The 143,773-nt window shown below is 40.8% G+C and overlaps 3 protein-coding genes across 4 annotated transcripts in view; 2 read left to right on the top strand and 1 right to left on the bottom strand.

Annotated features, from left to right (window-relative positions):
• Window positions 1-27,754: 27,754 nt before the first annotated feature.
• agap2 (ArfGAP with GTPase domain, ankyrin repeat and PH domain 2) lies at window positions 27,755-99,563 on the bottom strand. Of its 2 annotated transcripts, XM_079580852.1 has the most exons (20): window positions 83,416-84,797; window positions 62,664-62,722; window positions 60,002-60,089; window positions 59,839-59,924; window positions 57,953-58,088; window positions 53,965-54,099; window positions 53,073-53,191; window positions 49,229-49,378; window positions 48,906-48,980; window positions 46,768-46,872; window positions 44,829-45,030; window positions 43,206-43,331; window positions 42,959-43,096; window positions 41,006-41,065; window positions 38,069-38,220; window positions 35,834-35,924; window positions 35,522-35,744; window positions 32,641-32,935; window positions 29,556-29,710; window positions 27,755-27,884 (listed from the first exon to the last, which is right to left on the bottom strand). In XM_079580852.1, the coding sequence occupies exons 1-20, from the start codon at window positions 84,371-84,373 to the stop codon at window positions 27,833-27,835; spliced, it is 3,405 nt and encodes a 1,134-aa protein (XP_079436978.1). In that variant the 5' UTR covers window positions 84,374-84,797; the 3' UTR covers window positions 27,755-27,832. The 2 variants fall into 2 exon arrangements, with proteins under 2 accessions (XP_079436978.1, XP_079436979.1); XM_079580853.1 differs by lacking the exons at window positions 41,006-41,065; window positions 83,416-84,797 and adding an exon at window positions 99,255-99,563.
• A 3,012-nt stretch (window positions 99,564-102,575) lies between these two features.
• On the top strand, window positions 102,576-114,179 carry tspan31 (tetraspanin 31). The gene is made up of 6 exons (XM_079580889.1): window positions 102,576-102,756; window positions 109,437-109,604; window positions 110,440-110,520; window positions 110,602-110,736; window positions 111,564-111,680; window positions 113,802-114,179. The coding sequence occupies exons 1-6, from the start codon at window positions 102,694-102,696 to the stop codon at window positions 113,874-113,876; spliced, it is 639 nt and encodes a 212-aa protein (XP_079437015.1). The 5' UTR covers window positions 102,576-102,693; the 3' UTR covers window positions 113,877-114,179.
• A 24,807-nt stretch (window positions 114,180-138,986) lies between these two features.
• The window catches only part of marchf9 (membrane-associated ring finger (C3HC4) 9), a 19,979-nt gene continuing 15,192 nt past the window's right edge, over window positions 138,987-143,773 (top strand). The window contains exon 1 of the mRNA XM_079580873.1: window positions 138,987-139,660. Coding sequence (XP_079436999.1) covers window positions 139,265-139,660 — 396 coding nt within the window. The 5' untranslated portion in view covers window positions 138,987-139,264. The remainder of the gene's footprint in view (window positions 139,661-143,773) is intronic.

The following is a 143,773-nucleotide window of genomic DNA, read 5'->3' as shown; positions in this document are numbered from 1 at the left end:
CTCTCTTTAGTCGTGTTTTTGTTGCTTCTTATTGTGTTAATGTTGTTTTACCGCCACGTTTTTTTCCATGAAGCTTTTAGATTTGGGAGAAGCCGAACTGGAGAAAACGTGCTTGGTTTAGGTGTTTACGGGTGAAGAACTTAATAGTTTAATAAAACCTCTTAACCCCAACCTGAACCGAGCACATTTCTCCAGTCTGGCTTTACCCAAATCTAAAAGCTTCTGGAAAAAAGCATCAAAATAGTGAAAATGAGACGAAGATGAAAATGAAATGAAGGTTCTTGAGTCGTCGTCTGTACTCTGCAGTTCATCCAAAAGGAAACGTTCGACTCTTCGACTACAGAGTACAGACGACGACTCAAGAACCTTCATGGAAGATGGACGACTCCTGTACGACTGAGAGCCGACACAGACATGAAAACGCAAAGAAAAAGCCACAAAAGAACAAACAAAAAAGTGACAAAAGTGGAATGAATTTACGACAAAACAAAACAAAAAAACAACGTGAGAAAAAAGATCAGCTTAGATCAGTTTTGAGGGTCTTAGCTTTCAAATGATCATCCATCTAAACACAAGGCCCAGTTTCTGTGTAAATGGTCTCAACTTATGTTTTTCCACCTACATTAGTCGGTCACTCATTCACACTCATTCACACACCAGTGTACGCAGACACTGGAGGCTCGGAGGGTGAAGTGTCTTGCCCAAGGACACAACCACAGTGTGTATCTTCAGGAGGCGGGAGTCGAACCCCTGACCTTTCCATCATGGGACGACCCGCTCGACCATCTGCACCACTGTGGCCCCGCTGTGTGGACTTCACATGTTCTCCCCGTGTCTGCGTAGGTTTCCTCCACCACTAAAACATGTACAACAGGACAGAGTGGATGTAGTGAGTGGTGGTGGTGGTCGAGGGGCCGATGGCACAGACTGGTTGCCTCGCTTCCATCAGTCGACCCCAGGGCAGCTGTGGCTACAATAGTATCTTCCCACCATCAAGTATAGAATGAATGAATAATGTAACGTAGCTTATTTGAGTAAATAAAACCAATGCATTATTATTATTATTATTATTATTGTTATTATTATTATTATTATCATTATTATTATTATTATTATTATTATTATTAATACTACGACTAATAATACTACTAATAATAATAATAACATTATTATTATTATTAGTATTATTATTATTATGACGAAGTGAAAACGTTTTTTGTTTGTTTTTCAAATGTATAATTATATTAATATTAACTGTTTTTTTATTGCACTTTTCCAGATGCTCAAAGTCGCTTTACAGTTTTGTGAATTATTCATTCACACCATACTTAGTTTTAGCTACTGTTGTAGCCACAGCTGCCCTGGGGCAGACTGACAGAAGCCATCAGCCTCCCGACCACTCACTCACTCACTCCGTTCCCCCAGACCTCCTGGTCTCAAACGTCTCCATCCAAGAACCGACCAGGCCGTTCCTGCTGAGCGTCCGAGGTCTGACGGGGTCGGGCAGAGCAAAGGCCTGTGGCCTTTATGAAAAATAAACTGTGAAATATCACATGTACAGATGAATTCATGAACCCTTTACTCTGACGCTCAGAACTGAACTCTGGAGCAGCTTTTTTCCACTGATGGTCCTTGAGATGTTTCTACTCCCTGACTGGAGTGGACTGATGTTAAATGATGCAGTGTGAGCCTAAATCAGCAGCTCAGCACCAGGAGGACGGCGGGAATGAAGAATGACGACAGTGCAGCACTTTGAGAAACTAGTAAAGTGCAATACAAGTGTTATTCTGATGATGATCTGGACTTGAGAAGGTCCCACAGCTGACAGTGACATGAGAGCAGAGACTGCTCTGACGTGCTCTGTCAGCTGAGGGACCTGACAGAGCTGTGAGCCTTTCCAAAGCTCGTCTCATCCATTTCCTTTAGCACAGGTGGACTCCAGTCAAGCTGTAGAAACATCTCAAGGACGATCAGTGGAAAAGGATGAGCTGGAGCTCCTGAGTGTCGTAGCAAAGGGTACGTGAAGTACATATGTACATGCGATATTTCAGAGTTCAATTCTTCCAGAACGTGAGCGGCTCGGTGGTGCAGCGGTCAGCGCTCGTAACTCACAGCCAGGAGGCCCTGGTGTCTGTGTAGGTTCCTCCAGGATTATGTCCCATGAATCAACACGGTTAATGCAGCAGGTGAATTCTCCAGCCGTGGTCCTCACCTCAGCCAGATGGTCCGTGAAGTAAAGAGACACGAGCTCAGGAGGGAAGAAGTCAGGAGAGCCACGCTCAGAAGGGAAGAGACAAAGTACCCTTCACTCCCTCCCAGTGAACTCTCTGGACCATCCAGGCTTTGGGGGAATTGCTGGTGTTGCTGGACGTCCGTCCAGGCGGGGGCTGAATTACCGGGGCTGCAGTGACTGGACGTCCATCCAGGCGGGGGGTGAATCGCCGGTGGTTCAGTGATTACAGGAGGTTTGGACGGCGTGTTCTGATATTTGACCATCATAGGAGGAACGATGGCAAGTTTAGCGTCAGATAAGCGGAGACGGAGCAGTGACCACAGAGGGCAGCACAGCTGGACACCTACAGGATGGAAATCTACCGGATGTGTCGGGTTCGACTTAACGGAGACAGAGATGAGAGTCAGACTTATAGTACACGGAGGGAGAGACGAGCGGGACAGAGACGACCAGAGAGACGCCACTGTAGGAAGGTACAGATACATCGAGGGGTTGATCTTCATCGTCCACGCATCGTCCCACGGCACAAAGTAATCCATCAGCGTTATTGACAGGTAGGAGTGTTTGAAATGCACCCAGTCCGGGAGATGAAAGGGATACAGAGACAGCGGCGAAAGAAACAGTGTGACAGGTCCAAAGTTGACAGACAGAGGAAAGAATAATCTGAAAATCCAATCGTCCACCAACGGCCCATCCCCGAGGACGAGACGTGTATAAAGGCCGAACAGAAAAGAGAGGACGAACAAACGCAGGAAAGACTTCCACGAGGACGGGATAATCCAGTCTTGCAGCTCTTCCAGCCTGGAGACGATACTCATTTTGTCTGTTGGAGAAGTAAGAGCAGCAGGTCAGAAGTTTAAATAAACAGCGAAAACCACCACGGACCTCGACTCCAGCAACAGCGTCACAGAGAATCTTTACAAATCCAAGTTTGTCGGCGTGAACTGAGCGAAACGTCTTCAGATACTCAGCGAAACGTCTTCAGATACTCAGCGAAACGTCTTCAGATACTCAGCCAAACGTCTTCAGATACTCAGAGAAACGTCTTCAGATACTCAGCGAAACGTCTTCAGATACTCAGCCAAACGTCTTCAGATACTCAGCCAAACGTCTTCAGATACTCAGCCAAACGTCTTCAGATACTCAGCCAAACGTCTTCAGATACTCAGCCAAACGTCTTCAGATACTCAGCGAAACGTCTTCAGATACTCAGCCAAACGTCTTCAGATACTCAGCCAAACGTCTTCAGATACTCAGTGAAATGTCTTCAGATACTCAGCCAAACGTCTTCAGATACTCAGCCAAACGTCTTCAGATACTCAGCCAAACGTCTTCAGATACTCAGCCAAACGTCTTCAGATACTCAGCCAAACGTCTTCAGATACTCAGCCAAACGTCTTCAGATACTCAGAGAAACGTCTTCAGATACTCAGAGAAACGTCTTCAGATACTCAGCCAAACGTCTTCAGATACTCAGCCAAGCGTCTTCAGATACTCAGCCAAACGTCTTCAGATACTCAGAGAAACGTCTTCAGATACTCAGCCAAACGTCTTCAGATACTCAGCCAAGCGTCTTCAGATACTCAGCCAAACGTCTTCAGATACTCAGTGAAACGTCTTCAGATACTCAGCCAAACGTCTTCAGATACTCAGCCAAGCGTCTTCAGATACTCAGAGAAACGTCTTCAGATACTCAGAGAAACGTCTTCAGATACTCAGCCAAACGTCTTCAGATACTCAGCCAAGCGTCTTCAGATACTCAGCCAAACGTCTTCAGATACTCAGTGAAACGTCTTCAGATACTCAGAGAAACGTCTTCAGATACTCAGAGAAACGTCTTCAGATACTCAGCCAAACGTCTTCAGATACTCAGCCAAGCGTCTTCAGATACTCAGCCAAACGTCTTCAGATACTCAGAGAAACGTCTTCAGATACTCAGCCAAACGTCTTCAGATACTCAGCGAAACGTCTTCAGATACTCAGCGAAACGTCTTCAGATACTCAGCCAAGCGTCTTCAGATACTCAGCCAAACGTCTTCAGATACTCAGCCAAACGTCTTCAGATACTCAGTCAAACGTCTTCAGATACTCAGCCAAACGTCTTCAGATACTCAGCCAAACGTCTTCAGATACTCAGCCAAGCGTCTTCAGATACTCAGCGAAACGTCTTCAGATACTCAGCCAAACGTCTTCAGATACTCAGCGAAATGTGTCTCAGCGTTAAATGCTTATGGCTTAGAGAAGCAGGACATTCCGTTGCCTAGCAACATCCTGAGTTTGGAATGACATCATCGGTCATGTGACTTTTGGTTGCCAAGCAGCGGTTTGGAACTGTGCCATATATGGTCATGTTTGAAAACAGTTAAAGGGGAAAACAATTTGAAGAAAAATCTAAACTTTCTCTAATTATTCAAAAACTACTTTAACAAACGCAGAATTATAAATATAGTTTCTACTAAATAAAGATACAAAGACATGGAGAGGAGCAAAGTGGTTCAACAGCCCGTAAATACATAAATAACAGAGAATGCTAACATGGTGCTACATGTTCGCGTTTTGCTAATGCTAATGCTAGCCTTAGCTACATCTGCTCTTTCTTCACTTCTACTGAACAATCTGTCAATAAACATCCAGATGGACCTGATTTAGACTTGACTTTATTTGTATGTGATAGATAATGGCTTAAAGATTCTGTTTCCCCCTCGGTGGGAAGCCACGCCCCCTTCTGTAAAGCCACGCCCCCTTCTGTGACGTTTCATAGAAACATAGTGAACACAGCTACAGTTACACTGGCCGACAGCCAAAGTGGAGAAGATGCATAAGAGGTTAAAGTCGAAAAATGTGACAAAAAAATGATGAAAAAAGTGACAAAACAGACAAAAAGCGACGAAAAAGAGACAAAAATGTGACGAAAAGTGGCAAGAATGTGGTGTAAAAAATAACTCAGCAACAACGCAAGAAAAAAGATCCATTCCCATCAGTTTTGTAGGTCTTGATTTGGAGTTGGAGAAAATGTGCTTGGTTCAGGCGGGAGTTAAGAGGTTGACTTAGCAAAAGTGTGAAAACAGTGTGAAACAGCGCCCCCAATTTGTCGCTGCTGGCCAAAAAGTGTACTGCATCCATATTAGCCATTGAGAATGAATGGAAGAGAGTTAGTATTAATTATTTTTTACCAGATTAACCCTTTATTTTTCAAAACACATTAAATAAAGCTTCCTTTACTTTTAAATTACAAGAACTCTTTTGTCATTCAAGAACAGCTGAACAGACAAAAGGATTGACGTCAGCGCAAAAAGATGTTGAACAGATTCAGATTAAATTCATACAGACGTTTAAACATTGAGGAAATATTAACGCAAATAACCTGAAAACAGCAGAAGCTAAAGCTCATTGTGCCGATCCCAGTGAAACAAACATCGCTTTGCTCAAAGGAAAAGTCTTTTATATGACAGAACAAAAGGAAACGATGTTAAAAAAGAACGTTGTAGGAAATGTAATAATGCAGGAACTGTCAAGCAAACGTTTCGGATTTAAAGTAAAGTGAACTAAATATCAAAGGATCAAATCAATAAAACAAACATTTATATTTATGCAATGACTTTTTTCTAACTGAGCGTCGAGGAAAAGAAAACGTTCAAAACATCAGAGCAATTTGGAGCCAGAAACGATTCAAAAACAGTGGATCAAACAAGAATCACAGACGAGCCCGGTTTAGTCTCGGTTTAGTCTCAGTTTAGTCCTGGTTTAGTCTCAGTTTAGTCCTGGTTTAGTCTCAGTTTAGTCCTGGTTTAGTCTCAGTTTAGTCTCGGTTTAGTCTCAGTTTAGTCTCGGTTTAGTCCTGGTTTAGTCTCGGTTTAGTCTCAGTTTAGTCTCGGTTTAGTCTCGGTTTAGTCTCGGTTTAGTCTCAGTTTAGTCCTGGTTTAGTCTCGGTTTAGTCTCGGTTTAGTCTCGGTTTAGTCTCGGTTTAGTCTCGGTTTAGTCTCAGTTTAGTCTCGGTTTAGTCTCAGTTTAGTCTCAGTTTAGTCCTGGTTTAGTCTCAGTTTAGTCCTGGTTTAGTCTCAGTTTAGTCTCAGTTTAGTCTCAGTTTAGTCTCGGTTTAGTCTCAGTTTAGTCTCAGTTTAGTCTCGGTTTAGTCTCAGTTTAGTCTCAGTTTAGTCCTGGTTTAGTCTCAGTTTAGTCCTGGTTTAGTCTCAGTTTAGTCTCAGTTTAGTCCTAGTTTAGTCTCGGTTTAGTCTCAGTTTAGTCTCAGTTTAGTCTCAGTTTAGTCCTGGTTTAGTCTCAGTTTAGTCCTGGTTTAGTCTCAGTTTAGTCTCAGTTTAGTCCTAGTTTAGTCTCGGTTTAGTCTCAGTTTAGTCTCAGTTTAGTCTCAGTTTAGTCTCAGTTTAGTCCTGGTTTAGTCTCAGTTTAGTCCTGGTTTAGTCTCAGTTTAGTCTCAGTTTAGTCCTAGTTTAGTCTCGGTTTAGTCTCAGTTTAGTCTCGGTTTAGTCTCAGTTTAGTCTCAGTTTAGTCCTGGTTTAGTCTCAGTTTAGTCCTGGTTTAGTCTCAGTTTAGTCTCAGTTTAGTCCTAGTTTAGTCTCGGTTTAGTCTCGGTTTAGTCTCGGTTTAGTCTCGGTTTAGTCTCGGTTTAGTCTCGGTTTAGTCTCGGTTTAGTCTCGGTTTAGTCTCAGTTTAGTCCTGGTTTAGTCTCAGTTTAGTCCTGGTTTAGTCTCAGTTTAGTCTCAGTTTAGTCTCAGTCTAGTCCTGGTTCAGCCTCAGTTTAGTGCTGGTTTAGTCTCAGTTTTAGTCTTAGTTTAGTCCTGGTTTAGTTCTGGTTTAGTCCTGGTTCAGTCCATGAGTGGCTGCTGGAGGTCTCATGGTGGAGGTCTCTTGGTGGAGGTCTCATGGTGGCGACGTCTTGGTGGAGGTCTCTTGGTGGAGGTCTCTTGGTGGAGGTCTCATGGTGGAGGTCTCTTGGTGGAGGTCTCTTGGTGGAGGTCTCTTGGTGGAGGTCTCTTGGTGGAGGTCTCATGGTGGAGGTCTCTTGGTGGAGGTCTCTTGGTGGAGGTCTCATGGTGGAGGTCTCATGGTGGAGGTCTGCTCGTCTGCTCTAACAGTCTGTCAGTGTCTCCAGCTTCAGGACAGTCTGTGTTGGGACTCGGTGAAGCCGGATTACAAGTAGTTTCAGAGGGATCTGCTCTGAGGAGGGTCTGGCCTCGGTCTGAACGCTCTGGTGTTTCAGGGCGTCGTGCCCAGTGTGAAGGTTCTGATGGGCTTTAAGATTAGCCTTAGAGGTAAAAGACTTGTCACACTGCTCACACTGGAACCTTTTATTCTCGTGACTGACTTCAATGTGCGTTCTGAGAGCATCTTCCCTTTTGAACGCTTTACTACAATAGCCACAGATGTGACATCGATCTGTCGAGTGGGAGACTTCATGTGATTGTAAAGAACTCAGTGAGACACAGGCTTTTCCACATGTTTCACAACAGAACAGCTCATATCTCGAGTGCATCTGTTTATGTTGTTCTAAGCCTGATTTGCTGCAGAAGTGTTTCCCACACTCATCACAAGTGAAGCTCCTTTTACTGTGAGTGACTTTGTGAGTTTTTAATCCACCTCGATTAAGAAAGGCCTTTCCACACTGGCCACAGTGATGCTTCTTTTCTCCGATGTGAATGAGTTTGTGAGTTTTTAAAGATGTTAATCGTCCAAAACTTTTTCCGCACTCGTCGCAGCTGAATCGTCGTTCTCTTGTGTGCACGACTGTGTGAAGCTTCAGGTCAACTTTTCGTTTAAATGTTAACCCACACAAGTCACAGAAGAAGGGCCTCTCGTCAGTGTGGACCAGTGTAGTATGTGTCTTTAGTTCTGCCTTTGACTTGAACCTCTTCTCGCACTGATCACATGTAAAAGGCCTCTCTTTGCTGTGAACTCTCATGTGATCAGTCAGATGCCGTTTTGTAGTAAACTTCTTGTTACACTGGGGGCAGCTGAGGAGATTGACCCCAGTGTGGAGTCTCTGATGCCGAGTCAGGGTTCGTTTAAAGCTGAATGTCTTCCCACACTGCTCACAGCGGTGCCGTTTCCCTCCAGAAGCTTCTTTGGCTTTGGGGGCAGCGTCAGCGTCTTCCTGTAAAACAGACGACAGCTTTATTCAGAGGACGGTTCAGCGTGAGAGGAGGTGAAGTCTGACGCTGCTGAGAAAACGGAGGCTAAAGACGGAAGCCCCACAGTCGCCTCATCACCAGAGGACGTCGTCACTCATGGACGTGGCGTATTTGAGACGCTGATCTTTGAAACAGTTTGTTGTGTTCAGTGTGTTCAGTTCTGTGTCTTATCAGGCTTAGGAAATCTGTCTGTTATTCACCAATATGGCCCTGACTGTCCTGCGTCGCCATGGAGATCAGCTGTGATACGTCACTTTCAATATACCGCTGTCATTGTAGACCTGTACGTTAATAATAATCCTAATCCTTAAGGTTAACCCCTTAACTCCCACCTGAACCGAGCACATTTTCTCCAGTTTGGCTTTACCCCAGTCCAAAAGCTTCTGGAAAAAAGCTGTGAAAATAGCAATAAAACAATGATGGAAATGTGACAAAAAAGTGACGAAAAATTTATGAAAAAGTGGCAAAAATGTCACAAAAATGTCACAAGAAATTGACAAAAAAATGACGAATAAATGACAAAAATGTGACAAAAAATTACAAAAAATCGATAAAAAAAATGTCAAAAATGTGACAAAAAATGATTAAAAATTGACGAAAAATGGACAAAAAAATGACAAAAATATGACAAAATATGGCAAAAAAAATGACACAAATGTGATAAAAAAGTGACAAAAATGTGACAAAAACTTTATTAAAAATTCACGAAAAAATGACAAAAATGTGACAAAATATGGCAAAAAAAATGACACAAATGTGATAAAAAAGTGACAAAAATGTGACAAAAACTTTATTAAAAATTCACGAAAAAATGACAAAAATGTGACAAAAAATTGATTAAAAAATTGACAAAAAATGACAAAAATGTGACAAAAAATTGATTAAAAAATTGACAAAAAATGACAAAAGAGCGACGAAAAATTTATGAAAAAGTGGCAAAAATGTCACAAGAAATTGACAAAAAATGACGAATAAATGACAAAAATGTGACAAAAAATTACAAAAAATCGATTAAAAAAATGTCCAAAATGTGATAAAAAAATGATTTAAAATTGACGAAAAATGTACGAAAAATTGACAGAAAAAATGACAAATATGTGGCAAAATGTGGCAAAAAAAATTACACAAATGTGATAAAAAATCACAAAAAAATTACAAAAATGTGACAAAAAATTGACAAAAATGTGACAAAAAATTTCAAAAAATCGATTAAAAAAAAAGTCAAAAATGTGACAAAAAAATGATTACAAATGTACGAAAAATTGACCAAAAAAATGACAAAAAAATGACAAAAATGTGACAAAAAAATTATTAAAAATGGACGAAAAAATGACAAAAATGTGATAAAAAATTACTAAAAAGTTACAAAAATGAGTTGAACACCCAACAAAAAAAATGTTGGAAAAAAAATCTGCTGACGTGAGGAAAAAGATCCTCTCGGTTCAGGCGGGAGTTAAGAGGTGAACCATTTCCCTGGCCCTAACCTTCATTTGTGTCATGATATCTCACGTTTCCACAGCAGACTGTCCCTCCGGAGCAGACGATCTAGCACTAACCGTATGTTAATCACAGGTGCTAATCATTCATTAGTATTTATACGATGTCACTCTATTTCAACATTTATCCTAATTCCCGTTTTCTCTCTAACAGCAAAGTGTGAAACCTGAGCAGTTTGTAGTTTGTGATTTCAATTCAGGTTCAGTCGGACTTTTTCTTCTTCCTTTACATTAGAAACATTATCCAAAATGGCGGAGGGTGGCGCTCTTCACCTCATAAAAACCAACGGACAGAGACTGTAATATATCTGTTACTAAAGTTCAACATCTCTTAGTTAAACCTCATTACAGTTTTGGACACAAAACCACCACACTACAAAGTTTCAGATTCTAACAAGATATTGTTCAGTAGAGACGACTTTCCATCGTCATTATGTGAGAGCTGTAGATTAGCACAGCTGCTAATCAACCGTATTTTAACTGTTTCGTGTCTGTGTTTTAAACCCTGTGGTTGAACTAATATCCCTGTGGCTCCATCTGATAGAAAGAGTCACAAAGTTACGATAGTTGATCAGCAGCTTTTTCCTTTAGTTTGACATTTGTTTGACATAACGTTAAGTGACTGGAGTTCATTAAAATGGCGCTTTTCCCGCGGCTAAAGCGGCTGTAAAAAGTTTAGCCAAAACGAACAAATCTTACCATTTTTCTACCGAGTATCGTCCTCTTCTTCTCCAAACAAACTGCACCGAGGTCTCTCCCAGAGCCGTGCGGGAAAACGAGGCTTAAACATTGGCCACAAGGGTTAGCTCAGTGCGGGATGTTCCTCTGGAGCTGAAAGACGAGTTTCCCTCTCGGAGTTTCCCGCTGCTGTTGTTCAGTCCGTGACGATGGCGCCGCCATGACACGTTTATGACCAAATCACATCCTTCAGCTGGAGCTTCATGCACTTTTTACACAGATCAATGAACGGACTCTAGGGTTTCAGCAAAACAGCGCAGCAGGAAACACGGATACATTTTTTATTATTTTTTTCACTAACATTTGACTTTGCAGTTGAAGACGGGGGTGTGACGTAACCAACTGAGCCACGAGGGGGCGCCAGAAGCAGCGCCTTCACTTCACACAAGGACTGTAGCGGTTCATAACATACAAATGGAGCTGCCAAATGATAAATAGATCTTTAGAAAACTATTGTTACTTCATCACAATCATTCTCAAGTGGATACAGCTCAATGAAGTGTGGATAGAGTTTAAATAGTTGGTCTACCTACTCTGTTTGGCAGTTTGGCAGTGGTGGAAAGTTACACGAAGAAAGTAGACATTTTTACTACTTTTACTTTACTTAACGCAATGTTATGGATAAGTTATTTAGCTTGACAGTATATTTTAGTGAAATTGAGCAATGACACTTGTTTTAGGCAGGAGAGAGCGTTTTGTATTTATTTTTGTTTTGTTTTTTGCTATAGTGCTAAAATAGGAGAAGACAGCGGTGAACAGAGGTGTAAATACATATACATATAAACAAGCACGACAGAGTGGAGCAACAAACATAGGCTACTTGATATATCTTCGTTGCTGCACTATTGATGAAGTGCAGGCCCTTCAAAGAGAGTAGTAGTATTGATAAATCCTTAACGATACCCATCCCTAGTCCTGACTGACCGGTTATACATTGATGAAATAGCGACGCAATTCAAGTTATTATCCTCGCCGTATTCAAGGCTGAACCTTTAGCATCCAAATGACACTGAACTCCTGATTGAACCATGAATTTTTTTGGTCATGTTGCCTTTCCATCACATTTTTGTCAGTCTTTTGTTGCTTTTTTGTTGCTTTTTCGTCATGTTTATGTTTCATTTTCATCACGTTTTGATACATTTTCCTCACGTTTTTTTTGGTATTTTTGTTGCTTTTCCATCACATTATTGTCAGTCTTTTGTTGCTTTTTGTTGCTTTTTCGTCACGTTTTTGTTGCTTTTTTGTTGTTGTTTTTTCTCTAAGAAGCTTTTATGTTTGGGTAAAGCCAAACTGGAGAAAATGTGCTTGGTTCAGGCGGGGGTTAACAGGTTAAATACATAAAAGTACTCAATTACTTTAGTAACTATTAGAAATTCAGCTTAGATAAGAATATAAATATCCACTATTCGATCCTATAAGGGGAGCAAGAGGAAGTTCAAAGAAAAAGTATTTCACACCGTGTTAATGTTGGCAACATTTTGGATATTCATAGCCTCAGTAGCTAGAGGGTTAAACACAAATTCTATGTAATTTTTGTTTTTCAACTTAATTAATTTAGACATTTTTACATTTTTATCATTGTATTCAGAGTTAATCTTGTGGCAGTGGATTTAAAGGATATGAGGCTCTTTCAAACTGTGTCATTGGAAGTTCTGATGTTTTAAGTCCCTTATTTTCAACTTAAATTTGTTAATTCAATAAAAACACCTGGGTATTTTACACTTAGTTTTCTCATTTTTTACGTCTATTTTGAACAGCTGGTGTTTGCAGCATTAAAATTAGTAAATGTGTTGGGAATAAAAAAGTAAACAAGGTAACTTTTCAACTAGTGCCATAGAAAGTACACGCATGTTCGAAAATGAGAGGAAGTGAAAGTATCCCTCATAAAATGTAGCTCAGTAAATTAATAAACTGCTCACTTAAAAGACCGAACTGAAAACACTTCAACTTTATTTTGCAAACACAAAACACACATTACATAAAACTTCTGTCTCTTAAAAAAAAGAAAGAAATCATTGTAGAAATTGAACTCGAACAGCTGGGTTCCATTTCCCTGTAGAAAACAAGAGCTGATGCACAAAAAACAACACGAAGGAAAGTGATTTATTCTCCGCTCAAAAATATGTGAAACAAATATTGCTTTGCTGAAAGGAAAAGTATTTTATGTTGGTGAAAACTAGAATACAATGTTAAAAGATTGCTGTCGGAAATGGAATAACGCAGGAACTGTAAACAAAACGTTTTTTTGATTTGAAATGAAATAAAGGCACTAAACATTTGTTGAACTTTGTCGCTTTGAATTTACGTTAACTAAATATCATAGGATCAAATAAAATAATAAAAACATTTGAATTTACTTATGTAATGGCATTTTCCTAATCAGTTTAGTCCTGGTTTAGTCTCAGTTTAGTCTCAGTTTAGTCCTGGTTTAGTCTCAGTTTAGTCTCAGTTTAGTCCTGGTTTAGTCTCAGTTTAGTCCTGGTTTAGTCTCAGTTTAGTCCTGGTTTAGTCTCAGTTTAGTCTCGGTTTAGTCCTGGTGGAGGTCTCATGGTGGCGATGCCTTGGTGGAGGTCTCTTGGTGGAGGTCTCATGGTGGAGGTCTCTTGGTGGAGGTCTCTTGGTGGAGGTCTCATGGTGGAGGTCTCTTGGTGGAGGTCTCATGGTGGTGATGCCTTGGTGGAGGTCTCATGGTGGAGGTCTCATGGTGGAGGTCTCATGGTGGAGGTCTCATGGTGGTGATGCCTTGGTGGAGGTCTCTTGGTGGAGGTCTCATGGTGGAGGTCTCATGGTGGAGGTCTCTTGGTGGAGGTCTCTTGGTGGAGGTCTCATGGTGGAGGTCTCTTGGTGGAGGTCTCTTGGTGGAGGTCTCATGGTGGAGGTCTCTTGGAGGAGGTCTCTTGGTGGAGGTCTCATGGTGGAGGTCTCATGGTGGAGGTCTCTTGGTGGAGGTCTCATGGTGGAGGTCTCTTGGAGGAGGTCTCTTGGTGGAGGTCTCATGGTGGAGGTCTCATGGTGGTGATGCCTTGGTGGAGGTCTCTTGGTGGAGGTCTCATGGTGGAGGTCTCATGGTGGAGGTCTCTTGGTGGAGGTCTCTTGGTGGAGGTCTCATGGTGGAGGTCTCTTGGTGGAGGTCTCATGGTGGAGGTCTCATGGTGGAGGTCTCTTGGTGGAGGTCTCATGGTGGAGGTCTCTTGGAGGAGGTCTCTTGGTGGAGGTCTCATGGTGGAGGTCTCATGGTGGAGGTCTGCTCGTCTGCTCTAACAGTCTGTCAGTGTCTCCAGCTTCAGGACAGTCTGTGTTGGGACTCGGTGAAGCCGGATTACAAGTAGTTTCAGAGGGATCTGCTCTGAGGAGGGTCTGGCCTCGGTCTGAACGCTCTGGTGTTTCAGGGCGTCGTGCCCAGTGTGAAGGTTCTGATGGGCTTTAAGATTAGCCTTAGAGGTAAAAGACTTGTCACACTGCTCACACTGGAACCTTTTATTCTCGTGACTGACTTCAATGTGCGTTCTGAGATGATCTTCCCTTTTGAACGCTTTACTACAATAGCCACAGATGTGACGTCGATCTGTCGAGTGGGAGACTTCATGTCTTTCCAAAGAACTCAGTGAGACACAGGCTTTTCCACATGTTTCACAACAGAACAGCTCATATCTCGAGTGCATCTGTTTATGTCGTTCTAAGCCTGATTTGCTGCAGAAGTGTTTCCCACACTCACCACAAGTGAAGCTCCTTTTACTGTGAGTGAGTTTGTGTTGTTTTAATCCACCTCGATGAAGAAAGGCCTTTCCACACTGGCCACAGTGATGCTTCTTTTCTCCGATGTGAATCAGTTGGTGAGTTTTTAAAGATGATAATCGTCCAAAACTTTGTCCGCACTCGTCGCAGCTGAATCGTCGTTCTCTTGTGTGCACGACTGTGTGACGCTTCAGATCAACTTTTTGTTTAAATGAAAACCCACACAAGTCACAGAAGAAGGGCCTCTCGTCAGTGTGGACCAGTGTAGTATGTGCCTTTAGGTTTTGCTTTAACTTGAACCTCTTCTCGCATTGATCACATGTAAAAGGCCTCTCTTTGCTGTGAACTCTCATGTGGTCAGTCAGATTCTTTTTTGTAGTAAACTTCTTGTTACACTGGGGGCAGCTGAGGAGATTGACCCCAGTGTGGAGTCTCTGATGCTGAGTCAGGGTTCGTTTACAGCTGAATGTCTTCCCACACTGCTCACAGCGGTGCCGTTTCCCTCCAGAAGCTTCTTCGGCTTTGGGGGCAGCGTCAGCGTCTTCCTGTAAAACAGACGACAGCTTTATTCAGAGGACGGTTCAGCGTGAGAGGAGGTGAAGTCTGACGCTGCTGAGAAAACGGAGGCTAAAGACGGAAGCCCCACAGTCGCCTCATCACCAGAGGACGTCGTCACTCATGGACGTGGCGTATTTGAGACGCTGATCTTTGAAACACTTTGTTGTGTTCAGTGTGTTCAGTTCTGTGTCTTATCAGGCTTAGGAAATCTGTCTGTTATTCACCAATACGGCCCTGACTGTCCTGCGTCGCCATGGAGATCAGCTGTGATACGTCACTTTCAATAAACCGCTGTCATTGTAGACCTGCACGTTAAGGTTAGTGCTAGATCGTCTGCTCCGGAGGGACGGTGTGAGTTTGTATAGATCTATGAGTTGGTTTGTCAAAAAATACAAATAATCCTAATCCTTAAGGTTAACCCCTTAACTCCCACCTGAACCGAGCACATTTTCTCCAGTTTGGCTTTACCCCCCAGTCCAAAAGCTTCTGGAAAAAAGCTGTGAAAATAGCAACAAAACAATGATGGAAATGTGACAAAAAAGTGACGAAAAATGTATGAAAAAGTGGCAAAAATGTCACAAGAAATTGACCAAAAAATGACGAAAAAATGACAAAAATGTGACAAAAAATCGATCAAAAAAAGGTCAAAAATGTGACAAAAAAATGATTAAAAATTGACGAAAAATTGACAAAAATGTGACAAAATATGGCCAAAAAAAATGACACAAATGTGATAAAAAATGACAAAAAAATTACAAAAATGTGACAAAAATGTGACAAAAAATTGATTAAAAAATTGACAAAAAAATGACAAAAATGTGACAAAAAAATATTAAAAATGGACGAAAAAATGACAAAAATGTGACAAAAAATTACAAAAAATCGATTAAAAAAAAGTCAAAAATGTGATAAAAAAAATGATTTAAAATTGACGAAAAATTGACGAAAAATTGACAAAAAAATGACAAAAATGTGACAAAATGTGGCAAAAAAAATGACAAAAATGTGATAAAAAATTACAAAAAAGTCACAAAAATGAGTTGAACACCCAACAAAAAAATGTTGGAAAAAAAATCTGCTGACGTGAGGAAAAAGATCCTCTCGGTTCAGGCGGGGGTTAAGAGGTTAAACCATTTCCCTGGCCCTAACCTTCATTTGTGTCATGATATCTCACGTTTTCACAGCAGACTGTCCCTCCGGAGCAGACGATCTAGCACTAACCGTATGTTAATCACAGGTGCTAATCATTCATTAGTATTTTGGGCTAAACACTTGTACGATGTCACTCTATTTCAACATTTATCCTAATTCCCGTTTTCTCTCTAACAGCAAAGTGTGAAACCTGAGCAGTTTGTAGTTTGTGATTTCAGTTCAGGTTCAGTCGGACTTTTTCTTCTTCCTTTACATTAGAAACATTATCCAAAATGGCGGAGGGTGGCGCTCTTCACCTCATAAAAACCAACGGACAGAGACTGTAATATATCTGTTACTAAAGTTCATCATCTCTTAGTTAAACCTAATTACAGTTTTGGACACAAAACCACCACACGACAAAGTTTCAGATTCTAACAAGATATTGTTCAGTAGAGACGACTTTCCATCGTCATTATGTGAGAGCTGTAGATTAGCACAGCTGCTAATCAACCGTATTTTAACTGTTTCGTGTCTGTGTTTTAAACCCTGTGGTTGAACTAATATCCCTGTGGCTCCATCTGATAGAAAGAGTCACAAAGTTACGATAGTTGATCAGCAGCTTTTTCCTTTAGTTTGACATTTGTTTGACATAACGTTAAGTGACCGGAGTTCATTAAAATGGCGCTTTTCCCGCGGCTAAAGCGGCTGTAAAAAGTTTAGCCAAAACGAACACATCTTACCATTTTTCTACCGAGTATCGTCCTCTTCTTCTCCAAACAAACTGCACCGAGGTCTCTCCCGGAGCCGTGCGGGAAAACGAGGCTTAAACATCGGCCACAAGGGTTGAAAACGAGGCTTAAACATCGGCCACAAGGGTTCCCTCAGTGCGGGATGTTCCTCCGGAGCTGAAAGACGAGTTTCCCTCTCGGAGTTTCCCGCTGCTGTTGTTCAGTCCGTGACGATGGCGCCGCCATGACACGTTTATGACCAAATCACATCCTTCAGCTGGAGCTTCATGCACTTTTTACACAGATCAATGAACGGACTCTAGGGTTTCAGCAAAACAGCGCAGCAGGAAACACGAATACGTGTTTTATTATTTTTTTCACTAACATTTGACTTTGTAGTTGAAGACGGAGGTGTGACGTTACCAACTGAGCCACGAGGGGGCGCCAGAAGCAGCGCCTTCACTTCACACAAGGACTGTAGCGGTTCATGTCCAGACAAATGAAAAGTAGATCTTTAGAAAACTATTGTTTCTTCAGAGCCGTGGGAAGATATTTTAGTTAGGGGGCGCTGAGGGACAAAATTTACCCCCCAAATACTTTTTCTGTGCATAAATCCTATTTATTAACCTCTTAACTTCCCGCCTGAACCGAGAGCATTTTCTCCAGTTCAGCTTTACCCAAATCCTGTAGGCCAGTGTAACGCCTCATTTGAAAGACCTACAAAACTAAATTGATCTTTTTCCTCACATCAGATTTTTTTTCATCACTTTTTGTTGTTGTTCAGTCGTCTCATTTTTGTCAAATTTTCGTGACTTTTTTGTAACTTTTTCGTCCAATTATTCTCTTTTTTTTGGTTAAATTCGTATCACTTTTTCGTCCATTTTTTCCTCAATTTTTCGTCAAAATTTTCTCTGTTTTTTGTCAAATTTTTGTCAATTTTTGTCATTTTATCTAAATTTTTTGTCACTTTTTTGTCAACGTTTTCTCACTTTTTTCACATTTTCATCCTTGTTTTCGTCTCAGTTTTGTTGCCATTTTCACAGCTTTTTTCCCAGAAGCTTTTGGACTTGGGTAAAGCTGGAGAAAATGTGCTCGGTTCAGGCGGGAGTTAAGGGGTTGATATTGCCTGCAGTTCACAAACTATCCACCAGGGGGTGCTGCAGCCCCTGGGTACCTTGTGTTTCTTCATCATAGTAATTCTCAAGTGGATACAGCTTAATGAAGTGTGGATAGAGTTTAAATAGTTGGTCTACCTACTCTGTTTGGCAGTGGTGGAAAGTTACACGTAGAAAGTAGACATTTTTACTACTTTTACTTTACTTAACGCAATGTTATGGACAAATTATTTAGCTTGACAGTATATTTTAGTGAAATTGAGCAATGACACTTGTTTCAGGTGGCAGTTCTCGCGAGGCTATTTGACTGAGTTCAGGCAGAGCGTTTTGTATTTATTTTTGTTTTGTTTTTTGCGATAGTGCTAAAATACGAGAAGACAGCGGGGAACAGAGGTGTAAATACATATACATATAAACAAGCACGACAGAGTGGAGCAACAAACATAGGCTACTTGATATATCTTCGTTGATGCACGATTGATGAAGTGCAGGCCCTTCAAAAAGAGTAGTAGTATTGATAAATCCTTAACGATACCCATCCCTAGTCCCGACTGACCGGTTATACATTGATTAAATAGCGACGCAATTCAAGTTATTATCCTCGCCGTATTCAAGGCTGAACCTTTAGCATCCAAATGACACTGAACTCCTGATTGAACCATGACTTTTCTGTAGCTACTATTTTGATATTTATTGAACCTGTTGCGCAACTACTATTGACTTGAAATGAATTTTTGATTAATTGGCTCCACTGCTGATTCACTTTGATTTGAGAAATGCTACTTCTAAACAAGGAAGTGCTTTTTCATAATTGTTTATGTACAATGAGGCACTAATTATACTCATAAGATTAGTTTTAAATATTACAATTTAGAACAATTGTAACCTTGTTTGTGATTTTCCTATTGTTAATGCTTGACTGTGGTATGGTGAATGGTTTTCATGTAATTAATTAGTTTTTTTTTCTAACCACGTGCAGGTCAGGTTTTTTCCCCACCCTCATTTCCATGGCAACCACTCCTGTTAGTTTGATGGTGAGCTAAGTAACCCACACGCCAATTTCTGGTTGGAGATCAAACTATTTTCCCCTCCTTTGGACCGTTTTCTGAATGTTTTTTTTCTTTAAACTCTGAATTGTCTCTCTGGCCTCAGTGTTAAAGACTTTATGATTCTCGATACTTACATGGACTCAATGCTTACACACAAGGACATTTATTTTTATTTTGTGGTTGACAACTGTTATTGAACATTGATCTATACCATAACTGAATTCATGCATATATCAGCATAGTGATTGATCATATATATACCAACTATTAAAGGTCCTATATCATGCAAAATCGACTTTTTAGAGCTTTCTTTTTAGAGCTGTTCTTTATTCTTACCTAACGATAATGTCACGGACGGAGAAAAAGAAGCGCGTTTGGCTACGAGGACGGGATTTTATTTAACCTTTTTCAAGAAGAGGCCAATCGAAGTTGTTTTTTTCTCCGGGATTCAGCGACTTTCACCAAAATATAGTTTTTCTGTGACTGCCACTGATGGATGTTTGGGGAACCTTCGCCTGAATCAAAGTGGATTAACTTTTATAACCAACGCGAGTCCCATAATGTAAACAGCGATGGACCAGAGGGTGAGTCAATCCAAACGCGGGTTAGCTTGTGTGTTAGCATATTAGCATGTGTGTTAGCCATTTATGAAGCTGTGTTGCAGATGTCAACTCCGTATAACTGCATCGTGAAGTAACTTAACTTATTGTTGTTTATTTATATTACGGTAAAGTATGTGCGGAGAGAGGGGGCGGAGTTAACTGAATCGAAGCGTTGTGTCTTCCGGGTTTGAAAAATACCTCCAGAAAACACTTATATTTATCACAAAAATGAGTGCTCCATAGTGGTAGAGTTACAATATATCATATACATGCCTATACTTAACTTTGGAATGGCTAAAATAGCATGATACAGCTCCTTTAAACTTAAAACTTCATTTGTGTCTTAATCTGTGTTCATTTACACACTTTATGGCTCCCTTCCGAACCTGCTTACTGTTTTTACATAATAAACCACCTCCTTCAGTCAAAGTCCGTCACAAATGAATCTCTCGTGTCAGTTCAGCCTATCCTTGATCTAAAGAGAAGCCAGACGCCCCAGGTTGATGCTGAGAACAAAAGTTTTATTTATCAGATAGGATCCAGAGCTACAGCAGTGGGTCAGACGCGAGTGCATTGGTACTGGTCCTGCCCCAGAGTCACCTCGGGTTTCGGGGGTGCGTCTTTGGCACAGACGTAGGCCATGGTCGAGTGCTGCGGGGCATCGTTCCAAACCGGCTCTGGATTGGGTGAAAGGAACAAACATTATGGTGCATGTAAATGATATTTTTGTTCTTATTTTGAGCGGATTTTTTGTGAACCGTTACCGAGCCAGTTGACCATAGCGACGTGCTCTTCCCCGCGATTGTTGGACGGCTGACCTCGACGCCAATTTGAATAGTCCCAAACAGACCCATCGGTCCACATCCACTGATTCTCCTGTCGACAATTTCACAAACAACATTTCAACTCTCAACAACTCGATTACCAGGATTTAATAATGTTTGGAGCTAGGGCTGGGTACCGTTAAACCACACCAGTACGGTATCGAAAATGAAGGTTTAGGTACTGCCGGTATCGGAAAAATAAATGTATCGAACGCAGGCACCGAAAATAAATATACAATCTTTATATTCAAGCATAAAGCTGTTGGTTATGCAAATTTAAAAAGGAAAAAAAAAAGTGAAAGACAAGTAAAAAAAAAAAAAAAAAAATGCAAATAGTGGGAAAAATGTTGTTAAAATTGGGGAAAATTTGGGGAATGAAAAATATCAAAAAGGGAAATCACGTGGGGAAAAATTGAAGAAAAAAAATTGGGGGGTAAATTTGGGGTAAATTAGAAAAAAAAGGGGAAAATTGGGAGAAAAAAAAAAAACGGTCCCGACTTAACCGAGCTTTACCCAAATCTAAAAGCTAAAAAGAAAAGCATCAAAATAGCGACGAGAAAAGAGGATGAAAACAAAACAAAAATGTGCCGGAAAAAAGCATTAAAAAAAAGTGACAAAAAATGTGATGAAAAGTCAACGAAAACACGACAACAAAGCAACGAAAAGGCCACAAAAACCTGACAGAACCAGAGCAAGAAAATGATGGAAAAAATGTGACGAAAATTCTACAAAATGTGACGAAAATTCAACAAAATGTGACAAAAATTCAACAAAAAGTGACAAAAATTCAACAATATGTGACAAAAATTCAACAAAAAGTGACAAAAATTCAAAAAAAGTGACAAAAATTCAACAAAAAGTGACAAAAATTCAAAAAAATGTGACAAAAATTCAACAAAAATGTGACAAAAATTCAACAAAAAGTGACAAAAATTCTACAAAATGTGACACAAATTCAACAAAAAGTGACAAAAATTCAACAAAAAGTGACAAAAATTCAAAAAAAGTCAAAAAAAAATAAAAAAAAAATGCAAATAGTGGGAAAAATTTTGTCAAAATTGGAAAATTGGAAAAATTGAAGAAAAAAAATTGGGGGTAAATTTGGGGTAAATTAGAAAAAAAAGGGGGAAAATTGGGCGAAAAAAAAAACACCCAAAAAAATTGGGGAAAAATTTGAAGAAAAATTTAGGGGGGACATTTTTCTTCTAAATTGTTAAAAAAAAAAATGGGGGGGAAAATAAGAAATGTGGAAAAAAAAAAATCCGAAGGAAGTTTAATCTCAAACAACTAATACAAATGTAAAAGAAATGAAATGGAAGGAAAAGAATAAATTAACATTATTCATCTGTTTTGGTTCTAAATGAAAAATAATTAAGTATCGGTACCGAAAACTACGTATCGTTAAAGCACCGGTATCGTAAAAAATGTAACGGTACCCAGCCCTATTTGGGACAAACAGTCTAACCACAACTGCGTCATGTCCGCCGATCCAGGTCCACGGGCTTCCTCCGGTGGCCTTTTTGACCAGATCTATGACGAAAACATGCTCCTCAGCGCTGTGGATGGAGACCAGGTTTGCACCGTGAGACAGGCAGCTGTTCTGGAGCCAAAAAGCCAAATGAGAAGCTTTGGGTTAGTGGTCATTGTAGTCATGTTTGTAGGACGGATGGGTTTGTGGAGGTGAGTGAGGCTGAATGTAAACGTAAACACACCTTTTATATCAAATCAACATTACAGCTAATCTAATATTAATGGGAGGACTAGCAGGTTTAAAAAAGGGCCAGAACCTCCAGGAACTGAGCTCCACCATCTTGGGCAGTGAAACAAATAAAATAAAATAAAAAACTGTCTGAAATACAATCAGCAAACAGCGCATGGACGTTCACTCTTCAGAGACAAACCTGTGATCCTGTGGGTTTAATTTGACTCAATTTAACAGCATTTATCATGAAATCTTGAACTTTACAGACATAAACTAATCCATAAAGTGAGTCTACTCTCCCAAGCTTCAGCCAACTTTTATTTCACAACAATCGGCCTTATATTTTCAGTTCTACAGATTCATTTAGGAAGCATAATGAAGAGAAAAGGTGATAAAACAGTGCAGGGTTAAGGTGCATTTTTCACACAGTCTTTCCTCTGAATCTGATTAATCACATACTTCCTGGGGAGGACTCGCAGTTGCTCTAACTTTCTGAGAGTTTCTCAAAGAACTCACATAAAGAAATGTTATTCTGTCAAATGGTTTAAAACTTATTTTTTTCAAAGTATAAAACACCTTCTGTTACATGTAATCAACACACAGCCGTTCATATGTCGACCTAGTGTCGCGTTGAGAGTTTCCTAGATTAGAGTTCCACCACTTTAACCACAAGTATTAATGAGAATAGTAATTGTTATTATTAGTGCTGTACCTCTGCGTTCATCCAAGTCAACAGAGAATCAAAGAACTTGAAACAGCGATTTCCAAACGGAGTCCAGCCCTCAGGACAGCCTTTATTAAAATAACAATCATCACAATAAATGAATCAAAATAAGTGCACTGTATGTTAAAGTGAATATAGGCAAACTCACCTGGGTCATTTCCCACCGCCTGTGAGTGTGGAACAATGAGATTGTTTAAAGTCATTTTTTATCACATTTTTGTCATTTTGTCATCACATTTTTGTCATTTTGTCATCACATTTTTGTCATTTTGTCAACACATTTTTGTCATTTTTTTGTAACATTTTTGTCAAATTTTTATCACATTTTTATAATTTTTTTGTCACATTTTTGTCATTTTTTCGTCCATTTTTTTAAATCAAATTTTTGTCTTTTTTTGTCACAATTTTGTCATTTTTCATCACATTTTTGTCATTTTTTTGTAACATTTTTGTCAGATTTTTATCACATTTTTGTCAAATTTTTGTCACATTTTTGTCATTTTTTCGTCAATTTTTTTAATCAAATTTTTGTCTTTTTTTGTCACATTTTTGTCATTTTTTGTCACAATTTTGTCATTTTTCATCGCATTTTTGTCATTTTTTTGTCACATTTTTGTCATTTTTTTGTAACATTTTGTCACATTTTTGTAATTTTTTTGTCAAATTTTTATCAAATTTTTGTCACATTTCTGTCATTTTTTCGTCCATTTTTTGTCAATTTCTTGTGACATTTTTGCCAGTTTTTCCTCAACGTCTTCTCACTTTTTTGTCACATTTCCATCATTGTTTTCGTCTCAGCTTTGTTGCCATTTTCTCACCTTTTTTTCCAGAAGCTTTTGGACTGGGGGTAAAGCCTGGTCAAAAAGACACGATGATAAATGAACTTACAGCTCCTGTGGTCAGCAGAGCGGCGGCCAAACAGAGGAAGGCGGTCAGTGGGCAGTGGGCGGCCATCTGAAAACACCAAGTACAGCGAGTAAGAAGATCCTTGTGTAAAAGCCCAGACCTGAGCCGTGAGGAGACTTACCTTCACTTCCGAGTCAGCGGTCTGTGGGACTGGAGAAGATGAGCTGTTTTTATAGAGCAGTGAAGAAGACGAGTTACCATCATGACGAATGGTGCACTGCCGGTCAAGCTGGTCAAGCCAGTCAAGCCGGTCAAGCCAGTTGTGGGACTTTCTAAGCAGTAGAATCATGGCTGAAATTGAACAGACATGAAGGGAGGGAGGGGTCGACAGTTTCAAACAAACTGAGATGACCAGGCTTGGTTTGGTGAGTCATTAGAGGCGTGGTTAGGTGAGCACAGTGTGATAGGTCAAGGCGTGGTCCTGTTCCCGAACCTAGTCAAAAAATATTGACTCCATTTCCCTGGCAAGGACCACGCCACAACGAAGTACAATTACGATTTTATTCACAAGGCTATAGTGTGGAGTGAAACTGGGCGAGACTGCGGGTGTGTGGGCTCCGTCTCGGATGAACTCAGCTCTTCGGGATCCCCAAAAATAAAGGAATTAAGAACAAAGGATGAATGTGCTTGACATAGATCAACAACACTGTATAACTGGGAAATGAGGCCCGATGTCAAAACTCCTGAAATATCCCTTTAACTTCTTAACTCCCGCCTGAACCGAGAGGATCTTTTTCCTCACGTTATCTCATTTTTTTGTGGGTGTTCAACTCATTTTTGTCACATTTTTGTCATTTTTTTATCACATTTTTGTTATTTTTTTGTCACATTTTTGTATTTTTTTTGTAACATTTTTGTCATTTTTTAATCACATTTTTGTCATTTTGTTTGTAATATTTTTGTCAAATTTTTGTCACATTTTTTGTCACATTTTTGTCATTTTTTCGTAATTTTTTTAATCAAATTTTTGTCTTTTTTTTATCACATTTTTTGTAAGTTTTTTGTAACATTTTGTCAAATTTTTGTCAATTTTTTATAAATTTTTTGTCATTTTTTGTCAATTTTTTATAATTTTTTTGTAATTTTTTGTCACATTTTTGTCATTTTTCGTAATTTTTTTAAATAAATTTTTAGTCATTTTTTGTCACATTTTTATCAATTTTTTGTCACATTTTTGTCATTTTTTTTGTCAATTTTTAATCAAATTTTTGTCTTTTTTTGTCACATTTTTGTCATTTTTTTGTCACATTTTTGTCATTTTTTTGTCACATTTTGGTCATTTTTCATCCATTTTTTGTCAATTTCTTGTGACATTTTTGCCACTTTTTCGTTGATATTTTCTCACTTTTTTTGTCACATTTCCATCATTGTTTTCATCTCAGTTTTGTTGCCATTTTCTCACCTTTTTCCCAGAATCTTTTGGACTGGGGGTAAAGCCAAACAGGAGAAAATGTGCTCGGTTCAGCATCTGGCCGCCCACCTCTTTCACTCACTCTCTTTTCTCTGCTTCGAAACAACAAAAACACGGGACACCTTAATTAAAAAAAGGTTTTATTTGACTGTTCAGCACTCGTGGTCCGGTCGTTCGTCCGCACTCATGAGGGGTTCACACAGTGTCCGGGAGTCACTTCCGTAAACGCGTGGGGACAGAGATGAGTGCGGTCTCGGTTTCAGTCTTTGCTGCCGTCCCGAAACGAAAACTTTGTGGACGCGTTGGGCTATTGTCGTTATTATCACGTAAAAAAAACCATGTGCTTACTCAGTTATGACACTTAGGAAAGCATAAGTAAAAAATATCAAAAGACAATGAAAAACAAACTGTATAAGCTACTACTACTATTAATAATAATAATAAATCGATTACAAAAGGCTGACTCAGACGTGGCTCATAGGTTAACATTAAGTACAGCATGTAGTATAGAGATACATTTACCAAATATTTAAACGCCATATTTTTCGACTGCGATAGTACACTGCTATAGTTCATATTCCAAACCATTGTTTTCTCTAATCTAAAGAAATATGCCTTTATATTTTGAGATGGATTACCACTGACTTAAGTTCACAAAGCATAACCGCAAACGTAGCTTTACCGTCGGCACATGAATTCATATTTATTGCGGCAGGAAATGAAAAGGTTCACTGGAAGTCGTGACGTTATGAAGAGCCGGGGGGGGGGGAAGAGTCGTTCAGAATCCCTTCAGGAAATGCAGATGTTTTGATCTGGTTTATTGTTAGTAGCTCTAACTAAAGAGAAGACCTCCAGGAGCGGCGTGTCTCTGCAGAGTTGGAAAGGCCTTGGGATATAAAGCTCTTTAAAGCAGTACTAAGTAACTTGTTTACCTTAATAAATCCTTCCCGTAGTCCCTGTGGGGGTAATACAAGGGTTAACGGGATGATTGGGGGGGTCTTTCATCTCCCCCTGGTGTCTCTGGACAGAAAAAGCACATTTGCAACTTTGCCACCGGGTCGGAGTCACCAATACACACTAATGGAATCACGAGGAAGAAGCTAACAGGCTAACGAGCAAAGCTAACTGCGGGCTAGCGCCACTTAAACAGTATTTACAGCCAAGTTTGAGTGAAAAAAATTAATTGTGTAATTGGATGAACAATATCCCTCTCTCCCTTTGTCTTTTCTGTCAGCGTAGTATTTACTCTCACGGACAATTAAGGGGAGACACTACAGGCAAAACTCATTTTTTTTTTCAGTTTTCAGGTTTTGGGCCAAATTGGTCTCTGAACATACAAGCTTTCACCCGGAAACAGAAAATATGCCTAATCTTCACAATAACATGGTTAAATATTGCGCTGATTCAATGTTCCCCCATAGACTTATATGGGAGAATGCAATTTCAAGGGCCTTTTTCTCAAAACACATTTTTCCGTCATTGTGGCGACGCTATGTCCACGTCAGTCGGACCTAAAGACTTCACATTTTACAGCCTTGGACTGAACAATATTTGGAAGATTTTTTCAGAGGGATTTTTTATTATTTAATCCCTAAGCCCCATTTATTGAGTTTTGAATGTCAAAAAAAAGGCAAAAATTACATTTTTACACATTTTTACACTAAAAAACAGCTTATTTTGAAACTAAACAAGAAATCCTAAATCCCCTCTGAAAAAGTCTTGGTAACTCATTTACCAATAAAATGAAACAATAAATTTGAATGTAGCTCTATCCATTATTCAGATTTCGTCGCCGAAAAGACGGGAAATTTGGGGCATTTTTAGGCATAAAACACCTTGTTCTTTTATGAAAATATAAAATGACAGAAAACTTGCCATGTATTTTTTTCTCACATTTATGCCAGTGATCGACAGCAACAGTTTCAAATTAATATCTGTAAATATACATTTTTTCCCCTATTCACCTGCAGTGTCTCGCTTTAATAAGTAAAAAAAAATGAGTGTGAGTTACTTAGTGCTGCTTTAATGCCCAAATACTACATTTTTATATTGTCTTAAGATTTGCAAACATTCCATCAGACAAAAAAGTAATTGGATATACAGTAACTAAGGGTAACTTTTGAGCTCCGAGACTCAGCCGTCCCTTACGTTTGAATCGGCGGCCATCTTGGAATCAAATTTATTACTTTTTAACACCATTCAAGGCCTTATTATGGCACAGTTAATTTAATGCCTGATGATTACCGTAATGCTTTGTAACACTGCACTGATACTACAGTACTACCTTCTGCGTGACTGAATACTGCGACCACTTTTTCATACTATTGTGGGGAGAAACCGTTGACTTTGTGCCCGTCTTTGTTTCTTGCGGATAGGTCAAGATAATCCTTCTTTAAGCGTTACACTCTGGCTCTTCATAACGCCGGGACTCGTGACTGTGTTTTTTAAGTGTCTGGCTCGACCGTCACGCCGCTCGTTGCCGCCGGTGACGTTTCTCTTCTTCTTCTTCTTCGTCGCTGAATTATTGCACTTCTTTCGTTTTGGGGGGGAAGTGAAGCCGGCGTTTTTCTGGAAAAAGACGGGAAGAGACGGCGTTTCAAAAGAGGTCCCTGCGCCGTCGGGTATTGCTTTAAAAGTTTGTGTCTGCGGGAGCGTGTCCTTCCAGCTGAGTCAAAGCGCTTGTCGTTTTAAGTCTGTGTGATTTTGGGGTTTGTCGGAGATCAGGTCCGGTCTATGAAGGCCGTTTCCTGGAGGGCGTGCGTCCCAGGCTGGCGGTGCTGGACCTGTGGGGAGAGAAAGGTCACTGTTCACACTGCAAAAAGTGCCCTACTAAAAACCAGGGAAAAAATCTTAAAAAAAGATATTTTGTCTTGTTTTAAGGAAAAAATTCTGCCAATGGGGTCAGCTTTTTTTTCTAGCTAAGAATTCTTATTTCTAGAATATTTTTCTCATCATAAAACAAGAAAGAAACACTAAATTTGAGCAAATACATATCTAGAATGAAGCAAAATGTACCAAGAAAATGGAATAATTTAAGGAAAACTTTCTTATTTAGTGAAAAATTGTGGGATATTTTACTTAAATGTTGCTTAATTTAAGTAAAATGTTCTAAATTACACACATTTTTGAGCAAAATGTTCTTAATAAATACTAATATTTAAGGAAAATATTGCCCAGAGACCCGTCTCCATGATGTGGAGCCAGGCTGATGGTCAGAATCACCTGCTGGAGGATTCACCTATTGTACATGTTTTTAGAGGTAGACATGGGGAGAACATGCTCCACACAGAAAGGCCCCGTCCTGGTGGGAATCGAACCCAGGACCTTCGAGCTGTGAAAGCCGCCGACTTTAAAGAATGGAATGTATTATCCGTGAGAATCAGTTCTTACATTAAGAGTTGTTGTGATCTTAGTTTTTCTTTGTCTAAAACTGAAGAAGATTCAAAAAGTTTTTCTTTCTTGTTACAAAAAAAATGTGTATGTTTTTTAGCAAATATATCTGAACAAGAAATGGTTAGATTTTATTTCCTAAAAAAAGATTTTTTTTACTCAAGAAAACTTTGCTACACAAGACATTATTACTTTTTATTGAAAATTTAAGAACTTAGTTCTTAAAGTAAGACATTTTTTGCTTGCTTAGAATCCACTTTTTGCAGCGACTGTAGTCCAAATAAAAGGTAATTCAGACGTCGCAGCGGGAGGTAGTTTTATCTTTGGCCGAGCACTTTTTCGTCAGTGAAGCCGTAATGTCGTAGCGCATAGGGATGCACAAAAAATTAATCAGCATTTTTGACGCCATCCACGATAAGCCGATAAAAAAATGTGGCCAATAATTAGGCCCGATAATTATAAGCTCAAATTTCATTGAATGTGCGGCTCCAGCTCGCAGACTCAGGACAGCACATTTACAGCAGCAGATATACTCTACAAAAAGTCAATATCAAGCATTGGCTTAAATGACTGGAATTGAGGAAATGTATCTTGTTTTGAGCGGTTTTCACTCATTTAGACACTTTTCCTGATCGGACCAAGTTTACTTTGCTTGTTTGAGGACATTTCAGACCAGTTCTAGGATAAATCTCGCTTGAAATAAGAAAGTAAAATTGCCAATGAGATAAGACCAATTTTCTTACCCCATTGGCAAAGAAAATGAGCTGAAATAAGGACGAAATGTATCGAAACGAGTCAGAAACATCTCAGAACAAGTGAAATAATCCAGGACAAATGCCCAAGAACTTCTTAACTAGTCAAAACAACTAAAAATTGGATTATTATGCTCAAATTGAGATGTTTATACTTGTCTAGTCAATTACTTTTTGCAGTGTGGATAACTAGGAAATGAGGCCCTATGTCAAAAATCCTGAAACATCCCTTTAAGCGCTGAAAGAATACTGAAATACTGTCAGTCCTGTGGTAAAGTGAGTATTTAAATCCCCGCTGTGGTGTTTTGTTACCTGCGTGAGAGCACCGGGGTGGCAGTGGTCGGGGAGGTCTCACTCGAGCAGCCGTGTTGCAGCAGGATGTCCGTGCAGCCTTTGCTCCCGTTCTTTCTGGCCAACATTAAAGCGGTCTGACCCTGCTCGTCCTTCGACTTCACATTCACGCCGTACTGAGGGAGAGAGGGGGGGGGGATATTGATTTAAAGAGAAACAATGGAAGGCTTTTCCAGTAATGTGTCTAAATACGGCAGTTTGATGAATGACATGTCAGAGAAATGTGTAAATAAAGAGCCTCGGTGACTTAGGGTTCTGGCATTTGGAGCCCCTCGGTGGAAATGCAAAAGTGGGACAATTTGAAGATGAGCTTCACTAGACTCGGCTCTTTTTACCGTCATATTCAAGTCTTCTCACTGACCACATTTGAATGAAACACATGAAGGTTTGCCAGTTCTTTAACGATTCTTTTACCGATACGAGCAATCCTGTGTGGAAGAAGCAAATTTACAATACTGGGTTCATCTCCAATGTCAAGAAAAGCATTTATTTGAGCTGGAACAACCAAGTCACTTCCTTTAATGCTGCTCCTGGACCAACAGCATTAAAACTTGGATCTAAAGATAGAAGATTTATTTTTAGTACCTGCTTTCGCCGCAATAAACACGCTCTAATATTTGGTTGAACCGCCTTTTGCTTTGATTACAGCATCATTGTTTCAAAAAGCTTCTGCGATGTCAACGTATCCAGTGTTAATTTAATCTTTCACCAAGATCTTGTATCGATGATGGGAGAGTGTGACGGAAAGTAGCTCAAGCTAAATCTGGTGCAAACACAGATATAATATAATAAAGATGAGTGGGTCTCTGTAATTTTTTGTCACATTTTTTGTCACATTTTTGTAATTTCTTGTCATTTTTTGTAATTTTTTTGTCACATTTTTGTCACATTTTTGTATTTTTTTTGTCATTTTTTGGTCACATTTTTTGTCACATTTTTGTCACATTTTTGTCATTTTTTGTCACATTTTTGTCATTTTTTGTCACATTTTTGTCACATTTTTGTCATTTTTTGTCATTTTTTGTCACATTTTTGTCATTTTTTGTCATTTTTTGTAATTTTTTGTAATTTTTTGTAATTTTTTGTCACATTTTTGTCATTTTTTGTCATTTTTTGTCATTTTTTTGTCATTTTTTTGTCATTCATTGAAAAAGGTTCCCGAGTCCTGTGTGAAATTCAATGGCCGCTCTATCTCCTCCTACGCAGCCTGTTCCTTAAAAGGGCAAAAAGGCTTAAAAGGATCCCTGCGCTCACGGGGCGGGCGGAGCCTCCACAGAGCCAGTCAAAGCACTAAAAATGCTTCCAAATTTTCGGGCTGCTAAACAAAAACTAGTGTGGTTAAAAAATATTTCACCTCCCCCTGCGTGGTCACATGGGTCACAGTGATTTTTAGAAAAAGAAAAACTCTTTGGAGCCAGGCTTTTAAGCTGTTCTTGGGACGTTTGAAGTCTCATTAGAGTCTCACTGAAAGAAATATATGAATGGTCGCTTTGTTACTTGCTTTGTAGCGATCTTGCAGGAAATAGTAATAGTGTAAAGTGTTTGGTTCTGTTTTTATGTGAATAGTTCAAACAGTGGTTGTGAGTTTGGTTTGCGTCAAAAAGCTGTTCAGAAAAGGAAACGAGTTCTTCATTTTTTTGTTTTGTTTTCTTTGCTATTGTTCCTTGTTGTTGTTTTGTTTACACTGATTATACTATGAGAAATGAAAAGTTCATCATTTTGAGTAGGGGGAAGGCGCTCATAAGCTTTTGCTTCAGCCTACTCCTTTTGAGCAAAATATATGCTCAAATAAATAAATAAAAAACATTAGAATCAATGATCCCAAGTGTTGGAGTCGCCCCTGGCCACCAGGGGGCGGTATTACAGCAATGTCAGCTCCCCACCATGAGGACCATACAGAAGCACGTTCCTCCCCATTGGGTCCAAAGCATCTTTAATTGATGTTTTTTGCATATTGTCCCTGTTGAATTAAATAAACTAAACTAAACTAAACTAAACCTTCTCCAGCACATCCCAAAGATCCTCAATGAGGTGAAGATCTTGCCTCTGTGGTGAACGATTCATCTCATGCTCTTTGATCCACTTTACCAACGTGAGCCCGATGGATCCTGGCATTGTGGACTATGTGTGTGCCATCAGGGAAGAAGAAATCCCCTGATGGAATAACCTGGTCATTCAGGATGTTCAGCTGATCTCACTCTTAGGGCTCATAGTTTTGCTGAACCAAGACTTGATCAGAACAGTTAGTTACATCCGTTTGGATCCAGTGTTAATTTTGACAACATTATTTTAATTTAGTTTTAGTTTTAGTCTTTTGACGAAAATGTAATTCGATTTTAGCCTAGTTTTAGTCAAAAAAATATCTTCAATTTTAGTCTAGTTTTAATCGACTAAAATTGCAAGTAAATTTAGTCGACTGAATTTAAGACGAATTTAGTCGACTTTGCATTGATAACATTCATTATAATCATATTTAATCTTGTTCCTCTGCATCATGAACAAAGCTCAGAGCTGATCCTTTGGCAGAGAATTTACATGATCTGAGGCTCTTTCAGACGGTCAATAGAAGTTTGGATGATTTTAGTCTCTCCTTTTCATTTTTATTTAGTCTCATTTTAGTCGACTAAAATATCTGGACATTTTAGTCACAGTTTTAGTCTCATGAGAAACTTTTAATTTAGTTTTAGTCCAATTTTAGTCGTCAAATATAACACTTTGACTAAAATTAAGACTAAATATTTTAGTCGACGAAATTAACACTGTTTTGATCAGGGCTGTGCATATCCTGACTAACCGTCCAGATTAAATTTCAGAGGAGCAGGAGAATTCTCAAAATAAAACACTCATTTGTCTAAAGGTTGGTTTAACTTCGGTGCTGTTCTGTTCCAGACAAGGTCACACAGAGGAGGAGCTGCAGGTAAACAGGTTATTAATGACTATGATAGTAATGTCTCTCCCTTCCTTTTATTTACAGACTGTTGTGAGGAACCAGAGAAAGGGAGAAACAGGAGTTGAACCAGTGACCCTTGGTAAGAGCGGCGCGTACCCAGACCAGCAGCTGCGTCATGACCACGTCGCCCAGGGAGCAGGCGGCGTGCAGCGCAGTCCTGCAGACGGCCAGCCCGGACGGGTTGATCTGCTCCTTGCTGCTGTGAGCCAGGAGCAGCAGCAGCCGCGGCAGGTCGCGCTCCGTCACGGCCGACAGCAGCCAGTGGGGCACGCCCTCCCCGGGCAGCGGCTGGGACAGGGCGGGGGGCAGCGGCTGGGACAGGGCGGGGGGCAGCGGTGGCAGGAACGCACGCTGCTCGTACTTGGCCCGGATCCACGACTCCCTCTCCTCGCTGAAAGCAGACGGCAGAGTTTTAGCAGAAACATCTATCGCAGACATCAGGGGTTTTTGTTCATAAAGCTTCATAATCATTATCGAGGAAGTCCCTGAAAATACTGAGATATTGTTTTTGTTTGTCAAATTCTTATCACTTTTTCGTCCATTTTTTCCTCAATTTTTCGTCGAATTCTTCCCACTTTTTGTCAAATTTTTGTCCATTTTTGTCATTTTTTGTAAATTTTTTGTCACTTTTTTCGTCAAATTATTCGTATTTTTTTAAATTCTTATCAAGTTTCAAGTTTAATGGTTTTGTGTAGCCCAATATCACAACAGAAGTCGCCTCACAGCTGCAACAAACATCAAGGCAATAAAACAGAGCAATAAATATGACAATCAAAAGTTCAGGTAAACATAATGGCAAATATAATGGCCATTTTTTCTCAATTTTTCGTCAAATTTTTCTCACATTTTGTCAATTTTTTGTCCATTTTTTGTCATTTTTTTGTCATTTTTTGTCACATTTTTGTCATTTTTTTGTCATTTTTTGTCACATTTACGTCATTTTTATGTCATTTTTTGTCACATTTTTGTCATTTTTTGGTCATTTTTTGTCACATTTACGTCATTTTTTTTGTCACATTTACGTCATTTTTTTGTCACATTTTTGTCACATTTTTGTCATTTTTTGGTCATTTTTTGTAAATTTTTTATCACATTTTCGTCACATTTTTGTCAATGTTTCTCACTTTTTGGTCACATTTCCATCATTGTTTTCGTCTCAGTTTTGTTGCTATTTTAACCTTTTGTATTAGCCTTTGTTTGTTATTTATGTCCCTCAGTTGTCCATTTTACCTTTTACACTCCCTTTATTAAATTACAACTTTACTTTACCATTTTACATCTTGGTTTTTGTTACGTCCTACACCTAGCAGAGCCGGGTCGTAACAACAGCTTTTTGGACTGGGGTAAAGCCAAACTGGAGAAAATGTGCTCGGTTCAGGTGGGAGTTAAGGGTTTAAAGCCGGGGTAACTTCCTTTTTGTTGTTGTAAAGTTGCCACCACAGAGTATGTTGTAAATGCATCGTCATTAGAATCTTAATTGGTGCAATGTATTTTGGGGGGTGGTCCCCGCTTCCTCACTTTGTCACCATTTACAGCTGCACAAGAGCACGAAACAAGCACATAATTAATATGCTTGAACAGGATATGCAGGTTGGATTGTGAGAGCTAGAAACGTCACAGTTTGAAGAGGAAAAATCAGGTACTCCAGGTTTATGGCCTTAATTTTGGCAGTTAATGAAAGGATTTTAACGCACAGCATGGTGGCACAGGGGTTAATGTTGGCTTTATGGCAGGAAGCTCTCGGGTGTGTAATTTTGTACCTAAATCTCTACATAAAGGGAGGGAAACAGAGGTAACATCAGCTTAGTTTCTATTAAAAAAAATTTGGTCTTTTTTTTGTCTTTTTTTTGTTGTTTTTTTGTCATTTTTCGTCATATTTTGTCATTTTTCGTAATTTTTTTCCCTTTTTTGGTCATTTTTGGTCATATTTTTCATTTTTTTTTGTTTTCTTTTTTTTTTCATTTTTTCATTTTTTTTTCATTTTTTTTCCTTTTTTCGTCATTTTTCGTCATTTTTTGTAATTTTTTTAGTCATTTTTTTGTAATTTTTTTGTAATTTTTTTGGTCATTTTTTTGGTCATTTTTTTGGTCATTTTTTTGGTCATTTTTTTGGTCATTTTTTTGTAATTTTTTTGTAATTTTTTTGGTCATTTTTTTGGTCATTTTTTTGGTCATTTTTTTGGTCATTTTTTTGGTAAATTTTTGGTCATTTTTCGTCTTTTTTTTCCATTTTTTTTTCTTTTTTCGTCATTTTTTGTCATTTTTTGTCTTTTTTTGTCATTTTTTGTCATTTTTTTGTAATTTTTTTGTCATTTTTTTGTAATTTTTTTTGTCATTTTTTGTCACTTTTTCGTAATTTTTTGTCATTTTTCGCCATTTTTCGCCATTTTTCGCCATTTTTCGTCATTTTTCGTCATTTTTTTTAATTTTTTTTCATTTTTTTTCATTTTTTTTCATTTTTTTTAATCTTTTTTTGCATTTTTTATCTTTTTTTTGGTCATTTTTGGTCATTTTTTTGGTCATTTTTGGTCATTTTTTTCATTTTTTTCCATTTTTTTGTCCTTTTTTGTCATTTTTTTGGTCATTTTTTTGGTCATTTTTTTTGTCATTTTTTGGTCATTTTTCGTCTTTTTTTTTCATTTTTTTGGGTCATTTTTTGTCACTTTTTGTCATTTTTTGTACAATTTTTATCACATTTTCGTCACTTTTTGGTCACATTTCCATCATTGTTTTCGTCTCAGTTTTGTTGCTATTTTCACAGCTTTTTGGACTGGGGGTAAAGCCAAACTGGAGAAAATGTGCTCGGTTCAGGTGGGAGTTAAGGGGTTAAATCTGGGGTAACTTCCTTTTTGCTGTTGTAAAGTTGCCACCTCAGAGTATGTTGTAAATGCATCGTCTTCACCGACAATTATTGAGCGATGGAAGACAGACAGCTTAGTTTCTATAAAAAAGAGACCAGACTCCGCAGACGGACTGACCGTGTGGCGTTGGGCGCGGGTTTGGCCCTGCCCTGGGTGCAGCTCTCCCAGATGCTGTTGGCCGTGTGGTTCCCGATGGCGGCCAGGACCTGCGTGAGCTCCCCGGGCCAGTCGTCCAGGTCCAGGGAGCGGACGCGGGACAGGTGCGTGCCCAGGTTCCTGTGGATCCCCGAGCACTCGATGCAGATCAGAGCGCCGAGGTTCAGGCTCGCCCACGTCGGGTCTGGAGGGAAGACACAGGGAGGAGTTCAGGGACGGGGGCTGAGGGGATTTTTTCCACCCCGTTCCCTCAAATGTGCAGTTGTTACTCACTGGGAGCCTCGCAGTCCACGCACAGCCCGTTGCCTTTGGCGTTTCGAATGGCCTGCAGCGCCACGGCCTCGCTCTGACTGCTGCGGCGAGCCTGGAGCACAGGGTCAGAGCCTGGATTAACACTTTTTATAGTAAGTGACACATGCAGTAGTTTGTATTCTTCATCATCATCCTGTCACTCGCACACACTATGACACAAAACATACATCATCAGTTTAGGAGCCGCTCTTTTCCAGTGTTAAAATGACTTGATTTCCTCGTCTTGATCACATGTTGCTGCAGTGAAAATGTTGAAGTTCGATGTAAAAAGTTAAAAAGCTGTTCCTTCACGGAGAGCGCCTGCACAGCCTGGTTTCGCTGGAATACTCCCCGTAGTTTTCAGCTAAAACAGAGCAGAAGTTGCTCGGGGAGATCGGATATCGGCAGATTCAATGTAATTTGAGCACATAATTATTGGCCGAAAAACTAATTATCAGCCTCATATGATGACGTCAAAAAGGCTGATATTTGCCAATAATTATTGTGCATCCCTAGTCCTGAGCTTGATTCGTGTGGACAGGGCGTGGTCAGTCCAACATGGCGACTATGATAACTTTAAATGAAGAAATATCGCACTGAATATCGGCAACTTCTGCCAAATCAACTTAGGGCTGTGCAATAAATCGAAATTCGGTTAAAAATGTTATTACACTAAATGAATACAAAATTAGCATAATCGTTTTTTCAATTTTTTATTTTTTTTAATTTATTTATTACTATTTATGTTTTAGCAAAGCAGACTCATTTTTTTTGTCATTTTTTGTCACATTTTTAATCCAATTTTTGTCATTTTTTGTCATTTTTTGGTCATTTTTTTCATTTAATTATTATTATTTATGTTTTAGCAAAGCAGACTTGCATTATTTCGTGGCGCTGGGATTATTTTCCCTTCGCTTTTCACGTGCCACGGCTCATGCTTTTGTCTGACATAAAAACAAACTGCGCTGTGTGATGATGTCATCAGGCCGCGCTGCTCAGTTTGCTTGCGCAGGTGTGAGGGCTGGCCAGCAGGGGGCAGGCGTGAAACAGAGACCTTTCCTTAATCGAGGCAAACTTGAGATCATTTGCCCTTTTATGACTGCTCAGAAAACAGAAAATATTCAGCATTTTTTTATTTATTAATAAATATATAAATAAAATAAAGACTTTTTTTTAAAAGATTATTATTTTTTCAATAATGGAGCAGCCCTAGGTGAACAACTAAACTATTCCATTTACAGCTGAGAGAAGTCATATTGAAATGTGATTTAAGAGTGTCGTGTTCCAAATTTGCATCTGTGATTGGAGCAATAACAAACTGAAAGGGTTAGCTATGTCCCAGATCAGAATCAGAATCATTTATGAATGGCCACAACAGAGTCGGTGGAGTTTCGGGTACAGCACCAGTGTTAATTTTGTCTAATTTTAGTTTTAGTCTTTTGACTAAAATGTAATGTAATTTTAGTCGAGATTTAGTCGACTAAATTTAAGACTAATTTAGTCGACTTTGCATTGATAATATTGATTATAATCATATTTAATCTTGTTCCTCTGCTTCATGGAGCTGCTCCACATGAACAAAGCTCAGAGCTGATCCTCTGACAGTGAATTTACATGATATGAGGCTCTTTCAGACGGTCAATAGAAGTTTGGATGATTTTAGTCTCTCCCTTTCATTTTTATTTAGTCTTATTTTAGTCGACTAAAATATCTGGACATTTTAGTCATAGTTTTAGTCTCATGAGAAACTTTTAACTTAGTTTTTAGTCCAATTTTAGTCGTCAAAAATATCACTTTGACTAAAATTAGGACTAAATATTTTAGTCGACGAAATTAACACTGTACAGCACATCATGCTCACATCTCCTGTGTCAGTCACACACAGAGAGTCAACAAATGCAACATTACAGACAACAGATGTGGGTACAATTACAAGAGGCATTTGTTTAGTTATGGCAGTCTGGGAAAAACTGCTTTCAACAGCTTTCACAGACCTGTAGCGCCCCCCAGAGGGCATGAGTGTGAACAGGTGGTGAGCAGAGTGTGTGTGGTCAGACAGGATTTCCAGCGCTCTTTGACACAGAGACTCTTTGATACCAGTGATTTTGGCTGATCTGTTGATTATACAGATCCTGCTTTTACATGACACGCACTGTCCCGACTAAATAAACCAGTGACTCAAAGCCGGAGCGTCTGGGCGGCCGGGGCGGACCTCACCTTGTTCCTGCCGCTCTCGCAGGACTGCAGGCTGGCGAGGATCTGGCTCTCGATGGCACTGACCCAGGAGTCTCTCTCCTCCAGACTCTGCGCCTCGAAGTGCCAGGTCTGCCCGGTGAACGAGACGATGATGAAGTCAGAGTTCTCCTCGTCTGGAACAAACAGGAGAGCAGTTCAGAGCCACACAAAAGGCGGTGCTCATGTTGGAAATAGAGGTGATGGACAGCTGAGGATCCTATCGTGTTTACTCTAGTAGGTAATGGTTAAAAGTTAAATGTTTTGACTTGGTTTACAGCGACTCTGTCATTACTGGTCCTATAGGATCAAAACACTCACTGGATCCGACAGCTTCTATTTACAAGCTGTCGAATCCATCACGCTGGCGAGACACTGCAGGTAAATAGGGAAAAAATGTATATTTACAGATATCAATTTGAAACTTTTGCTGTCGATCACTGGCAAAAATGTGAGAAAAAAATACATTGCAAGTTTCTGTTATTTTATCTTTTCATATAAGAACAAGGTGTTTTATGCCTAAAAATGCCCCAAATTTCCCATCTTTTTGGCGACGAAATCTGAATAATGGATAGAGCTACATTCAAATTATTGTTTCATTTTATTGGTAAATGAGTTGCCAAGACTTTCTCAGAGGGGATTTTGGATTTCTTGTTTAGTTTTAAAATAAGCTGTTTTTTAGTGGAAAAATTTGTAAAAATGTAATTTTCGCCTCATTTTTTGACATTCAAAACTCAATAAATGGGGCTTAGGTATTAAATAATAAAAAATCCCCGTGAAAAAATCTTCCAAATATTGTTCAGTCCAAGGCTGGAAAATGTGAAGTCTTTAGGTCCGACTGACGTGGACATAGTGTCGCCACAATGACAGAAAAATGTGTTTTGAGAAAAAGGCCCTTGAAATTGTGTTCTCCCATATAAGTCTATGGGGGAACATGGAATCAGCGCAATATTTAAACATGTTGTTGTGAAGATTAGGCATATTTTCTGTTTCCGGGTGAAAGCTTGTATGTTCAGAGACCAATTTGGCCCAAAACCTGAAAACTGAAAAAATTGAGTTTTGCCTCTAGTGTCTCCCCTTAAACACAAAAACATGAATGTCTCTAATAGGACTGGGGCGATACTGACCAGAATGAATATCTCAGCATTTTGGGGGATTTTTTCTATAAAACTAATGAATGCGATATCAGAAATATGCACAAACATGCTTTAAACATTTGAATTTACTTAGGTTAGCTCCCCATTTTATCCACTTCCTCATCTCCGCCCCATTTTGCTGCTCAAGTCTTTCCCCAATTGAAACATTTTCCCCTTTTTTTCCCCCAATTTTCCTCAATTTTTTCACCATTTTATCCACTTTTTCCCCTTGTTTTTGTTTTAAAGTTTTCTACCCACATTTCTTCCAACCACCAATTCAAATATTGTCTTGTAGATGTGGGGCAGGTTTGCTTGGCGGAGGGCCAGACCTGCCAATTTTAGCCCAAAGAAAAACACCATTTTCTACCAATGCCAGCGTTGTCTGTACATGATTATGGTCATAATGTTAAACGATGCCGCTCAAATCGGGAAAAAAAGTTTCGGTTCTACTGAAAAAAAAAAACAGGCTTCAATCCCGTTAGTCCAGGGACAACATTAAAGGAGGTGACTTTGATGAAGTTTTTAAGTTATACTTTATTAATCTCTGTAGAGAAATGTGTTCTCTGCATTTGACCCGTCCTCAATGTCGGAGGAGCAGTGAGCTGCCAGCATGGCAATTGTTTTCACAATTGTTTCTCCTTCTTACTCATTTTCCTAAATTGATTCCCTATTTTTGCCTGATTTTTCATTATTTTTAGCCACATTTCCCCCACATTATTCCCCATGTTTCACCATGTCATTGGAGATGAACCCGATATTGTAAATGTGCAGATCTTCCCCACATCATTGTTCTGTTTTCTGGTTCTGGGCAACACATATTTTAGTATAGACACAGACGGCATCTCGTCATAGAAAGGGGAGTGGCTTCGCCGAGGGGGAAAATAGAAACTTTAGAGAAACACAATTTTCCACTCTTTTAACCATTTTCTGGTGGAATATCAATTTATTTATCACATAAATAAAGTCAAGTGTAAATCGGGCCCATGTGGATATTTTCTCACAGCAGATTGTTCAGTAGAAGTGAAAAAACAGCAGTCATAGCAAGCGCTAGCTAACCGTTAGCATTAGCCCGATGCTAACATGTAGCATCAGGTTAGCATTCTCTGTTATTTATGTATTTATGGGCTGTTGAACCACTTTGCTTCTCTCCATGTCTTTGTATCATTATTTAGTAGAAAACTTTATTCATAATTCAGCGTTTGTTGAAGTAGTTTTTTAATAATTAGAGAAAGTTTAGATTTTTCTCTGAATTGTTTTCCCCCTTAACTGTTTTCCAACATGACCATATATGGGCCATTCCAGAGATGCCGTCTGTATCTATAGATATCAGATAAAGCATTGTTAAGATATTGAACGACACCCAGCCCTATACATGACCTCACGGGGTGTTTTGTTTAGACATTTTTAAAGATTTGACTGTATTTTGCCCATTTTTAGATCAGTCAAACAGGCATTTGAACTCTTATTTGTGTAATAACATGGTGCCTTTTGCTCTGATCCACTTTCTATCTTATTCTATCTGCATGAAACAAAAACTTCTACAAATGACCTCGGCCCTTTTCTTTTCTCATAAACGTGATAAACCGGTGGTAACACTGTTCAAAAGCATGTGTAACTCGGGGACTGCATGCATGAAAGACACAAAACACAGCTCGACACATGTCTCTGATGAGGGAGTTTAAAACGACGACAAGGGAAAAGCACAAACCAAAAGTTAGCTCTGCGTAATGTGGGTAAAGTGATGTTCGGAGCATGCACGAAAAACACCGCCGTCCTCGCTCGTTACCTGTTTTGTTAATGTTTCTCAAGCTACCAAAGCTCTTTAGTTTCCACATTTTACGTTTGGCTGCGGAGCGACAGATCAGCGCAGGAAAGACAGCGGGGAGAGAAGAAAGAGAGACGAGAAAAACAAGAGTTAAAGAAACAGCAGAGGACTTTGACTTTAGAGGCAGAGGAACAGTGTACGGTTACATTTACAATAGGCCCTTGTGCCAGGCTGGAAGCTCGGGCCTGAAAACAGCAATACTGGGGTCTCCGGAGGATAACGAGAAGGTTAAAACCATGTGATACTGGGATATTGCACACAGTGAGACAATAACCAATGTAATGTCTCAATATCTCAGAGTTTTATTCTTTTTAAAATTGCAAAAATACATGTAATCCGTTTTGGAATGAGGCTGTAACTGTAAAGGGTGTGAATACTGTCTGGATGCACTGTTAGAGCTGTGTACTTCTAGTCACGTGTACTTCTTGGATTACGCAGCAGGAAGTCAACTGTATTCACCGCCCCGCCCACTTTTGCCTCTTCAGATTCAGATTCAGTTAATTTGACATTTTGCAGTAAAAAACCACATTGGAAAAAAAGGCTCAAAATAGCTCAAAGTGCACTTTCATTCATAAAACATAAAAAGACAGACTTAAAAAACAAACCAGCCACATGGTTAAAGGTACTATACAGAGTTTAACACTTTACATTACGGGCCGGTAAGTCCGTGGTACTTACAGTGGTAATTACTAGCATTTACACTGATAATTCTAGGTTCTTATTGTGGTACTAAAAGTGCTAATTACTAGTAATTAGGGGTTAGGGTCAGGGAGACACAGAGTTACCACAGTATCTCTCATTACTAAGAGATACAGGGGTAACGCTCTTAGTAATGAAGGTTGTTCTTCTATTTACTTTGGTACTTTAATTGATAGTTTCTAGTAGTTACAGTGATACATCTATAGTACAGGATTGTGTGACTATAAAACAACATAAATCAGCATGAGGGAAAACAAGAAGTTCAACCTTCATTACTAAGACTTACCACTGTTTCTAGAAGTACATGTCTTGTAATTCGCACTATAGTATCCTTTAAGTACCACCATAAGTACCTAGAAGTACCACTATTATTACTAGAATTTACCTCTGCAAGCACCACCATAAGTACCATTGTAAGTACCACCATAAGTACCTAGAATTACCACTGTATCACTGTAAGTACCACCGTAAGTACCACGGACTTACCTCTGCCCGTACGTAATGTAAAGTGTTACCAAATTAAGTCTTTTCCTCCCCTACATGTTCCAGCCATGTCCTCATGTGTAGAATGAGCCCAAACCTCTAAAATCCTGCACTGTCACTCAGAAACGTGTTACTTCGGGTCTGAAGCGCCGTCATGCACGAGCTTAATATAGAAGCTGCAGTTACACGTAAGACCTGAGGTGGCAGTAGTGAGTATAAAATGGCGAACTTGCATCTAGCCCCTTTAAATAAGTTAAAAGAGGTTACAGTACAGTTTAAAAATTACATTTGTAAAACGCCATTTAAAAGGTAAAAAGTAATGGTGATGAAGCCTGGTCAAAGTGCACCATTCAAAGACATCACGCCGCTAAAATCTGATGCTCAGCAGATTGATTTGTGTAACATGTCCGATGTTCATTTACACCAACAAGTCAACACTGCAGCGTTTCTCTGAAAATCCCCAAAAATCAGCTTTGTTTTGGTGTAGCAGCTGATTTTATCTGTTCTTCTCCAGTCTCATGTTAACTGATAGGAAAAAAAAAAACACCTGACATTTTTCCTACAGTTTATGGGAGTTTTGATTGTGATTTTTACCTCCAGAACCGGAGCATGATTCAATTTATCTGTAATTTTTACTCTCATCTGTTAATGCCATCACACATTCATATTAACTGCATTTATAATATTTTAAATCATGTAAAGATTGCATTTTTGTCTCTGCAGCTGCGTTACCTTCCGCCTGCCCCACCGCCATGTCTCCTTTCTGGTTCATGCTCTTCTTGCGGCGGTGGTTCTTCTTGCGGTCGCTCATCGGGGACGACTGACTCGAGTCTTTGACCGTGAACGGGACCGCGGTGCCTTCGAGAGCGTCTGGAAATCACAAACAAGTTAACTTTTTGAGGGATTTAACAATATGACGCGTTTTTAATCTTTGTCGCATAATTTAAGAAGTGTATTATGTATTTGAGGCCATACGCACCCACGCTTTGTGCTTTAGTGGACAGAGACGGGGGGCAGAGCTGCAGCGCTCTGTCGCCCCCTACAGGAGACAGCCCGCCGGTGCGGTCCTCGGCCACAGACAGAGTGTTCGGGCACAGCTGAGGAACTGAGAAGACGAGCAGAAGAGGAACATGAAGTCTAGGTGTCAGACTGGTTTAGTTAATCTACTGCTGTTATAGACTTTTTAGATTTAAAGATGGCAGAAAGTCAAAATTAAAGCTTTTTATAATGTTATTTAAATGTCCAAGTGTTTCTTTTAATGCCACAGACTTAAACATCTCTCACTGTGTTTATCAGGCTGAGATACAACAGTAAACCACGCTGTAAATCGAAACTGGAAATCTGGCTTTTATGAAGTTATTCCTGCCAGGAGAGGGAGCCCCAGTAAAAGTCTTTTCAGCTCTACGTGGCAGGACTGATCGAAATCCTTAATAATCGGAACTTAATAACCAAAGGTGGGAGTAAATCACTAAATGTAAGTCTCGAGTCAAGTCCAAGTCAATCGGTCATGGGGTCAAGTCAAGTCAAGTCGACAAGTCACCTCAAGTCACAAACGCCAGCGTGTCTACTTTTCAAAATGTGTCTAATCTTGAAAATAACAAGTGCTTTCTCAAGATATAGTGATTTTGACAGCATTTTAAAGAAGGGGGCCCATTGGGACTTAAAAAAAAAAATTAAACGGAGTCTTTTAAACATGAACTGCTTTTCCTTGAAGTCTGAAATATAAATATTTTTTATTTTTTTTAGTGTCTGGCAGTTTTTCTGTCAGTGGGTCCCCAGTAACGCCCCAGCCCCTGTATACTCGGAGTCGCCCCTGCTCAAAATAGACTCCGCGTAGCCTTCAGTCCCGCTGTCGCTGGGCTCTGTGCGGATGCGGGAAATAGCCACTAAATGCTGTAAACTTTGTGTGAACGCCTTAAAAAATCCAAAAATCCCACAAGATTTCTGTTGATTAATCCAAAAAATAAATCCAAATAATCCACAAATAGCAAGTCCTAAGTCAAGTCTTTTTGGAGCTTTGGTGAAGTAAGTCTCATCTTTTCTGAGATTTCTTTGGCAGAAACATCTTGGAGTTTGGACGAGACGATGGAAGATTTATGTTTGTTGAATTAGACGAAAGCTTTTGTTATTGTTAGAGCTGGTGTTTGTATAAAAGAGAGTCTAAATTCAACTGGAATTGAATCAAAAATTGACTCGATCGATGTGCCATATGGCCCAGCGCGAAGCTCTAGCACCTGTATTCCATTGTTACTATTTAATTCTTACAGACATAAGTTCAAATGATAAAAGGTAAAATATCAATGCTCAGGCATGAAAATAAATAAGGTTTTTAAGCCCCATATACAGTTGGTATTGTTGTGCCAGCTTTGGTGCAGACTGGTTTAAACAAATCCATTCTTTTAAAGGCTTCTGCACTTTTGAAATAGGTAGTTGTGATCTTTATTTAATTTATAACTCAACACGTGCTTTCTTATTTAATTAATTCAATAGTAACATTCACTACATGAGTAATAATAGGCACACAGTCGTAATGTGCACTTTGGAAAACTGTCCACATTTGGTCGGGATCCGGATTAGGGCCTGACACCGCCCTCTGACTCACCTGTGCTGGCGGAGTCGTTGGCGGCCTCTTTGCTGATGCCGTTCACAGAGGAGGGAGGGGCGTGGGAGGGAACAGCAGCGGTGGGAGGCGGCACCGGGGAGGGAGCGGCCGGGGCCACAGCGCGAGGCGGCCGTTTCCCCGGGACTTTAACGGTGACTCTGAGCAGGTCGATGTCTTTACCGTGAGTGTTCTGACCGTAATCCTGCAGGATGAGGAGAGGATTAGACTAAATCTGAAGAGCAGAAAGTGGATCATTCAGTATCTGGCATTTCCCTTAAAGTCACACTGTGGAACATTCTTAGTTATGCATTACTTTGTCGGCCGCGCACACAAGTACTTCCTGTACTCAAAAAAAAATGTCCTTGCAGATAGAACATGTTCTTTTCGATGGGGATATTCCGATACACGTTAATATTTGGGTTGGAAAAGGAAAAACCCAGGCGTCAATTTTGGGTTGTGCCACGTGGTCTTGCGCAACCGGGTTATTGTTAAAGGGATGTTTCAGGATTTTTGACATAGGGCCTCATTTCCTAGTTATCCAGAGTGTTGCTGATTTCTGGAGATATTTTTTTCTTGTAATTCATGCAGTTCTTTTGTTTGAAGAGTTTCGTGGCGCTAGGCTAGTGCAAGGCTAGTGCATTTCTATGGTATCAGCTAGCCTGCATTAAAAACAGTGTGACCCGCTCCACAGAGCACCTGAGGCAAATCACTTATAACACCAGACTAACCATATAAATGTCTGTGTGTGTAGAATATTTTTTGAAATATAACTGACCTTGCATCACATGAATGATCGCATTTTGAGGGACTATTTTCTAGCAGATCACTCCACCGCCGAGTAGCTTATACAACCACGAAGCTGATGCTGCTCAAATATAAGTTATTTTAAATGCAAAATGGTTAAAATGACTCTATCGACATTTATATGGTTAGTCTGGTGTTATAAGTGATTTGCCTCAGGTGCTCTGTGGAGCGGGTCAGACTGTTTTTAATGCAGGCTAGCTGATATCGTAGAAATGTGCTAGCCTTGCACTAGCCTAGCGCAACTGGACTTTTCAAATACAAGAACTGCTTGAATTACAAAAAAAATATCTCCAGAAATCAGCAACACTCTGGATAACTAGGAAATGAGGCCATATGTCAAAAATCCTGAAAAATCCCTTTAATATTCAGGTTACGACAGGGTTTGAGCCTGCGTGTACGTCAGTGAAGAGGCACCGAGAGCCCCAACACCTGCAGCACAGTGGAGGTGATACAGGAAACAGAGAAGGGGCCACACAAATCTTCTATCCCACCTATTGTTCTGCCTAATGTTCATTCACCGGAGAATAAGACTATCTGCTACGCTCTTCCCAGAAGACAATGAAAGACTGTTTTTATATTCACTGAGTCCTGGCTCAACTGCGAGGCAGAGTTTCACAGGTGACTAGGCAAGAGGAGAAGGAAGAGGGTTCAACAGACCATAAATATATAGAGAAAATATAACAGAGAATGCAAAAACCATAAAGATTAGCTTCATGCTTCAAGCTAACAGCTAGCTTTGGACAGTCTGCTCATTAAAAACATTAGCAATGACTCGATTTTGACTTGACTTTATGAGTGTGCTAAATATGCTTATAGTCCATCAGAAAACTTCTAAATAGAGCGCTAAAGAACAAAGATTTCCACATCTGACTTCCTTCCCTCTTGCTAGGCCACGCTCTGTATCTGCATGTCCTGCTCCCAGTTACAAATCCAGTCAGGGGAACGGCGAGACGCTCACACTAAAGTTTATCATGTCAATTTCACAAATAAAACCAAATGAAGCTTGAATTTCACTCCATTCTCCCGCTGAAATGTTGCACAGTGTGGCTTTAAAGCAATGACTCAGTGATCCCTCATAACGATGTAGTTTCTGCTGACTGAGTGCAGCCGTTTATGGATCGCGGTGTCGTCTTACGTTGGCGCTGGAGTGGTACGACAGAGTGCCGTTGTTGGACAGAGTCACGTACTTCTTCTTCCACTCTTTGTTCAGCGAGCTGCCGCTTCTCTTGTACAGAATGCTCTGAAGAAAACATTAAAAAAAAAGCAGAACGAGTCAGGCACCAAACAGCAGCCGCTAAATATAGAATCAGCTCAGCAAAGGTGAGGTGCTCAAAGAGGTAACATAGACATTAGCTCAGAGCACAGAGGTATTAATAGCACACCCTTGAGAGAGGTTGACGTGATGACACTTTATGTAAGATTAAATATAGCCTGTTTGTTCCCGCCGTGCAGCAGAAGTGAGAACGAAAGCATGATCACACTGCGATCACAAAGGAAGAACTTATTAGGACAGAGTGTTACTCAGTGAGCGAGCATTCAGATGAGGGTGTTTTTGTCTGCACTGTTCTGGGGTGGTTTGCAGCAGATTAGGAAACGACTGGGATGAAAATCAGCACCTCCAAATCGAAGGTCATGATTCCGCCTCCAGGTCGACGGAGAGCGTTTGCCTCAAGTGGAGGAGTTCAAGTGTCCCGGGGCAGAGCCGGCTCTTCCTGCCTTGAGCCCCCGCAGCCACAAGGGCCCCGTTTCTCAGTCAAATTACTGTTTTGCTTGGCTAGTTAATCGACGTGTTGTTACGGCGACTGGTTCTGACAGCGCTGACTCAGACTCCGCTTACTTTGCCACAGATAAAACCAAAATGGAAGAGCCTGTGCTGAGGTGGATGCTTCCCCCCCCCCAGGAGAACACTCATATAAGGACAGTAGTTTGGTGAACAGAAGTGTCAGGCTAATTCTCAGAGGTCTAAGATAAAACTAACCATCAGGTGCAGGTTTCGGTTAGTTTTCTATCAGCGGGTCTCAAACTGTGGGTCACTGACAAGAGGTGGGAGAATGTGACTATTTACCATTTTAAAAAGTGGGGGAAATATAGCCTAGTGCCGTCCTAAACCCCAGTCTGTTTGGGCAAATGGTTAGTGGTTCTAACACAGTCACAGGCACTGCAGGGCCCCATTAGCTGCTTTTCCATACGCGCTTTGTTGAGCTTTTCCAGAACAAAGTCTAGGGCCAAACCGCTTTGACCAGGTATAGGTTTTGGGACCGACCTCTGGCTGTGGCCAAAGTGCTAACCTGTGTCTGATGTGACGTGAACAAACTCTGGCCTCTGATGGCAACGAGAGAGTGGACAGCCCTCACTATTAACACGCAGGTCATACGGATTTAATATTTTACCACATCATACGGCTGTTCTAAAAGAGTATTTTGCCGATATCAGCATCTAGCCGCTGTTTGCGCAACATTTGCATGTAGCTTACCTCCATAGTCGCATTTAGCGGTTTCTTTTCTGTTTTAATACAGCTTGGCACCTCTGAATGATTCCATAACTCCCACCAGAGGGCAGTATGTCCACATTTGTTCTCATCGCGGCTCTAAAAACTTTTAATGATGATCTGTACAGCGTGCTCCTCTGTGGGGTCGCTTCCCACAACAACTGCGACGGCTTTAGTGGACTTTTGCTTACGGCCGCAGAAGGTGAGCACTGGCTCTGTCTCGTGGTCCTAAGCTCATGTAAACGAGATTGGCACTAACGTTATTCTCTGTCCCTTTAAGAGCTGAGCGGTGGCGAGGGGCGGGCCTGGAGAGAGCTGGAGGCGGCCTTATGTGGACCAGACCATTGCAGAGGGGGACTGGGGTTAAGGGGGCTTTGTGTGCCCCTTACTTTTGTTTGTTTCTCCCCGTGTTTCTGCTTATTTATGTTTTGGTATGGTCCAAGCTGTATATATATGTTGCCTTATGTCTCATTTGAGGAGGTCAGTTTGTTTGTGCTAGTTTCCTTTCTATTTTTGTTACATTAAGTTGACCTCTTTTATCGGCCCATGTTTGTGTGTGGAGATTTAAAGATCTTTTTTTGCTCATTTTTGGACCATACCTTCACATTTTTGGAACTGCCACATAGTTTAACCCTCACTAACGACTTTTAATTTAGTCGTTTATGAAAGAGCCGCACTTTTTCATCCCGGGTCACCTCGCGCTCGTCCATCTAAAGAACGACCTTGTTTGTTGGTCCCACTCTGCTCAGTTTATTTTCGCTTTTGCCGCCGGGTTGAGGACGGACCTGTTTTAAAGGGACTCCGCGGTTCGCGCTGAGATCTCCCTTGGCGTCGCTGGATTTCTTCTCCAAGTCACGATTCTGAAAAAAGAGCCAGAGCAGGTTTTAACATCTGCAGCGGAGGGAGAAGAGAAGAGAGGGAGGGGGGAGGGCGATGATTGTGAAATGGATGTATGAGTATGCAGGGATGCCAGGATGAACGAAAAAAGGTGATAATGTTTGAAAATAATTCAGAATTTGACCATAGTTTCCTCTTCGTGATGTTAATAATAAAAAGGGTTGGGTAGTTTCCCGGACATCCCTGCAGGAGTGAGGGGGAGACGACTGACCTTGAACAGCGAGGGTCGGCGGGGGATGCTTTTGAGTGAACGGGACACAGATCCGGCCCCGTCCGCCGGCGCCACCCGCAGCTCCCGGTGGCTCACTACGGGGGTGGAGGGCAGGGAGTAGGTGTAACCGGGGGAAGGGCCGTTACTGACCTGAGCGAGGGGAGCGGTGGAGGGGTGAGGGAATGGGGGGGAGAGAGGGGGTGGAAATGGAGGCGGAGGGGGGAGAGATGGAAGGTGAGAATGAGATGATGACTCAAACAGGTGGGCGGCGACAGACAGGATGTTTCAAAGAGACACCTGCACGATCCTTAATATGGAAAATGGTCGACAGTGGAGCTGGTAAACCATGTCCCTGGACGCTATTTGACTTTTATAACTTTGTAGAAAGGCTGAAACTCCTGGAGAACTTTATGAGAGATCCACTAAAGAACATGTGTTGATCCTTGGTGATGTGTTTGTCAAATACTACAGCCAGCCAAAAAACTGTGTCAAAAATCACATAAAACAATAAAACTTATGGTCTCTAGGGGCAAGTTACTTAGTACTGCTTTAACTATCAAATAATGAAAGTGCTTATATATATCGCACATGTAAGCGCAGCTGCTTTGAACAAGAATATCTGCACAAATGCAAATTATGTTACAACCAACCCCAGACAGACGATGATAAGACAATACCCTTCAGCAAAATTTGGCCAAGGGGGTAAAAAATTGACTTGAATGAGCAAAACCAATATGATTTTTGGATTCAGCTCATTAAACCGGTCCTAAATCAGCTCAGCTTAGACACTACATTTGTTGTCAACCAGCGTAATCCGTCTTAAATGAAAAATTAGACATTTTTCGACAAGCATTGGCATAATTTCAGTTCACTTTTCAAGCAAAATATGATCTGAACTAATCAAACAATGTGCGTGAGCGATCTCTGAAAAGTTGGAATAATTTTAAAAAAGCCACAACGTCTGGGAAAACACATGAAAAGAAAAACGCTCATTTAAATTCAGGTTCAAGCCGCAGCCGCCGCTTTGTTTGTGCCTCTCGCATCTGGGTTATTTTTAACATCCGCCTGGACTCGAAAGGAAGCTGTTTACTCGACGCTGTGAAACCTTATTACAGTGTTGTCAGAGATGCATGAACCTCAGGGCTGTGTGTGGTTAAGACTTTGCCAGGATAGAGGGATAATGTGAGTGTACGGCAAACAGGAAGTGCACAGTGAATGTCTGAACGCAGTAAACTGACCACTCGGACTAACTGCTGCCTGTTGTTATTCACCTGGCTGTCCTGATTTATAGAGATGCGTCGATCCGATACTGGCAGCCTATCGGATTTCGGGGCCAATACCAGAGAAATACGATATCGGCTACAAATATCCGATACTGAACCGATACCAGTTTTGGCTCTCAACGCTTTAAAAACACAACTTTCACCAACTAAATCTAAGTGAATATAGGCATGCTGTATGTCGGGGTGGCCAACTATATAACGGTCACATTGTATTTAATCACAATAAACTATAACTGGCCTTTTCCTTTCTTTTCTTTTCAATAATTGTAATAGTTTGAAATAAATGTATATTAAATACTGACATTTTGTGCTGTTCTCAAGATTCTTCAAGGGGGGGTATTATGCAAAATCGACTTTTTCAAGCTTTACATCATGTTATTATGTCATTCCCTCATTAAAAACATGCCTGAAGTGTTGCCTTGGCACATTCACGTATTTTTGAGTAATCTGTAAAAACTCTGATGGCGGCCATTTTAGGGATAGGTTTGCCTGAGTCCTCCTAGGAACGCCCCCACCTCCTGGAGACGCCTCCGAGCTTTCGTCACCAGCCGAGTAACCAACCACTGCTCCTCAGCAGAACCCCCTCCCCACTGATGCCACAGACAGCGTGTGGAGGGGGCGTGTCGGAAAGGCTCAGAGGTTCTTAAAGAGACAGAGGCCTATTTCAAGACATTCACTACAGCCATTTTGAGAGAGACATTTTATACAAGGCAGTTATTCTAATTTACTGCATTTACAGACCAACAGAAGGTTGGTCATCATTGTAGTGTGATATAGACTGGTGCTATGGGACTGAAAAAAGCAGAATACCCCCTCTTTAAAGACTGTTACAGTCTATGGGAAATATGAACCAATTCTTTTGCAAAGAGCCGCACTCTGATTGGCTGAGAGCCGCGTGTTCGCCACCCCTGCTGTGTGTCGTTTTGAAGTGCAGAACCTGGAGAATTCAATCGCTGAGACAATTTTATCCTCTGCAAATGCATTTTTGATCGCCGCTCAAAATGCCGCGGCTAGCAACAGTATGCTAAAGCTAGGGGCAACATGCTAATGCTGACGTCAACTTATCAAAGCTGGGACAGAAACTATGATTTGATCACCTACAGTAGCCTAATAAAATAAAATCAGGGGAGGCGATGGAGCCACTCTGGATTTAACAGCGTGTTTGATTCCAGCGTCGCCACCGACGCGTCTCCACTCGTGGGAGTCTTCATCAGGGTAAAGACCTGATTACCCCGATGAAGACTCCCACGAGTCCAAACGCGTTGGTGGCGACGCTTGAATAAAACACGCTGCTAAATCCAGAGTTTCTCGGCTCCATCTCTACCTCTTAAAAGTTACCCATGAGTCTGAAGAGCACCTGGTTCAGACAGTCTCTCATGAGCATTTACTTTGCTACTGTGGCTTCAGTGAACGCTCCGCCTCTTCTCCTTCAGAAATATAATCAGTGTTTGTATTTTTGTTAAATGCTGTTAAAGAATTACTGATATAACTATTTGTAATGCACACGACAAGCTGTAATGATCATATCAATTTATGTGAGTTGTTCATATTAATGTGACCTAAATAGCCACCAGTCATATCTTTAATGTTATTCTTGGTTAATGTTAACAGTTTATTATCCTCTTATCTTAACCGAGTACATTTTGTCCAGTTTGGCTTTATTCCAAATCTAAAAGTTTACAGCCCATAACGCCTCATTTGAAAGCTAAGACCTATAAAACTGATGTAAATGTGTTTTTTTTCCTTGTTGTCATTGGATTTTGTCACTTTTTGTTATGTTTTTGTCCCTTTTTATTGCATTTTTGTCACTTTATCATCACTATTTTGTTGTTTTTTTAATGCGTTTTCATCCTCATTTTCCGTTAGTTTTTGTTTTGACGCTTTTTTCAAGAAACTTTTATATTTGGATAAAGACAACCCGCAAAGGAAATGACCATATTTGGATTACAGCGTTAGGAATAGAAGGAAGGAAGGAAGGAAGGAAATAAAGAAGGAAGGAAGGAAGGAAAGAAGGAAATAAAGAAGGAAGGAAGGAAAGAAGGAAGGAAGGAAGGAAGGAAAGAAGGAAGGAAGGAAGGAAAGAAGGAAAGAAAGAAGGAAGGAAGGAAATAAGGAAGGAAATAAAGAAGGAAGGAAGGAAATAAAGAAGACTTCAATGGAGAAAGAGGACCTATTTTTTCATTCACAGTAACTACTTTTGAAGCAGTGCTCAGTAACTCATGAGGCCATAAGCGCCGCTGCAGGTGTCGTAGCAAGTTGCATTTTTTTTTTACTCATTAATTGTCCGTGAGAGTAAATACTACGCTGACAGAAAAGACAAAGGGACAGAGGGATATTGTTCATCCAATTACACAATGGAGATATTTTTTTCACTCAAATTTGGCTGTAAATACTGTTTAAGTGGCGCTAGCCTGCAGTTAGCTTTGCCCGTTAGCCTCTCTTGGTATCAGTTAATATCGCAGACACTCAAAACCCCAGTATCGGAAGCAAAAAAGTTGGATCGGTGCATCTCTAGTTATTTACCTGTCTGTCATTATTTGGCTGCTGTTGTTGTTGTTTACCTGGCTGGGGAAGGAGGCGGAGCCGGGGGTGGAGCCTCCCGAGTGGCTGGGGGAGTTGGGCAGAGACTTACAAGCCTGAAGAGCTGCCAGTTTCCTCTGAGCGACGATCTTCTGAGCCGCTGAGGACAGACACACAACAAAAGCTGAGATAAAGACATGCTTCTGTTGTGCTGATGGAGGGGCATTAACACGAACACAGAACCTCCAAAGTTCACTGAGCTTTAGCACTGACTCTGACTGAGATTTGACTTAGGGCGCTGGGATTGTGGAAAAAGAAAAGGGAGTCGCCGCTCTACGTTCATGTCCAAACTAGAACTGGGTACAGTTAAGGCTGTTATTGTACTGTTGGTCATCAGAAATTGAGGGGAAAAATGGGGACAAAATAAAAAAATTAAAAAAAGTGAAACACAAGTTGAAAATAATAGAAAAAAAAAAAAAAAAAAGAAGAAAATTCAGAAAAAAAAGGGAAAAAATTGGGAGCAATTCTGCTCCACATGAACAAAGCTCAGAGCTGATCCTTTGGCAGAGAATTCACATGATCTGAGGCTCTTTCAGACGCTCAATAGAAGTTTGGATGATTTTAGTCTCTCCTTTTCATTTTTATTTAGTCTTATTTTAGTCGACTAAAATATCTGGACATTTTAGTCAAAGTTTTAGTCTCATGAAAAACTTTTAATTTAGTTTTAGTCCAATTTTAGTCGTAAAAAATATCACTTTGATTAAAATTAAGACTAAATAGTTTAGTCAACGAAATTAACACTGGTATAAAGAAAGTATCGTTCAGGTATCGGTATCGAAAACCAAGTATCGTTAAAGCACCGGTGTCGGAAATCAAAAGTACCGGTGCCCGGCCCTCGTCGGTGTCACAACAGAGACCTTTCTGAGAACTGACCTTCTGAAAAGACTCGGTCCACGTTGAACCCGTAGGTGGCGCAGGTCTCGTAGAACAGCGAGTGGCGCACGTCGATGCAGAGCTGCCGCGCTCGCTGGTCCTCGATCACGCGCGGGTTACTGCTGCTGATCTTATCTGCAACCACACCATCAAAGACTGAGCTTCCATTCATGACTCTGACCCTCGTTCTTCCTCTGTGTGTGACCCAGAGGAACACAATTTAAACTTTGTCATTGTACTCAGCTACAGATCACTGAATATTTAAGGCGAGACACTGCAGGTGAATGGGGAAAAAATGTACATTTACAGATATTAATTTGAAACTTTTGCTGTAGATCACTGGCATAAATGTGAGAAAAAAATACATGGCAAGTTTTCTGTCATTTTATCTTTTCATATAAGAACAAGGTGTTTTATGCCTAAAAATGCCACAAATTTCCCATCTTTTCGGCGACAAAATCTGAATAATGGACTGAGCTACATTCAAATTATTGTTTCATTTTATTGATGAATGAGTTACCAAGACTTTTTCAGTGGGGATTTTGGATTTCTTGTTTAGTTTTAAAATAAGCCGTTTTTTTAGTGGAAAAATTTGTAAAAATGTAATTTTCACCTTATTTTTTGACATTCAAAACTCAATAAATGGGGCTTAAGGGATTAAATAATAAAAAATCCCTCTGAAAAAATCTTCCAAATATTGTTCAGTCCAAGGCTGGAAAATTTGAAGTCTTTAGGTCCGACTGACGTGGACATAGTGTCGCCACAATGACAGAAAAATGTGTTTTGAGAAAAAGGCCCTTGAAATTGTGTTCTCCCATATAAGTCTATGGGGGAACATTGAATCAGTGCAATATTTAAACATGTTATTGTGAAGATTAGGGATATTTTCAGTTTCCGGGTGAAAGCTTGTATGTTCAGAGATCAATTTGGCCCAAAACCTGAAAAAATTGAGTTTTGCCTGTAGTGTCTCCCCTTAATAGCCTTAAAATGTATTTTGTAATGTATTCCATTACTTTGTCTAATCACTGTGTTCTGAATACTTTCTTGTTGATTTATTTTATTCATTCATAAATGCAGCATAATAACATGTTGGCTAAACTTGTTACAACACCTGATAGGAACTTATTTACAATTCATTGGGAAAGAAAAAAAGCTCTGTGCAAGAAGGACAGAGCTAAACTTTCCCTCGGCTGTTTTGACCTTTTCTTTTTTATTAATGTGGAGCAATATGCAGCTGATGTATAATGATTGAGTATAATATGTAGAATAGTATATGTGCTCCTTTGATTTTAGGAAAGTAACTGGATTCTAAACACCCTCAAATGAAAGAGTGACAGAGCCGTGGGAAGATGTTTTAGTTAGGGGGCGCTGAGGGACAAAATTTACCCCCAAAATACTTTTTCTGTGCATAAATCCTATTTATTAACCTCTTAACTCCCGCCTGAACCGAGAGCATTTTCTCCAGTTCAGCTTTACCCAAATCCTGTAGGCCAGTGTAACGCCTCATTTGAAAGACCTACAAAACTATCTTTTTCCTCACATCAGATTTTTTTTCATCACTTTTTTTGTTGGGCAGTCGTCTCATTTTTGTCAAATATTCGTCAATTTTTTCTCAATTTTACGTCAATTTTTTGTCACTTTTTTGTCACTTTTTCGTCCATTTTTTCTCACTTTTTTATCAATTTTTTGTCACTTTTTTGTCAAATTTTTGTCAATTTTTTAAATTTATTTTTTTAATTTTTTTGTAATTTTTTCGTCAAATTTTTGTCACTTTTTTGTCACTTTTTCATTTTTTCTCATTTTTTTGTCAAATTTTTGTCCATTTTTTTAATTTATTTTTTAAAAAAAATTCTCAATTTTACGTCAAATTTTTGTCACTTTTTTGTCAAATTTTTGTACATTTTTTATATTTTTTGTAAATTTTTCATCAAATTTTTGTCACTTTTTTGTCACTTTTTCGTCCATTTTTTTCTCATTTTTTTGTCACTTTTATGTCAAATTTTTGTCCATTTTTTAAATTTGTTTAATTTTATTTTTTTGTAAATTTTTCGTCAAATTTTTCTCACTTTTTTGTCAATGTTTTCTCACTTTTTTCACATTTTCATCTCGTCTCGTCTCAGTTTTGTTGCTATTTTCACACCTTTTTTCCAGAAGCCTTTGGACTGGGGGTAAAGCTGGAGAAAATGTGCTCGGTTCAGGTGGGAGTTAAGGGGTTGATATTGCCTGCACTTCACAAACTATCCACCGGGGGGGGGGTGCTGCAGCGCCCTCAGCACCCTGGGTTCCCACCGTCTTGAAGAGTGACTGTGCCAATACAGTTCCTCAAAACGAGTATTCGTTGGTTGGTGTCAGGTATCAGTAGACAGATATTTGTATTGCATCTCTAATGAATATAATGCTGGCTTTAAAGTGGCGCAGAGCCGGGTTCATATTTCTAATTAACTGATGACAGAGGAGATTTCTTATTCGGTGATGTCATTTACAGCCGTTTTACACAGACTCGGGCGCCGCCATGTTTCTGCCGTCTCCATCTGAAACACTGGGGCCATAAACATGCCCCGCTTCACTGTATTGTATTGTGTTATTGGCTGAGCTCCAGTGAAAGCTGCCAAAATCTGCCTAGCAACAGCAAACAGTGGCCACAGTGACGCCCAGTCCCCCTGCGAGCGGAGCAGCTGGTTACAAACAGCAGAGACACATGATTTATGCGAGATATACATCTAAGATCTCATCTAAATCTAATGAATATGAATCATTGTTGTTGTCAATTGGTCTATACTCATCGTGATAAAGAGACACAGTGTGATAGAGCCTGGGCCCACACTGGAGGAATGTATTTGTTACAATCATGTTTGTGTTAATCGAGGCTTATTGTTTAACTCTTTACCTACAATCTGGGTCAGAGAAAAGCATGTTTGCAAAGTGCCGGGCCGGATGGAAATCTTCCAAATGTGGCCCAAAATAAAACAACATTTGTACCTCATAACAGGGAGTTTGGGGGTCACGGGTCTTCCACACCACCACCAGTGTCCAGGCTCCGGGGGAAGACATCCCTAACTACAAGCTGTTCATCCATACTGACTTTCACACACCGATGTTACCGCCGGGGTCTGATCGCCAAAACTAATATACATGTCAATAAAGCTTCCTAATCGCTGCTTTTGTCGTTTTAACCATTTTGCATTTAAAAGCGGCGGAGTGATCTGTGAGAAAATAGTCCCTCAAAATGCGATCGTTCATGTGATGCAAGGTCAGTTATATTCTAGGGCTGAAACAACTAATCGATTAATCGACAACTAATCGATTATTGAAATAGTTGTCAACTGTTTCAATAATCGATTAATCGTTTTCTAGTAAACACAGACTTAAAAAGAGCAAAAATGACATGAACATTTTTTTATTTTTGATGGAAACCTACTTTGTTTTTCAAGTTAATATTAGCACAACTGGCACAACTGGCACTACAAAAACACTTTTACAACACAGTGTAAGTTTGCTCCATCAACATGTCCTCAAGAGATGCCACTTTTGCTTTATGTGATTAAAAATAAATGAAAAAATACAATTTTCATACACCACGGTAGACTAATCGATTACCAAAATAATCGTTAGTTGCAGCCCTATTATATTCCAAACATGATTCTATGGACACAGACATGTATATGGTTAGTCTGGTGTTATAAGTGATTTGCCTCAGGTGCTCTGTGGAGCGGGTCAGACTGTTTTTAATGCAGGCTAGCTGATACCATAGAAATGCACTAGCCTTGCACTAGCCTAGCGCCACAAAGCTCTTCAAATATAAGAAGTGCATGAATTACAAACAAAAAAAACCTCCAGAAATCAGCAACACTCTGGATAACTAGGAAATGAGGCCCTATGTCAAAAATCCTGAAGCATCCCTTTAATTCCTTGACCCTTGAGAGCCTGGAAGTCCGTCTCGTGCAAACGTCTTTAAGTATTGTTTTCCTGGACTGTGAGCAGCACTTACCCTGTGTGCCGACCACGATGACGGGGAGGTCTGCGCGGAAAGAGCTGAGCTGACTGTAGAGAGAGTACAGCTCCTGGAAACTGGCCTCGTTCTCCAAACTGAAGACCAGGATCACGGCGTCCACCCAACTGCAGAACTGAGGGGACACAGACGGAGATGAGGGTCGGGCTAATGTGCGTCACAGAGCTCGCAATTATCAGAAAGATGAAGTTGAAAAGAGATTGCGGCGTCGCTGATGTGGAAATGACACAAATATTCTCCATCGGAACATCTTTTTGTTGAGTGACTAAGAGTTTGTTGGAGATCGATATCGAAGAGTTCTTATCAGTCACTCCAGCTCCTCGCAGCTCCTTACAGTAAAGTATTGATGCACTCGGGCAGAGACACTGAGGAGCTGCTCTTCTGCTGCGGTCAGTGCTGATTTCTTTTAGTTTTAGCCTTTTGGGGCGAAAATGCTTTTAGTTTTGGCCCCATATTAGTCATTTCAAAGTGTGATCGTTTTAGTCGACGGAAACTCAAAAGGTTTTAATCTAGTTTTGGTCTAGTTTTAGTTAGTAAAAAAGTCATTAGCCTAAGTCAGGGCCCGCGGGATGATTTAATCCGGCCCCCGGCCTGTAGAAAAAGGTAAGTCTTTAGCCCATTCCTGTGCGGAGTCATGGATTTGTAAAGAATAACCAGAATGCTCATTCTCGCCACTAGGGGGGATTAAATGTATATAAAGGAAAGAGTTCCACACGTGTCCAGCAGAGGGCACTGACATAAGAGCTCAGGATATGAACAACACATTATATAGCCACGCGGTAAATGGACAGTCTGCCCCAGGACGGCTGTGGCTTCAATAACAGCTTTGTGGAGTGAATGAATAATGACTATGTAGTACTTTGAGGAACTTGTGACACAGGCTTGTAAAGTACAATACAAGTGTAAGCCGTTGTTATTAATGAAGCTACTATGAAGGTTAATTTTATGTATCAGAATTTTTTGCATACGTATTTCACCACCATATTGAAAAAAATTCACTGTATTTTTTTTTCAGCAGCGAAAAAAAATACGCTGAATTTTTTTCAATATGGTGGTGAAATACGGTGGTGAAATACGGATACGAAATGCATACATATATTTACAGTCTTATGTATATACATATGTATATTTACAGTATTAACAGATGTTTTTGTATTCTATATTCAGTTTTTTCAATATATAAAATACAGAACCTTCGTATTTTTGAATGTTTACAAATGGTCAAAAAGAAACAAACCGTCGTATTAAAGCAGTACTGAGTAACTCTTCCCCCTAGAGGCCATAAGCGCAACTGCAGGTGTAGTAGCAAGTTACGATTTTTTTACTTATTAATTGTCTTGGAGAGTAAATACTACGCTGACAGGAAAGGTGAAGGGAGAGAGGGTTACTGTGCATCCAATTCTACAATGGAAATATATTTTTTTCACTCAAACTTTGCTGTAAATACTGTTTAAAGTGACGTTAGCCCGCAGCTAGCTTTGCCCGTTAGCCTGTTAGCTTCTTCTTCGTGATTCTATTAGTGTGTATTGGTGACTCCGGTCCGATGGCAGTCAAGTTGCAAACATGGTTTTCTGTCCAGAGACACCAGGGGGAGATGAAAGACCCTCCAATCATCCCATAAACACTTGTATTACCCCCACAGGGACTACGGAAAGGATTTATTAAGGTAAACACGTTACTTAGTACTGCTTTAAGATTGTTTAGTCCTTTTTCAAATGTTGCAGCAAGTTGTAAACAACAAGATTAAAGTGGTGAGTGCTCCAAGGCGTCCTCTGTTTTGTAGCGATACTGTTCATGTACAAGGGCTTATTGTGTTGCTAATGGCGACTGCACTTCAATAATCGCACGCAGGAGGTGAGCGTTACCTGAGCGTCTGGCGGCCCAGGCTCCTCCCGGATCAGCAGGAGGTGACTCTGTCCGTCCACCAGCATCTCCTTCTTAAACCGGCCGCCTGCGAAATGGAAGAACATGTGGAGAACATCACCGACAGACAGACATGATGGCTGATCGATGATGCAAGTCACGCACCGTCAGGCCTCTCCACCGCCGCGTAACTTCCTGTGATGTACTTGTTCACCAGCGCCGACTTCCCGCTTTTCAGACTGCCCAGAACGCCCTTGAACACACCACACAAAGGCGCTATTTATAACAGATCGGTGCTTTTTAACACTGTGTTTGTTTGTACTGTAATCAGAATAATTCATCACTGAAAACATTGAACTATTTTAGCACTTTCTCAGTCTTGGTCCTTCATGTTTCCGACTGTAGATTTTTAGCTTTAGTGGAAACTGTCTCTTTTCTTCCTGGGGTCACAAGTAAAAATCAAATCAATAAACCTGATAAACTGTTTTCCTGTTAAGACATAACCAGGAGATTGAAGAACAAGGGCCTTTTCTGTAAAGGGTTCGGAATCGAAACAAAACTCTCAGCATTTGCCCGACACTACAGGGACCTGCAGCTCTTATGAAACTCAACAAAACTAATATTGTGTTTAAAGAATACAAGCTTCTGTTTGCACTTGAGCTTTGTGTCAAATAAATGTCGAATTCATGAAGATTAGGAGCATGTTTATCATCGTTTATGACCAACGATGGGAACAAAACACTTTCATGAGAGTAAAGATGGATTTGTGCAGCCGAGAGTCTAGTGGTTAAGGCTGCTGCACATGTGACAAAGCTGAGAGAGCACTGAGAGTCTGAGTTCCCACCATGGACGGTAGAATCAAGAATGGACTGAGGGAGCGAGGCCTCCCCCATATACGCTATAGGGCTGAACGATATGGATCAAATTTCATATTTCGATATTTATGCCAAATATCTCGATATCGATACAATATAACTATGGATTCAGTGAAAACTAAGCATTTTTCAGAAAAATAAAAACATCATGTTGCAAAAGAAGATGAAAATCTATATCGTTTATATCTTGCTTTTTCAATATTAATATCTTTAATGTTCATATCTTGATATCGATAAGATAATGATAATGATATGTTCAAACTGTTCAAACTAGCTTTTCCTAAACCCCCTTTTTTGTTTTGTTTTATCCCCCATGTAAAGCGTCTTTGAGTGTCCAAAAAAGCGCTATAGAAGAAGAAGAAGAAGATCTGTATTTATAGAGCTTATATACCTTTCACAGACATGGTCACAAAGCGCTTTAGTTGAGACAATTGTACATTCACTCCATACTGGTGGTGGTAACTACGTTTGTAGCTTCAGTTTCCCCTGGGGGAGACTGTCAGAAGCGCTTTCGCGACTACACACGTCTGCGCCAACGGACCCTCTGACACCACCATACATTCACTCACACACATCATTCATCCTGGCCTATTGTACATGTTTTTAGTGGTAGGGGAAACCGGAGTACCAGGTGGAAACCTACGCAGACACGGGGAGAACATGCAAACTCCACACAGAAAGGCCCCGTCCAGGTGGGAATCAAACCCGGACCTTCTAGCTGCAAAGCGAAAGCGCTGACCGCTGTACAACCGTGCCGCCCTATACAAGTTTGATGCATTATTATTATCATTATTATTATTATGATGATTATTAATATTTTTCTTATTATATATCTTTGAGCCCTAATACAGTGTATGGCGTTCAAGCCTAGACAAACATGTGGAGGTAGGAATGACCTGCTTGATTAAATAAAATCACGTTTATCTGAGTCATAATTGAAAGCATGAAGATTCAAACCATTATTTGTTACCTTAAAAACAAAATCTTGTGTATTTAGTTATTGATAAAAAAAAATCTTTGGACAAATAAAAAAGTACAAATTATATTAAATATGCTCACGTTTCTAAACATGTACAATAGGCCAGGATGGATGACAGTGTGTTTGAGTGTGAAAGTGCGGGACAATGGTTGCAAATTAGCCCAGGGCTATAATCCAGCATGGTGTGTTTATTAACCTCTTAACCCCCACCTGAACCGAGCACATTTTCTCCAGTTTGGCTTTACCCAAATCTGAAAACTTCTAGAAAAAAAGTGTTAAAATAGCAACAAAAGATATGACAAAAATGTGATGAAAAAAGTGACGATAACGCAGCAACAATGCAAGAAAAAAGGTTAGTTTAGATGAGTTTTGTAGTTTTTAGCTTTCAAATGAGGCATTACAATAGGCATTTAGATTTGGGTAAAACTGAACTGGAGAAAATGCACTCAGTTAAAAGCTTAACAAGTGTCCCTACCAAATAAACCATTAAATAAACTAAATAAAGAAAAACACATTTTCCAATGAATTTAGATTTAATGCCACTTGGAATCCAGTTTAATTCTTTATAATGACATGTGTGCCCTATTAATTTAATGACTTTCAATGCTTTTTGATGCCGCACAGAAACCCTGGCACTGTCTGAGGTTCAGATGGGAGCTCTGCTGGGCCTCATTTGGCCCCCGGGCCGCCTGTGGGTGGTCACCGTGCTGTAGACTCATTACAAACGGTTTAATCACCACAGAGACACAGCTGTGCCTCACACAGTGCTCACACAGTGCTCAAAAATGTCAATGCAGCCATTTTGCTCAGAATGAAATGCCGTATTATTACAAACTGTTTAATGAGAGAAGGCAAAGTAAATCTGCAAATAACACACAGAAAACCGTAGGTAGAGTTTGATGCATGTTTTGGGAAGGAACAAAAAGAGAGAAGCACTTCCTGTGATTAAATAAATGAAGTGTAAAAGTCTCACCAGTCGCAGCTCGGGGACGGCGCGGCTCAGCGTCCACTCCTGACTGTTGGCGATGTTCACTGAGGACAGACACAGACACAGAGTCATCCTTCTGAGCGTGGACAGAGATCTAATCACAGCTTTCATCTGGATCCTGTGATTTTCAAACACGTCCAGGAGCATTAAAGGGATGTTTCAGGATTTCTGACATAGGGCCTCATTTCCTAGTTATCCAGAGTGTTGCTGTTTTCTTTATAATTAATGCAGTTCTTATATTTGAAGAGTTTCGTGGCGCTAGGCTAGTGCATGTCTATGGTATCAGCTGGCCTGCATTAAAAACAGTGTGACCCGCTCCACAGAGCACCTGAGGCAAATCACTTATAACACCAGACTAACCATATAAATGTCTGTGTCCATAGAGTAATGTTTAGAATATAACTGACCTTGCATCAGATGAATGATGCATTTTGAGGGACTATTTTCTAGCAGATCACTCCGCCGCCGCGTAGTTTATACGAGTGGTTTCCTACCCTTTTTGCCTCGCGTACCCCTTGAGTCGTGGATTTATACTCTGAGTGCCCCCTACCTTGAGGATTTTGCCAATATTATTATAAGGGACTAAATAAATTAATATTATACAGTATTTAACAGTGTGTTGTGTTCAAAATTAAGCTAAAATACTCTCAAAATCAAACCATTTACTGAAAAACATGATTAAAACTAACTTTCCTTTGAATTTCATATTGAAATTCTACTCAGTTTCACCTTCTTTTTTTATCTGAAATAATAAGTACCCCCTGCTAAGTGCTCAAGTACCCCCAGGGGTCCCCGTACCCCTGGTTGTGCAACACTGGCTTATACAACCACGAAGCTGATGCTGCTCAAATATACGTTCTTTTAAATGCAAAATGGTTAAAATGACTCTATGGACGCAGACATGTATATGGTTAGTCTGGTGTTATAAGTGATTTGCCTCAGGTGCTCTGTGCTCGGGTCAGACTGTTTTTAATGCAGGCTAGCTGATACCATAGAAATGCACTAGCCTTGCACTAGCCTAGCGCCATGAAACTCTTCAAATATAAGAACTGCATGAATTACACAAAAAAAAAATATATCTCCAGAAATCAGCAACACTCTGGATAACTAGGAAATGAGGCCCTATGTCAAAAAATCCTGAAACATCCCTTTAAAGTTTGAGAGAAGAATGAAATACAAACTGCAAGAGCATCATGAATCTCAGAACATGCTTAAAAATCAGGTTTGAAATCGAGGAGTAATCGCTCAGACCTGAACTTTTACAGCCACGTTAAATAAATAACATCAGGAGCTTTTCACCGTCTGAAAACAGTGCAAGGATCAAAAGTCTAGAGTCTGATCCATGTGTTTGTCTTCAGCAGGTTACACTCTCTGTCGAGTGCAGACGTGTTTTCTAACTACTCGTGCCTTTGTCTGACTTTTCTTTCTCTTGACTCACCTGCTCACTGTCCTCCTGAACCACTAGACTATGGAACTGATTAACTGGTCTCTCAGTGCATTTTTTTCAGGTAAGGCACTGCCCTGGTTTATTGGAAAGTTGGAGCAGGAAGTGACCGAGTGATGGAATTACACCAGAAAGTAACGCACAACGAAGGACTGTTGATTTCGACCTGGCAGCTCGCTGTGGAGATGGACAAAAGGTGGACATATCTTGGGGGTAAAAGGAATGAACTGTGAAGGAACTACCTGGAGAACTGAACTAATGCTGAGACCAAACAAAAGCAAATAAATTATGAATTGATGAACTAACACTGGAATTATTCTTTTTCCTTCTGAGGGAGATTGAAGAAGCTGGACCTCTTATCTCTCCTACGCCGTCAACATTCCCCACTCAAGATACGGTCTGAGGCTTTTGCGACTTTATAAACAAACATTCACTCACAACTTTCATTTCAAGGACTATGAAAATAACTGCACACACATCCCCCTCCCTAACCACGCCCCAAATCCCAGTCGACAGGCGGGTGCAGGGAAGGGAAGTTTATTTGTAGAGCACACTTCATTCACAAGGCAATTCAACAGTTGCATAAAATTACAAGAAAACAGATCAAATCAATAAAACGTCAACATAAAATTAATCAATTATAGCAAAAGGCAAGAGTGTAGATAAAATACTTTCAGTCATATTCATGGGCAAAAAGAACTGTTTTCAGCCTGGATTTGAACATTGTCAGAGTTGAGGCCTGTCTCACATCCTCATGAAGACTGTTCGTTTAGTCCTTAGTTTAGTATCGGATCGGCCCCTGAGTATCGTGATACGTATCGGATCGTGACACAAGTGTATAGTCCCAGCCCTACTAGAAACATTATCAAATTTGGCGGCGGTGGTGATTTTGTTGGAAAAGTATGTTGTTTTGAGCGGTTTTTACTCATTTAGACTTTTTAGTAAAACTACCAATGGTGTAAGACCTGTTTTCTTAACCCATCGATGAAGAAAATTCCTGAGAATAAAGACGAAACAGGGATGCTCGATTATTGGTTATTTATTAATAAAAAAAAACATGCTGAATATTTTCTGTTTTCTGAACAGTCATAAAAGTACAAATGATTTTAAGTTTGCCTCGATTAAGGAGAGGTCTCTCTTTCACACCTGCCCCCTGCTGGCCAGCCCTCACACCTGCGCAAGCAAACTGAGCAGCGCGGCCTGATGACATCATCACACAGCGCCGTTTGTTTTTATGTCAGACAAAAGCACGAGCCGTGGTACGTGAAATGTGAAGGGAAAATAATCCCAGCGCCAGGAAATAATGCAAGTCTGTTTGCAAAAAAAAATAATATTTCAAAAAAGTTTTGTTTTCTCGATTATGCTAATTTTAATCGTTTATAATCGAAATTGTAATCGAATTTCGATTAGTTGCACAGCCCTAAGACGAAACGTATTGAAACTAATCAGAAACATCTCAGAAAATCGAATAATCGAGGTCAAATGCTCAACTAAATCTTAATTAAACAAAATTATTATGCTCAAACTAATCTAGTTCATTAAAAAGCCAATATGAGACTCAAAGAAGGAGGGATGTATTTTGTATCTAGTGTGATTTACAGATTGCAGTGTTCGGTGGTGGTTCATCCTGCAGCTCTGGAGGCAGCGTTACAGCGTTACAGCGGTGAAACCTGAGGGAGACTGAGCGCAGCTGCAGCTCGTGGCTCTCAGGTGGCAATAACGAGAATAACCTTTAAACACGACGGGCTCCGCAGACTGTCGTTATCCACTTTACCCCCAGCGCAGTGAGGATGCAGGTCAGTGCACGTACAGTCAGCTCCGGAGGCTCACAGTGAACCCAGCCTTTGTGGAAACACGTCGCATTTTAGAAAGGAGACGGTGACATGGGCCCAAACAGGCAGGGGCGGACTGGTCTTATGTCCATTCTGGAAGAGCACAGAAGGGCCACTGGCACTAGGGCCACCAGTCCCGCCTCAACCGAGCTTTACCCAAATCTAAAAGCTAGAAAGAAAAGCATCAAAATAGCGAGAAAAAGAGGATGAAAAGCATGAGAAAAACATGGACAAAAAATGATAGAAACTTAACAACTTAACAAACGTAACAAACTTAACAAAAATGTATCAAAAACTTAACAAAAATGTATCAAAAACTCAACAAAAATGTATCAAAAACTCAACAAAAATGTGACAAAAATTCAACAAAAATGTGACAAAAATTCAACAAAAATGTGACAAACATTCAACAAAAATGTGACAAAAATGTGACAAAAATTCAACAAAAATGTGACAAAAATTCAACAAAAATGCAACAAAAACTCAACAAAAATGCAACAAAAATGCAACAAAAATTCAACAAAAATGCAACAAAAATTCAACAAAAATGCAACAAAAACTCAACAAAAATGCAACAAAAATTCTACAAAAATGTAACAAAAACTCAACAAAAAGTGACAAAAAGCTCAACCAAAAAGTGACAAAAACTCAACAAAAATTCAACAAAAATGTAACAAAAACTCAACAAAAAGTGACAAAAAATTAACAAAAATGTGACAAAAATGAAAAAGAAAAAAAAAAACATACCAAAGGTGACACAACACAGCAACAGCGCGAGGAAAAAGGTCAGTTTTGTGGGTCTTAGCTTTCAAAAGAGGTGCTACACAGCCAAATGAGGACAGAATGCATTTGGTTTAGGTGGGGGGTAAGAGGTTAAAATATGTATTTGTGGAAGTGTCACAATTACGCTCATTTGGGCCAGGCTGGTCAGAGTCCAGGGCTGTTTTTCAGTCCCAGTCCGGCCCTGCATCAGGTGCTGCTTATCCGCCTCTCACAAACACTCTCGAATCATCAGGCAGCAAGTCAGATTTAATGCTTTTTAAAACTCAAATACTGTGTTTGAAATGCCATGATTAATGCTGATATTCAAAAGAAAACTTTGGAGCAAAAACTGCAGCTGAATGTGTTTCAGAGCATTTGGCAACACTGTACAGAGTTCGGGAAGTTCCACAGTTACCATGGAGATCCGCCATCTTTGCAGCTGTTAGCATACATTTCCATTGACTAACATTAGCTAAAAACAGTATAAAAAGTGGAGTAAAAAGCCGTGGAACAACTCCGTTAGCTGCTGAGTTACTGCTGGTAAATCCATCTAACACACTGTGGTCTCCAAGTGTTTAATGTGAACAATAACTCCAGTATTTTAACTTTTAAAATCTCCATTAGTTTACAATGGCTGCTAATCCCATAATGCTTAGCGGTATGACGTCACATTCCTAAACTCTATTATTTAGGGCTGAAACGACTAATCGATTAATCGACGACTAATCGATAATTGAAATAGTCGACAACTATTTTAGTAATCGATTAATCGTTTTCTGGTTCAAACAGACTGAAATAGAGAAAAAATGACATGAAAATGTAGTATTTCTGATGAAAACCTACTTTGTTTTTCACAGTGAGGGTCTGTAGTGTTTTGTATATTGTAAATTTCATAAATATCCATCTGTGTCTCATCCAATCAGAAGCAGAATTATCGCCAAGAGCCTCCAACAAACATTCACTTTAAGTTTCCTCCATCAACATGTCCTCAAGCGGCGCCACTTTAGCTTTGTGTGATGATTTTATTTTATTTTTAAATCCAATTTTCCTACACCTTTCACAGCCAAGCGATTAATCGATTAATCGCAAAAATATTCGATAGATTAATCGTTGACAAAATAATCGTTAGTTGCCGCCCTACTATTATTGTTTAGGTCATGTTGGAATTTGTTCAAAATATCAAGTCAACGTTTTATTCCAACAATTCCAACATTTATTCTTCGTGAGTGAAATTTAAACTGTAAAAATGTCAATATAGATTTAATGCCCATTTTGAATCCAATTTAAAGCTTCATAACAGAATTTTGACCCTATTTTGATTGTAAAATGAAATGACTAAAATACAATGGATAAAATGATTGTTGTTTTTTTTTTTTAACCAAACCTCTGACCTAAAATGGTCATCAGAATGTGTTCACGTCATTTCATTTTCAGTTTGACACTAAATGCCGTTGACTAATGTTGACATCTTACATGTATGACTAAAAAACTATTTATAGAAACGAAACCAGTGGCTGTTGACGTAGCAAAGAGCGAAACACAATTCTAGAAAAATATCCAACGCACTGCACTAAAGTGAGAATTTCGGCTGTGGCCTGTCAGACTGTTTCCGGTCTTTTTTATTACAGCGTCCTCTCGATGACGCCCTTGAAACATCACTACTGCACTACAAGTCCACTGTAGCGTTTAAATATTCTCTGCTCGAGCTTTGATGTGCAGACAGCGTTAATGAACGATCTCGAAGCGATGCAGAAACGCTTTGGACCGCGGTGAAGAAGGTTTAACGTTGAACTGTGGAGATTCCCCTCGAACACTTCGGTCTCCGCCTGGATAAACTCACAAACGTGTTACACTCAGACTAAAGCTCTCCAGGCTGCACTTACTCTCTGCTGCACTGGCTCAGTCCTTGTGAATAGGTGGCATTATAGGTGACACTTAAGGGCCTCTCTCACCAGCCTGGAGACTAGCTGGAAACTGCAGTTGCCGCTGGTCATGGAGGTGTCTCCGAGACGTCCACTGGAGATAAGGCGAGTCTCCAGGAAGTCTTGGTGGCTACACATATCAACAACATCCCTAAAACATCCTTCTTCCACCTCCGCAACATCGCCCGCCTCCGCCCCTCCCTTATCCAGTCAACAGCTGAAATCCTCATCCTCCCTCTGGAACTCACTCACAGCCCATCAGAAACTCGGACTCACTGCCAACCTTCAAATCAGTATCAAAACCCACCTGTTCAAACTAGCTTTTTCCAAAACCCCTTTTTTGCTTTGCTTTATTCCCCATGTAAAGCGTCTTTGAGTGTCCAAAAAAGCACTATACAAGTTTGATGTATTATTATTTATTATTATTAAACTAACCGGTCTGTTTTCAGCGGAGTCTCTGCATGTTCTCTGAGAGGTCTGTGCACGGTCTCAACCAGCTGTGGCTGTGAACACTATTGGTTGTCCTGAACCTGTGAGAGATACGTCTCTTTGAGATCTAATCCGACAGGTCACAGAGACATTTCAGGGACGTCCCAGAATCGTCTCACAGGTTGAGGACAACAAAAAGTGTTCGCGACACATCTGCTCGAGACCACGGAGACCTGTCATGAACCAGTTTGTTTTCACCAAGACCACCTGGAGACTCGCCTTATCTCCAGGAGACGTCTCGGAGAAATCCCTGTGACCAGCGGTGACTGGAGTCTCCAACTCGTGTCTCCAGCTAGTGACTAGTTAATTAGTGACTGACAGGAACGTATGAGATGGATTTTGTGGTTAACTTCAACGTTTTTGGCCAAAAAAAACTTTTGATAAATGGGAAGTAGAGGAGAGTGAGCAGCTAGGTTAGCCTACGGGATATTTCAGGATTTTCCTCATTTCCTAGTTATCCAGTGTTGCTGGAGATATTTTTTTTGTAGTTCATGCAGTTCTTATGTTTGAAGAGTTTCGTGGCGCTAGGCTAGTGCAAGGCTAGTGCATTTCTATGGTATCAGCTAGCCTGCATTAAAAACAGTGTGACCCGCTCCACTGAGCACCTGAGGCAAATCACTTATAACACCAGACTAACCATATACATGTCTGTGTCCATAGAGTAATTTTGACCATTTTGCATTAAGACCTTATATTTGAGGGGCAGCAGCTTCGTGTTTGTATAAGCTACGCGGCGGCGGAGTGATCTGCTAGAAAATAGTCCCCCAATTATTCTATGGACACAGACATTTATATGGTTAGTTTGGTGTTGTAAGTGATTTGCCTCAGGTGCTCTGTGGAGCGGGTCACACTGTCTTTAATGCAGGCTAGCTGATACCATAGAAATGCACTAGCCTTGCATTAGCCTAGCGCCACGAAACTCTTCAAACATAAGAACTGCATGAATTACCCCAAAAAAATCCCTTTAATAAAATATGAGCTTTTCCATTTCTATTGAAAACGGTTAAGGCACTATTCATCATTTTCAAGCGTACATAAAATGATCCATGAGCATTTAAACATATTTGTCTGGATTAAAAGTGCCGGGTTAGTCCTGTTGTGTTGTGATTCTGTGCTGATGTTGTGTCGTTGAGCCTGACTGAGATCCTCGTAATAGCTGCAGAGAATGACTCGCTCAGAAAATAGTCCCGTAGTCTGGCATATTTAGTGAGTTTAGTAAATGTTATGTTTGTGGGACCATGGTATAACAGGAGCATTAGACGGTTATAACGCACTTTCTTGTTCTTGACTCCGCGTCGTGCATTATAACCGTCTAACGCACGGCTCCTCGTTGTTTAATCCTTACTTACATTTTGGTTCGTGAAGTCAGTTGGTGTCGTCTAGATCTGGACCGTCTCAAATCAAAATACAATTTAGAAAAATGTACTTATTTCTAGTTTACGTTTTGCAGCGGAGGGATTTATCGTCCTGCAGTTGTGATTCGATGCGAGATTCCGTTCACAGTCCAGAGTTCACGTTCAGCAGCACTGACATTTGGGAAAGGACTGAAATACATGTTGAAGCTCCACAAGGTTTTACAGGAGACGAATATGACGCAGATTCACATTTTAAACCAATCTCGTTGCCAGTTTAATGTGGAACAGCCTTTGCGGCGCGTTGTAGTGGTATTGTAGAAAGCGCAGTAGAACATCTCTCCGCGATGCGACGCTCTGCGGGACAATGTCGGCCCAAGGAGACGGAGCAGAACGGCGGCGGCTCGTATCCATAAACGCCAGAGGAAATTATAGCACGGGAGGATTTAGATGAGCTCTTTTCTGCAGAGCGAGCACTGTCCTCAGTTTGAATACTAATGTGTCCTCCGCAGACGGATGAAAAACCGCAGCCGTGACCAGAGACGGACAGATGCCGAGAGCGGAGCTGGGAGTCACAGGAGGAACCGAGGAATGACTATTATTAACGCAGCCCCCGGACGTGATGACATCGAGATCGCGTTGTATTGATCTACAAACATTTCACGCAGTCTCCTCGAAAGCCCCGACAACTCCCCCCTCTTGCTCCCCTTCACTGCACAGCTGTTTCAATAAAGCGAGAACAACAGCAAGAGACGGAGAGGTGAGGAAAGCATTTACGTCGGATTTTAGGAGGAGGTGCATTTGGGGCATAGGGCTGGTTTATTCAGGACACTCATGTTTAGTCGGTTCTTTTGTCATTTGAAAGATAAAAATCAGCAGATCCCAAAACTCAAAACAGTAAGTCTCTCTATCTCTTATGGTTCCGAAATGATAGGCAAAAGTCTGCAACAGAAAATAAATAAGGTACTGCCCGAGGTTTACAAACTTGTGACTGATTTTTATCATGAAGCTTCTCAGCTCCGATACCACTTTTTCTAAAACCGATGCGAGTGCGAATACTTTCATGCGAGCACTTGCCGATAACGAATTTTGTTTTTATTTTTCATTCAGCATCATTTCAAATTTGTATTCCACTGTCCGTCATAGACAGAACAGCTCATGTCCTAAAGCTCCTCAATGCTTGTGTTTTATACAATAGTATTGAGATGTTACTTATTACTGCAGCAAAATGGTCTCTTTTCTCCTTTACTTCAGCTCCGTGTGGATTTTCTTATGTGTTTATAGTAACTTATCCAGTACAGTTTTGCTGCAGCTCATTTTCGCTCAATATAAACATGCTGTATCTTTTTAATTTGGATTTTCTGAGGACTATTTAGTCACTGGGTTAGTTTTTCAGATGAATAAACCCCTGCACTGCAAAAAGTAAATGTCAAGCACTGGCTCAAATGACTTGAATTGAGGAAATGTTTGTTGTTTTGAGCGGTTTTCACTCATTTAGACACTTTTCCTGATCGGACCGAGTTTGCTTTGCTTGTTTGAGGACATTTCAGACCAGTTCTAATGTAAATCTCGCTTGAAATAAGAAAGTAAAATTGCCAATGAGATAAGACCAATTTTCTTTCCCCATTGGCAAAGAAAATGACCTGAAATAAGGACGAAATGTATTGAAACGAGTCAGAAACATCTCAGAACAAGTGAAATAATCTAGGACAAACGCCCAACAACTTCTTAACCAGTCAAAACAACAAAAACATTGGATTATTATGCTCAAATTGAGATGTTTATACTAGTCTAGTTAAATACTTTTTGCAGTGTGGGCATAAAACGGCGTCAGAATTGCCAGAACTGTTAGCCGCGAGTTAGCAACATTAGCCTGTATCTTGTAAACCCTGCAGACTCCACATTAAATCCAGCACAGACTCTGATTTAGGGAGTGTCGTCTTTAATAAAGTCAGCTCTATGTGGAATATTGTATTTCCACTAAAGAATTCTCCAGTTTGTTGCTATTTTCTCTCCTCAGTGGAGAGAGTATGAGTACAAGCGTGTGGTATCGGCCCGATACACTTTCAGTTCCAGAGATATCGGCCTTATTAAATCGGGTGAGAGCCGATATTGTAAAGATCCCCCCAATAGATACAGACGGCATCTCTGGAATCAAAACAATTTTGAAAAAATGAAATTTTTCTCTATTATTCAAAAACTACTGTAACAAATGCAGAATTATGAATATAGTTTCTACTAAATAATGATACAAAGACATGGAGAGGAGCAAAGTGGTTCAACAGCCCATAAATACATGAATAATGATGCTACATGTTAGCATCGGGCTAATGCTAACGGCTAGCTAGCGCTTGCTACAACTGCCGTTTTTTCACTTCTACAGAACAATCTGCTGTGAGAAAATATCCATATGCGCCTGATTTGGACTTGACTTCATTTGTATGTGATAAATAAGTTGAAATTCCACCAGAAAATGGCAAAAAAGAGTTGTCTAAAGATTCTATTTTCCCCCTCGGCGAAGCCACGCCCCCTTCTATGACAAGATGCCGTCTGTATCTATACAAAAAACAACACTGAAAAAAACTAGTTGACCAAAACATTCCATTCCCAGAGCCCATGTTCTTCTTCCCACATTTACCTCCTTCCTATTGTTATGACTGCGCCGTGGAGAACAATTCCCCCCAGTTTTAAACGAGCGACGCCTCGGGACATCGTCAGCGCCGGAGTAAAAAGCCCCGCGTTTCTGCAGCTGACGTGCGACACCGGATCTGCTCATTATTTCCGAGGGAATCTCCCAAAAAATCCCTCTCGCGCTGTGGCAGATAACGCTCTCACACACACACACGTTCACACACGTCCACACTCACGCCTCCCGACGACGAGCGCGCCTCGGCCTCCCTGTTACCATGGCAACACCGGCTCCTGCCTGCCCGCCTCGTGCGCCACGGCGAGCGAGCGAGCGGGCGGCGGCGGCGGCTTCTACGCGCCGACTACAGCAGCGTGGAGCAGCCTGAATGCACAATGAGAGAACGCGGCGCTCAAAGGGACGCACTGTTGCAGCTCGCGGAGAAAACAAGGGAGGAGACTCGCCGTTTTAGAGCCAGGCCGAGTCCGACTGCAATCCCTCCGAACCAACGTTGTGATTAGATTTAGTTATACGTGCACAGGGCTGTCACGGTGATTACTATATCGACTTATCATTCAGTACATAGCAGATAAATGATGCACTTCTGGGCTCAATATTTATCATCTGTACCTGTGCACTACAAAAGTAAATATCAAGCATTGGCGTAAATGACTTGAACTGAGGAAATATATCTTGTTTTGAGATCTGACCAAGATTATTTTGCTAGTTTGATGACATTTCAGATGGTTCTATGGTATAAGAAATAAGAAAGTGAAACTACCAATGGGACAAGACCATTTTTCTCACCCCATTGGCTTGTTGCGCGGTGTGGCTATGCTAGCTCCTCGGACCTGAAGGTGTGAGCGCCAGTGCTTCCTGTCTGTATTCTTTTCCTGGAATAATGATCACATTTTCGAAAGATTACGTTGTGGGCAGTGAGTTCCTGGTCGATGATCAGTTCGGATCAGAGACGCCTGTGATCATAAAGGATTGATAGTTTGTCTTGAAGCTAAAGGCTAACATGCTATAAAAGAATTGAATAAACGGCTATTTCAAATTGTAAAATGCATGAAATGAATGTTAGCCTTTAGCTCCAAGACAAACTCACTGATCCTTATAAACATAGACGTCTCCTCTACGGAAATATTTACACTGTACAGCAACTCGTTTACCTGCGGGAAGTGATCATCTACCAGAAACTCACCGTCCACCACAGAATCTTTAGGAAACACGATGAATCGAACGGGTCTGAGCTCATCTTAATGGAAATGAATACGAACAGGAAGTGCTAGCGCCCACAACCTCAGCTCAGAGGAACTAGCGTAGCCACATTGTGCAGAGAATCTTACTTGAAATAAACATGACATGTATTGAAACGAGTCAGAAACATCTCAGAACAAGTGAAATAATCTGGGTCAAATGCCCAACTACATCTTGACTAGTCAAAACAACTAAATTTTGGATTATTATGCTGAAATTGAGACATTTAAACTAGTAAATTACTTTTTGCAGTGTATAAGCACTTCCCCACAATGTTTTCTTTGTAAAACTCCAAAGCAAATGAGTTTACATTATATTTCACGTTTATTGCAACCTGTGTGGTATTTTAGGATATAATTATGCACTTTTAGAACAAAGGTTTACTTAGGGCAGTGGCTCTCATTTGGGGGGTTGCCATATCATGTAAATAAAATATAAATACTTTTTTTTAGCATATAATATTATATTTTATTGTCGCTTGTGTGTGCTATTTTACCAGAGCGCCATTATATGTTCGTTATTTGATTTATTTTATTCTAGCCATTTGTTTTTTTCTTTAAGAATTATGTAGGCTAATGACCAGAGCGGGGGGTCACGAACCCCTGTAACTGTTATAATGGGGGTCGCGGCTCCAAAAGGTGGAGAACCACTGACTTAGGGCCGGGCGATATGGACCAAAAGTCATATCCCGATACATTTAGGTTGAATATCGATATACGATATATATATCCCGATATTTTTTCAGCAAAGTGAGAGCTGTGAAATGAAAAGTCAAAGTCAAATACTAGTAGTGTAATGTAAACATAAACACTGTATAACAAAGCTTTGTAAGGTACACATGTAAATCAAAAAACATCCTAGGAAATAAAATGGGTCAATCTTTTTCTGAGGGCGGCATTTATATATAAAGAGAAAACAAAACAAGTGCTCAGTGTGAGATAAACGTTTAAAATTATTGAGATTACCTGTTTCTTTTTGTTAACTTAACAAACTAATCTGAATTTGAAACATCCCGATATACGCGATATGGTCTAATTCCATATCTCAGTTAAAAATATATCGATATATCGCCCAGCCCTTGGTTGACAGTGTCGACTAGCTTTAGAGAATCATATTGTTTGTCGTGATATTTACCTGCCCCAGTATCTCAAACTTCAAATGTGCAATCGTGACAGGCCTTTACACACTGCAAAAAGTAATTTCCTAGATCAGTATAAACATCTCAATTTGAGCATAATAATCCAAATTTTAGTTGTTTTGACTAGTTAAGAAGTTCTTGGGCATTTGTCCTGGATTATTTCACTTGTTCTGAGATGTTTCTGACTCGTTTCGATACATTTCGTCCTTATTTCAGGTCATTTTCTTTGCCAATGGGGTAAGAAAATTGGTCTTGACTCATTGGCAATTTTACTTTCTTATTTCAAGCGAGATTTACCCTAGAACTGGTCTGAAATGTCCTCAAACAAGCAAAGTAAACTTGGTCCGATCAGGAAAAGTGTCTAAATGAGTGAAAACCGCTCAAAACAAGATACATTTCCTCAATTCAGGTCATTTAAGACAATGCTTGATATTTTTTGTAGCGCATATTAAAGAAACAAAAGGGCACCGCTAAAAGTGGATCAGCAGCCGAGTCGTTTAAGCATTTTCTCGTTTACAAAATCATAATATTCATAATAATGGCTTACACTTGTACACTGCAAAATGTCATTAACGAGATTAGTTTAAATGCCTCAATTTGAGCATAATAATCCAAATATGAGCTGTTTTGTCTCGTTCAGATTTAGTTGGGCATATGACCTAGATTTATTTCACTTTTTCTACATTTCGTCCTCATTTCAGGTAATATTCATTTGCCAATGGGGTAAGAAAATTGCTCTTATCCCATGGGCAGTTTTACTTGACCTGAGAACTAAAATGTCATCAAACAGGCAAAGTGGTCAGATCAGGAAAAAAGTCTAAATGAGCGAAAGACTGACGGAACCACTCACTCATTCTGGCCTGTTGTACATGTTTTTAGTGGTAGGGGAAACCAGAGGAAACGCAGACATGGGGAGAACATGCAAACCCGGGACCTTCGAGCCGTGAAGCACAAGCATGAACCGCAGAACCACCGTGCAGATCGGATTTGAAGCCTTAAAAATGTATTACAGGCAATTTGAAACGGTAACTTGGGGGCTCCAGGCTGTTTTCCAGCTTACAGGGTGTTTTCACGAACGTCATAAAACTGGTCTAGATCCGGAAGTGCCGCCTTGTTGGAGATATACAGCAAACCAATCGTGGACAAAAACTCACAGTTTCTGGATAAACCCTCGGCACTGGACTCTAAAACTTCTCACACAGTTGATCGGTTGCACAGAGAAAGACTGAATGCCACAGACAATTAACGTTACACGAACAAACTCAGTTTAATTCAAGTTAAATGGGGATGAGGATCCATATGAAACGAATTCCAGCTTGTTCATCTTGCATTCTTCTTAATCCATTTTCTAATCGACATTTGACGCCACAATAAGCTATGAAACTCTGCACACCTTTCTCACTCATTCTCTCACGGCCGAAGTTACAAAGTTATATCTATCTGTGTTTGATATGGACTAAATATCTGGTTATGGAATTTATGAAATTAGTAGGTCTAATGTTCGATATATCGAGGCAGAAAAATATCAAGACAAATGATATTATTGGAAGAGGCCTCGTGGAAGACCCAGGACACGCTGGTGGGACTATGTCTCCGAGCTGGCCGGGTGTCGCCTCCAGGTCCCCCCAGAACAGCTGGAGGAGGTGTGTGTGGATCGGGAAGTCTGGGCATCTCTGCTGAGACTGCTGCCCCCGCGACCCGGCCCCGGATAAAGCGGAAGAAAATGGATGGATGGACAATACTGTATTATTGAAGCCCGTTGTTGCCTGTCGTCTCCCCTGATCAGGGGGCGAGGGTTAGGGTTAGTTAACCCTAATCAGGATATAATTAGGGTTAAAGGAAAAGGCTACCATTTTTACATACTGAGAAATGTTCTTTCCTGAGCTTAGACGAGTTGATGAGTACCTGTCTGCTCTTTGTGTGTGCCCTCAGTCACGCAAAACGACCAAAGATGTTGTTAGTATTTGGCCTCTCCCAATGTATTCCTATAGCTCCAAACGGGGGTGAAGTTAGAAGCGACCAAGCTCTTCCACGGGCACAAAGTTAAGTTAAGTTAAGTTATACTGCATTAATTAATCTCTGTAGAGAAATGAGTTCTCTGCATTTGACCCATCCTCAGCGCTCGGGCACCCATCTCCATGATGTGGAGCCAGGCTGGTGGTCGGAAACACCTGGCTGGAGGATTCACCTATTGCACATGTTTTTTATAACCTACCACTAACCTACGCAGACACGGGGAGAACATGCAAACTCCACACAGAAAGGCCCCGTCCAGGTGGGAATCGAACCCGGGACCTTCGACCTGTGAGGCACAAGCACTAACCGCTGCGCCACCGTGCCAAAGCCCAGACAGGTACGTATCAACTCGTCTAACCTTAGGTAAGAACATATCTCAGTATGGAAAAACTGTGGCCTGTTCCTTTAAGAACGACAAACGTAACATTGTGTTTCACTCACACAGATCTCACACATATTTCAAGAAACTAGAAGGTCTTGGCTTTCAAATGAGGTATCACGCTGGCACACAGAGCCGTGGGAACTTATTTTGGTTATGGGGTGCTGAGGGACAGGATTTCCCCTCAAAAACGCTTTTTCTTTGCTTATTTCCTATGTAATAATATTGCTTGCAATGCACAAACTATCCACCGGGGAATGCTGCAGCACCCTTAGCACCCTGGGTTCCCACGGCCTTGCTTGCATATAGGCTGTAAACTCTCCAGTCAATACGCTTTGAGATTTGGATGTAAATAATTGTTAACCCTAACCCTCAGGTGGCAGTGGTATTGTTTATCTGCCATTTATTGAAGTCGATTTAGTAATTATTCCTTTCTGGACATGTTTGTAGAGCTGGTTTTACACATCAGACCTCATGGAGACACTGGGACATTTATTTATCCACGGGGGGCTTACGATGACCCAAATAGCCGCAGCTTTTGTGATTGTTGAGTTCAAACTGTCTCGTTTATTGAACAAAGACAAGACATTTTTTGGCCTATTTTCCCCACAGCCAAGTCTCCGGCGATGGCATCCCGCCCCTCTCCCCCTTGGCTTCATTAGGAGAGTCAAACCCATGCTGTGAACTTAGCGCGTTAGCATGTGTTAGCTCATGTGTGTGTGTGTGTGTGTGTTAGCGTGCGCACACATTAGCCCTGCAGCGGCGTGAAATCGGCCCACGCTCTGACAGGCATTAGATTAAGACGATCCAAGACGCTTCTATTGTTATTTCAGTCACATCAAACCACTGTGTGTTTGCAGGAGGAGACGGAACAAGATCTAAACCGGGGCTAAATCAGGGCGGAACAGGGTCTGAATATGGACTAAACCAGGCACAGTCTGAATATGGACTAAACCAGGCACAGTCTGAATATGGACTAAACCAGGCACAGTCTGAATATGGACTAAACCAGGCACACTCATGAGTTAAACTGTCTCGAATTGAGCATCGTAATTTAAATTTGAGTTGTTTCGACCTTAGATCTAGTTTCCGTTTGAATTTTAGTATCATGACAACACTACTGTAGAGCCACTTCTTTATGCCTTTTTATTTTATTTTTTTTATTGTCGCAGCCTTTTAAAAACTGTCATTGTGTTGTCCTGTACTGACAGTAATAAAGGAAAGTCCTCCTTAAAATCTTCCAGTTGTCTTTACTGAGTATTTTCAAGGCAATCGGTTTCCTGGAATGTTATTAGTAAAGGGATAAATGCATTATACATTGAAATATGCAAGTATTCAGCATTAGAAAAGCTCAGTTGAACAGTACTGGACATTGGTGAGTTAACAGTACTAGACGTTGGTGAGTCAACAGTACTTCAGATTGGTGAGTTAACAGTACTGGACATTGGTGAGTTAACAGTACTGGACATTGGTGAGTCAACAGTACTTCAGATTGGTGAGTTAACAGTACTGGACATTGGCGAGTTAACAGTACTGGACATTGGTGAGTTAACACTACTGGACATTGGTGAGTTAACAGTACTGGACATTGGTGAGTTAACAGTACTGGACATTGGTGAGTTAACAGTACTGGACATTGGTGAGTTAACAGTACTTGAGATTGGTGAGTTAACAGTACTTGAGATTGGTGAGTTAACAGTACTGGACATTGGTGAGTTAACAGTACTGGACATTGGTGAGTTAACAGTACTGGACATTGGTGAGTTAACAGTACTGGACATTGGTGAGTTAACAGTACTTGAGATTGGTGAGTTAACAGTACTTGAGATTGGTGAGTTAACAGTACTGGACATTGGCGAGTTAACAGTACTTGAGATTGGTGAGTTAACAGTACTGGACATTGGTGAGTTAACAGTACTGGACATTGGTGAGTTAACAGTACTTCAGATTGGTGAGTTAACAGTACTTCAGATTGGCGAGTTAACAGTACTGGACATTGGCGAGTTAACAGTACTTGAGATTGGTGAGTTAACAGTACTGGACATTGGTGAGTTAACAGTACTGGACATTGGTGAGTTAACAGTACTTGAGATTGGTGAGTTAACAGTACTTGAGATTGGTGAGTTAACAGTACTGGACATTGGTGAGTTAACAGTACTGGACATTGGTGAGTTAACAGTACTGGACATTGGCGAGTTAACAGTACTGGACATTGGTGAGTTAACAGTACTGGACATTGGTGAGTTAACAGTACTGGACATTGGTGAGTTAACAGTACTTGAGATTGGTGAGTTAACAGTACTGGACATTGGTGAGTTAACAGTACTGGACATTGGCGAGTTAACAGTACTGGACATTGGTGAGTTAACAGTACTGGACATTGGTGAGTTAACAGTACTTGACATTGGTGAGTTAACAGTACTGGACATTGGTGAGTTAACAGTACTGGAGATTGGTGAGTTAACAGTACTTGAGATTGGTGAGTTAACAGGACTAAAGATAGGCGAGTTACCAATACTTGTAAATTATTAGCCACCTTAGCTTGACTAAAGCATTGTGTCAGGTTTCCAAGGTTTTTTCAAGTAAGCACCACTAATCATTTCTTTCAGTGTACTTTCTTAATTTAAGCGAGACGACCTTAGAACCAGTACTGTAGAGCCACTTCTTTATGCTTTTTATTTTATTTTTTATCGTCGCAGCCTTTTAAAAACTGTCATTGTGTTGTCCTGTACTGACAGTAATAAAGGAAAGTCCTCCTTAAAATCTTCCAGTATTTTCAAGGCAATTGGTTTCCTGGAATGTTATTAGTAAATTTATACATTATAAATTGAAATATGTATTCCATTCAAGCTCAATGGAACAATACTGGACATTGGTGAGTTAACAGTACTGGCTCTTTAGAATGTTTTGATGTCATGTGAACGCTACCTATTGCCAAACTGGACAAAATATAGTGTATTTACACAGCACGGCAAAAAGGAATCTAGAAATAAATAACATCTTCTTTGAATAAGTTTTTCTTGCCCTTGTTTTGAGTTTGTGAGAAAAGTAGGTTTAGGCAAAAATCAGGTAAAACAAATATTTTTGCACTTAAAGGGACTACACAGAGTTTAAAAATGTTAAAATTCAGTATTTTCCTCCCTCTACATGTTCCAGCCATGTCCTGATGTGTAGAATGAGCTCAGACCTGTTCACCACAACTGCCTCTAAAATCCTGCACTGCCACTCAAAAAGTTGTTACTTCGGGTCCTAAGTGCCGTCATGCTGCAGTTACGCGTAACACCTGAGGTGGCAGTAGTGAGCATAAAATGACCAACTTGCATCTAGTCTCTTTAAATCAAAGGTACTCATTTTTTACCCTTTTTAGTTAAAATGTGAGAAAACCTAATGCAAACTTCACGCATCAGACAGATTTTTCATATATTACTACTTTTTCAACATACTTTTATTGGGGAAAAGAATGTCACCCAACAAAAAGAAGTATAGGGCTGAAAAATCTCATTGTGCTTCAAACTGGCAAATAAAACTCAATGTACTCGAAATCAGATATTTTATTCTTATCCTGCATATTCCACTGGCGTTTTTTTTTTTTACATAGCAAGTCAAAATAACTAATGCTAAATATGATTGATTTCATTCATCAAGTTATCACTGTTTTTGTCGTGAAGGACCAGTCCAAGATGATTAAAGATGGACGTCAGCTGTATCTATGAACGCAATGTGTGAAATTGTGTAAAACTAAAAACTTAAGGAGTCATTTACAAAGCGTTTGCTCATGTGCAAATCAAGCAGCACCTGCAGAAGTGGATCAGTTCATTTACTCAGGCAACATTGTGCCCTAAAACAGTAATACAGGACTTTTCAAAACAGATATTCACTTTTGTCCAGCTTCCACTCGCTATTTATTGCCTTGATAAATGACCCTCAGTCTCATCGAACTACTGCACATTTCAGAATATTCAGCGCACCTGAACATAAGCCGCACCAACTACATTTATAAAGATTCCTTCACAGCAAAACATAATGAATGAATAACTAACTCACGCTGTAGCTCTTTTCTAACACGAGCATAAGATCAGATCAAACTTTGTGCTTTTGTGTGAATCGACTGCGCGGATGTGACACATGGATCAGCCTGAGCTCAGTTAAAGACGACGTTTGTCCTGTCACTCAAAAGTTGGTTAATCCATCCCCAATATCAACAGTGGCTGCCGTCTTTGTGTCTTTGTGTCCTTGGGCACAACACCTCAGCTCTCAGGCCTATTCAGATGCATCAGTGTGATTTGTGAATGAACACTAATGAACCATGATCGATAACAAGCTCCATTCAGGCTTTTACAACTACAAACCTGGTACTTATGAAGCACAAGTTAAAATGTAGTTATGACCAGTGTCGGGGGCAACATATTACAGTCACACTGCAAAAAGTAATTAACTAGACTAGAATAAACATTTCAATTTGAGCATAATAATCCAAATTTTAGTTGTTTTGACAAGTTAAGATGTTGTTGGGCATTTGTCCGAGATTATTTCACTTGTTCTGAGATGTTTCTGACTCGTTTCAATACATTTCGTCCTCATTTCAGGTCGTTTTCTTTGCCAATGGGGTAAGAAAATTGGTCTTATCTCATTGGCAATATTACTTTCTTATTTCAAGCGAGATTTATATTAGAACTGGTCTGAAATGTCCTCAAACAAGCAAAGTAAACTTGGTCCGATCAGGAAAAGTGTCTAAATGAGTGAAAACCGCTCAAAACAAGAAACATTTCCTCAATTCAAGTCATTTAAGCCAATGCTTGATATTTACTTTTTGCAGTGCATGAGTTACAAAAATATATGACTAACTAAGGAATAATAAAACATATTACCTACACAAAATACAGCAATATATTAGTCAGTTTAAGTAAATGGTAAATGGTCCGAGCTTATACAGTGCTTTTCCACCTACATTAGGCACTGGAAGCTCTTTACAGTGAGGAACCACTCACCCATTCACACACCAGTGCACACACACACTGGAGGCAAGGTGAGTGAAGTGTCTTGCCCAAGGACGACAGTGTGCACCTTCAGGAGGCGGGATTTGAACCTTCCCGACCCACTCTGCCATCTGTGCCACTGTCACCCCTTCCATGGTATTGATGCACTGTAATATTCTGGTCAAGGGAAGATTCTTGTTGAAAAGTAAGGGAGTTTTAGAGAGTGAAAATATGACAAAAATCTGCTATGTTTTGTCGACTGATAAAAACTACATGAAAATGAAAAGAAGCAACTTCAAACATGTGAAGGTCAGTTTGAAAAAAGAATTGAATTCACTGCCAAAGGAGCTGCAAAGGAGTAAATATTGTTATAATAAACGAAAAGACGAAAAGACCTTTTTGCTAAAACACTCAAAATGAGCACTGCCCGTTCATCTTTCATTTAGATCTAACCTCGTTGTGAAATTACGGGAAAGCCTGGTTCAAAAGGTCACAGCGCCGCCATTACCGTGCACAGTGATGTCATAAGAGTGCGCCGTACCTTCCTCCTCGCTGGAGTCTCTCTGGATATAAACCGACGGCGCCGCGGAGGACGAGCCGCCGCCGCCGCCGCCGCCGCTGGAGCTGCTCTTGGTGAAAATCCCGCTGATGAACTTCAGCATCTTCCTGTCTTTGGCGTTGGCCCTCTGCTGCGTCTGCGGGGCCAGGCCCAGGTCCTCCGAGAGGCTGTTCAGGTCACTGTTGTCCAGCGTGCGGCTCTTCCCCTTACGGCCCGATTTGGGCGCCGGCTGGTGGGCCGGGCCGGGCAGCGACGTGGAGCCCGCCTTTAGCCTCTCCTTCCGGGGCAGGTCCCTCAGCACGGCGCTGCTGATGTCCATGGGGATCCCCACCTCGTCCCTCCACATCTCCGTGCGGCTCGTCTCGGCCCAGGACGCCCGGCACGGCCCGGGCGATCGGGTCGACACGCGGCAGTCTTTGCGGTCCAAGCTCTGCGCCGAAGTCGGGCTGCGCTCCCGGCCGTCCCTGGACTCCCGCCCCCTCGACGCTACGCTGCTGTGGGACTTCAACAGGCTGACGGGCCGCTGTCCCGCCGGGCGAATCGGCAGCGTCGCCCGGGTCGGGGTGCGGCACGGCTCCGCGGCTACTTCTGCGTTGGGGGTCGTCGGCTTGCATTGCTTCGCCTCCGACGTGCTACTTTTCTGCGCGGGTTTCTCGGACGGGATCGGGAGGATGCACGGCGGGGCTTTGCACGCTTCCCCGGCTAAGCTAGCTTTGTCTTTGAGCGGGCTTTGCGGCGCTTTCTCCCCGTCTTTCGCGCTCGCCGCCGCGTCTTTCCCGGCGTCTCGCTCCTCGGCTCCGTTCTGCGCCCTCGTAGCTCCGACCTCGTCTTCCCCTTTGGCGCCGTTCTCCTCCACGGCCTCCACCTTGACCAGCGTTAGGGAGATGAGGTAGGTGGTCCTTTGCTGGAGCGTGCCACCCGCGCCAACGTGGTCCGTCATCGTCGAGGCGTGGAGCGAATCAAGGTGTGGAAGAGGCGGACTGACAGGCAGCTCGTGGCGGAGTGAAAAGGAGGTTCAGGCTCTCCTCGGAAGATAAGACAGCAAAGTTCTCGGGTTCGTCCATCCCTCCACGCCCCTACATCGCAGAAATCCGGACGCAACTTCACACCGACAACCGGATTGGAACGCTACATAGAAATCCGAGTAGTGTTTCTTCACGCGTGCGGTGGAAAATTAGCAGGTCTTTTGTTCCTAGAAAACACCCAGCTTGAGTCTCGCCACCTCGTACGCGCTCGGCTTCTGAAGCAAACGCATCTTTATTGCACTGCCCTGATGTCATACAACAATCATTTACGTGACCTTTTCCGTCAAGGCGGCAACATCCGCATCTCCATCAGAGAGAAAAAAGCGCACCTCGTTGATCACCCAGCGAAGGCGAAAAGCATGAATCAATTAAGCGAAAACAAGGCGGTAATCAAGGAGAAAATTGCAGTCTTTAAAAATGCATTTGTGACACTCAAAAGGCCGGCATGTCATGGGAAGGAAAGAGGACGGCGGGAGTCCACGCGTGTCCGAGGGGCGAAGGCGGAATCACATGTGTCTCGAGGATCCGAAAAGGCGGGCGGGCGGTCCGTCGGGGAGGCACGGGGAGGACACGGGAGGCAGGGGGGAAGGAGTCAGATGATGGGAGGCTGGAGGAGACACGTAGCGAAGGGCGCGTCTCGCCATCACACCCTTTCGCCCTTACGATCCAGAGACGAAGGCGGCTCCTCAATCAAAAGCGTCTGGGGATGAAGGGGGGGGGTCTTCCTACAGGTTTAGCCGAGTCTTTCCATTGACAGGCACGCTCCTCTCTCGCTCCTCCTTTGACAAACACCCGGTTGACGTCCCACCCTCGCTCTCCCTTGTCATTCCAACATCCACGCACCGCAATTAAAGGATGCTACTTCTCCTCACGCCGCATCCCTCTATCCGTCTTCCTCTCCCTCTCGCTCGCAACTACTGCTTATACGAGAACGTGCAGGGCGCCTGTACCCTTCCACAGACCCCTCCCCTTATAGAGATCGCGGAGGAGAGGAGAGCGGAGGGGAGGGGGTTGAAATTGCGAGGGAAAAGCTCTTCCTCTCACACACACACACACACACTCACACAAACACACCGTCTATTGGAAGTGCCGAGCGACGCGTGATGGACAACGAGGGGAAGTCTGCTCATCGGCATCGGTTTTATTTACAGAAACGGTTCATCGGAGAGAGAGGTCCGTCCGTCTCGGTTTGTCTGCGCGAGGCTCCTCCTCCAGCGTGGTTTGTTGCTAAGGTGTTGCAGTCTTCCCCTCTCTCCGGCGCGGCGTAATCAGCCGGCTCTGCCCACTGCAAAAAATGAAACGTCTAGCAGGCGACTAAAGGAGGCCTGCATTCGGAAGACGCTAGGGATGAACGAGGAGTAACAAGAGTCTTCACTGTCATTATCGCATGGTCTGAAGCAGCCTTGATGATTTGACTTGTTTCGATAGATCACTTCTTATTTCAAGCCATTTTCTTACCACTGGCAGATTTGTTTTCTGATTCGAAGTGTTAAATTAGTTGTGGATGAAACGAGGGATGAAACGAGGGAAAATGTGACGAAAATTGGATGAAAAAGGGACGAAGAATTTGATGAAAAAGGGACGAAAAATGATGAAAAAGGGACAATAACTTGATTAAAAAAATGAATAAAAATTTGATGAAAAAGGGACAAAAAAATTGTGAAAAATTGGTAGAAAAAAGGGACAAAAAACGTGAAAATGTGACGAAAATTGGATGAAAAAGGGACCAAAAAAATGGATGAAAAATTGGTAGAAAAAAGGGACAAAGAATTTGATGAAAAAGGGACAAAAAATTATGAAAAAGAAACAAAAAAATTATGAAAAATTGGTAGAAAAAAGGGACAAAAAATGTGATGAAACGAGGGATGAAACGAGGGAAAATGTGACGAAAATTGGATGAAAAAGGGACAAAAAAACTTGATGAAAAATTGGTAGAAAAAAGGGACGAAGAATTTGATGAAAAAGGGACAAAAAATGGATGAAAAAGAAACAAAAAAATTATGAAAAATTGGTAGAAAAAAGGGACAAAAAATTTGATGAAAAAGGGACAAAATAATTATGAAAAAAAACCATCATCTCTTCAAAGCTTGAAAGTCCTCGGTTTGATTCTTGAACCCGTGGAGTTTGCACGCTCTCCCCGCGTCTTCGTAGGTTTCCTCCGATGCGCCGGTTTCCCCTACCACTAAAAACATGTACAACAGGCCGGGATGAAGGATGTCTCTGTGCGTGTGAATGAATGCTGGCGGGCGGAGGGTCCGTTGTTGCAGCTGCTGTCGGTTTGAGGGCAGCTGTTTGTGGAGCGAGTGTAAAATTGTCCGATGTAAAGCGCATTGTCATTTGTCATCTTGAACCAGAAAACAGAACAATAATGTTAATGTATTCCATAAAAGACTATTTCTTTTTAATTTGTATCATTTATTTGAACAACCAAGTCACTTCCTTTTTGCTGTCCCTCGACCCAACAGGCATCAAATCTTAATCTCTAAAGATATATTTTTCTGTACTTTCTTTTGGGTACCTACACCTACACATACAGTACCTACACTTCTTTTTAATACTATACTGGGATCCTCACCCCCTTCATCAGGTTCTGTCCAGTCTAAAAACACCCACGGGCCAAAAAACCCTTTTAAATGAAGTCCTACAGGCCTGGTGCATGTGTTATATACAACACTAAGTCTTCAGTCCTCGTAGATGATCCTTTTTTGCAGTGCTCCCCCCTCTCTCTCTCCAATGGCTCCCCAGCTCGTCGTTTGTGTGGTTTGCCTGGTGAATGTGCGGGAGAGGGATATTTCCTGGGTGAGCATTGATCCGTGCTACAGCGTGTGTTCATTAGGCGGAGTGAGGAGGCGCCGGGCGCACAGCGGGAGCAGCCAATGGGAGGCGAACACACGGCACAGAAAACGCATCCACGCGGAGGTCACCGCCGCAATTAAAAACAGCCGTCCTCGACGCAACTTAACGACGGCGCTCATCGGGGTCATGTTTCAAATGCGGACATCGGGGGAATCCGCCATGTTTGTGGTTTTCTACGGGCTTCCTCAGGCGGGACTCAGGGTTTTAGGCTTTATACCTATAGACAATAAAACACAGATACCCTGGTTATTCAGAAATAAGTTGGAAATACTTGTACTCTTAATAACGGCAAGTAAAGTACTAATGTATTACAGCTAAAATATAAGCCCCTGCTTATAAATAGCACTATATGCCCACTGCACTGATGCTATTTGATAATGACGACCATCTGATTGAGAGTTGGGACTGACCCGCGGGAAGAGAGAAAAAGCTTTTGCGATTGCAACATGTCCAAAGATTTATACGGGTCCTTGAGCGCGGGGTGGCAATGGCTTTTCTTTTGGGGATTTTGTTGGTTTTGGATTCATGCTCGTCTGCCTGGATTATATGGTGCATACGTGTGTTCATCCACTAACTTCAAACACAGGTGCAAAGTATTTTTTCTCCTTAAAGGGATATTTCAGGATTTCATAGGACCTCATTTCCTAGTTATCCAGAGTGTTGCTGGTACCTGGAGATATTTTGAATGAATTAATGAATATGAATTACATCTATATCTCGAGAAATCAGCAACACTCTGGATAACTAGGAAATGAGGCCCTATGTCAAAAATCCTGAAATATCCCTTTAAGAATGTGTTGTGAATCTGACACAGTTTCCTGACACTGCCTTCGTACGGATTTCAAAAAGTTTCTTCAGAAGATGTTCATGAATGAGTGAGGCCCAGTGATCCCAGCCGATCCCAAGTGCAGCAGGCAAGCCGACAACACAGCGACCCACCAGGCCACATTCAGTTAGTACCACCACAATTACGGGACGACAGTGGCGCAGTTGGTAGAGCAGGTCGTCTCATGATCAGAGGGTCATGGGTTCGAATCCTGCCGCTCGAAGATGCACACTGTCATTGTGTCCTTGGGCAACACATTTCACCCTCCTTGCCTCCAGTGTCTGCGTACCATCTGATGATGGTAGGAAAGGACTATATAAGTTCAGTCCATTTACTATTACAATGTGCCAAGATTGGTCATGAAGTAACTTTCTCCAGTCATTCTTGGTCCTGTAGGTTTTGGGCGACGTCGGGAAAGCTTGTGTTTGGAGTCGACAGCACCATCGGTCATAGACAGCGTCTGTGGAGGTCGGTGAAGCCAGTTCGGGCCCCTCCTGGAACCGTCACCTTAACGTGGTGGAGGGGTTTGAGCACCCGAATGATCCTGGGGGCTCTATTGTCGGGGGCTTCGTGCCCCTGGTAGGGTCTCCCAGGGCAAAAAAGGTCCTGGGTGACGGGTCAGACAAAGAGCGGTTCAGAAGCTCCTTATGAGAGACCAAGAAGGACAGAACCATGAGGCCATCCTTCCATGGACCCACCACCTGCAGGAGGAGCCTTAAGGGGCTGGTGCAATGTGATTTGGGGCCTGGCAATGGAAAACTGGAAGTGAATGAATGAATGAATGAATGAATGGATGGATGGATGGATGGATGCAGCTATCGGGCTCGGTCTGGGGTTCCGGTCCCTTCAGTAGATGTTGCTCTGAGCAGGTGAGACGCAGCAGACGAGAGGAAAACCTGAGCAGACAAATCGTCGCCCTGCCCCCAAACAGCGACAGTCGGGCTGGTGTGAATCCTCCTTTACTCCACTAACACACATTGGCTTGTATTGTTCCAACCAATGAGAGGTACAACACCCCTCACGGTCGTGTTTAAATGGATCATCACCAAAACCTGCGGACAGTTTTTCACCAAATGGAAGGTCAAATATATTTCATGAGGAGGTGTCGTTTGAAAAATCAAAAGCATATAAAGAGACAAAATCGGCTTTACATTTCACTGCACCAAGAAGCCTGATCGCTCGTCACGGCGCGGGCTGTAATTACATGTAATGAGTCCGTGATTAAAAATGTAAATGAAGGGGATGCGTTTCTTCACAGCGCACCCTCCATTGTGTGCCTTTTCAAACACGTCCAGGAGCGTTCACATCACAAGACTGAAACATAACACGGCTGAGCTCATACAAGAGTTACACGCATTTCAGAACATGTTTGTAGAGGTTTAAACTACAGGGTTTTAAACCGAACCCTGTGGAGACGAGGGGAACATGCGTTGTTTTGTTTGCGGAGGACATCATAAAACCCAATCAATCGCAGTCTTGTTTGCGATTTTGATGAGTTTTTCCAGCGCCCTCTCCGCACGGGACGCGTCCACCCGCACACCCTCCCCTCGCCGCCACGGAGGGCGCGGCGCTCGCTGAATACAAAAGAGCTCCGACAAACGCCTTTGACTCACAATCACCTTCAGCAGACACCGGCCGTTAATAGTTATGTCAGGACCAATCGATCGGACGATTATTCAAGAGCTCAAGTCTGGAACCTTTGCAGCCATTGTTCAATAAAAACAAATGAAGAAGAGAAAAGCGATGGCAACACTTTGAAGACCTGGGACTGACCGACAAGAGTGTGGCTGCCAATCTGCTCATAGGTACAAGGTAAGTACTTTGACAACCTCTTAACTCTTCAAGGGATATTTCAGGATTTTTGACATAGGGCCTCATTTCCTAGTTATCCAGAGTGTTGCTGATTTCTCATGCAGTTCTTATGTTTGAAGAGTTTCGTGGCGCTAGGCTAGTGCTAGGCTAGTGCATTTCTATGGTATCAGCTAGCCTGCATTAAAAACAGTGTGACCCGCTCCACAGAGCACCTGAGGCAAATCACTTATAACACCAGACTAACCATATAAATGTCTGTGTCCATAGAATCGTGTTTGGAATATAATAGGGCTGCAACTAACGATTATTTTGGTAATCGATTAATCGTAAAAATAATCGGTAGATTAATCGATTAATCGCTTGGCTGTGAATGGTGTATGAAAATTGTATTTTTTTCATTTATTTTTAATCACATAAAGCAAAAGGGGCATCTCTTGAGGACATGTTGATGGAGTAAACTTAAACTGTGTTGTAAAAGTGTTTTTGTAGTGCCAGTTGTGCTAATATTAACTTGAAAAACAAAGAAGGTTTCCATCAAAAATCAAAAATGTTAATGTAATTTTTGCTCTTTTTAAGTCTGTGTTTACTAGAAAACGATTAATCGATTACTAAAATAGTTGACAACTATTTTAGTAATCGATTAGTTGTCGATTAATCGATTAGTTGTTTCAGCCCTAGAATATAACTGACCTGCATCACATGAATGATCGCATTTTGAGGGACTATTTTCTAGCAGATCACTCCGCCGCCGCGTAGCTTATACAAACACGAAGCTGATGCTGCTCAAATATAAGTTCTTTTAAATGCAAAATGGTTAAAATTATTCTATGGACACAAACATTTATATACACAAATCAACCTTCATAGTCCAGCAATTACCCCAACAAAAAGCAACAAAAAAGCGATGACAACAACGCATGGAGAAAGGGAACATCTTAGAACAGTTCTGTAGGACTTGGACGTGTAAACTTTTGGGCACAACTGTATCCATATTTGCCAATATCGCCCAGCCCTACATCAAAGTCAGGGTTTATTTATTCATTTTTACGTGTGGGGGACTCCTTGGATTATGGTAATATTTATCCGAGCTAATCCTCCAGGGAGCTGCCTGACCTGTATTTCACTCAGACAAATGAGGAAAACATGCAAATGACCGAGCCGGCCAGATTACAGCCACTGCGGAACATTTGACCCAGTAAATAGACATACACATGAACAGGAAGCCAGGCACAATACTCGATTATGGCGAGGTATGTTTTGTCCATTTCATGGTGTTTATTTAATTTCAGCGGTTTCTTTATTATGAACATATTATATGAGGATGTGTTTCCCGCCCATAAAAAGCAGAAACTTAACTGAATCTGAGTTAGCATTTAGCTCAGAGGACATTTCTATACTATAACCCTTAATAACACCTTTAAGAAACTTACGTTAAGGGAGCTTCGACACAGAAATGTGCTTGCAACTTTAAAGAGCTATAACTCAATGACGGAACAATATTTCTTTTAACTTTTTTTTTTAATTTGAAGGTGTGACCGTCCTCTTTTCATACATATAAACATATTACAACTTTATGAATATTTTAACCCTTTAAATGCCAACTGTCTGACCCAAAGTTACACGAGTGCATGTTCAAAAAGCACAAAAAAGTGAAATATCACTGAGCCAAATGGTAAATTTCTGTTCTGGCTGATGTGGCCTGAGGTCTGTAACATATGACCCGAAGGATTTGTTTCTAAATTAAAATGTGTTTATGTGGCAGCGATTTTAGTAAAAAGCTCACGTTAAGGGAGCTTTGACACAAAAATATGCTTGAAACTTTAGAGAGCTATAAATAAATTAAGGAACAATATTTTTCCAAACTTTTTTTTTTATTTTGAAGGTCTAGCTCTCTTCTTTTCAAACGTGTAAAAATATTATTACTTTCTAACATTTTTAACCCTTTAAATTTTTAAAAGCAAAATGGTAAATTTCTGTTCTGGCCTGATCTCTGTGACATATGACCCGAAGGATTTGTTTCTAAATTAAAACTTGTTTATGTAGCGGCGATTTTAGTAAAAAACTCACGTTAATGGACCTTCGACACATAAATGTGCTTGAACATTCAGAGAGTTATAACTCAATGAAGGAATCATATTCAAAATAAAATAAAAAAGTGAAAAGAAATATTGTTCCTTCATGGAGTTATAGCTCTCTAAAGTTTCAAGCACATTTTTGTGTCGAAGCTCCCTTAACGCGAGTATTTTATTTGAGTATTTACAATGGGGTAAAAATCCAAATGACATCAAATTATTTTAGATCACCAAAAAATACACCCCCTGGGAAGTTTCACTCAATTGGCTTTAAAAATGTAGGATTTATGCAAAAAACAAAAGTCCAAAAGCACAAAAATGTGCTTGGGTTTAATTAAGGGATGATTTGTATCTAAAGTAAAAAAGGCCTGTGCATTCATCAATGATTTCTGACGAGGTTTTGATTTTTCTATTGTGATGTTTGATGGCTAATGCTAACGGGTATAGGAAAAATACACTGAGGGCTAAGATGAGTCCCACGGTGCGGCACCGCGGTCGCTTCTGCTCTTTACGATTTTCCCCCAGCAGCATCGAAGGATGGGACAAATTTCCCTATGGGGACAATAAAGTATAACCTTTAACCTCAGTTAATTATCTTTTGATTCATCGTGAGGACAAGCATGACCTTTAACAGCCCTGATTAACAAATCTGTGCATCAGAATTTCTCAAGATTTTAAAATTTTCCATCAAACAGAGGAAAGAGAGGAAAGTCAGTTTAATGAAAAGGGCAACTTTTCAGCAAAAGTACCCTGCAAAAAGTAATTAACTAGACTAGTATAAACATCTCAATTTGAGCATAATAATCAATTTTGTTGTTGTTTTGACTGGTTAAGATATTGTTGGGCATTTGTCCTAGATTATTTCACTTGTTCTGAGATGTTTCTGACTCATTTCAATACATTTCGTCCTTATTTCAGGTCATTTTCTTTGCCAATGGGGTAAGAAAATTGTTCTTATCTCATTGGCCGTTTTACTTTTTTATTTCAAGCGAGATTTACCCTAGAACTGGTCTGAAATGTCCTCAAACAAGCAAAGGAAACTTGGTCCGATCAGGAAAAGTGTCGAAATGAGTGAAAACCGCTCAAAACAAGATACATTTCCTCAATTCAAGTCATTTAAGCCGATGCTTGATATTTACTTTTTGCTGTGTACCAGCTTTTGTATTTTAGTACAAACTATTGTGGTAAAAACCATCGATTAAAGTAATTATTGTCCATGTTTTTTGTTTGTTTTGAAGCTTTGTAATGATATTCAAGGCCTTTACTCAAATGCCCAAAGTGACGAGTGGCGTCTCAGTGAGAAGTGAGCCGTGCGGTGCAGTGATGTAACTCGGAGCGGCGTCGAGGCGGAAGTGGTTTCTGGGCGTTCTGTTTGCTGCAGACAGGAAGTACGACCGGCTCTATCTGCTGCCATGGCGACGGCGAGGGAGAGCCCTCAATGGGCGCACGAGGCCCGAGGTCGACCACAGGAGACAGGACACAAGTACAACATCTGAGGTAGAGCAATGGGCCTCATTCACGACACGTTCTTACGCACAAATGTGTTCTTAAGGCCGTCTTAGGAAGGTTTATGGAAGTTACAAAACTTGTTCTTGCTGAAAACTTTCCTCTCTAAGAACAAATACTAAGAACAGTCAGGAGGACTCAGAGAAATCTCCAGTTCTGTTCACGATCTGCTCCTGATGGAACCCGACATTCTGAGTCATATATGTTTGTACATATTAAAACAAAACATATACAGATACCTTATTTTCTTCAGAAATAAGTTGGTAATATTACTTGTACTTTTAATAAAAGTAAAGTACACATTTATTATGGCTAAAACTTTCGAATGCTGCCGTTCACAAATAGCATTAGACGATCAACGAAGACGAAGGGCCGATACAACTCCATGGTTTTTAAACAAATCTCGAAACAGAAAACCTTCAAATGTTATATACCTATATATATCGTTATGTTGGTTACCTGCCATATTAAGCTGTTGGCAGAAAGTACTTTCTACAACAACATTTTTGAATACTCTCACCACTTTTGGACACCTTTATGACAAACTTAGTTAACAATTGCTGACAGAGAAAACATTTAAAGGGATATTTCAGGATTTTTGACATAGGGCCTTATTTCCTGGTGATCCAGAGTGTTGATTTCTGGAGATTTTTTTTATTTTCATTCATGCAGTTTGGAGAGTTTAGTGGTGCTAGGCTAGTGCTAAGCTAGTGCATGTCTATGGTAACTAGTAGCCTGCATTAAAAACCTTGCCATATCTGATTTGCAGAAAGCTCCTTGTAATAGTGTAGTAATGCGGCCGAAGGTAAACAAACTACTGTAGATCCGGTAACCGAGCAGACCGATCATAACGATTAGGTTTGTAGGTCTTAGCTTTCAAATGAGGCGTTACCCTGGAGAAAATGTGCTCGGTGAAGGCGGGGGTTAAGAGGTTAATGTAACTACTGCCCCCTCTGCCTTTTATGCACTGATTCTGACAAATGTTAGTGCTCCTGGACTAACATCATGCCCTGTACACCGAGCCTTGTTCTAAAAAAACATAGAATGCAAATGTAATTGCAACACTTCCACATTTCCACAACACACTCGGTGATGCCGCGGGACGTCATTCTCGGGGCCGATTACCAGACTGCAGACAACACTGGGGGCCTGTTGTGTAATTGGGGCAGGTATGGGTGCTGTAAATGACACATGTAGCAAGAGAATGGACTACGCTGCTCACAAAACATTAACATTTGAGAAGGGTCTGAGTTATGAACAACTAAAGTCATACACTGCAAAAAGTGGATTCCAAGCAAGTAAAAAATGTCTTACTTTAAGAAATAAGTTCTTATTTTTTCCCTAAAAAGTAATAATGTCTTGTGTAGCAAAGTTTTCTTGAGAAAAAAAATCTTGTTTTAGGAAATAAAATCTAGCCATTTCATGTTCAGATATATTTGCTAAAAACATGCTCATTTTTCTTGGAACAGGAAAGAAAAACTTTTTGAATCTTCTTCAGCTTTAGACAAAGAATATTTTTTCTTATTTTAAGAAAAACTAAGATCAACAACTCTTCATGTAAGAACTGCTCCAATCTTTAAAGTGGGCGGCTCGGTGACACAGCAGTTAGAGCCTCAGCTTCACAGCTCGAAGGTCCTGGGTTCGATTCCCACCAGGACGAGGCCTTTCTGTGTGGAGCATGTTCTCCGCATGTCTGCCACTAAAAACATGTACAATAGGTGAATCCTCCAGCAGGTGATTCTGACCATCAGCCTGGCTCCACATCATGGAGATGGGTCTCCGGGCGAGGGCAATATGTTCCTTAAATATTAGTATTTATTAAGAACATTTTGCTTAAATCAAGCAACATTTAAGTAAAATATTCCACAATTTTTCACTAAATAAGAATGTTTTCCTTAAATTATTCCATTTTCTGAGGACATTTTGCTTAATTCTAGCTATTTATGTGCTTAAATTTAGTGTTTCTTTCTTGTTTTATGATGAGAAAAATATTCTAGAAATAAGAATTCTTAGCAAGAAAAAAATGCTGACCCCACTGGCAGAATTTTTTCCTTAAAACAAGACAAAATGTCTTATTTTAAGATTTGTTTCCTTGTTTTTAGTAGGGCACTTTTTGCAGTGTATTTCTACTGTTTAGTTTGTATAATCATAAACAATTTTGAAACTAACACAATCTCCTCTCCTTCGTTCCTCTCAGCAAATAAAGGTCACATGCTCTTCTGAACTAATTTGTAAAGGTCTAAACGACAGGACAATGCGTCACTAAAATAATAACATCGCTATTTGTGTCCGTTGAAACCGCGATTAGTTTTGCAGCCGTGAGATGTGCAGGGCCCGTTCAAAGAGACAGGATAATCGCGCAACTTCCTCTAACAGTCGCGCGTCGACTGACAGGAAGCGCAGAGGAAGATATCAATCACCTTTAAACAGATCACATTCCACTCGCCGAGAGCCCCGGCTGTGTGGATCGGAGAAATCTGTGGCCGATTGCTCGTTTTGGGGGCTCAAACGGGAAATGTCTTTATAAAAACGTTGTGTGTGTTGCAGTGAGTGGATAATGCAAGACTGGGGGATTGTTCTTTTTGTAGACGATGATACTACACTATACTGCACTATACTACACTATACTACTATCACATTGCTGGCAGATAACTTCCTGTTGTACGTGTTGTAAACCAGGATCTCCACCCAGTAGCTGATCAAAGGCTTTGTATATTTCTACATAGGTTTGATGACACAATAAAGGCCTGTCACAATAACAAGTTCCATGTAATGAGGCAGGAAAATATCAAGATGAACGATATTATTGAGGAGATTTCAATGCCGCAGAAACTAACTAAAAATTACAAAGCACTTACATCTTAAAACATGAAACACACTGCAAACAGTAATCTTGAAATAAGACATTAAGTATTAAGTATTTTCCTCCCCCTACATGTTCCAACAATGTGTAGAATGAGTCACTCAAACAGGTGTTAGTTCGGGTCCGAAGTCTAGAATCCGGTGTGGCTTGTTTACATGCATGAGACCCGTGTATGTTCATTAACATGCACTGTCCCGACCAAATAAACCAATAAAAATAAAAAAAAAGTGCCGTCATGCACAAGCTAAATATAGAAGCTGCAGTTACATGTATGACCTGAGGTGGCAGTAGTGAGTATGAAATGGCTAACTTGAATCTAGCCCCTTTAAAGGAATCTGTCCATGATTTGGGATGGGACGATAAACAAAAACATCGTTAATCGCGATAAAAAAAAAGAGATGACAACAGTATGTTTAGTCCAAAATGTTACACAGTGTGCCTTTAAATACTTTGTGCCTCATTCAGTATGACATTCACAGCAGACAATGAAGAGGGATATTTAATAATTGCCCAATCCCCTTCATTTCTGCAGTTTCAGTGATTTTTTTTAAACCAAAGGCAAATATCGTGATAATATCGTTAATCGCAATTATTTTGGCCAAGATAATCGTGACCCCAAAATTACATTGTCGTCCCATCCCTATAGATACACAATTTTTCACTCTTTTTAGACATTTTCTGGTGGAATATGAACTTATTTATCACATACAAATAAAGTCAAGTGTAAATCGGGCCCATATGAATATTTTCTCACAGCAGATTGTTCAGCAGAAGTGAAAAAACATCTGTCGTAGCTAGCGCTAGCTAACCGTTAGCGTTAGCACGATGCTAACATGAAGCATCGTGTTAGCATTCTCTGTTATTTATGTATGTATGGGCTGTTGAACCACTTTACTCCTCCTAGTAAAAAAATATATCAATAATTCAGCATTTGTTAAAGTAGTTTTTGAATAATTAGAGAAAGTTTACATTTTTCTCCAACTTGTTTTCCCCCTTAAATGTTTTCAAAAATGACCATATATGGGCGATTCCAGAGATGCCGCCTGTATCTGTCCATGATGGGGCCGAACAGCATTGAAATAACTTGCGATATGCGATGCGCCTGTGCAATATCACGATATGAATGCGATATTTCACTAAACCGTTACAACACGATATGTTCCATTCTAATTAAACACAAATCGTAAGTAACTTGTGTCAAAACAAGACGTAAACACTACATCAGGACCAAAACAAGACGACAATTGAACTAAATAAGGAAATGTTTGAAGGTGTGATCGAAAGTAAAGCTGCCCTGCTGACCACACACACTCTCTGGGTCACTACAAGGTCAAACACGCACAAATATCAACTTTATTTTTTCCTCATAAAAAGCCTCATAATGTTTTTAGCGGAGTTTGCAAAAAAAAATGTGTCGATCTCAGTCAGACTTTAGAGATGCTGCGATATATTATGGCCTTTTGCGATAAGGATATTGCATCACCTAATATCACAATACAATATTTTTTGTGCTATATTGTGCAGCCCTAGTCTAGATTTACACTTAAATTAAGATAAAAGGAATCACCGCATTCAAAACTACATGAGAAATCCTAATTTACTCGAAATATAGGTTTTATCTTAATTTACATGTAAATATCTTTCTCCATGGACAGATTTCTTGAAATTAGCCTCTCAAATCAAGGACATCAGTGAGTTCAAGATTACTTTTTGCAGTGTTTCATGTTTTAAGACACAAGTACTTTCCAAACAGCCTGAATATATAAGTAGGGCTGTGGGATTAATCGAAATTCGACTGCAATTTCGATTACAACAGTAAACGATTACAAAATTGGCATAATCGCAAAAAATCGATTATCATTTATTTATTTATTTTCATCTTTTTCTTCTTTTTTAAAGCAGACTTGCGTTATTTCAGGCCGCTGGGATTATTTTCCCTTCTCATTTCACGTGCCATGGCTCATGCTTTTGTCTGACATAGAAACAAATGATGATGTCATCAGGCCGCGCTGCTCAGTTTGCTTGCGCAGGTGTGAGGGCTGGCCAGCAGGGGGCAGGTGTGAAACAGAGACCTCTCTTTAACTTTAAATCATTTGTACTTTTATGACTGTCCAGAAAACATAAAATATCATCACAGTGTTTTGATTAATAAATAAATAAAATAAAGCTAGACTTTTTTTTTAAAGGCAACAAATAATCGTTTGAATAATCGTGATTTCAATTATGACAAAAATAATCGTGATTATTATTTTTTCAATAATCGAGCAGCCCTATATATAAGTTTTCTTATTGCGACTGGCCTGATTGAGTCATCAAACTTATGTAGAAATAAGGACAAAAGTGGTTATTTCAAGATTATTTTTTGCAGTGCACAATATAGCACAACTATGTAACTAACTAAACTAAAAAAATATATATTACTTTTGAAAAATGGGGGAAAATACAAAAATTAAATGCACAAATGATAAATATTGAGCCATAAAGTCGATAGTAACAGCATCGTGACAGGCCTGGACTCAATTTCTATATTCCGTTGTGAACATTTTAGGCAAATACTGCAACGCATGCAAAAGGAAACTGTGTTTGAACATCATCTTCGCTCTAACTCTTCAGGGAGCACCTAAGGCCCAAAGCTGGTCAAGTTTTCTCAAAGCAAAAGTATCTCTGCCATTTTTAATCCGAAGGAGCTCAAGGAGGAAACGGTCAGAAACGAGACTCCTTTTCACATATTGAAAGCATTGCAGTTTATTTGTTTGTTCTATCTTTCAAGACCTGTCTGACATATCTTCTTCTAAATCTAAATAACTCCTATGTCAGTTCTTCTTCTCCTTTCCTGCAGCGTGCGGTGTGGTTTCTCTTACCTTGAACGCTGTGCAGGTAAACTTTGAGGCCCGAGCGTAGCTGTGCGTCGCTCACTCGCTCAAACTGCTTGGCGAGCCTGTTGATCGCACTCTGGAGCGACTCGTGCCTCTTGATTTCGGCCTTGATCGCGGTGGAGTTCGCCGATTTGCCGCTGGTGCCCATCCTGACGCAAAAAAAAAATCCACACACAAACACACACGCAGAAGTCTCAGCCGGTTTTCATCCCATTTGAGCAGATCTGCACGTTTTTCACGCCGCGGTCCGTGCACAGGAGCGGCACAGAAGAAGCTGAAGTCTGGCTCTCTCTCGTCAAAAACCACAAGCTCTCAGTTTCCTCTGCAGGTTCAAACTGAACCGACTCCACTTCCTTATTTCAAATCGTACGTTTCACACAGGAGCTCCGGCACAAGACCTGAGCACATTCAAAAGAGGGTTATCGAATGTTGAATTTTGTAACACAATATAGAAATAAAACTGACATTGACAATATATGACTTGTTCTAATACATTTCAAGCAGCACTGAAATAAAATAGACTTCTTTAAAACTGTTTTTTGAAAGATGTTACTCAGTACTGACTAGAAGGGGTTAGAGCAGCCTACATATTTACTCAAGTAAGAGTAAAAGTGTATTTGAGTAATGTGAGTACTTCATTCTTTATTAACACTCTAGGTCAGGGGGGCAATTAAGTTTCATAAGGGGCCACATGAGAAGCCGCACCAATAACAATAACTCAAACTTACATCGGGATATAAGTATAATATATGGGGAGTGTATCGCCGGGGTCCATAAAAAAAAGCTCCAAAATAAAAAAAATGTTTTGATTGGGAAAATACATTGAGGACTTTTTTTCAATAAACGAATAATAATGAGCCTGACAGGACTGTAGCCTCAAAAAAACAACAACAAAAACTTACATTTATTGCACTTTACAAGCCTGTGTCACTAGTCAATATTCATTCACTCCACACTCCGTGGTAGTAAGCAACTATTGTAACCACAGCTGCCCAGGGGCAGACTGTCCATTTCCCACTTGCACGTCACACAATGTGTTGTTTATATCCTGATTTCTTATTATGTCAGTATTATGCCCCCTAGTGGCTGGAGTGAACATTCTGGCGCAGGTATGGGCTAGAGACTTACTTTTTTTTTTTTTTTACATACTACATGCACTCATTACATGCAAAGTGAGATGTGTATAGCCTTTATTTGTTATAATTATTAAATATTTTGAAAATGGACTGTAAGCCATGATCATTAAAATTAACAAACATGTCATGAGTCTCATATATTAGTGTCACATTTTAATTTTTTTTCTCTTTTTTCCTTTTCATGATATTCTAATTATGTAACGAGCATCTGTACATTTTATAGGGCTGGGACAAAATATCGTATCGCAATACTTTTTGCTGCCATACCAAGTATCCAGGGGCGGACGGGCCATATGTCCATTCTGGAAGAGCACAGAAGGGCCACTGGCTCGAGGGCCACCGGTCCCGCCTCAACCGAGCTTTACCCAAATCTAAAAGCTAAAAAGAACAGCATCAAATTAGCGAGAAAAAGAGAAAAACACGGACAAAAAACAAAAAATGATAGAAAAAATTATTAAAAATTCAACAAAAATGTGAACAAAACTCAACAAAAATTCAACAAAAATGTGACAAAAATTCAACAAAAATTCAACAGAAATTCAACAAAAATGTGACAAAAACTCAACAAAAATTCAACAAAAATGTGACAAAAATTCAACAAAAATGTGACAAAAATTCAACAAAAATGTGACAAAAATTCAACAGAAATTCAACAAAAATGTGACAAAAATGTGACAGAAATTCAACAAAAATGTGACAAAAACTCAACAAAAATTCAACAAAAATGTGACAAAAATTCAACAAAAATGTGACAAAAATTCAACAAAAATGTGACAAAAATTCAACAGAAATTCAACAAAAATGTGACAAAAATGTGACAGAAATTCAACAAAAATGTGACAAAAATGTGACAGAAATTCAACAAAAATGTGACAAAAACTCAACAAAAATGTGACAAAAATTCAACAAAAATTCAACAAAAATGTGACAAAAATTCAACAAAAAATCAACAAAAATATGACAAAAATGTGACAAAAACTCAACAAAAATTCAACAAAAATGTGACAAAAACTCAACAAAAATTCAACAAAAATTCAACAAAAATGTGACAAAAATTCAACAAAAATTCAACAAAAATGTGACAAAAATTCAACAAAAATGTGACAAAAATTCAACAAAAATGTGACAAAAATTCAACAGAAATTCAACAAAAATGTGACAAAAATGTGACAGAAATTCAACAAAAATGTGACAAAAATTCAACAAAAATTCAACAAAAATGTGACAAAAACTCAACAAAAATTCAACAAAAATGTGACAAAAATTCAACAAAAATTCAACAAAAATGTGACAAAAATTCAACAAAAATTCAACAAAAATGTGACAAAAACTCAACAAAAATTCAACAAAAATTCAACAAAAATGTGACAAAAACTCAACAAAAATTCAACAAAAATTCAACAAAAATGTGACAAAAATTCAACAAAAATTCAACAAAAATGTGACAAAAAAGAAAAAACATACTAAAGATGACACAACACAGCAACAGCGCGAGGAAAAAGATCAGTTTTGTGGGTCTTAGCTTTCAAAAGAGGACAGAATGCATTTGGTTTAGGCGGGGGGTAAGAGGTTAAAATATGTATTTGTGGAAGTGTCACAATTATGCTAATTTGGGCCAGGCTGGTCAGAGTCCAGGGCTGTTTTTCAGTCCCAGTCCGCCCCTGCAAGTATCTATACATTATCAAGTATCTCAATATTTTCAATACTTGTGTTTGGAGGCATTTTTATCGTGCACTCCTTTGTTTTCCAGTAACAGTTACACAGCACTTTGTACATTTGCGTTAATGCACTTTTCGATCTTTGTCATTTGGTTCATAAACTTTAGACACATCACTGTTTTCTTTTTACACATTTTAAAGTTAACATATTACTTATCATCATTACTTACTGCATCCTGAATCGGACTGTGACAAAAGTATATCGTATTTAAAAAGCTAACCATTAGCTTGCTTTTTTTTTTAGCGCAAAAGTAACGTCCGGTAAAGTGGCACGTGGTAAACGGAGACCTATTTTTTAATGTTTCTACTTCTTCTTTTTCTTCTTTGGGGTTGATAAACAAGCAAGGACATTACGTATTCGTTTAATTATTATTATTTTATTTTTTTACTGAGTGGGTGAATCGTCGGCGTGCTTACGTCATCCTCGGTTTGCGTCATCCGACACGCCTCGCGCTCCAGCCACAACAGCGGTGTCTGCTGCTCCGCGAGAGAAACAAAGAGGGGAAACACTCGAATTAAAGGGTTTTTACTGTGGAAACGGTACCGGGACACACTCTGGACGGCTCCAAGATGGTGTGCGGGGGCTTCACCTGCTCGAAGAATGCGCTCTGCTCCCTCAACGTTGTTTATATGGTGAGTGAAAGGATGGATCGCCTCGGATCAAGCCCAGTTAGCTGTTAGCATAGAGCGGCTAGCTTTAGTGTGAGAATTCGCCTGGTCCATTTACGATTCAAAGAGCATTTTACGTTTGTTTTGCACGCAGCTGGTAAAAATGGATGGTGGTATGTACTCCTAAAGGATTGTGTCACCCGTGATTTAGATGTAGTGGTTTACAAATGTCTTAGAGCTGGTGATACGTAGATGTTGTAGCTTAGCATTACAGTAGCATGCTAGTTAGCTCGAAGGCTATCGTCATTGTGTCCTCATCCTGGCGTTGATTTTACTATATTAAACAGGTATGAATGTGAATGTGGTGTGATCGTAGCTTCTGTCGAATAGTTTAAATCTGTGTATGTGCCGGTGAGAGTCGTGGGAAATGTCAACACGGAGTTTGCTGACCAAACAAAACAGCTGTCAGATAGTGCATTGTAAATCACTGTGTTTAAACAATTAGCATGCCGTGTGTCGGTGGCCCTTGAATCAATAGTGGGTTTTGAATCCTTTGAATCAATAGTAGGTTTTCATCAATTCGTTAATTTTTTCCCCCCAGAGTCTAGAAAACGAGCTGCTCAATAAATGGATTTACCCAAGTGTAAATTAAAGTTAGTTTTTGCTTCTTGTGGTTATAAAACATGTAATGACTACAATTCACAGATCGAATTAAAACTATGTTAATTATTATTTGTGGTGACAACAGTGAGGATATTGGATATTTAATTGAATCTAAGCTAGTTGTTGCTACAAAACAAATCTGTGGGGGTCAAAGTGCAATGAATACTATCAACAAATCTCACAGAAATAAAAGCGGTGTCATTGCCACAATGTTACAAACAAGTTGTAGAAGTAACTTTTTTTTTTTAATCATTCACCAAATCACCAAAGCCTCAAAGTACCAGCAGGCTCGGTCCTTTCCAAATAGGGACAAATATAGAGATTCTTTTAATCCAAAAGTGGTTTTAAATGCGTCGATTTAAAGGGACGGCCCGTGTCTTCGAGAACTCAGCAGAAAAGGCAAAAATGTGGCTCTTTTTGCTGAGCATCATGTGAGTCCGATGTTCATGTTGACATCTGCATTCACTGTCTACAAGGGCCAGTGTGTAATAATTTACTCGTCATGTAGGAGCCACGGTTTGGGCTGTTTTGACTGTGAAACAAAATAGACAATTTGTATTAATCATAGAAAATGAATTGTTGTTTTAACCATATTCTTTGTTTTTCTTTGTGTTTTCAAATTAGGGAACTTCATAACTCAGCAAAATTGTAGGGATGAAACCCAGAAACAGGGCCAGAACTAGGACCTTGGAGCATGGTTCTGTTTTAGGCGGTATGGTGGCACAGTGGTTAGAGCTCGTGCTTTACAGAGAAGAAGATCCCGGGTTCGATTCCCCGGCCGGACAGTTTGCATGTTCTCCCATTGTCTGCGTTTCCCCCTGGCTTCCCCTGCCGACTACAAACATGTACAACAGGCCTGAATGGACGAGAGTGATGAGTGAGTCAGACGGGGAGATGACCCAGGGACAGCTGTGATAGTGTAGTAGTAGTAGTAGTTTATTCCTTTAAACGTAAATACATTTCCAATTCTTTGTGGACAACACGACCGAAAGGGTTTAGGCTGAAGTGAAAACTTATAACGCCTAACCCAGTTTACAGACTTCCACGAGAGAAAACAAAAACACAAACATTAATAATGAACAATATCAAGTGTTAAAAAGAAGAGAAATAAGCATGTATCTGAAGTTAGTAACATAAATTTCAATATTCCAACAAATATGTATACATACATTTGTTTTAAGTTAATTTAGTTGTAACTAAATCATGTCATCATTATTATTTTTTATTTATTTTTCTTACTTTATTCCTCCTAAGCTTATATGTTCTTGAATTTTAGAAGCTTTGAACAACTTTTTGAAAGCTTTGACTGTTTGGGACTGTTTCAACTGATCCTCCAGGTCATTCCAGAAATACAACGACTCTTTTTATTCTTTTTAGCTTTTGCTTTTTTGAAAATAGCAGTTCTTCGGAGGTTATACTGACTTTTCCTGTGTTCAAAAAGCTCCTGGAGGAGGGAGAAGATTATGATATGCTTTGTACACTATTACTAATGTGTTTAGATCAACAAGATCATGGATTTTCAGTCGGCTCAGCTCGACAAAGACAGGGTTCGTCGGTGCATAGAAATCTGCTTTAGTGATTATTCTTATTGCCTTTTTTTGGAGTAAGTAAGTAGCTCACCTCTACCGACTGTGGTGTGAATTAACTAACTACAGTGTGGCGCTTTGAGAAACCTGGCAACACAGGCTTGTAAAGCTATTACATTTTTTTTTTTTACTTTTCTCACTTCTTCAAAGGAAAGATTCTTTGAGATGATGCAAACTAATCACTGATAGTTGCCCACTCACAGACTGCTGGAGAATACAGTTAGGCAACATTATAAAGCTTATTTCGTATGCAGTTGTGTGTCGTACTATAGATTTCAAAACATTATTACATTGATGGAGCAAGTAAGGGGATGAAAATACATAATTTTAACATTTTTGAACTCCGTCTAGTCCCTTTTAAGATGACATGAGCATGAGTTTCTTTCCTAAGTCAGTTGTAAAGCACATATTCTATGAAATTGTCTGGTTTTCCATTGACCTTTGTGAGGAGGACTGCAAAGGAGCCTTATCAGTTAATCATCAGTCAATTCTTTTCTTATTAGCTTAGATAGTTTAATTAATGTGACCCCAGATCAGACAGTGTTTAATGTGACCCCGGATCAGACAGTGTTTAATGTGACCTCAGTTTAGACAGTGTTTAATGTGAGCTCTTGACCTGATGAAATGAGAGCAGTGGTTTAACCTCTTAACTCCCGCCTGAACCGAGAGGATCTTTTTCCTCACGTCATCAGATTTTTTTTTCCATCCTTTTTTTGTTGGGCATTCAACTCATTTTTGTAACATTTTTGTCATTTTTTGGTCACATTTTTTTTAAACACATTTTTGTCATTTTTTGTCACATTTCTGTCATTTTCTTAATCAATTTTTTATCAATTTTTTGTCACCTTTTTGTAATTTTTTTGTCAAATTTTTGTCAAATTTTTTAATCACATTTTTGTCATTTTTTGTCACATATTTTCACATTTTTTTTTGTTATTTTTGTGTCATTTTTTGTAAAAAAAAATAAAAATTTAATCACATTTTTGTCATTTTTTGTCACATATTGTCACATTTTTTTGTCATTTTGTTGTCATTTTTTCATTTCTTTAATCAATTTTTTGTCACATTTTTGTATTTTTTTTGTCATTTTTCGCCAATTTTTTTAAATCACATTTGTGTCACATATTGTCACATTTTTTTGTCATTTTTTCGACCATTGTTTGTCAATTTCTTGTGACATTTTTGCCACTTTTTCATCAATTTTTCGTCAATGTTTTCTCACTTTTTTGTCACATTTCCATCATTGTTTTCGTCTCAGTTTTGTTGCTATTTTCACAGCTTTTTTTCTAGAAGCTTTTGGACTGGGGTAAGGCTGAACTGGAGAAAATGTGCTCGGTTCAGGTGGGAGTTAAGGGGTTAAAGGTCGGAGGACATCATTTTTCATGTTCACTTTTATACGGCTTAACACCAAGGATATGTCGTCACTCCCAAAAGTAAGGTCCGTTGCAGGAATCAAACCTACATTCGTGTTGTTGCTTTTCCTCTGAATCGTTGTTTGTGTGTTTTTGAATAGTTCTCCAGTCACTCGCAGTGATATATTTGGCCGCGGGCTTCGCCGTGTGATGAAAAGCTGGTACAGAGCGTTTCTAATCGATGACTAACTCCGCTGTGATACAAATCCTCTGATTGGTCCCGGTCCTGTTACATCACTGTCCGCGCTGCGTTCATGTAACGCTGAGTCAGAGCTGCAGTCGCCGAGGAGAGTCACACGAGCAGGAAGTCAGGCTGAGGACACATGATGATGGATGTATAACACCGAAGAAAACTGATTACCGCCACCAACAAACCAGTGCTTTATAAACCGGGGCGCTCTGCATGTTTAGTGTTTTACAGTTCTTAGAAGTATTTATGCTTTTAGCTCGTTGGATTAACCTTGCACAGCGCTCATTTTGTCAGGATTCTGCCAGTTTGAGTTTGTCCAGCCTTAGAAAACCCCACATCAGTCGACCTCTAATGTGCATTCTCCCCCTTTTGATAATTAAATAAATGATTCCTGACTTACTCACTGAAAATGGGCCTTTAATCGTCAGTGGTGTCAGTGGCAGCAGTTCATTTACATTTGAACACACAAGAAACCAGAGTCCTGTTTCCAAAATGAATCTATTAACCACAAGTTAATCTTGTTTAGCCATGATATTTAAGTAAGAGTAACGTTACTGAGCTTTGTTTTCACTGGTTGTAATGGTATAACCTCTTGTTCTATTATCTGTTGTAGCTCATCGTTAGGTTTAGTAAAGTTCTCCCTCTCTCTCTGTCCTGCTGATCGGTTTAGTAAAGTTCTCTCTCTCTGTCCTGCTGATCGGTTTAGTAAAGTTCTCTCTCTCTGTCCTGCTGTTCGGTTTAGTAAAGTTCTCTCTCTCTGTCCTGTAGCTGGTGGGGCTGCTGTTTGGTTTAGTAAAGTTCCCTCTCTCTGTCCTGTAGCTGGTGGGGCTGCTGTTCGGTTTAGTAAAGTTCTCTCTCTCTGTCCTGTAGCTGGTGGGGCTGCTGTTCGGTTTAGTAAAGTTCTCTCTCTGTCCTGTAGCTGGTGGAGCTGCTGTTCGGTTTAGTAAAGTTCTCTCTCTGTCCTGTAGCTGGTGGGGCTGCTGTTCGGTTTAGTAAAGTTCTCTCTCTCTGTCCTGTAGCTGGTGGGGCTGCTGATCGGTTTAGTAAAGTTCTCTCTCTCTGTCCTGTAGCTGGTGGGGCTGCTGTTCGGTTTAGTAAAGTTCTCCCTCTCTGTCCTGTAGCTGGTGGGGCTGCTGTTCGGTTTAGTAAAGTTCTGTCTCTGTCCTGTAGCTGGTGGGGCTGCTGTTCGGTTTAGTAAAGTTCTCCCTCTCTGTCCTGTAGCTGGTGGGGCTGCTGTTCGGTTTAGTAAAGTTCTCTCTCTCTGTCCTGTAGCTGGTGGGGCTGCTGTTCGGTTTAGTAAAGTTCTCTCTCTCTGTCCTGTAGCTGGTGGGGCTGCTGTTCGGTTTAGTAAAGTTCTCCCTCTCTGTCCTGTAGCTGGTGGGGCTGCTGTTCGGTTTAGTAAAGTTCTCTCTCTCTGTCCTGTAGCTGGTGGGGCTGCTGTTCGGTTTAGTAAAGTTCTCTCTCTCTGTCCTGTAGCTGGTGGGGCTGCTGTTCGGTTTAGTAAAGTTCTCTCTCTGTCCTGTAGCTGGTGGGGCTGCTGTTCGGTTTAGTAAAGTTCTGTCTCTGTCCTGTAGCTGGTGGGGCTGCTGTTCGGTTTAGTAAAGTTCTCCCTCTCTGTCCTGTAGCTGGTGGGGCTGCTGTTCGGTTTAGTAAAGTTCTCTTTCTCTGTCCTGTAGCTGGTGGGGCTGCTGTTCGGTTTAGTAAAGTTCTCCCTCTCTGTCCTGTAGCTGGTGGGGCTGCTGTTCGGTTTAGTAAAGTTCTCTCTCTCTGTCCTGCTGTGTGGTTTAGTAAAGTTCTCTCTCTCTGTCTTGTAGCTGGTGGGGCTGCTGTTCGGTTTAGTAAAGTTCTCCCTCTCTGTCCTGTAGCTGGTGGGGCTGCTGTTCGGTTTAGTAAAGTTCTCTCTCTCTCTGTCCTGTAGCTGGTGGGGCTGCTGTTCGGTTTAGTAAAGTTCTCCCTCTCTGTCCTGTAGCTGGTGGGGCTGCTGTTCGGTTTAGTAAAGTTCTCCCTCTCTGTCCTGTAGCTGGTGGGGCTGCTGTTCGGTTTAGTAAAGTTCTCTCTCTCTGTCCTGTAGCTGGTGGGGCTGCTGTTCGGTTTAGTAAAGTTCTCCCTCTCTGTCCTGTAGCTGGTGGGGCTGCTGTTCGGTTTAGTAAAGTTCTCCCTCTCTGTCCTGCTGTTCGGTTTAGTAAAGTTCTTCCTCTCTGTCCTGTAGCTGGTGGGGCTGCTGTTCGGTTTAGTAAAGTTCTCCCTCTCTGTCCTGTAGCTGGTGGGGCTGCTGTTCGGTTTAGTAAAGTTCTCCCTCTCTGTCCTGCTGTTCGGTTTAGTAAAGTTCTCTCTCTGTCCTGTAGCTGGTGGGGCTGCTGTTCGGTTTAGTAAAGTTCTCTCTCTCTGTCCTGTAGCTGGTGGGGCTGCTGTTCGGTTTAGTAAAGTTTTCCCTCTCTGTCCTGTAGCTGGTGGGGCTGCTGTTCGGTTTAGTAAAGTTTTCCCTCTCTGTCCTGTAGCTGGTGGGGCTGCTGTTCGGTTTAGTAAAGTTTTCCCTCTCTGTCCTGTAGCTGGTGGGGCTGCTGTTCGGTTTAGTAAAGTTCTCTCTCTCTGTCCTGTAGCTGGTGGGGCTGCTGTTCGGTTTAGTAAAGTTTTCCCTCTCTGTCCTGTAGCTGGTGGGGCTGCTGTTCGGTTTAGTAAAGTTCTCTCTCTGTCCTGTAGCTGGTGGGGCTGCTGATCGGTTTAGTAAAGTTCTCTCTCTCTGTCCTGTAGCTGGTGGGGCTGCTGATCGGTTTAGTAAAGTTCTCTCTCTCTGTCCTGTAGCTGGTGGGGCTGCTGTTCGGTTTAGTAAAGTTCTCCCTCTCTGTCCTGTAGCTGGTGGGGCTGCTGCTGATCGGAGTGGCCGCCTGGGGGAAAGGCTTCGGCCTGGTTTCCAGCATCCACATCATCGGGGGAGTGATCGCCGTGGGCTTCTTCCTGCTGGTCATCGCCATCGTGGGCCTCATCGGAGCCATCCACCACCACCAAGTCATGCTCTTCTTCGTATCCTTTCTCTGCACCCGCTGCAAATCAAACTTTAAGCGCTACAACTAGGGCTGGGACCCGGTAAATGATACTAGTTTTGTATTGGAAAAAAGTTCATGTACTACTTTTATAGAAAAAGCAAAAGTATTGAAAGCAGGAACCAGGGAAAAAGATCTTTTATCCCAAGACAGCCCCCAATTTTTGCCCAATTTCTGTTTAAATTTTCAAAATTTTCCCATCAGTTTTTGCTCATTTTTTATTACCAACATTTTCCCCATTTCCCATAATTTTTCCAATTATTATAATAATTATTTTTTTTACAATTTTTTTCCTTTTTTTGCCCCTTTTTTTGTAATTTTCCTAATTTTTCCCTCTAATTTTTTGTTCATTTTTTATTGGTATATTTTCCTATTTCCCCCCATTTTTGCCCATTTTTTAAAAATAATGTTCTTTTTTTTACATTTTTTTCCCTATTTTTTCCATTCATTTTTTGCTCGTTTTTGTTGCTAATATTTCCCCAATTTTTACACAATTTATTCCCATTTTTTTTCCTTATTTTTCCCCAGATTTTCTCCCATTTTTGTTTTTTTCCTTAATTTTGCCAATTTTCCCCCTAATTTTCCTACGTTTTTCACACAGTTCTTGACATTGTAGCGTCTCCCACACATGATTCTTCTGTTTCTGGTTCTAGACGACAAATATTTTAGTATCAGCAGCGGAAAAAATATCGTTCATGTATCGGTATCGAAAACCAAGTATCGTGAAAGTGCTGATATCCCAAAAAAGTCACAACTTATCAAAGCTTTCGCTCTTTACGTGCTTAGCGTTTGTTTCTTTAACTTCATTCTTCCAGTACATGGTGATCTTGTTCATCGTTTTTCTCTTCCAATTCGGAGTTTCTTGCTCGTGTTTGGCGATGAACCGCGAGCAGCAGGTGAGGCTCTAAACTTTTAATCTTCCCGTGTGTTTTAGTGCGTTTCGTCTCACGCTCGCTGTGCTCCTCTCCGTCCACCAGGTGACGCTGCTGAGCTCCGCGTGGGGAATGCTTCATAATAACACGCGCATCGACCTGGAGTATCAGCTCAACTGTTGCGGCCTCTCGAAGAACAGCACCAGTCAGTTCGACCAGGACTGGCTCAGCTGCACCGCCGTGAGTGAGACCGAAACATAAACCCGTGACAACATCAAAGTGCAAAAGCTCAGTTTGAGTCATGATTTTCCTGTTTTAGTTCAATTTTGGCCTTGATTTTGTGTTTTTAAAGCGGGTATAGTATAATCAGTCCCTCCAGGATTTCGCAGGCATTTTTTGTGATTGTTTCGGGTTAAAATTCCTGATTTCGCGGGCCATTTTCCAATACATTTTTACATAAAAAATTAACTTTTTTGGTATTTTTCAGTCAGTTTTAATTAGGGCTATGATTCAACTTTCCTAAAGAGGCCACTCAAAGTTGTTTTTTTCTCCGGGATTCAGCGACTATCACCAAAATATTGTTTTTCTGTGACTGTCTCTGATGGATGTTTGGTGAACCTTCACCAGAACCAAAGTGGATTAACTTTTATAACCAACGCGAGTCCCATAATGTAAACAGTGATGGACCAGAGTGGTGAGTCAATACAAACGCGGGTTAGCATATTAGCATGTGTTTTAGCCATTTATGAAGCTGTGTTGCAGATGTCAACTCCGTATAACTGCATTGTGAAGTATCTTCACTTATTGTTGTTTATTTATATTACGGTAAAGTTGTATGTGCGGAGAGAGGGGGCGGAGTTAACTGAATCGAAGCGTTGTGTCTTCCGGGTTTGAAAAATACCTCCAGAAAACACTTCTATTTATCACAAAAATGAGTGCTCAATAGCGGTAGAGGTACAATCATTCATATAAATGCCTATACTTAACTTTGGAATGGCTAAAATAGCATGATATAGATCCTTTAAGAGCCTGTAATTACAGAGCGGTTTGTCTCCTTTGTGTTTCAGCCGTGTAAAAAGGACACGGAAAATCCCTGCGAGACGTGTGGAGGGCTGATGCTGAACCACGCCACAGACACGCTGAAGATCCTCGGGGGCGTCGGGCTCTTCTTCAGCTTCACAGAGGTCTCCGCCAAAACTTCACTTTCATTATCGGGTCGTCAACAGTGCTCCTGTATAAGTGTAATACAAGACGGTGTTTCCCATGAACTCCTGACGAGGTTATGGCGATTTAGTTTCCAAATACTTCGATTTTAACCCCTTAACTCCCACCTGAACCGAGCACATTTTCTCCAGTTTGGCTTTACCCCAGTCCAAAAGCTTCTGGAAAAAAGCTGTGAAAATAGTGACAAAACTGAGACAAAAACAATGATGAAAATGTGACAAAATGAGAAAAGTTTGACAAAAAAAGTGAAGAAAAATTAATGGAAAAAGTGGCAAAATGTCACAAAAATGACAAAAGAAATTACCAAAAAAGTGACAAAAGAAATGACAAAAGAAATGACAAAAAAAAAATTAAAAAGTGAAAAAAAAAATTACAAAAAAGTGAAAACAATTTGATAAAAAATGGACCAAAAAATGATTAAAAAAATTGACAAAAAAATTATTTTAAAAAATTGACCAAAAAATGACAAAAATGTGATAGAAATTGACACAAAGACAAAAAATATGAGTTACAAAAATGAGTTCACCCAACAAAAAAATGATGGAAAAAAAATCTGATGACGTGATATCGGGATATTTGAAATTCAGATAAGATATTAAGTTAACCAAAAGGAACGCGTAATCTCAAGCTGATTTAAAAAATAAATAAAGTTACTTATTCTTAAACAGAGCACTTTATTTTGTTTTAACCTCTTAGCTCCCACGTGGACCGAGCACATTTTCTCCAGTTTGGCTTTATTCAAATCTAAAAGCTTCTGGGGAAAAAAACTCAAAATAGTGACAAATCGAGAAGAAAGCACCACAAAAATGTGAAGAAGTAACAAAAATTTGACGAAAAAATAACAAAAAAGAGACAAAATGTGACAAAAAAAGAGACAAAAAAATTACAAAGAGTGTGTTTGAGAGTGCGCATGGGGGACGACGGATGGAAATTATCCCATGGCTACGATCCGACGTGGCTTGTTCATTAACCCAATAAACTAAAGTAAACCACGAGGCCCCTCCCTGAGGTTCTCAGGGCCCGAGATGGTTCACACGGCTGTAACATGTCAGAGATGGACTTCGGCACTAAGCCATGAAAAGACTTGTAACAAGCAGAGCTGTTTTAAATTCTATTCTCTGAGTGACAGGAAGCCAGTGCAGAGACCGGAGCACTGGACTAATATGGTCGTATTTCCTGGTTCTGGATGTTCTGCAGCTCTGATAGCTCGTTTAGAGAGGCCAGTGAGTAGGCCGTTACAGTAGTCTAACCTGCTGGAGACAAATGCATGGATAAGTCTCTCTAAGTCTGGTTTTGACACAAGTCTCTGCTTCTCCACTGGTGTCATTCCTCTACGGAGAGTCTGAAACGCTGCTAAATCAACCGCACGTTGGGAGGACATGGAGCAGCAGACATGTGATGAAAATGTGATGAAAAATAACAAAAAAGAGACAAAAATGTGATGAAAAAGAACAAAAAAGAGACAAAAATGAATTTGATGAAAAAGAACAAAAAAGAGACAAAAATGTGACGAAAAAATGACAAAAATGTGACGAAAAAATAACAACAAAAGAGACAAAAATTGGACAAAAAAATAACAAAAACGAGACAAAACTGTGACAAAAAAATAACAAAAACGAGACAAAACTGTGACAAAAAAATAACAAAAACGAGACAAAACTGTGACGAAAAAATAACAAAAAAAGAGACAAAAATGTGACGAAAAAATAACAAAAAAGGGACAAAAATGTGACAAAAAAATAACAAAAAAGAGACAAAAATTGGACAAAAAAGAGACGAAAATGTGACAAAAAAATAACAACAAAATAACAAAAAAGAGACAAAAATGTGACAAAAAAATAACAAAAAAGAGACAAAAATAAAACGCCACTGAATTTACCGCACATTGGGAGGACATGGAGCAGCGGACTTGGTTAAAAGCATGAATTAATTGAATGAATTCGAATTATCGCCCAGCCCTACTTTTTTGTCATATATTCATTGCTTTTTCGTCGTGTTTTCATTACGTCATGTTTTTCTTGACAGAGTGAATTTTGCTTTTCTGTTAATATTTTTTTTTTCACTTTCTCCTTCACTGACAGATCCTCGGCGTGTGGCTCGCCGTTCGCTACAGGAACCAAAAGGACCCGCGAGCCAACCCCAGTGCTTTCCTATAGTGGCCCCGCCCCCTTCCTCCTCCGCTTTCGCTGTTTGAACAGGCCGTCCCCTCTCGCACTGGCACAGACTCAGGCTTCAGCTCAACCCCCCCCGACTTTACAGAACGCAGAATCCGCAAAAACAAGAGGGAACGCCCGGCCGATCGCTGACGCCGGGGGAGAGCGGCGCTTATGCATGAAAGGACGTTACGCCAAGTCTTTCTGGTAACTTCTCCTCGATTTTAAGTGTCGTGCTCCTCCTCGAGAGACGTTCCTTGCATGCGTGACTCCGAAATGACTTTGCAGATTCTCCAGATTTTTGTTGCACCTTTTTTAAAACTTCTCTTTGTTCGTGCCATCGTTTTGTACCCGCCGTTTTTACGCTCGCACCTCCTCACCTCCCCTACTCCGCTCGAACCCAGTGTGGATTTAAGTGGGGAAACAGGTTCACGATTCCAGGTCCAGAGTGTTTAAATCCACCCCTCTGCTGAGTTTCTAGGTCCACGGTTTTGAGCGGCTTCTTCGGCAGGTTTTGTCATGTGAAATGGACTACATTTGGCCCTCTCCTGAAAGTAGAAGTCCTTAAAATTACAAAAGGAGGGGGAAATTGTAAAAGTAAAGTGCACAGGAAAGCTCTGCCAGACTCTTCTTCTGTTGCCGAGATCAGCAAAGAGCGACACTGTATAAGAATTAAAATAAATCATGTTACTTTTATCGGTTACACGCACTCTATAGACCGTTTCGCTGCTGACATCATCGGTGACATCAGCTGGAGGCAGGAAGTGATCATGAGAAATGAGATTAAACTAAAACTAGTGATTGTAAGTGTAAAACTACAACTAAACAATGTGGTCCTGTTGTGGCTGAAAGTGCAAGAACAAGAGGAATGACATTTGAGACGATAAAATAAGGTTTATCTGATATTAGACATTTGTTTATCGTTACTTTGACAACAGCTACAATGGAAACGGATAGGAATCTAGTTTCCTGCTTCCAGCTAAGCCCGGAACGTTTACAACAATTAATGGGTCTCTTCAATTTGTAAGACAGTGGGTTATAGTGTTAGTGCAAAAGTGAATCAGTAGCAAAGATTAGCGCTGTCCCTCTAGTTTAAAGTGTTAAAGCTAAATTCTGTGTTGTGTTTTATGTTGCACGACTGCACAGAGAAAAAATCCTAGTTTGTGAACGTGTTCTCAAACAATGGCAATAAAAAGTGCCGGTTCCAAAAAGAGGGAGAGAGAGGACTGAGGTGAGGTTTATTACAGCAGCACTGAGAGCAGTCTCTAATGGCAGCCTCACATTCATCCCCTCGTTGACATCACGCTGCCTTATGTTCTTCCTTAAGCATTATAGGCTCTCACAGGTTAAACTAAGAACTTTATTAATTCCATCGTTAGCTAAACAATGGCCGGAGAGAAAGAGATGTAGCTACGGCCGGTCCTGCTGTGGTGTTGGGCGGCACTCTCGCTCAGCGATAAATGAGCTCCATCCATCCATTTTCTTCCGCTTTATCCGGGGCCGGGTCGCGGGGGCAGCAGTCTCAGCAGAGATGCCCAAACTTCCCGATCCACACACACTTCCTCCAGCTGTTCTGACCCCGAGGCGACACCAGCCCAGCTCGGAGACATAGTCCCACCAGCGTGTCCTGGGTCTTCCACGAGGCCTTGTCCCACTAGGACATGCCTGGAACACCTCCCGAGGGAGGGGACCAGGAGGCATCCGAAACAGATGCCCGAGCCACCTCAGCTGCTCCTTTCGACATGAAGGAGCAGCGACTCTACTCCGAGCTCCTCCCGGGTAACTGAGCTCCTCACCCCCAGCCACCCTGTGAAGGAAACTCATTTCGGCCGCTTGTATTCGCGATCTTGTCCTTTCGGTCATGACCCAAATCTCATGACCATAGGTGAGGGCGGGAACGTAGATCAATCGGTAAATCGAGAGCTTTGCCCGGACTCAGCTCCCTCTTCACCACGACAGACCGATACAGCGACCGCATCACTGCTGACGCCGCACCGATCCGTCTGTCGATCTCACGCTCCATCCGTCCCTCACCCGTGAACAAGACCCCGAGATGCTTAAACTCCTCCACTTGAGGCAAGGACTCCCCGCCGACCTGACGAGGAGAAACCACCTTTTTCCTGTAAATGAGCTAATGCGACCAAAACAAAACCACATTCATCTCCCACAACCCCTCCTCCTCTCCCTCCCCCCTTCCCGTCCGTGGAGTCTGGTTGGAGGAAAAAAGCTGCACCAAGTATGTGTCCGTATACGCTCTGAAACCGCCAGGAGAGAGAATTTACCGATGGTCCCGCTGTTGCGCCTTTTATAAAGGAGCTGCTCTCAGGCTTCAGAAATGTGACCCCCATAGCCTAGAAAGAAAAAGGTTGGGGACCCACTGCCTTAGACTAACAGACTATCACTATTTCAAATGACAAAATCTCCGGTCCAAGTCAAACAGGAGCGAGTTAACTGTAAACCATCAGCCGCCTTCCCAGAAACCCTTTGTGCGTCCCACTTCAGTGAGCTTTTCACAAACCGCAGCGTTAAAATCCTGAACTGTGGAGTCGAGTTGGAGCGAGTGGAGCTGATGAGGTTCGATGCTGGACACGAGAGAATAAGGCAGTTCTTTTTACTTTTGCTTGTTTTGTTTTCGTGCCCTCCGCTACATTTTAAATCAGATATCGGTCACAACTTCTGCTTTTATGTTCATTCCACGCTCTTTGGGAATCCATGGGAGAGCGATAACTTAAAATCATGCAGACCCGGATCCTTATTTCTCTCGGTCAAGGTCAGATTCCGTGGATCGCGATGGAGAACGGCTCGAGCTGGTCGGTTCTTGGGCTCAGAAAGTCTCCAAAGTCACAGCGGACGTTAGCGGAGGGTGCTCCGTGTTGTTTTCGCTTCGTTTTTAAGCTTCTAATTGTTATGATATCGACTGTAACTGAGCCAATGTACTTCTTACTGTTCCTAGTGGAGGTTTGGAGCTTGGGGTTCTGGGAGTAAATCTGCCATTCGTTTTGTCCGTCTAGTTTTCGAATAATGAAGTACAGAGATTGATCGAGGCATTCTCTTAAAGCACCACCTCGTGACATCAGCAGGTGGAACAAACAGCTCTCGGAAAGGACAAGGTTCGTTTTTATTCCTATTTCAACAGGCATTAGATTAAGCACTTTTAGGCCAACGTTTTAGATAAGAGCTTGTTTTTACGGTGCCCTTAATGGAGTGATTCAGCTTAAGTCTGTTCTGTTGGAGACTCGAGTTGCCGCTGGTCACGGAGGTTTCTCTGAGACGTTCCCTGGAGATAAGACGAGTCTCCAGGTCTCGACAGGTTCGACTGGCATCCAGAAGGACAACCCTCTGTGGAGTTTATACACGGGGGATATCAGTCTGGGCAGAATCAGAATAGTTTATTCACGTCACGTGTTGTTCGTAGTCCCCTCGATCAGGAGAGCCAAGGTTTTTTTTTTTTTTGTTGAGTTGATCCGTACCTGTCTGGTCTTTGTCCCCATGGAAGAGCGTCGTAGCTTCCAACTTCAGCCCCGTTTGGAGCCATAGGAATACATAGATACAGACGGCATCTCTGGAATTCCCCATATATGGTCAAGTTTGAAAACAGTTAAGGGGGAAAACAATTTTGAAAAGATGTAAACTTTCTCTAATTATTCAAAAACTATTTAACAAACGCTGAATTATGAACATAGTTTCTACTAAATAAAGATACAAAGTCATGGAGAGGAGCAAAGTGGTTCAACTGCCTATAAATAAATAAATAACGGAGAATGCTAACTTGATGCTACATGTTAGCATCGGGCTAATGCTAACGGTTAGCTAGCGCTGGCTAGAACTGCCGTTTTTCCCTTCTACAGAACAATCTGCTGTAAGAATATATCCACATGGACCCGATTTACACTTGACTGAATACGTTCATATTCCACCAGAAAATGGCTAAAAAGAGTGAAAAATGGCGTGATTCTATTTTCCCCCTCGGCGAGGCCACGCCCCCTACTATGACGAGATGCCGTCTGTATCTATTGGGAGAGGCCAAATGCTAACACGTTTGGTCGTCATGCGTGACTGAGGGCTCGCACAAAGACCAGACAGTTACGCATCAACTCGTCTAAGCTCAGAACATATCTCAGTGTGGAAAAACGGTGGCCTGTTCCTTTAACGCAAAACCGCTAATACCGACCCTGACTGCCCTCAGCTGATTGGTTTACTCCGCTTCCTGTTTGCTTGCGTACGTTAAGTTGTAAAAATCAGGTTGATACGGACTCTTCTGGATTTGTCCAGGCTAGCTTGAGTCAAGGTAGACCAGGGGTAGGCACGTTGACTCGGTGGAGGGTCGGGTTTCTTCATCGTCAAAAGACCGAGGGCCGGACCCTCCAATTAAAGCAATTAGAATTAAGAAAAAAACTTGTGCTTGTTCCATTGGCAAGAATAGGTTATATCTGCTTTAAGGCCGGACCAAATCTACTCAATCTTTAGATTTTATCTCTTAATTCAAGTAGATTTAAGTCATTTCTTGGTGTTCTTAGAGTATTCTTTTCGGATTATGGCCTAAAAAGGGTGCTCTGCTAAGACATTTTAAAGAATAGACAGTATTTTTAACATTTCTAGAGTACTTTAACAGGCATTTCATCCCTGATCTGGGTCATAATATTTCTCAAAATCATCTCGAGGGCCAGAGTTTGATGATGGAGGGCCGGTTTTGGCCCCCGCGCCTGACGTTGCCTACCCCTGAGGCAAACCTTTCCACAACCAGCGGCCACTCTAGACTCAAACTCGTCTCCAACTAGTGTCCGACTCATCTCCGGGCCAATATTTATCGTCTGTACATTTATTTAGGAAGGAAAAACTTAACAAATCATTGACAATTTCTAAAGACTTCATATCAAGCAGAGGAAAGAACTGAAATCTGGATGTTTGAAACTTATTTTGACACTTGTTGTGCAGAAAAAAACGCTCCCCAGTTTCAGATTTCATTCCGAAAGTCGGCGTGGAAGAAGCGAATGGCGGCGTTTACTCCCGGGAGCTCTGTGGGGAGATGCCAAAATGACTGCTGTCTTGTACATAACCGCTTCCTCGCCCAATCGAACTCGTTTCTCTCTTGTTTCGCCGAGCCGGAGGAAAGTCACTCGCGCTCCTGAAACGGTTTCCCCCTCGTGCGGTGACGTAGCTTAGACTTCCGCGAATAGGACGGCGGGCCCCGGATAAACCGAGCACTGGCTTTGTAAATGATTTAAACAGAGATTCGGCCCGATGTTTTTGCAAACCTAATGCCTGTTTTATTGATGGTGTTAATGCCGTACGTGGTCTTTGCATTTGCTTTTCTTTGACCTTGATTCCTCCTCAGATGTTTTAGTTAGAGCCGTGTCTTTGGGCTGCGCAATACGAGGCGGTTAACGTGTTCCCCGTGAGCAAAGGAGGCTAAACATGACAGATTGTACTGGATTATTTAAAACAGAAGTGATTTTAAAGGTGAGGATTTGCTTTGTGATGTGCAGCCCCCACTGAGCTCGACTGTCCCGCCCAGTTCCTCCTCCCCAAAGATCTAAAAGTTACAAACGTTTTCAACTCTGTGGTGACCGTGTTGATTTCGTCGACTAAAATATTTAATTAATTTTAGTCAAAGTGATGTTTTTGACGACTAAAATTAGACTAAAACTAAATTAAAAGTTTCTCATGAGACTAAAACTATGACTAAAATGTCCAGATGTTTTCGTCGACTAAAATAAGACTAAATAAAAATGAAAAGGAGAGACTAAAATCATCCAAACTTCTATTGAGCGTCTGAAAGAGCCTCAGATCATGTAAATTCTCTGCCAAATGAACAGGTCTGAGCTTTATTCATGTGGAAGCAGCTCCACGAAGTCGAGGACCTTGAATAAATATCATTATAATGAATATTATAAACATAAGTCGACTAAATTAGTCTTAATCTTAGTCGACTAAATTGACAAGCAATTTTGGTCGACTAAAATTAAACTACATTTTAGTCAAAAGACTAAAACTAAAATAAAATATGTTGTCAAAATTAACACTGGTGGTAACGCATGACCATGAAACACAATTTAAATGAGAATATTTGCCTAAAACTGGAGAATTCAATCTATGGAAGCATTTTGTTGTGTTATCGAGTGTTCATGGAGCTGGTCATGATAACGGGCGATATCAGCAGCGTCATGTGTATTTATTGTTTTTAGTTAAAGTGCATCAGGGTTGCCAGATGTACGATAACTATCACATTTGTACGATCGTTTTGAAACCTGTACGATCAATAATTGTTCACAGAGGTGTAATATCTGCTGTCAGAAGGAGAGACTGTCCCTGGGTCAGTTTTACTATCGCACATGCTCCTGCCTTGGCACCTGATTGGTCAGCAAGATGTAACCCTGTCTCACCTCTGGCAACACAATAATTAACCCTGGGGCTGGGACATTTTTAAATTTCACTCAGTTTGGACGATTACGATTTTATTTGATTGTGTTGGAACTAAACTTAAAAGATCTCCTGATTTTCCATAATGAAGAAATCTGCTCAGTCCTGCTCATTTAGATTTAGGTTAAATACAATTAGGCCCATTTCAAATTATGATTATTTATTTCTGTTTTAAAGCCGCACCGCATAGAATTTTACCCCAAAAAATAATATTGAAATACAAGCATTTATTTTATGACAGATATGAGCTCTGCTGTGATTGACAGCCGTCTCCATGGAGACTCAAGGGGAAAGGGGCGGAGTTATATGTTTCAGCGCCTCCGCCATGTTTGCCTCCGCACTAGTGGGATATTGGCATATTTATGTATAGTGTGCGATAGTTTTAGAAGCTTTGTGCGATATAATGGTTTTGAGAATCTGGCAACCCTGAAGTGCATCAACAAACCCAAAAATAGCACCGGCCATTATGGTAAACGAGTCACACGGCCGTTTTTAACAAAGAGCTTTAACCCCCGCCTGAAACAAGCGCATTTTCTCCGGGTCGGCTTAACCCAAATCTAAAAGCTTCTTGAACAAAGGGTCAGAACTGCGACAAAAACAAGGGTCAAAACGCAGCAAAAGAGCGACAAGAAAAGTAGCAATAACACAATAAAAAAGCCACAAAAAGTCTTTAAAAAGCAACAAATACAAATCAGCAATAAAAAAAAAGGGATAAAAACACAACGACAACGTGACAAAAGAGTTGGGATCAGCTTAGTAGGTCTTGGCTTTCAAATTTCTCCGGTGTTGCTGCGTACCGAGGAACTCGCCTTGCCAAATGAGGCACCGTTTCTCTCCAGTCGAGAAGCGTTTAGATTTGGGTAAAGCCAAACCAGAGAGAATGTGCTTGGTAAGTTGTTAAACATCCACATTATTAACCCAAAGTCTCTGGGACGGGCTGGGTCGGGCTGGGACGGGGCTGGGTCGGGCTGGGACGGCTGAGCTCTCTTTTGTAACATGTTCCTTTCTGTCCATCAGTGTTAATGTAAATGAAATGTGTTTGGATATATTTATGTTGAAAGGATTATGCACATGTTTTGTAAAGTTCTGATGAATCTTCTGCCTGACGACGTCCCCGTTCCCGACGGTGACATTTTCTTTTTAAAGTGTGTGTTTTTGTTTTTGAAATGATTTAACTTATAACTAACGAGCTGTAATTCTGTGATTCTTACTTGAACCCGCCTCTCACACGTTTGTGCATCCCTCACTTTGAATTCGTGTGCACTCGTTTTTTTTTTTCTTCCGATGTATCTTAAATTTTCGAGACTTAGTTTTGCAAATAAACTCGTTGATTGGAACCTGGAGATTGTTGTGCGGAGCCTTAATTAATCGCATTTAAGCATCATTGTGTATATTTGTTAGAGGTTTAGAGGTGAGGCCTGTGTGATCATTTCAAACACTTCATGCACATAATCGTGGTAAAGCAGGAAGAAGGAAACTGAAGAAGTGTCTGTGCCGCTAAAGTAAAGTGTGATTAATTTTGATTAATGTTTTTAATCACATATTATTTTTGTAGTTAATTAGTCCCGGCCTTGCTAAGTTTACATCGCTTTGTCACTGGAAAAGGTAACTACAAAAGGGCAGAAAAAACACTTTTTCCACATTTTGTTCCCTCATACAGTATTTGTCCTATTTTCTGCCCACTCCCCTCCCCCATTATTACCACTTTTCCCTCATTTTACCCCAATTGTTTCCCAATGTGATGCCCATTCCTGTTTTCCCCCATTCATCCCAATTTTCCCCCACATTTCTTGACATTGGAGATGAACTTAGTATTGTAAATGTTCTTCCAAACAGCATCTTTGAAATCATGTTGACCTCATGTGTCAAAGTCGAGAGTGTAGTGCAGAGCTTAAATTCCATCCATCCATTTTCTTCCGCTTTATCCGGGGCCGGGTCGCGGGAGCAGCAGTCTCAACAAAGATACTCAGACTTCCCGATCCACACACACCTCCTCCAGCTGTTCTGACCCCGAGGCGACTCCAGGCCAGCTCGGAGACATAGTCCTAGCAGCCAGTGTTGATTTCGTCAACTAAAATAGTTAGTCTTAATTTAAGTCAAAGTGATATTTTTGACGACTAAAATTGGACTAAAACTAAATTAAAAGTTTCTCATGAGACTAAAACTGTCTAAAATGTCCAGATATTTTAGTCTGACTAAAATGAGACTAAATAAAAATGAAAAGGAGAGACTAAAAACATCCAAACTTCTATTGTCCGTCTGAAAGAGCCTCAGATCATGTAAATTCTCTGTTAAAGGATCAGCTCTGAGCTTTGTTCATGTGGAGCAGCTCCATGAAGCAGAGGAACAAGATTAAATATGATTATAATGAATATTATAAAAGCAAAGTCGACTGAATTAGTCTTAAATTTAGTCGACTAAAACTAGACTAAAATTGAAAAGTTTTTTTTGACTAAATCTCAACTAAAACTAGAAATGCAATGGCGCAGCCATTGCGATTGACTGCGGAATTGCGGGAAGCGAATGTAGAAATTGCATAAACTCTTCAAATTGCATAAATTGCTTAATTTGCATAAACTGGTAAAATGCATAAAATGTCATGTTGCATAAACTGTATAAACTGCATAAAGTGGTAAAATGCATGAATGGGTTAATTTGCATAAATTATGTAAATTGCATCAACTCTTTAAAATTCATAAATCCTAAATGGCATAAACTCGTCAGTTGCATACACTGGTTAAATCCCATAAAGTCGTTACTTTGCATAAATTGTTAATATTGCATAAACTTTTTATATTCCATAAACTGGTCAAACTGTTGAAATGGCCTCAGTGCTTGATTGGCAGAAGCTGCACAAACGGCTGAAAGTCCTGGAGTTTCCCCATTGGCTGGATTCCCCCATACACACCAATGCAAAAATTTCAAACTCTCGTATAAAAAAACTGGAAAACTGCAGAAGCCAATTTTTTTCTCAAAACCCACAAGTTGCAGAAGCTGAACATGCACAAAGTGCAGAAATTGCATAAAATGCAGAAAAAAGTGCAGAAAAGCATGGATTTGCGGCAGCCCCATTATAAGTCAATGGGAAAAATCTCCGACATTTTGGCCGATTGCGGAAAAACCGTAAGTTGCAGAAGTCCCAAAAGTAACAGCACCTTCTCCTCAACATGCGGAACGTTTTGATGCATAACTTGCATAAATTGCACAAAGCATGAAGATGCTGAAAGCTCTAGAAAATCGGGAAAAAGATGGAAGAGGAATAATAATAAAGAACCTGAAAACAATAATTAAATTACATTTTAGTCAAAAGACTAAGACTAAAACTTAACTAAAATATGTTGTCAAAATTAACACTGCTAACAGCGTGTCCTGGATCTTCCACAAGGCCTTGTCCCAATAAGACATGCCTGGAGCACCTGGCTACCAGGAGGCTCTGAAGGAGCAGCGACTCTACTCCGAGCTCCTCCCGGGTAACTGAGCTCCTCACCCGATCTCGAAGGGTGCGCCCAGCCACCCTGCGAAGGAAACTCATTTCGGCCGCTTGTATTCGCGATCTTGTCCTTTCGGTCATTTCCGTCTGTCGATCTCACGCTCCATCCGTCCCTCACTCGTGAACAAGACCCCGAGATACTTGAGCTCTTCCACTTGAGGCAAGGACTCCCCACCGACCTGTAGAGGGGAAGCCACCTTTTTCCGGTGGAGAACCATGGCCTCGGATTTGGAGGTGCTGATCCCCATCCCGGCCGCTACACACTCGGCTGCAAACCGCCCCGAGGCATTCTGTCCATCAAGGTAATGAACAGAACCGCATAAATTCCTGAGTTAGTAAAAAAAAAAGTGCAGGGGGGCAGAGCTAAAAATCATCAAATATAAGGACTACAGGTGCTTTAAACACTCTCATTTCAGTTTATTTATTTGAAAGAACCACTTATTACCAAGTACTTTCATGTTTTTGAACTTTGAAAGGAATAACCAGAATGCTCACTCCAGCCATTTTGTATTATTTTCAACACAATACACAACTAAATGCTAATAAATCAGAATTTAGTATATCATTTTTCAAATAAATGTCCCCACTCTCGAGGAAAGGGATATGTGAAACAAAAAACATTGGGAACCACTGCTTGAGTCAATTACTACTACATATATTTGTCAAGTACAAAAACACATTCAGCTGCAGTTTTGTCTGAAATCATACACAGCTTTTTACTCAGAGGTTGCCCTTCAATACATTTTGCATTTTAATTGAAGAAATACCCCCTTTCCTCTGAAGGAATGTTTGCTAATCTTAAGAAATTAAGTATGGCTTTATTTATTTTGCCTTGTTGTGGCTTTAGAAATATAGTATTTTGTCATTTAAAAGCATTACATTTCAATTGCTGCTGCCTGTATAAACCCTGAGGGACCACAGTTCAATAAATGTATCTTTAGTTTTAATTCACCCCTGATTTAAAAACATCTGCTGTGAACATGTCGCTCCTGTGTGGCCTCTGTAATGTCAGCCTTCTCCACATGAGGGCAGCACAGAGTAAACCAGTTCCATTCATTGATATCGCCATCATCAAACCTGTATGTGTTTTAAAATGGTCCTATTCTTGTGTTTCTAATCACCTCAGAACCTCCCATTTCCCTGTGGAGATGATCTGAGTGAAATGTAGGTTTATAATAATATTGATAATGATAATGTCTGTGGTCAGTGGTCACTCCTGCCCCCGTGTGGCAGGAGGGCGTCGGCGCACGCTCCGACGTGAGAACATCTCGTGGTGTTTTTCAGAGATGACTAATGTGATTTGTCCTGGTTTGTGTCCAGTTCTGTGGGAGTCGGGAGAACACAGACAACACAAGCAAACGGTCCTGACGCCGAGACTCAGCCCAGGCCTTTGTTCGTCTGGAAACATGGACGGGTCTGAGTCGGACACGAAGAGTCAGAGAGTTTTAGTCCACGGAAAGTGTTTTAATGATTTAAACGTCTCTTAACCCCCACACGGACCGAGAGCACATGTTCTCCGGTTTGGCTTTACCCACATCTAAGAGATTCTTCATAACGAAAAAAATGGCAAGAAAGCGATGCAGAAAGTGGCTAAAATGTGACAAAAAATGCAACGAAAATAAGCCACAAAAAAGATACAAAAAAAGATACAAAGAAGCAAGAAATAAGCCACATATGGGCAACAAAAGAGCCACAAAAGAGCCACAAAAAAGCAACAAAGAAGCCACAAAAGAGCAGGAAAAAAGACACAAAAGAGCCACAAAAAAAGCTACAAAAGAGCCACAAAAAAAGCTACAAAAGAGCCACAAATGAGCCACAAAAGAGCAACAAAAAAGCTACAAAAGAGCCACAAAAGACCTACTAAAGAGCCACAAAAGAGCAACAAAAAAGCTACAAAAGAGCCACAAAAGAGCAACAAAAAAAGCTACAAAAGAGCCACAAAAGACCTACTAAAGAGCCACAAAAGAGCAACAAAAAAGCTACAAAAGAGCCACAAAAGACCTACTAATGAGCCACAAAAGATCCAAAAAAGAGCCACAAAAGAGCCACAAAAGAGCCACAAAAAAAGCTACAAAGCATCAACAAAAAAGCTACAAAAAAGCCACAAAAGAGCCACAAAAGAGCAACAAAAAAGATACAAAGAAGCAAGAAAAAAAGCCACATATGGGCAACAAAAGAGCCACAAATAAGCCACATTTGTGTATAAAAAAGCCACAAAGAAAGCTACAAAAGAGCCACAAATAAGCCACAAAAGAGCCACATAAGGGCAGCAAAATAGTGATTAAAAAAAAGCGATGGAAAAAGTACTTTTTTAAAAAGTGACAACAACATGGCAACAACGCAAGGAAAAAGATCCCTTAAAGGAGGCATAGGGCCTTTAAGATCCGTTTTGTTCGTCTTAGCTTTCAAATGAGATGTCACACTGGCTTATAGCTCTCTAGACACTTACAGATTTGGGTAAAGTCAATGCGCTCGGTTCAGGTGGGGGTTTACAGGTTAACGATATTCTCTACTTTATGTTTCTTCTCCCACATGGACAAAGCACAGACCTGTTCCTTATTAAGACAGTGATTCCAAACCTTTTTTTCCTCATAACGATCAGGGAAAACATTTGGATTTTCTCTGTTTTGAGATCTTGCTAAGCTGAAGAAAAGCTGTTTGCTAAACTTCCTGGAGGTCTGTGACACCGACTAACGCCGACAGACGGATAAGGAGGAATTTAAATGTGAGTCTTCTGGAGTCGACACAGGTTGTGGTTCGTATCTCGTGAACCTCCCTCCCCCCTCTCGCGCCTCCTGTGCCAGTCCCTCCCCACCCTGCGCCCATATGCCCGCTGCATTCACTCCGAGAAGCTGGAGATTCACACCCACCGCGGCGGCCATCTGTCCTCGAGCAGCCGGCGAGAACACGAACGGGACCAGCCTCCTGCACAAGCCAGACTTTCACATACTCGTGCTTAAAGGCCCTGTACCAGAAACTGCTTCGTCCTCCTATTCACCTTTTTTGCCCTTTTTTTGCCACATGAGCACTCCCTTTGTCACGAAAATCTGATGTTTAGATGTTTAAATCTGATGCTCAGTCACGTTAAGATGTTGGTAGCGTTTGGCCTCTCCCAATGTATTCCTATGGCTCCAAACGGGGGTGAAGTTGGAAGCTGCCACGCTCTTCCACATGCACAAAGACCAGACAGGTACACATCAGCTCGTCTAAGCTCAGGTAAGAACAGATCTCAGTATGGAAAAACGGTGGCCTGTTCCTTTAAGGGGAGACACTACAGGCAAAACTCAATTTTTTTCAGTTTTCAGGTTTTGGGCCAAATTGGTCTCTGAACATACAAGCTTTCACCCAGAAACAGAAAATATGCCTAATCTTCACAATAACATGTTTAAATATTGCGCTGATTCCATGTTCCCCCATAGACTTATATGGGAGAACACAATTTCAAGGGCCTTTTTCTCAAAACACATTTTTCTGTCATTGTGGCGACACTATGTCCACGTCAGTCGGACCTAAAGACTTCACATTTTCCAGCCTTGGACTGAACAATATTTGGAAGATTTTTTCAGAGGGATTTTTTATTATTTAATCCCTAAGCCCCATTTATTGAGTTTTGAATGTCAAAAAATAAGGCGAAAATTACATTTTTACAAATTTTTCCACTAAAAACAGCTTTTTTTTAAAACTAAACAATAAATCCTAAATCCCCTCTGAGAAAGTCTTGGCAACTCATTTATCGATAAAATTAAACCATAAATTTGAATGTAGCTCTATCCATTATTCAGATTTTGTCACTGAAATTTAGGGCATTTTTAGGCATAAAACACCTTGTTCTTATATGAAAAGATAAAATGACAGAAAACTTGCCATGTATTTTTTTCTCACATTTATGCCAGTGATCGACAGCAACAGTTTCAAATTGATATCTGTAAATATACATTTTTTCCCTATTCACCTGCAAGAAAATCCAGAGTAAACGTAATATTTCTGGGAGATAAAATGTTTAATAAGAGTCTTCTCAGATCTACACCAGGTTACAGCTAAATCCCGTTATAGTGAATAAGGCTAAAGCTCAGTTGGAAGTAGAGCGATGACATCATCACTTAACAAACATATAGAGGTTATGCTTTACTTTTACTTCCACATAAGACTTCCACCCCCCTCACGAGGCCACGCCCCCTCGTCTGACGCGTCTCTGTCTGCGTCTACAGCCGATTAGATCAAGAGACGTTTCATTTTTTTCCCTCCATGAATTTGCGCCCAGAGGTGTTTTTGAAAAAGCCTCTCGTATCACGGGCCGGTCTCATCAGCAGAACTAATTACGTGCGTTTCCTCTCAGCGCGGCGTGTGGACGGACGCCGCTGAGATCACTGGCCTCAATAAATCGCTCCATGTGATCGGGCTATTTTCATTTTGTGCTGATCAAACAGTTTTGGTTTTTTCTCCCCCCCCACTCTTCATCCACAGTGGGAGTTTCACTGGGCACGAGCAAAACGGATCCGGCACAGAGACACACGCTGCCTTCATGTGCGCTGGTAAAGACGAGCCTTTCCATTTGTGAAGCGACAATAAACAAACAAATATGTGAGAAAGTCGTCTTCATTTTTCTCAAAAGTTTGTTGAATTTGTAGCATTAGGAGGTCATATTTACTGAAATCAAAAGCTATTTCCATCAAAAAAAGTATTAACAGGTCAAGTTATATTTTACCATAGGAGCTCTTGTGTGATGCAGCTTCAAAATTCTTAAATCCATTAAACTTGTGAGTTTTTGGACAGTTTCTGCTTGGATTTCTTTGCAGGATGTCAGAATAGCCTCCCAGAGCTGCTGTTTGGATGAAAACTGCCTCCCACCCTCATAGATTTTTTTTTTGTTGAGGCTCCAAAGGTTCTCAATAGGGTTGAAGTCAGGGGAGGAGGGGGTCCACATCATGGGTTTTTTTGGCATCCGCACAGTAAAGTGAAGATTACTGCGCGGATTTCGAACTACTCCTGGTATTATTACGCCTTACAATATAGTTCCCCCTTTTATCCGCTTAGAAAATCCACATTGTTTAATTTTGTGTAATTATACTTTGTAGTGGAACACTTCACGTAACCATATTTAAATAGGGAAAACGTGGAAGAGCTTGGTAGCTTCTATCTTGACCTGTTTTGGAGCTATAGAGGAGAGAGGGAGAGGCTAAATGCTAACGCCGTCTGCGCTGTGTTTACGTGACTGAAGGCACGGGGGAAGATCAGACAGGTCCTAAAGAACTCGTCTAAGCTAAGGTAAGAACATATCTCAGTATGTAAAAACGGTGGCCTATTCCTTTAAATAAGCCTAAAGCATGTCATGGATTGGGCAGAGCAAAGGCGGTGTGGCCACATGATTGTGTTTTCCTACTTTTTCAGTTGATGAATATTGGAAAATGTGTCCCTGGAGAAGCTCGCACTCGCAATGATCATCTCCACACCTGTGATCAACTTTACCTGCCCTGACGAAGACCTGTGCGGTCGAAACGCGTATATGGTCCATAACGAACAAAGGACTTTTTACTTGAGTGAATCGGACTTGCTTTTGCTTTTTTTCTGTTTTTGCTACTTAGCACCAGCTGTTCTACAAGCCAGTCTCAGCTCATTTACTCTTACAAGCTCCGCCCAGTACTAGGGCTGCTCGATTATTGAAAAAATAATAATCACGATTATTTTTGTCATAATTGAAATCACGATTATTCAAACGATTATTTGTTGCCTTTAAAAAAAATCCATCAAAAAAGTGACAAAAATCCATCAAAAAAAATGACAAAAATCCAGCAGAAAAATGACAAAAATCCAGCAAAAAAGTGACAAAAATCCATCAAAAAAGTGACAAAAATCCATCAAAAAAAAGACAAAAATCCATCAAAAAAGTGACAAAAATCCATCAAAAAAAATGACAGAAATCCAGCAGAAAAAAGACAAAAATCCAGTAAAAAAGTGACAAAAATCCAGCAAAAAAGTGACAAAAATCCATCAAAAAAAAAGACAAAAATCCATCAAAAAAGTGACAAAAATCCATCAAAAAAATGACAAAAATCCAGCAGAAAAAAGACAAAAATCCAGCAAAAAAAGTGACAAAAATCCATCAAAAAAGTGACAAAAATCCATCAAAAAAGTGACAAAAATCCATCAAAAAAGTGACAAAAATCCATCAAAAAAGACAAAAATCCATCAAAAAAATGACAAAAATCCATAAAAAAAGGCAAAAATCCATAAAAAAAAATGACAAAAATCTGTCAAAAAAAGACAAAAATCCAGCAGAAAAAAGACAAAAATCCATTAAAAAAAAGGCAAAAATCCATCAAAAATAGTGACAAAAATCCATCAAAAAAGTGACAAAAATCCAGCAAAAAAGTGACAAAAATCCAGCAAAAAAAAGACAAAAATCCATCAAAAAAGTGACAAAAATCCAGCAAAAAAAAGACAAAAATCCATCAAAAAAGTGACAAAAATCCAGCAAAAAAATTACAAAAATTTAAAATTTGAAAAAAAAAGTGAAAAAAATAATTGAAAATTTTTTTGGGGAAAAAAAAGAAAAAGAAAAAATAATTATAATCGATTTTTTGCGATTATGCTAATTTTGTAATCGTTTACTGTTATAATCGAAATCGTAAACGAATTTCGATTAATTGCACAGCCCTACCGTCTACCTTCTCACTTTTTCCCAGACCACTGATGCACTCGCCCTCTTCTATTTTCGTTCGCACTCTTCGACCCAGTAATGGCGGCGACACAAACCGGGTGGAAGGTTCCGCGTGGCCACAGACTCCTGGCCTGTTCCGGTTAAACCAGAGGCTCCTCAGAACGTCCTGAAGCGATGCAGAGTCTCGCTCTGACACAGCGGGGCCGATCGGCTTCATCAGTGAGAGACAAACAGGTCGATGCCGTCTATCAATAATGAAACAGAGCGCAGTGTGTGAGCAGAGTCGGTCACATGATCCACAGCTGAAGCCGACCTGCTACAACAATAAACCGCTCCAACACGGCGAGCTCCAAAGCACGTTTTATTTGTAATCTGTGTCAAAACACGGCTGAAGAAATGCAAAATCGTGACCAAAAAACAGGCGAACGTTGAATTAAATTAGAGAAATCAGGACGAAAATGGAACTTTTGCACATTTTTCTTGCATGTGCTGAAGGGTGATGTCAGGTGAAATGGTAAATCATCTGAGAAAATAATTTAAAGTAATGCATAACATTGAATTAGGTCATAATATGCAATATGGACTATTACTTTAGGCCCTAGACCTTTCTAAAACTTTGCTTTTTCACATTTTTCAAATGAATCGTCTTCAGCTAAATTGGGCCAGGAGTTCAGGTAAAATGAGCCACTTAGCAGCTGAAGTGAGTCACATGGATCTCTCTGCAAAATCCTTTTTTTAATAAACTACAGAGCATTTTTAATAGATTTATCATTAATTCATATATAAAACATCAAATGAACATCCTGAAATATACTGTTCACGCACACCTCACAGGAGTGACCAAACCAAGTGCTCAGAGCCCAATATGTCCATCACCAGATCTTGAGTTTGACGCCAACTTTGGGAAAAGTTTTCAGAGCACCCACCTCAGGCCCATTGTTGCTTAGAGAGGCTCCAGTGGGAAGTGCTGCTAATGGGAACATGCAGCACAAGGGGCACACCTCATGTTTTTGCAAAAGGTAATGGCCCAACTATGTGGACGACTGCCTAAAGTATTGACAGTGACTCAAAAAGTAGCTGTAAAGTAAACGGTGAAAGTTATAAGATCAGAAACAGCTGCTTGTCTCCATGATGTGGTGCTTCTATAAAGGCTTTGATCCATGGTGTTAATCTCCAAAAACATTCATACAAATGCAATTAAAAGACATTTATCATAGCCATAATCAGAGCCGGTGCTGGCCCTTCCGGGGCCCTAAACCAAAATCCACACACAGGCTATATAGACTATAAATGGGAGCTCGGAGTAGAGTCGCTGCTCCTTCAAGTCGAAAGGAGCAGCTGAGGTGGCTCGGGCATCTGTTCCGGATGCCTCCCGGTCGCCTCCCGTGGGAGGTGTTCCAGGCATGTCCTAGTGGGACAAGGCCTCGTGGAAGACCCAGGACACGCTGGTGGGACTATGTCTCCGAGCTGGCCTGGTGTCGCCTCGGGGTCAGAACAGCTGGAGGAGGTGTGTGTGGATCGGGAAGTCTGGGCATCTCTGCTGAGACTGCTGCCCCCGCGACCCGGCCCCGGATAAAGCGGAAGAAAATGGATGGATGGATGGGACGCGTACTGTAGGGCCCTTACAGTACGCGTCCCATATATAGTCTATTTACCCCACTTTTTAAAATGGTAGATGGTCACATTCTCTCACCTCTGGTCCTTGACCCACAGTTTGGGAACCGCTGATCTAAAATTGCGGCACAGCAGCACAGCGGTTAGAGCTCTAGCTTCACAGCTAGAAGGTCCATGGTTCGATTCCCAAGCGTAGTTTACACCACCCAGTGTAGAGTGAACGTACAACTGTCTCATGTAAAGCGCTTTGTGACCATGTCTGTGAAAGGTGCTGTATAAATAAAGATCTTCTTCTTCTACTACTAACTGAAACCTGCACCTGTTATTTCTGTCTGACCACTGATAATTAGCCTGTGAGTCGGCCAACTCGTTTAAGACTGTGCACATTCAGAGAACCAGAGTCACTGTAAGTAACTGTGCGTATGAGAACTGTGTGGATTCAACTCATCTTTGATGGAAAAAAAGGCCCATAAAACGTTGATTAATCAGTGAAACAACACCGTAGTTTGACTGAGATGTGAGGCCCTTGTGGCTACGGGGTCCCTACGCACCCTGCATAGTTTGCCTAAAGGAGGCTCTGGCCATAATCATACAACAACTAGCTTTGTTAGCTTAAACCATCAAAGTATCAGCAGAAAATTTTTGCTTTTAGCTATTATAGCTGAAAGGCATGGCCCAATTTACCTGATTCCATTTCAGGTAAATTGGGCCACCATCAAATGCCCATTTTCATAAAGAATGTTTAAGCTAGACACACACAATTAATTATATAAGGTAGTAGTACCATGTACTATATATAATTTTAGTAGCTGTTCATTCTTTTGCTCTGAAGTTACAAACCTTATAATTTTCAGATCAGACTTGTTTGCCACTTTTCACACCCTTCTCCTCTGCAGGCAAAGTCTTAACCATTGTCCCGCCCACAACATCCGCTCCCCACCAATCAAATGCTTTGTATTTTGTTATGGACAGATGAGGCAGTGATTTAAAGCCTTTTGCAAACATTGAATATTTTAAGAGCCAGGGGTTTCCAGCTTTACTTTACATCACCCTGTGTTTTTATCTTAGCCTCAAATGTTTCTAAATCTCAGTCAGATTCAGACGTCAGTGGTTTTGAGATGTGGATATCGGATATTCGTTGGCGATGTATCGTTTTGCGCAGCCCTGCAGTGTAAAGTTTCGTCGCTGAGGTGAAGTGAGAACCGTCTCGGAGCTGAAATTCTCGCGCCTGCTTTTATTGCCTCGGTAATAACTTCTGTAATGATCAGGCAGGTTCCACTTCAGAAGAGCAGAGTTCCCGCAAGAAGAAGGAGATAGAAACGCGGGGAAAGTGTCTCGTAAAAGACGGGGGGAATAAACCCAGAGTGAGGTTTTTTCACGCGACATTAAGCAGAGATGGAGCCGGCGCTGTGGCGGGGCAGGTTTTTCTGTACAAACACGCAGCGAGGTACGACATTAGCGAAACCCGCCCCCGCCGCGGTTTGGGATTTCAATTGTAGCTGGAAACACGCGCGGTTCGACCGGGGAACAGTCGAGGAACTATTTTCAACATTTGGTACAACTGTCTCATGTAAAGCGCTTTGTGACCATGTCTGTGAAAGGTGCTGTATAAATAAAGATCTTCTTCTTCTTCTTCTTCTTCTTCTTCTTCTTCTTCTTCTTCTTCTTCTTCTTTTTCTTCTTTTTCTTCTTCTTTTTCTTCTTTTTCTTTTTCTTCTTCTTCTTTTTCTTCTTTTTCTTTTTCTTCTTTTTCTTCTTTTTTTTCTTCTTCATTTTCTTTTTCTTCTTTTTCTTCTTTTTCTTCTTTTTCTTCTTCATTTTCTTTTTCGTCTTTTTCGTCTTTTTCTTCTTTTTCTTCTTTTTCTTCTTCATCTTCTTCATTTTCTTTTTCTTCTTCTTCTTCTTCTTCTTCTTCTTCTTTTTTTTCTTCTTTTTCTTCTTTTTCTTCTTTTTCTTCTTCATCTTCTTCATTTTCTTTTTCTTCTTTTTCTTCTTTTTCTTTTTCTTCTTTTTCTTTTTCTTCTTTTTCTTCTTTTTCTTTTTCTTCTTTTTCTTCTTTTTCTTTTTCTTCTTTTTCTTCTTTTTCTTCTTTTTCTTCTTTTTCTTTTTCTTCTTTTTCTTCTTTTTCTTTTTCTTCCTGTTTTTCTTTTTCTTCTTCTTCTTTTTCTTCTTCATTTTCTTCTTTTTCTTTTTCTTCTTCTTCTTCTTCTTTTTCTTCTTTTTCTTCTTTTTCTTTTTCTTCTTTTTCTTCTTTTTCTTTTTCTTCCTGTTTTTCTTCTTCTTTTTCTTCTTTTTCTTCTTCATTTTCTTCTTTTTCTTCTTCTTCTTCTTCTTCTTCTTTTTCTTCTTTTTCTTCTTTTTCTTCTTCATTTTCTTTTTCTTCTTTTTCTTCTTTTTCTTCTTCATTTTCTTTTTCTTCTTTTTCTTCATTTTCTTTTTCTTCTTCTTCTTTTTCTTCTTTTTCTTCTTTTTCTTTTTCTTCTTTCTCTTTTTCTTCTTTTTCTTTTTCTTCTTTTTCTTCTTTTTCTTCTTGTTTTTCTTCTTCTTTTTCGTCTTTCTCTTCTTTTTCTTTTTCTTCTTCTTTTTCTTCTTTTTCTTTTTCTTCTTCTTTTTCTTGTTTTTCTTCTTCTGGCGTCTTCCTTGGCGTCCCTGATGGAAAACGCCAACGCAGTATCGAAGCAGAAAACGCTATTTCAGTTCTCAAATAAAGCGTTCCCGTTTAGTTTTAAATAATGCGACCAATCTGTGCATTTGTTTTAGCTCCGCCTTAACCTTTGAACACTCTTTCCACCCGAGCAAATACATTTATGTGATTTTCATTATGATGGTTTATCTGAGTGTCCTGGGTCTCTGTAGCTTTTTTGTCACTTTTTCGTCAATTTTTTCCTCAATTTTTCGTCAAATTTTTCTCACTTTTTTGTCAAATTTTTTGTCAATTTTTGTCATTTTTTCTAAATGTTTTGTTACTTTTTCGTCAAATTATTCGCATTTTTTTGTCAAATTTTTGTACATTTTTTCACATTTTTTGGTCACTTTTTCATCACTTTTTTCGTCTCAGTTTTGTTGCTATTTTCACACCTTTTTCCCAGAAGCTTTTGGACTGGGGGTAAAGCTGGAGAAAATGTGCTCGGTTCAGGTGGGAGTTAAGGGGTTAATATTGTCTGCATTTCACAAACTATCCACCAGGGGGTGCTGCAGCGCCCTCAGCACCCTGGGTTCCCACGGCCTTGAATGTACGCAGACTCCCCCCTTCCTATAGCTCCAAATGGGGTGAAGTTAGAATCGACCAAGCTCTTCCACGGGCACAAAGACCAAACAGGTACACATCAACTCGTCTAAGCTCAGGTAAGAACATATCTCAGTATGGGAAGACTATGGCCTGTTCCTTTAACCCCGGGTATGGTCCGGATCGGGGGGTGTACGCTAGGCTGTTACACCGGGAAAGCAACAATAACAGCGGCATGAACGCGTCGACAACTCAAAAAACAAAGTTTCGATCCGGTCTTAGCGTTCAAATGAGGCGTTACACCAGCCTGTATGAGCTCTCCTGTCTGGAAGCTTTTAGATTCGGGTAAAGCTGAATTGGAGAAAACGCACTCGGTTAAGGCGGGGGGTTAACCGAGTTCAATAGTGGCGCACAGAGACATCTCCCCCCGAAATAGAGCCAAAATGTGTCCTTTTCTTCAAGGCCGTGGGAACCCAGGGTGCTGAGGGCGCTGCAGCACCCCCTGGTGGATAGTTTGTGAACTGCAGGCAATGTTAACCCCTTAACTCCCACCTGAACCGAGCACATTTTCTCCAGCTTTACCCCCAGTCCAAAAGCTTCTGGGAAAAAGGTGTGAAAATAGCGACAAAACTGAGACAAAAACAAGGATAGAAATGTGAAAAAAGTGAGAAAACATTGACGAAAAAATGACAAAAAAGACAAAAAATTTGACAAAAAAATTACAAAAAATGAAAAAAAAAATGAAGACAAAAAAGACAAAAAAAGAACAAAAATTTACAAAAAAATGACAAAAACATGACAATAAAATGACAAAAAAGACAAAAAAAATGCATTTCAATTTCAAACTAGAAATGCAATGGCTGCGCCATTGCGATTGACTGCGGAATTGCGGGAAGCGAATGCAGAAATTGCATAAACTGTTTAAATTGCATAAATTGCTTAATTTGCATAAAGTGGTAAAATGCATGAATGGGCTAATTTGCATAAATTATGTAAATTGCATAAACTCTTTAAAATTCATAAATCCTAAATGGCATAAAGTCTTAAGTTGCATAAACTGGTTAAATCCCATAAAGTGGTTAATTTGCATAAATTATTAATGTTGCATAAACTTGTATATTCCATAAACTGGTCAAACTGTTGAAATGGCCTCAGTGCTTGATTGGCAGAAGCACAAATGGCTGAAAGGCCTGGAGTTTCCCCATTGGCTGGATTCCCCCATACACACCAATGCAAAAAGTTCAAACTCTCGTATAAAAAAACTGGAAAACTGCAGAAGGCCATTTTTTTCTCAAAACCCACAAGTTGCAGAAGCTGAACATGCACAAAGTGCAGAAATTGCAGAAAATGCAGAAAAAAAGTGCAGAAAAGCATGGATTTGCGGCAGCCCCATTATAAGTCAATGGGAAAAATCTCCGACATTTTGGCCGATTGCGGAAAAACCGTAAGTTGCAGAAGTCCCAAAAGTAATAGCACCTTCTCCTCAACATGCGGAACGTTTTGATGCATAACTTGCATAAATTGCACAAAGCATGAAGGTGCTGAAAGCTCTAGAAAATCGGGAAAAAGATGGAAGAGGAATAATAACTAGAAATGCAATGGCTGCGCCATTGCGATTGACTGCGGAATTGCGGGAAGCGAACTGTTCAAATTGCATAAACTGTTTAATTTGCATAATCTAATTTGCATAAACTGGTAAAATGCATAAAATGTCATGTTGCATAAACCATATAAACTGCATAAAGTGGTAAAATGCATGAATGGGTTAATTTGCATAAATTATGTAAATTGCATAAACTCTTTAAGATTCAAAAGGCATAAAAGGCATAAAGTCTTAAGTTGCATAAAGTGGTTAAATCCCATAAAGTGGTTACTTTGCATAAATTGTTAATGTTGCATAAACTTTTATATTCCATAAACTGGTCAAACTGTTGAAATGGCCTCAGTGCTCGATTGGCAGAAGCTGCACAAATGGCTGAAAGTCCTGGAGTTTCCCCATTGGCTGGATTCCCCCATACACACTAATGCAAACATTTCAAACTCTCGTATAAAAAAACTGGAAATCTGCAGAAGGACAATTTTTTCTCAAAACCCACAAGTTGCATAAGCTGAACATGCACAAAGTGCAGAAATTGCATAAAATGCAGAAAAAAGTGCAGAAAAGCATGGATTTGCGGCAGCCCCATTATAAGTCAATGGGAAAAATCTCCGACATTTTGGCCGATTGCGGAAAAAACGTAAGTTGCAGAAGTCCCAAAAGTAATAGCACCTTCTCCTCAACATGCGGAACATTTTGATGCATAACTTGCATAAATTGCACAAAGCATGAAGGTGCTGAAAGCTCTAGAAAATCGGGAAAAAGATGGAAGAGGAATAATAATAAAGAACATGAAAACCAATAATTGACTGCGGAAGAATTCCGCAGTCAATCAATGAGGCGTTACACTTGGCCTACAGGATTTGGGTAAAGCTGAACTGGAGAAAATGCTCTCGGTTCAGGCGGGAGTTAAGAGGTTAATAAATAGGATTTATGCACAGAAAAAGTATTTTGGGGGTAAATTTTGTCCCTCAGCGCCCCCTAACTAAAATATCTTCCCACGGCTCTGCTTTTCTTTTTCTGTGAGTGTGTGTGTTTTGTTTTTTTACGTGGTTACGTTCCACGCCGTCTCCATCTGCCCGCGGTCGCTTCAGCACCTCGGACAGCGCCTCCGAGAGCGGACCCCCGAACGACGGCGGGAGCGCGAGGACTTTTCACTCTCTCTCTCTCCCTCTCTACCTTATTTATTTATTTCCCCCCCTCCGAGCCATTCCGGAAGTAGCTGCCGCGCTGCGCCTCATCTCCACTCCGAAGTCGACCATTTTTCTTTATCAATCGGGGGGTGCTATCGCAGAAGAAAAAATCAGCGGCGCCCACCGACCGCTCCAGCCCCGATAATCAATGGCTTCACCGCTGCGTAAAAGACACCTCCACGCGTCTCCGCCACGTTCGCTCTGATTCCGGGAGGAGGGGGGGGGAGGGGAGGGGGAGGAAAAAAAATGCCTCGTGCCTTTCTTCTATCTACCTCTCCTGGGCTGTTTTTCTAACGGGGGGGCGCACCGTGTTTTTTTTTTGTTGTTGTTGGCTTGAGCCTTTTTTACGCGCCGGTGACGTCCCGCGCCAAGATGGGAATCGCTCCCGGACGCCGCTCGTGGCTTATCGGATGAGACCAGCTCTTCTGCGTAACCCCGACAACACACAGAAAAAAAAAAAAATGCAAGAAAGAAGGGCTCCCGTGATCTTCGTGACGCCGCGGCGGGGAAACGGAGCGCAGAAAACGATCGCACAGTAGAGAGAAGAAGAAAGAAAAAAAACATCGGAAGTTGATTATGGTTTTTGACGAGAGCGCCCGGAGCGATCGCGTGGATGGCGTGTCTTTTTGGGATTCTCTCCTCGCTCCCGCCGCCTTCCGCGTTCCTCCGCGTCCCGCTCCACTCGCGCACCCCCTCGCGGTCTTCTGCTTCGGGTAGCGAAAAGCGGCGACGCAAAAGAAACAACAATGTAGGCTGATTTTTTTATTTGATTTTTTTTTTCCCAAGAAAGCTCCGTGGAAAGACAGGGGGATGCGATGCGCCGCGCCAAGCGGTGAAATAACGATAGAAAAAAACCGGCTGCCATGGACGAAAAAACGCCGCGCGGACTGGAGCTATACCGGCCTGTTCCCTGAGTTGTTTTGAGTGATGGGTGTTGTGAGAGCGTGTTGGCCGGGCTGAAAATGGAAAACAATTCACCCGCATTGGCTTAGAGAGCGCGCACATGCCGCCAGTAAGGCCCGCGTCCCCGTCATTTCCAAGGTATCACAGACTATATGACTAATTATAGCTTCTGAAGGGGGGAATAACAACATAAGACACGGGGGGAGGGAGGGAAGGGGAGCGTAATTACCCGTTTATCGATCACAGTGAGGGAAAAGGAAGAAAAAAAAAAGAGCCCCTTCCACATAAACATGTTCAAATACCGGATCCGCATGTTTTTCAATGAACTGAAAGTGCTGGTTTTTATGCGCTCCGACGCGCGACAGGCCGACGCGGCAACAGCGGCATCAGCGGCGGCGGCGGAGAGGCGGCAGCGATCCGGCGGCGGAGGAGGAGGCACCATGCGCGGTCTGGGGATGGGCATCGGGGGGGACTGTGGCTGCATGCCGCCCTTCGTGGACTGCCACTCCCGGGACGACGCGGAGGAGTACTACGGCAGCGACCCGACGCGGCCCCGGAGCCTCGCCTTCGAGGAAAAGGAGCCCGGCGGCAAGCTCGCGGCGGGCCTGGACGCCGTGTCGCTGGCCAGCACCGCCAGCAGCCTGCGCAGCCCACAGTGCAGGATCTGCTTTCAGGGCCTCGAGCAGGTACGGAGCCGGGGGGGGGGGGGGGGCATTAGCAGGGGGGGGGCAGCGTCGCTCGCGTATACGGGTGCGTAAAAGCTGCTTATATGCTTCAAACGGCAACGCTTTCTCTCATTGTGAGCCGCTACAACCACCTCTCCATCCCTCCAACCCCCCCCCCCCCCCCCCCCTCCCCTCCCTCACCCGCACACCTCAGTCTGAGGAAAACAAGCAGGCCTCGAGTGTGGTGCTGAAATGCCATTGTTGTTGTGTTTTTTTGGTGCCGTGGTTTGTGCGTAAAAGACGGAGATGAACGGGGGGGAACGGGAGGGAGAGAGAGAGCGGTGCCATCGGAGCTGCTCAACATATAACACTGTTTTTTGTGAGCGAGCTGATGAGAGGCACGCGGAGCCCACTCATCTGAAATCTGGCCAGCATAGCAACAAAGAAAGTTAGCCAATTATGTCCGCCGGATGACAAGCGCGGACTGAGTCACTTTGAGGGAGCGCGTTGGGGTTTGTTGTGGGTGATTGTTCCCTAGAGTTTGTTGTCCTCAGGGAGATTTTGTCCGGTGCATTAAAGGGGGACAAGTCATGTGGTGTGGGGGGGGGGGACGTGGAGGGACAGACGTGAGGAATCAGATAAGCCAGGCAGGGGGGGACTGGGACTGAAAAACAGCCCCGGACTCTGAGCAGACTGGCCCAAATGAGAGTAATTGTGACACTTTCACAAATACGTGTTTGAACCTCTTACCAAACGCCTAAAGCAAATGCATTCTGTCCTCTTTTGGCTGTGTGACACCTCATTTGAAAGCTAAGACCCACAAAACTGACCTTTTTCCTCGCGCTGTTGCTGTGTTGTGTCACCTTTTGTATGTTTTTTTTCGTCTTTTTTTCATTTTTGTCACTTTCTGTTGAATTTTTGTAATTTTTTTTGTTGAGTTTTTGTTAAATTTTTGTCACATTTTTGTCGCATTTTTGTCACATTTTTTTTGATTTTTTGTCGCATTTTTGTTGAATTTTTTTTGATTTTTTGTCGCATTTTTGTCACATTTTTGTTGAATTTTTGTCACATTTTTGTCACATTTTTGTCACATTTTTGTCACATTTTTGTCGCATTTTTGTCACATTTTTGTCACATTTTTGTCGCATTTTTGTCACATTTTTGTCACTCTTTGGTTGAGTTTTTGTCGCATTTTTGTCACATTTTTGTCACATTTTTGTTGCATTTTTGTCACATTTTTGTCGCATTTTTGTCACATTTTTGTCACATTTTTGACGCATTTTTGTCACATTTTTGTCACATTTTTGACGCATTTTTGTCGCATTTTTGTCACATTTTTGTCACATTTTTGTCGCATTTTTGTCACATTTTTGTCACATTTTTGTCGCATTTTTGTCACATTTTTGTCACATTTTTGACGCATTTTTGTCGCATTTTTGTCACATTTTTGTCACTCTTTGGTTGAGTTTTTGTCGCATTTTTGTCACATTTTTGTCACATTTTTGTCGCATTTTTGTCACATTTTTGTCACATTTTTGTCGCATTTTTGTCACATTTTTGTCACATTTTTGTCACTCTTTGGTTGAGTTTTTGTCGCATTTTTGTCACATTTTTGTCACATTTTTGTCGCATTTTTGTCACATCTTTGTCACATTTTTGTTGAATTTCTAATTATTTTTTCTATTATTTTTTGTTGTGTTTTTTGTCCGTGTTTTCCTCATGTTTTCATCCTCCTTTTTCTCGCTATTTTGATCCTTTTCTTTTTAGCTTTTAGATTTGGGTAAAGCTCTTTTGAGGCGGGACTAGTGGCCCTTCTGTGCTCTTCCAGAACGGACATATGGCCGGTCCGCCCCTGAACCCAGTAACCAGATCGGATGCGTTCGTTTTCACTTCAGAAATCGAACTATCCAACACTCCGGGTTTTACATGAGCCAGATGAGTTTGGGACTTTTAGGGCAACAGAAGTATCTCCCCACCCCTCCCTTCAACCAGACCCACCTGCAGAACCAGGTGGAGATGACTGAAAATGACTCCTCCATATTTGGACTTCGAGTCAAAGAGCTCCATGTTTAGAAACTCAAAGGTCCAGGGTTCTTCGTATTGCAGTGATCTCAGCAAAGTAAAATACAAACTCCTTGTGACTGGTTCCTTACTGTAAAGCGCTTTGGGCCTAATCAAGGTAGAAAAGCGCTTTGTAAATTCAGACCATTTACTGTTTATCTTTCCTACTTAGTGTTTTATTCGAAATGTTTTTAGTCTTTGTGAAAATAGTTTGGCCTTTTTCCTTTATTTCTCTGGTTTGTTTGTGCACAAGTGTGAAAGATCAGAAGTAAATCAGATAAACAGATGATGCTGTTTACATTCTCTTCAATAATCTGAGAACTCCAGATATCAGATTATTATCAGATGTTTGGTCTCGATGTAAACACAGCCACTGAATCGTTTCCTTTGCTATTTTGACCTAAAATCACTCACACAGATAGAAACAGGTCTCAAAAATGTATTAATTATGTCAAATGTGGGTGAGTGGTTGGAGGTGGTCGGAGTCTCGCGCCTGTCGGTCTACCTCAGGGCTGCTGTGGCTACATACCTCGCTTACCACCACCGAGTGTGATGTGAATGAATAACGCAGGAAATTGTAAAGCGACTTTAAGTGCACAAAAAACGGTGCCTCTTCAGAATAAATGAAATAATACATTTCCAGTTTTGCCCGACCGTGACTGCGACACTTGGTCACGTGACCCTCGCGAGACGTCATCAGCCAATCACGTCGCTGTAGTGTTTCAATACAAGCTTCCTGTTCCTTCTCTCGGGCAGAAGCAACAGGTTAGTCTCGTAAACTAAATGCTACTTCGCTGTAGCGCGAAGACTAATGCAGTATAATCATTTACTTTATTTACCTACACCAGGCCTCCTCAATAGGCGGCTGAGAGGAACACGAAAGAAGAAGCTAACATGCTAACGGGCAAAGCTAACTGCGGGCTAACGTCACTTTAAACAGTATTTACAGCCAAGTTTGAGTGAAAAAAAATATTTCCATTGTATAATTGGATGCACAGTATCCCTCTCTCCCTTCACCTTTACTGTCAGCGTCGTATTTACTCTCCAAGACAATTAATAAGTTAAAAAATCGTAACTTGCTACGACACCTGCAGTTGCGCTTATGGCCTCTAGGGGGAAGAGTTACTTAGTACGGCTTTAATATGTTATTGCAATGTTTCTAAAGCCTAAAATGCTGGAATATAAAACAACTATTGGGTTTAGGCCCGATTCTATTCTCTTCAAGCATTGATGATAATGAAATGATCATTTATTTATCCCAAAAATATGAATATGGCCAATGACCCTCCCACAAATCTGGCCCAGTGACAAAAGTAACTGAAGAGTCCTGACCTATATGTATTGTGCTCAACAAAAATACTTACGTAAAAGGAAAATGCATCTAAGATATGATGCACAAAGTGTGTGTAGAGATGTAGACCCCCAGAGCTACTGGTGCAAGGACGACCGGCCACGACACAAAGAATTTAACATGTTGAGTCGCATTTAAAGTCGACAGAAAAACTTTGCGGTTTCAAAAACACAAAGCTGCGCCTGAATTCCCCTTTGTCGGGCAACAGGACAAACTTTCCTCCCTATCGTGAGTCAGTGGCGTTGACGGTGTATTTGCACAGCGCCCCCTGCTGTTCGTAGAGTGCAAACAAACATAAGCCAAAGCGCTGTGTAAGTTGACCATTACATTTACCGTTATTATTACGAGATTTCTGTGGTCGACTCTACGATTTTACACAACGCAGGACTTTGTTATTAATATTTACCATCGACATGAAACAAAAACTAGCACCAAGTGAATAAATGAGGACAAAGAGTGATCCTTCTCATACAGTATGTGATTATTGTCAGCAAGTCACAGTGTTGTGGAGCCAATGTCTAAAAATAGTGCTGCAGATGGCCTTCACAACCGTCTGTCCCCCTCAGAGGGGGGCAGGTGAAAATGTCTTTAATAACTGCAGATTTTGTGGTATAGTCGGAAAAACACAGTGGGATAACGGGCCTTGTCACTGTTATAAATAATCAGTGTCAACATTTACAATAAAAAAAGCAAAAAAAAAGTCTTCTATAAGAAATTATCTG

Source organism: Gobius niger (genome assembly GCF_951799975.1).
Source record: "Gobius niger genome assembly, chromosome: 22".
In the NCBI taxonomy this organism is placed as follows: Eukaryota; Metazoa; Chordata; class Actinopteri; order Gobiiformes; family Gobiidae; genus Gobius; species Gobius niger.
The sequence above is the reverse complement of the archived record's forward strand: the minus strand, read 5'-3'. Positions and strand labels throughout refer to the sequence as shown.

Coding starts and splice junctions, on each gene's coding strand:
- agap2 (XM_079580852.1), bottom strand. CDS start 84,373: ATGACGGACCACGTTGGCGCGGGTGGCACGCTCCAGCAAAGGACCACC. Junction 49,379..53,072: donor CCGCCTCCTTCCCCAGCCAG/GTAAACAACAAC, acceptor CCCCTCGCTCAG/GTCAGTAACGGCCCTTCCCC. Junction 35,745..35,833: donor CGTGGACTGCGAGGCTCCCA/GTGAGTAACAAC, acceptor TCTTCCCTCCAG/ACCCGACGTGGGCGAGCCTG.
- tspan31 (XM_079580889.1), top strand. CDS start 102,694: ATGGTGTGCGGGGGCTTCACCTGCTCGAAGAATGCGCTCTGCTCCCTC. Junction 110,521..110,601: donor CGATGAACCGCGAGCAGCAG/GTGAGGCTCTAA, acceptor TCCGTCCACCAG/GTGACGCTGCTGAGCTCCGC. Junction 110,737..111,563: donor ACTGGCTCAGCTGCACCGCC/GTGAGTGAGACC, acceptor TTTGTGTTTCAG/CCGTGTAAAAAGGACACGGA.